Source organism: Brassica napus, chromosome A2 (genome assembly GCF_020379485.1).
Source record: "Brassica napus cultivar Da-Ae chromosome A2, Da-Ae, whole genome shotgun sequence".
Taxonomy (NCBI): Eukaryota; Viridiplantae; Streptophyta; class Magnoliopsida; order Brassicales; family Brassicaceae; genus Brassica; species Brassica napus.
The window spans coordinates 12,485,279-12,589,700 of NC_063435.1; the positions used below are offsets into that span (position 1 = coordinate 12,485,279).

General features: G+C 35.1%; 12 protein-coding genes and 3 long non-coding RNA genes across 17 annotated transcripts in view; 10 read left to right on the top strand and 5 right to left on the bottom strand.

The window, feature by feature from the left end:
* LOC106397234 (BEL1-like homeodomain protein 3) overlaps positions 1-2,670 on the bottom strand; it is a 2,717-nt gene extending 47 nt beyond the window's left edge. Inside the window, exons 1-4 of one of the 2 annotated variants that reach the window (XM_013837831.3) lie at positions 2,388-2,670; positions 881-1,959; positions 698-758; positions 1-617 (exon numbers count right to left, since the gene is read on the bottom strand). The exon at positions 1-617 is cut by the window's left edge and continues 47 nt beyond it. In XM_013837831.3, coding sequence (XP_013693285.2) covers positions 231-617; positions 698-758; positions 881-1,869 — 1,437 coding nt within the window. In that variant the 5' untranslated portion in view covers positions 1,870-1,959; positions 2,388-2,670 and the 3' untranslated portion in view covers positions 1-230. The remainder of the gene's footprint in view (positions 618-697; positions 759-880; positions 1,960-2,387) is intronic. The other variant, XM_013837824.3, reaches the window with a different exon arrangement.
* A 4,040-nt stretch (positions 2,671-6,710) lies between these two features.
* Positions 6,711-9,368, top strand: LOC106351642. Of its 2 annotated transcripts, none has more exons than XR_001271343.3 (5): positions 6,711-8,082; positions 8,217-8,392; positions 8,485-8,573; positions 8,767-8,831; positions 8,897-9,362. It is a non-coding gene; the product is annotated as an uncharacterized LOC106351642 (long non-coding RNA). The 2 variants fall into 2 exon arrangements; XR_001271344.3 differs by having other exon boundaries at positions 6,713-8,082; positions 8,943-9,368.
* Positions 9,369-15,020: 5,652 nt separating this feature from the next.
* Positions 15,021-16,322, top strand: LOC125584232. The gene is made up of 2 exons (XM_048752375.1): positions 15,021-15,752; positions 15,849-16,322. The coding sequence occupies exons 1-2, from the start codon at positions 15,021-15,023 to the stop codon at positions 16,320-16,322; spliced, it is 1,206 nt and encodes a 401-aa protein (XP_048608332.1).
* A 96-nt stretch (positions 16,323-16,418) lies between these two features.
* Positions 16,419-20,351, top strand: LOC125584234. The gene is made up of 4 exons (XM_048752378.1): positions 16,419-17,738; positions 17,883-18,858; positions 18,906-20,155; positions 20,271-20,351. The coding sequence occupies exons 1-4, from the start codon at positions 16,419-16,421 to the stop codon at positions 20,349-20,351; spliced, it is 3,627 nt and encodes a 1,208-aa protein (XP_048608335.1).
* A 5,617-nt stretch (positions 20,352-25,968) lies between these two features.
* On the top strand, positions 25,969-28,993 carry LOC106412168 (26S proteasome regulatory subunit S10B homolog B-like; the record flags this gene model as incomplete). The annotated part of the gene is made up of 7 exons (XM_013853067.3): positions 25,969-26,310; positions 26,396-26,482; positions 26,561-26,647; positions 26,724-26,861; positions 26,935-27,126; positions 27,210-27,308; positions 27,388-28,993. Coding segments are annotated over 7 exons (1,011 nt in total), but the record flags the coding sequence as incomplete, so codon positions are not given.
* LOC125575334 (26S proteasome regulatory subunit 10B homolog A-like) lies at positions 28,291-29,349 on the top strand. The gene is made up of 5 exons (XM_048752382.1): positions 28,291-28,417; positions 28,491-28,613; positions 28,674-28,987; positions 29,059-29,145; positions 29,230-29,349. Exons 1-5 carry the CDS (start codon positions 28,291-28,293, stop codon positions 29,347-29,349), a joined length of 771 nt encoding a protein of 256 aa, XP_048608339.1.
* LOC106422308 (26S proteasome regulatory subunit S10B homolog B-like) lies at positions 29,287-29,816 on the top strand (the record flags this gene model as incomplete). The annotated part of the gene is made up of 2 exons (XM_048752383.1): positions 29,287-29,537; positions 29,607-29,816. Coding segments are annotated over exons 1-2 (333 nt in total), but the record flags the coding sequence as incomplete, so codon positions are not given.
* A 909-nt stretch (positions 29,817-30,725) lies between these two features.
* On the bottom strand, positions 30,726-32,157 carry LOC125587432. Its single transcript, XR_007323714.1, has 5 exons — positions 32,061-32,157; positions 31,882-31,988; positions 31,650-31,800; positions 31,436-31,543; positions 30,726-31,341 (listed from the first exon to the last, which is right to left on the bottom strand). It is a non-coding gene; the product is annotated as an uncharacterized LOC125587432 (long non-coding RNA).
* A 6,778-nt stretch (positions 32,158-38,935) lies between these two features.
* Positions 38,936-40,287, top strand: LOC106412176 (lon protease 2-like). The gene has a single exon (XM_048757907.1). It carries the CDS (start codon positions 39,116-39,118, stop codon positions 39,935-39,937), a length of 822 nt encoding a protein of 273 aa, XP_048613864.1. The 5' UTR covers positions 38,936-39,115; the 3' UTR covers positions 39,938-40,287.
* An 878-nt stretch (positions 40,288-41,165) lies between these two features.
* LOC125587433 lies at positions 41,166-41,983 on the top strand. Its single transcript, XR_007323715.1, has 2 exons — positions 41,166-41,538; positions 41,656-41,983. It is a non-coding gene; the product is annotated as an uncharacterized LOC125587433 (long non-coding RNA).
* A 7,927-nt stretch (positions 41,984-49,910) lies between these two features.
* On the top strand, positions 49,911-51,945 carry LOC106397257 (alkane hydroxylase MAH1-like). The gene has a single exon (XM_048757914.1). It carries the CDS (start codon positions 50,098-50,100, stop codon positions 51,676-51,678), a length of 1,581 nt encoding a protein of 526 aa, XP_048613871.1. The 5' UTR covers positions 49,911-50,097; the 3' UTR covers positions 51,679-51,945.
* A 2,534-nt stretch (positions 51,946-54,479) lies between these two features.
* Positions 54,480-56,470, top strand: LOC106422315 (dehydration-responsive element-binding protein 2D). Its single transcript, XM_013863126.3, has one exon. It carries the CDS (start codon positions 54,736-54,738, stop codon positions 55,330-55,332), a length of 597 nt encoding a protein of 198 aa, XP_013718580.1. The 5' UTR covers positions 54,480-54,735; the 3' UTR covers positions 55,333-56,470.
* On the bottom strand, positions 56,235-58,454 carry LOC106397263 (protein WALLS ARE THIN 1). The gene is made up of 6 exons (XM_013837849.3): positions 58,179-58,454; positions 58,024-58,086; positions 57,828-57,944; positions 57,138-57,558; positions 56,890-57,041; positions 56,235-56,776 (listed from the first exon to the last, which is right to left on the bottom strand). Exons 1-6 carry the CDS (start codon positions 58,391-58,393, stop codon positions 56,575-56,577), a joined length of 1,170 nt encoding a protein of 389 aa, XP_013693303.2. The 5' UTR covers positions 58,394-58,454; the 3' UTR covers positions 56,235-56,574.
* Positions 58,455-82,002: 23,548 nt separating this feature from the next.
* On the bottom strand, positions 82,003-83,342 carry LOC106397274 (transcription initiation factor IIF subunit beta). Its single transcript, XM_013837860.3, has 4 exons — positions 83,014-83,342; positions 82,669-82,908; positions 82,517-82,591; positions 82,003-82,431 (listed from the first exon to the last, which is right to left on the bottom strand). Exons 1-4 carry the CDS (start codon positions 83,209-83,211, stop codon positions 82,159-82,161), a joined length of 786 nt encoding a protein of 261 aa, XP_013693314.2. The 5' UTR covers positions 83,212-83,342; the 3' UTR covers positions 82,003-82,158.
* A 2,708-nt stretch (positions 83,343-86,050) lies between these two features.
* LOC106422334 (protein SHI RELATED SEQUENCE 5) lies at positions 86,051-88,094 on the bottom strand. The gene is made up of 2 exons (XM_013863142.3): positions 86,972-88,094; positions 86,051-86,639 (listed from the first exon to the last, which is right to left on the bottom strand). The coding sequence occupies exons 1-2, from the start codon at positions 87,627-87,629 to the stop codon at positions 86,269-86,271; spliced, it is 1,029 nt and encodes a 342-aa protein (XP_013718596.1). The 5' UTR covers positions 87,630-88,094; the 3' UTR covers positions 86,051-86,268.
* Positions 88,095-104,422: the final 16,328 nt, after the last annotated feature.

Here is a 104,422-nt window from a genome sequence, read left to right on the forward strand (position 1 = left end):
TACACAAAATAAAACAAAAACATTACAATACTGGCTTACCAAAGTGTATATAAGAGGCTCAGTTTCCATATACAAATATAAAAGTCTATCTACAGTTTTCACAAAATCTAATCACAAATATTACAGATATACCACCCCTATCTATAGAAGCGTCTTTTACTTGCACTTCAAGAATCCAATCACTGGCATTGCCGGTTTACGTGAGCTTATGAAAGCTCAGTAAACTTTTTTCAGACAACAAAGTCATGTAACTGATGGGGATTAGAGAATCTGCCATCTTGCTGGTTACCAAGTCCAATGTAGCCATTGTAATCAACCACACCAAACCCGTTATAGTTCATCAAGCTGTCTGGTTTGGGATCTGCAAAGATAAGGTTTTCTTCTGCATCAGATGTATATGGAATGTTGTTGTTTCCATGATTCTGTTGTTGTGAAGATGAAGAAGTGTCTTCGTGTTTGAGCTGAGATGTTTCATTCATTCTGTTCTTCTTGTTGTTGCTGCTGTCTTGATTAGAGTTTGAGAGTAACTCTGGTGAATCTCCAAACTCTTCTTTATACATCTCTTCGATCATCGGTTTCCATAGCCGAACTCTCGCGTTAATAAACCAGTTTGCAACCTAATCAAGAACCATAGAACCAATCAAATCAAAGCAAAGACCAACAGCAAAAGTGAGATCTCTCTGTCTTCTTGTCTTACCTGGTTTTTAGATAGTCCTGTCTGCTTAGCAAGCATGATCTTCTCTGACTCCTTGGGATATCTAAGCAAAGAATATGGACAAAAATGGTCCCTCAATCCACATTTACTATAGAGTCGTTTATAATATCTATCATAGTTTGTAATATCATAATTATCCGGCTTTAAAAAAAAATCAACACGTACGGATGAAGGAAGTGCTCAAAGAGCCAAGCGCGGAGAATAGAGACAGAGTTTTCAGGCAAGCCTCTTTGTGGTCTCCAAGTAGGTCTAACCATACCAAGCTGTTGATGCAAAGCTCTCTGTTGTCTCAGCCTCTGATCTAAATACCTCAATCTCGGTATCCTCTCCCCTTGCTCTTCACAAGTCTCTTTCTCCCCAAGCTTCCCTCTAATCACCTGAACCTGCTCCTTTATCGCATCCCTCAAACACCGAAAATGGCGAGAGATTCTGTTCAGAGCCACCGATGTGTAAGGCTTAGCTGCTCCAACACCAGCTACCATCTCGAAAGACGAAGCCAAAGCTTCCATTTGATGGTAGTATTGGTTGTACCTTTTGTCTACCTCGTCGACCATTGTTAAGAGCTTGTGCTTCTTGCTCTGAAGCTCATGACGTTCTGAAGGAGATAACTCCTCGTTGTTCACTGTGTTGTTGGTATCGTTAGGTTTAGACCCGTTAGTAAAGTCTTGACCTTTCTCGTTGTTCTTGGTCTTCTTGACGCTAACGACTTCGTCTAGCAGTTGTTGTGTTGGTTTAAGGTAACGAGACCTTAGAACGCTGCTTACAAACCCATTGTTGTAGAATCCAAAGGAAGGAACTTGATGATGATGTTGATGATGATGACTCTTCCCATTCTCTTCGTTGTAACTCAGCTGGTTCGAGAGGTTCTGGTAATGGTACTGGATCTGGTTACCGAGGCTTAAGGAGAGTCCACCGCCGTGGAAGCTTAGATCGTTGCTTGAGACCGTTACGTTTCCGTTGAGAGATGTGTCGCTCGTTGGTGGGATGAAAACCATCTCGTTTGGTACGGAGTTTGGGATTTCGAGACAGTTTGCTCCGGCGCCGGCGCCGGAGAAAGAAGCGGCGGAGGAAGAGGAAGCTTGTTCGTTGAGGTAGATGGGTTCTTGGTAGAGAGATTGCATGCCGACAGTACTAGTTGGGTAATAAACTGCCATGTGATTTTGTTATTTTTTTTTGTAATCAAAATGTTGTTATTACAGTAAGTATCATACGGTTTTTGATGTTTTGTCTGAAAACGAGTTTCCCTGTAAGAGAATGAGAGAGAGACGTGTGAGTTTGATTCTTGATTATAAAAAAGGAACAATCTTTGAGAGGAGGTTAACACATCGTATTCTCACGCCGCAATTACAGATGAAAAATAAAGAAATTAAAACCCTAATAATCTTTTATACGGAAATAAAGTTTTCCACTTCAATTTCAGTGACGCAAGAAAAAAAAGTAAAATGATTAAGCAGCAGAAGATGATGAAATCAGAAAATATCGATGTGTAAAGTGTTTATCTTTATATGTTTCTGATGATTTCATACTTTCATAAACGGTGGTAACACGGAGAAGATGATAGTTTTCTTTTCAAAAAGGAAATTTTTAAAAAAAGAAAGTACAGATCAATCATAGCTTTCAATCAAGAAACCAAGAACAATCAAATATTATAATAAAATAAAATAAACAAAACCTGAGAGAGAACCCTACAAAAGAAAGAGATTGTGGATGCGGCTGAATCAGGGAACACACAGGAAAAGAGAAGAACTTCGAACAGTGGAAGACAAAAAGAGAGAAGAAGAAGAAGAAGACACCCAATCCCAAGAGATAGATTAATAATTGCAATTATTATAAACAAATATTCTTCTATTTTAAAATAAAAATACTTTTTTTTTTGCTCACTCACAAAGAGCAGAACCAACCCATCTTATCATTGGAACATAGACAACAAACTCCAGATTTTTAAATTAATAAAAACTATTTTAACAAATATTAACCAATACCATAATAATATATGGAGAAAATTTGACAATCTCTACCAGTAATTCTTTATTGAATTTTATTCCAACCGAACCTTCTAATTTATTTTGGGTTTTTTCTTTGCGAACCATTTAGAGAATACTACGCGTGAGCAGAAAATTCATTATTTTATTTTCTGTTTGGATTATTATAGATAATAGAGAATATTTTTACAAATGCTACTTATATACTCATTTATATTAAAAACTAATATTATTGAATAGAAATAAATAATGTGTGGTCATTGACTTGACTTGGTGGTTATATGTATTCATCAAACAAATAGAATAAACAAATAATGAAAACCTTTTTTTTTAAAATGAAGAAGAAAAGAGTTGAATTTGTATCCTGTTTTTTTTTTTTTAGAAGTTTAATAGCTTGGACATAAATTCAAGCAACCGTTGAATAGTTTTACTATTAAATTTGTTCCACCAAAGCTTAATTGATTACTTAACTAGAGCATCTCAGATTAGTTGTGGTTGTGCTGGTAACATCATAGGTTAGTAGTGTGAACCAACAACATATGTTTTTATTTAGTACATAATTGCAAATCCCTGTTTATAAGCGAGCATGAAACATGTGTTACGTGGCATGATACTTCATAACTAATCTACGGTACTTAAATTTAAGGTTTTCATAATGACAAACTCTATAGAACTTTGTATTCAATAAACATTTTAGGCGTATATCAGACTGTTTAGTTATACGTGTTTTGTCCGCGTAATACATTGGGCACACATTTCTTATAAAGTGACGTGCAAAGGAGGGAATTACTTAACTCCATTTTCAGGATTTTCTGTTTCTTCTTTTACATAATAATTGATAAATACAAAACGGAGAATATGTCAACAAATCAATAATAGATAGTATTAAATATTAAAATGTTAAATTACACAACCATCCCTATAGGTAGAATTTTTATAATTTTTTTTGTGTTAAGGTAAACCTGGAATTTGATTTGCCAGAAGTGTTCTTTGAGGAAGAAGTGTGTTTGCTCAATTGCTTAACTGAGGGATTAAAGGGCCTTAACAACCAGTTGGTGACTACGCAATAACTTCGCTAGCAAAAAAATCACATTTTCTTAACTTCATCAAGTGATATATGACATGAGGAAAAAGGCACTATTCATAAACAACTAGATATATATGACATGAGGGAAGAATACTTATTCATAAAACGATTAAAATGGAAGAGATTTGAGCTTTCTGATAGGTCGACTCCTTGTCCCAATTGATCTATGGATGTTGAGTAATAAATAATAATAAATAAAATTTGAAATAGAAGAAATTATTTAAAGTGAAATAAATAAGGTAGATGTCTCGGACGCAAGGGTTGGTGAAAGTGACCAAAACAAAAGACTTGGCCGCGAACTTGCCTTGTGGACGCTAACGGAAGAAAAGCTAACGAACAGCTTTGTGTCCATATTAATAAATGTCTATTTTAATTTTCCTTCTGTATATTTTTGTTTAAAATTTCTTTATTTTATCCATATGTTGGGCCTCGCTTTGTTATCCTACTATATAAAAGGAAGTAATTTTATGGTTTCTAAGAGTGTCCACTTCACCTAAAATATTCAGGACCAATCAATGTGACATGTCATCTAGCATATTCTCCAGCACAAAAGTAAACTATTGTAACATATATCTGAGTCCAATTAATTTTGTGGGTTAGTCTTCCAGAAACTCATGTGGCCAGAAAGTAAATATTAACACCTCTACTCCACTTTCGTCGGATTGACACGTCAAACTCTTCTCTTTTAGAATCACTTTCGGTGTTAAAGAAAATACAAATGTGGGCCTCTAAAACTGATTGCGTAAATCGACAGTGTAGACATCAAATTGGGCTTTTTTTTGCATTTTGTTATATCAGCCTAATTTAATGCTGACTCGCACCATCGACTGTGATAAAAGCTTATCACCTTCTCTTTACTTTCTCTTCGTCGTCACGTAGATCTGCGTTAAGGCTGCACGGCAATTGAAATTGATACCATTAACCCTTGCATTGAAGCTCATTTAAGTCGACCCCCACTACATCTCATTATTTCACCAACTCCCTCCTCTTCAGCTTCTTCACGCTTTCGAACCTATAAATAGGCATCGCCGGCTTGATGGTTTTCACAGATTCATCGCTTTCTACTCAAAATACAGAAACATTCCATCAAAAAAGATGGCCGCTTCGCAGATCTCTGTCCGAGTTGAAGCCAGGCGTTGAACTTGAACCGTTGTCACCCGTCTTCCTTAAGTATTCCTGCATCGAGCACCTATGAGGGACTAAGCCAACGTCTACACCTACGCTTTGTCTTTTTTTCACTTACTTTATGTTTTCAAATCACGGTTAGGACAGATAGTTATCTAATTTAATATTCTGTCGCTTTTTGGTTCTTTCCATTTGGTAAACATTTGAAGTTTTTAATATGACTTTTTTACTTTTTACAATGCACCCACTCTCATGGAAGACATACTCATTACGTGAATGAAACATATAATTCATTTGCGCTTAGTTTTTAGTCATGATGGCATTACGCCAGCCCCGGTGATGACATGGATCATGTTTCATTTCTAATAGGCTGAACAAATGTGATGTGACTCAAAATTCCTCTTTTATTTTAATCCAAAACTCTAAAAAAGGTTATTTATTTTCATAATCCTAATCAAAAATTTTAATACTTAGCTTAAACCGCTATGCCAATCAAATTAACGGAGAATCCATTTTATTTTACAAACATATGAGCTTCACATAACGACGCCAGCAATAGGTCGCATGCCTTAATTACTCAACCCTTTAACCCGGCGATCATAGAAAGAACTGACTATACGTCGTTTATTTACTCATCCGTTAACAAAGTTCCCATTCGTAATAAATATAGGCAAATAAAGACTTCAACGTTTTAACATTAAAATGTAACAACGTGTAGCAACTGCCCTGGAAAACAAAATAAAATGCTTGAACATTATTCAAAACAGAACAGAAGACGTTCTGACTTATGTTTACTTGAAATATATGGGTTATATAATCTCGCAGCCAAAAAGGTCAAAAAGATTAACCAAAAAAACACACTGCAGGTGCGTATGAAAAAGGAAGTAACAGATAGGAATGGCTACTCCATCCCCACCACACACTCCCCTCACCCAGTTTCTTCATTTTGATCACAACATTTACCTTTCTGCAATTGAGTTCATCAACAATACAAAACTCATAGATACGGATTTTTTTTCAATCTTGGTTTCATTTAAGACTCCTCTCATTTACTTTAAATTATTGGAACTATCCTTACCGGTTACATTTCTTGGTAGAGGTATTGATTCTTAAGAGAAAAACTTGGTCCAATCTTACTCTACATAAATTATTTCGCAAATTTAAAAAACTTGGCAAAAAAAGTTATGGAAAAATCAAATACAAAATTTAGTATCATCATTCAAATTTACAATGGTCTGTAAACACAGATATACTGGCTAATGATTCTGCATTTATGATTTGTGTTCACGTATACATACATTAAATCATATTGATGACTTCTCAATAATACCCCTTTAATTTTTAAATTTTTTAGAATTTATACACGTTCAAATAAAAAATTTAAAGGCAAACAACATGGCCGACTAAAAATACAACTAAATCTAATAATGAAACTTATACTAGAGTCTAACAGAATATAGTAAAAAATGTCTTCAACCAAATATTATTACAGCAATAATAAATTATTTTTTTATAACACAAGGCCCATTTCAAATCACAAAAACAAGAAAAGAACAAAACTCAAAACACAAGATTTCAAACTCCCAACTATGCATTATCCATACCACCCCCACAATTAACACAACCTTATATACATCATTATACACGTAGTCGGAACAACCAGATCAAACATACACACAACAACTAACTAATAAATCCGCGCGAAGCGCGGACAACTCCCTAGTAGATTGTAACAGCCGACACAAATCGTTGAGGAGAATCAATGTATTAGCAGAATTATTTTATATATTTGTTGATTTATGAGTGGATTATTTGTTTTCATTGGATAAACAACTTTTTTAATGTAGAGTTGGTTAATGGCAGGTGGAATATGGGATCAATAGATACATTATAAGGATCAAATGATTAAAATAGGTTAAATGAATGTGATTTTCTAAAGCAAATTATGATGAGTTTTGAAATAATAATAACAAAAATATAGTATAGCTTAAGATGGTGAATGTCAGACTATGGAAGTGTGGTGATGATTATAAACCGAGGTTTACTACAAGGGAAACTTGGAAGATCTTGCGAGGAGTACAGACGCAGATTGATTGGTTGAAAGGAGTGTAATTTCAGTACAACACACCGAAGTTTTCTTTTTACACCTGGGTAGCCATCCAGGACAGACTGCCCACATGAGATAAATTATCGCTATGAAATGGAGGCACTACGGTTGTGTGCACGCTATGCAAGACTTGTCTGGAGTCTAGAAATCATCTATTTTTTCAATGTCAATATTCAGGAGAGGTGTGGTCGAATCCCACCAAAAAGCTTTTGACAACGGACTACACTAATGTTTGGGATGGCATTGTTACACTCCTTAATAGGAAAAGAAGCAAACTGGAGCTGTTTCTTCTTCGGTATGTTTTCCAACCCGTCTATATAACTGGTTCATGGTCGAACCCGGTTCAACCACCAGGTCGATCCGGTTTTAAAAACACGGAAGCCATGGCTAATACCAATGTCTCCACCGGGTCGATCCGGTTTTAAAAACACGGAACCCGGTTCATAGTTGAATTATGTTTAGTTTGTAAATTTGAGTATTTTTCATAGAAAAAACTGTAAACCAAAACTTAAACTTAAAATTATGAATATGTATATATATTTATAAATATATCAGGGATTAAAATGTGTTAAGCTGATCAGTTAATTAATATAGTTGATATGCTTCTTGACAGATTATCAGAGAGATTACACATAATTACAAGAGTTGATGAAATTCTAGATAGATATATGAGATGTGAAAATATGATATATAACTCCTGCATGACTCGAATAAATATATCTATATTAATAAAATTGAGCAGAAACTCTCCTCCTTGCGCCAACTCAGCAGAGGCTATTCCTAATTACGACACATGGCAGCTCCTAAATAAGTTGGCCATGATTTCTGATAAAAAAAATTTTGAAACGGTTTCCTTTCTCTTTAACTCCACCATTAATCCAATCATTAAACTATACCCACCTTCTCCTCCCACTCCGTCTCACTTATTCACCCTTCTTTCTTCCATGGTTAAGAAGCTACACCTACCTTCGCTTCAGTAAATTCATCACTTTCTTCCTCTCAAACATTATGATGATGACGGTTGCGGCATCTGTCTCGTGCCTTTCACTTTCCGGAACCCGCCACTGTAAGATTCTATATTCGATCATGGGTTTTATCATCTCCTTCTCCCTTTGCCTTCAAATCTTGAAATTTGGGATCATGGATTTTGCACTCTTCTCCTAGATTATTTGATTATCTCTGTGCTATTTCTTTTGGCAGATTCTGAACTTGCTCATTTGTTCTTGAACCATCATTGAAAGCATCAAAAGGGATGATTATGACAATGCCAATGTTGTTATTTTACCCATATTCCAATATGTCAAATTCTGATTGGTTTTTCTTTTTCAGGTTACAAGTTGCAAGCATGAATATCACCTTCAGTGCATCATTGAATGGTCCTCACATTCTATCCTTTTTGTCATCTTATTTATCTCAGTTTAGAGTTGAATATTTATCAGTGAATGATTTGTAATTTGGGTTTACATAGGTCACAGAGAAGCAGAGAGTGTTCTATTTGCTGGCAACTGTTTATCCTTAAAGATCCTGCTAGGACCATTTACTTACTTGCTTCATCAGGTTCCCTTTGTCAAACTCTAATCCCTGTAACAAAAATCTGTGGTTTATATGCTAAAAGACTCCTACTTTAACGGTGCAAAAGATTGTATCACTCAAGTGAACCAATGAATGTAATATATATATTTTAGAAACCAGAGTATTACCATGTTTACTATAATAATATATTTTTTTCTTTTGTATACTGTTCATCAAGTCCTGAGACATGAACTAGACATAGTGGAGAATGAAAAGAAAGAATGCATCTCCAACTTCTCCAAGGTTAGTATCTTTCGTTCAGTTTTTAAAAACATATAAATGTTTAACAAGTTGACGGTGTTGGGAAGTTGTGCTCTATGTACGGATAGCACATAATCCCATCTTCTTCCACAGCCCTTTCACGGTTGGATTGTGGAAAATATTCATGGGGAACCAGCTAGACATCAACCCATCATCGGCCAGTGAAAAAATCTTCATACTACAACTCATCACGTATAATATGTGGAGAGAACATAACTGCAGGACTTTCAGACAAAATTCCTCTTCAGAGCGATCAATGAAGGACAAGCTTCTCTCCATTCCGGCTACGTCGTATACAGCGCACTCTATGCTCGAGATCTAAGTCTGCTTCATTGCACCTTTCAACTAAGGATGCTCACCTCACTCTCAGTCTGTTTTCCATCTTCTTTGTTGTCAATGTTGCTATGTTTCATCAGACTTGTCTGTTTTTCATCTTCTTCTAATAAATTACTTGCAACAAACTCTGTAAATTTTTGAAAATTTGGTATGAATCTTTAACATGTTTTCAACAAAAAAAAAGAGCAATGTATTACAAAATGAGAGGCGATTCTGACTCAGTTTAGCTCAGAACGAATCCTCAGTACCACTCTACTCACCATGGTAGCGGAAGCCACTTTGAGTAATCATGTCATTGACTTAGGCTCCTATTTATTTATGTTTTTCCTCGAGTGAGTCGGCGAGTTTATTGAGCTGAGTATACACGGTAGTGAATATAGACGAATTGGCCGTGAAAGATGGTGCGTCGAGTCCGTCCCGAGTCCGAATTCGTGGAAGTCAAGGAAAAATGTGATATATATTGCTGTGATATATAATCGGGAAAATGTGATGCATATTGCTGTTGACTCTTAAAAATTTATTTTAACTATTGAAATTTTAATATTAATTCTAACCATCATGTGTTCTAGCGCATTAAAGTAGTGAACATTATTCTAATTTTGTTATAGAGATAGGGATAAAACTATAAAATAAACCATAATATATTAACCTATCATCAATTTATTTTTAGGTAAGATTACATAAAAATACCCTAACTTAATTTTGTTAAGCTTTTTAATACCCAGACTTTTTTTGCTAGCCATTTTAATACCTCAACTAATTATTTTGCATATTTTAATAAACAAACTTTACAACTGGGTTCATTTTAATACTCATTTTTTATTTTATTCAAAAATATTAATAAGTTTCAAACTAAATTTAAAAAATCTCTTAAATTCACAAGCCAATCTTAAAAATTATAGCTTTATTTGAAGTCTTAGAAATCAAAGTAACGAAATTGTGGATAATCTTAAATTGTATAATAAAATTTTTAAGTTTTGAATATCAAATTTGGTTTGTTTTTGGATATAGAAAACAAATTTATTTATTTTTCCATCAATATTTATTTTTTATAAATTTAATTTTATTCCACAATTTAGTTACTTTTATTTCAAAGACTTAAAATTAAAGTGCAAATTTAAAAGATTGTTTCTTAGATTTTAGAGATTTTTAAATTTAGTTTGAAATTTATTAATATTTTTGATTAAAAAAAGTTTGGGTATAAAATGAGCACATTTTAAAAGTTTGTGTATTAAAATGGGCAAACTAAATAGTCGAGGTATAAAAGTGGATAGCGGAAAAATTTGAGTATTAAAAGGCTTAACAAATCTGCGGTACTTTTATGAAATTTTCTCATTTATTTATAAAAAGTATTAGGCAATAAAATTAGTTTTAAATTATTGTAATTGTCTAATCTGTACTATAAAATAAATAATATTAGGTAATTTTATGTTGATTAATAATTTAAGTATTTTTCATTTTAGAATTATTATAAATTATTGCATTGACTCATGTTTCAGTTAAAATTCTATCTACAATTAAAAGAAAATTAAAACATGATACAATCTTCATAAGAGTTACATGTTAATATTTTTTTGAAATTTATTTTTTATCTATTACTCTCAAAGTATAAATGAAATTATTTTGATTTTTTAAAAATATTAAAATTAAATATTCTATTATATTCACATCAATATATTTTTTACTTAAATAAATAATATTTTACTTGAACAAATAATAAAAATTTAAAGTTAAAATATTATTTCTAAACTTTTTTTGGCATAAGGGTTCATGGGTATGTAATACCAACTCAATATCACTACACTTCTCCTACATAACCATCATAAAACTTCAAAAAATGAATTCAAACTAGGGGTGTTCAGTCCGGTAAAACCAAACCAATTAAAACCGAACAAAACCGAAATAGAAAAGTGGGTTGGATTTGATAATACCAAATATACCGATTGGATAATAGTTTTAGAAACCGTGTTATATAGATATGGGTTGGTATATAAACCGATCAAACCAAATAAATTGAATAAACCGATTAATACAAAATAAAGTAGTATAATTATATGTAAATTATAATATAAATAATAATTATATACACAAATTTATTTTATTGATGTGATCTTCATACTTGAGCTATTGATTTTAGTAATTTAATATTTTGTTTTTAGTTAAAAGTTATTTTTCATTTTTATCAAATTAAAAAACATAATTTTTATTTTTATCATTGACAAATATGTGTGCTAAATTTTGTTATTTAATAATATTATGGATTACTATTTCTTATTTTTTTCTATAAAAATATTATTATCTTAATTTAATATGTTTACTAATTATTTTAAATAATAAAAATATTCATTTTAAAATACCGCAATCTTCATGTTTTATTAAAACAGATATCTAATCATATAAAATTTACAAAATATTATAAAATATAAATACACTAATGGTTATTGGTATAAAATCGAATAAACCAAAAACAGACGGTATATAAACCAAACCAAAGTAAATATGGATTTAATATAGTATCTATTTTATATAACGAAATACTAAAAACCCAAAAAAATCGTACTGAAACCGAGCCGAAATCCATATTAGTTTCCCCTAATTCGAATTATTCATTATCAAGCAATAAAAAAACTCCCTAAAATCCAAGAAAATATAATTACATATGCTGGTCAATCAAGAAACATACGACGTTTGTAATGTCATGGAATCATCAACGATTATAACCAAAACCGCTTAATATAACCGGATATACGAGAATATCAACATTTTTTGACAGGCCATTCACTACCATTACAAAACAGATACAAAAACCTAATGATAAGATGTCTTTCCGCCGGTAATGCTAAAGCTTACTATGTCAAAAACATATAAAAATATTTGCATTAAAACAACTGTAACCTAAAAGCCCATCATCTTCAATAGCAGCAGGAGGTTTGTATATCTTTCATTTACAAGTATGGTATAATCATGTTATATAGAGGAGTGATCGATATAGAACAAACTTGATTGAAAATAAATCAAAACCATGAGAGATTAATATTACAAACAAATCGAAACATCTTTGCACGACGTACATGTGAAGCAGCTTTCATGTTACATAACAACCCTCATGACAGCAATGACGACAATAACATATTGCACAGTAACATAAAAAAAGATGCAACTTATGTTATTATTACAAACAAATGATAAGATTTCTGAATTTAATATAAATCCCCTTTTTCCCATGTTTTTATATTTACTGGAGAGCTTTCAGCCAAATCAATTTTACAAATACAATTTCTACTAATTCTGCTTCAAAAAAATACAATGCTTGCAGTAGTAATAAAGAAAAAAACTTTTCCCTATGTAATTCAAATGACTGAAAATAGGTATTCATCAATATTTTTACTACCTTCCCTGAAACAATTATCTCTTCTAGAAAAATCAGACCAGTATTACTAACCAAAAACAAAAATCATATCACCATTAGAAAACCAGAAATATCATTCCCCACACCTCACGTCCAAATGTTAATTTGCAATATAAACACTAAAATACTCAAACAAATATCAACCATTATGTTATAAAAATTATAGACATCCCCGCGCGTAGCGCGGAAAAACCACTAGTCTTAATATAAAGAACACGTATATAATTATATGTGACAAATGATCTCGTTATAATTGTTGGTGCGTGAAAACGATCATATTCTGACATATTATTCAAAAGGATCGAATGTGATGTATGTCTACATCGCAGTAGATTCTTGGATTATGTGGATCGGATAGGGTAAGCATATATGGCTTTTTCTTTAGATTGTTCTTCTCGACGTACATGTAATGCTGCTACCAGCTTTGTTAAAAATAAAATTTTCTAAACTTCAGTGGCAAACGAAGGGAAAGATTCTCGCCGCTAACCTTCTCTCTGGCCTAGAGGAACACAAAAGAGAGTACACACTCTCATAAAAACGGCATGACTTTCTTCATATAATAAAAACGGCGTGAATTGCAAAGCTTTAAAAAGACCAAGCAATCTTCCTTGTCCAGATTCTCAGTCTCACTGACTTGAAGCGGTGAAGCCTTTCCGATCAACCACAGAACCTTCTACGCAGGAATAGTTTTCTATCGTTCCTCAGAGATCAGTACCTTGTTCGACAAGGAATCTACGAAGATTTTGGATGTTGAAACCTTAGAATACATGCAATGGGGAAGCCGTCGAAGACTACGAGATGGTTTCTGATGATTATATTGGTGTTTTTTTTTTGTTTTTTTTGGTACAAATGTTAAATATATTGGTGTTATCAGTATCAACGGTGTGTGTGATCCTCGTCAGATCCAACTTCGACTCATGTAGCGTAATCGGTGGTAAGATCAGTAGCCACCAATTCGTGGAGGAGAAGCTTCGTTCAGATCCTAGTCCTCTCGGCTTCATGTTCACTTTGTCAACAAAACACTAGCCGTAGCTCCGTATATAGCAGCCATAGACGTCCTTGTCATTTAAGCTCCCTCTACTTGGTACTGCAGCTGGAGGGACAATGGAAATTTTAGTCAACGGAACGACTGGCTTGTTGCACAGTGCTGGTAAGAAGACGTGACATCTCTCGCAGAAGTGTCACATCAAAAAGCTTATGTGCTTAGAGAAGTGTTGCATCACGCAGATGCTCATGCTTTAGGATGAGATTATAGAAACGTACAAAGAAAAGATAATTTTCTTTTGTTTTGAATTTTTTTTAATTGCAAAATACGAGTTGAGATGACTTTTACTTCTGAAATCTGAAAGTAAAGTGCCCTGGAGTATGTGCATCTCTGGGGGTTGAACTGATAAAACCAAAATGTTGGGGTCATAAGTCGTATACCTGTAAGATAGAGCAATTTAATTAAGAATATGTGCATTTTGGGGGGGGGGGGGGGGGGGGGGGGGGGGGTTAAGTCGATAAACAAAATTTTATGGTCAGAGTTTGAATATTGTAGGGGATGGATCTAACCATCCCACAAGGCCCAAGGAATAGAAGGCTTGGCCCGGACCAAAGAAAGCGATGGCTCGGACAGTCGGCTTAAAAGGTCAGTCTCTCGGCTCGCTTCTAGAACACCTTGAGTCGATCGTCGTCGACTAGGAGGCATCCAGCTCGGCGACCACTCGAATAAATATGGGCCCTTCGACCCAATAAGGAAAGCCCACGAAGACAACATAAGCTAGGTCAAGAACGACACATCAGAGGACTATATAAGGAGAAGGAAGAGGAATGAGAAAGGGATCCGAAATCATCTGACTAACACTTGGCGGCTAGATTAGGGTTTTCACCTTTACTTCATCTTGCCGTTATTTGTACTTTTCCGGTAGCTCGTCGAGTTACCGGCCTCTTCTCTGTCGCATTCTCTTTACTTCTCTTGTAACCGACTGAACGTTTCTTCCGACCATAATAAAACGTCTTTGTTAAACCCACATCTCCTTTATCACCGTTTTCCGATCAAACAGTTGGCGCCCACCGTGGGGCCTCTCTAGCAAAGTAACGTTAGTACTATGGTTGTCAGCAACGACAGTTCTTCGTCAGGCGAGGAGCGCAAAGCTATCGAGGTGATGCCGGCTCCGAGGTGACACCTACGCCTACACCAGTGACTCCGCTACCCCCTCCTGCGTCTATGGAAATCATCCTGGCACGCCTCGCCCTGCAAGAAGCGGCGCAGAAGGCGGCGCAAGAGGCGGCGGTCGACCAAATCACAGCGATAGCAAAAATACTCGCTCCTATCGCCGCAAACGCCGAAGCTTCAACGGCGCAGTACCGTTGACACCTGTTTGCCACAGAACGAACCACCAACGAACCACCCTTCTACTCATGTCACGTCCTTCAACATAGCGATGCGACGCGCAAATCTGACCGACGAAGACAAAGACGCCGGCTTTTGCCAACTCTTCGTCGAAACCCTAGAAGGACCGGCCCTTACTTGGTTCACAGGCCTCATAGAAAACTCCGTCGATTGTTTCCACGACCTCTCGACGGCCTTCCTGAAGAACTATATCATGTTCACCAACCAAGAAACGACCGTGTCAGATTTGTGGAACCTCACTCACACCAGCGGCCAAAGCCTCCGCGACTTCATGGGGAAGTTCAAGGCTATCGTCTCGAAAGTTGATATTCCTGACCCTATCGCTGTCGAGTCTCTGATGAATACTTTGCACGTTGACTCCACGTTCCGTCAGGATCTTTACCGATACCCGACGAAATCTGTTTCCGACGCCATCGCTCGCTCGAATAACTTCATCCGCATGGAAGAAGACACAAGAGCAAAGTTCGCAAAAGAAGCAGCAGCGAAACAGCGACCCGCCCGAACAAACGACACCCGCCCTGAGCCCCGCCAGCACTCTTCCGGTGGGAATACCACTCAGAAGCGAGGCTACGTTAGTTCGGTCGGCGATGAGGAATCGCCAAAAACAGCAGCCGTCACGCGAGAGAAAGCCTGGAACCACTGGGATCGAGACTCCGCTCCAAAGCAATCAAAGTCGTCCGAACCAGCGAGTTCAAATTCCGAGGAACCAAAGAAATGGTGCCTCTACCACAAAAGGGATTCCCATGATACGAAGGAATGCAAGGTCCTCATCGGGCAGTTTTTCGACGGGATCACTAACGGGACGATTCAAATGCCCACCTCTCCAACGACACCGAAAAACACCAAAAGTTGGAGTAAGAACAAGGAGAAGAAGGCACAAAAGTCTCAACAGAACACGGCCCCGAGCGAGGAAAGAGCAAGCCCTGAGCGCACTCCTGTCAACAACGTTGGCCCTGCCAACGATTCGTCAGAAGACGAACATCCGCGTCGCCGGCGACGAGTGGAAGTCATACTCTCTCGCCCTTGTGACTCCTCTGACGACGACTCCTCGACAATGCAACCAGATTTACGCGACAAACTGAACAGCAAAGTTGAGCAGTCTCTCACTTCCCCGATAACAGATAGACCTGCGCACCCTATTGAAGCGAAAGAGCGCTACGAACGAACACGTAGGAAGCGCCGACCTCCGTGTGACCATCTCAAAATCCAGCGCCCGAAGAATAGGTCAAACCGGCGACCTTCGCGACCAGCTCAATTCAAAGGCCGACGACCTGCGAATCCAACTCAACCATTCGAAAGGGTCCGATCTGCGACGACGTCTCGAATCAGATAAGAAAAAGCCGGCAGAGACTCCTAAATTCGAGAACACAACTGATGATTTGAGGAAGCAACTCGAATCAATGCGAGCTCCCCGCACATTAGCGTCATAATGGGAGGATCACCTCCTTGCAATGACTCAGTTCGAGCCGTCAAAGACTACAAACGACGAGCCGCCACCTCCAAGAAGTGGCCTCCTCCAGTCGAAAATGATCACCAGATCACTTTTTCAGCACTAGATACCAAGGGCGTCCACATGCCACACAACGATCCTCTTCTCGTCGACCTCGACATCGGAGAATGTCTAGTCGCGAAAGTCCTTATCGATACCGGCAGCTCAGTCGATCTCATCTTTCGCGACACACTCGACAAAATGGGAGTTGATTTAAGAGATATGAAGCCTTCCTCTCGCACGCTCACTGGCTTCAACGGTGCCTCGGAGCAAATGATCGGAACAATTCGTCTTCCAGTATACGCAGGTGGTATAACCCGTACTGTCAAGTTTTCCGTCATCCGAGCCAAAGCACCCTACAATGCCATCCTCGGGACACCATGGTTGCATTCCATGAAAGCTGTTCCTTCGACGTACCATCAATGCGTCAAGTTTCCCGGCAAAGACGGAAAAACACAGACGATTCGGGGAGATCAACAAGCCGCGAGAGAACTGCTGATTGCAACTGTAAAGATGCAGCAACAGGCTTCCCTCGTCAACTCCGTCAGTAAACCACTCCACAAGATATACCCCCAGAAGGAGGAAGTTCGCGAAGTCGCACTTGATGAGTCCGACCCAACGAAAATCATCCGAGTTGGCGTCTACCTGTCCGACAACATATGTTCAAGGATCGTCTCTTTCATCAAAGACAACGCTTCAACGTTCGCCTGGAAGATTTCCGATATGAAGGGGATCGACCCCGCAGTTACCTCCCATGAACTGCACGTCGACCCGACGTTCAAACCCATCCGACAGAAGCGACGGAAACTCGGTCCAGAAAGATCTAAAGCAGTGAACGAAGAAGTCGACAGGCTCCTCGACGCGGGTTTTATTACCGAAGTCCGATACCCCGAATGGTTAGCCAACCCGGTTGTCGTCAAGAAGAAAAACGGCAAATGGCGCATATGCGTCGACTTCACGGACCTCAACAAGGCATGCCCAAAGGATAGTTACCCACTCCCTCACATCAATCGTCTCGTCGAATCAACCGCTGGTAACGAACTCCTAACCTTCATGGACGCTTTCTCGGGATACAACCAGATCTTGATGCATCCCGATGATCGCGAGAAGACAGCATTCATCACCGACAGAGGGACTTATTGCTACAAGGTGTTGCCCTTCGGGCTAAAAAACACCGGCGCGACTTATCAGCGACTCGTTAACCGAATGTTCGCTGATCAGCTTGGCAACACCATGGAAGAGTACATCGACGATATGTTAGTCAAATCGCTCAAGGCCGACGACCACTTAAAAAACTTACGCGACTGCTTCAAGATCTTGAACGACTACGGGATGAAGCTCAACCCGGCCAAATGTACCTTCGGTGTCACCTCCGGGGAATTCCTCGGCTACATCGTCACTCAGCGAGGAATCGAAGCTAACCCCAAGCAGATCTCGGCGATTCTTGACCTTCCAAGCCCGAAAAACAGCCGCGAAGTGCAGCGACTAACGGGACGCATAGCAGCTCTCAACAGGTTCATCTCACGATCGACCGACAAGTGTCTTCCCTTCTACGAGCTACTAAGGGGAAACAAGAGGTTCGTCTGGGATGGAAAATGCGAAGAGGCGTTCAATCAACTCAAGCATTATCTCACGACCCCACCCGTACTATCGAAGACAGAGGCCGGCGACACACTGTCTCTCTACATCGCCGTCACATCCTCCGCCGTCAGCAGCGTACTGATTCGAGAAGATAGGGGAGAACAGAAACCAATCTTTTACACAAGTAAAAGAATGACAGAGCCGGAGACGAGATATCCAACACTCGAAAAGATGGCCCTAGCCGTCGTCACCTCGGCCAGAAAACTGCGACCCTACTTCCAGTCGCACACGATCGAAGTACTGTCCAACCAACCACTCAGAGCGGTTATGCAGAATACTAACCAGTCGGGACGGTTGACCAAATGGGCGATGGAGCTGAGCGAACATCACATCGTGTACAAGAATCGCACAGCAGCAAAGTCACAGGTCCTTGCCGACTTCTTGATCGAGTTGACGCCAGAGCTGGAGCAAGACCTCATCCTACCAAGTGTAAACTGGATCCTCCACGTTGACGGTTCATCCACGAGTAAAGGATCAGGAGCAGGAGTGCAGTTGCAATCGCCAACAGGAGAACTCATTCGGCAGTCATTCAGTTATGGTTTTGCGGCGTCAAACAACGAAGCTGAGTACGAATCCCTCATCGCGGGGCTCCGTCTCGCCAAAGCGGTGAAAGCCAAAAGAATCAGCGCTTACTGCGACTCTCAACTCGTCGTAACCAATACCTCGGTGATTACGACGTCCGCAACGAAAGGATGGACGCCTACCTCAAACTCGTCCAGGACCTTACGCGAGACTTCGAGTTCTTCGAACTCACGAAGGTTCCTCGCGGAGAAAATGTTTGTGCAGACGCCCTCGCCGCTCTGGGAAGCAAGCTACACGACCAAGTCAAGAGGACAATCCCAATCCACAAAATCGAGAAACCGAGCATCGACACGAAGGCAGAACAGGTCGCGATTATAGCAGCGATCGACGACGCGATGGACATCGACGAAGCGGAATCTCCTTCGCAAGATGATCACCCAACAGATTGGCGCAAGGAACTCATCGATTATCTCGCTGAAGGTTTACTGCCCGCCGAGAAATGGGACGCACGGCGACTGAAGCGACGTAGCGCACACTACGTTGTCATGGATGGGGAACTACACCGATGGACTGCAACAAAGGTACTACTCAAATGTATCGCCGGCGAGGAAACGAGACTCGTCATGGCCGAAACACACGAAGGAGCAGCAGGCAATCACTCGGGCGGGCGAGCTCTCACACTAAAAGTTAAAAACCTCGGATTCTACTGGCCAACCATGAACGCCGACTGCGAGACATACGCGCGCAAATGCGATAAATGCCAACGTCACGCCAAAACCATACACAGCCCAACGGAGTTTCTCCACACCCTGACTGCTCCATACCCATTTATGCGATGGAGAATGGACATCATCGGTCCGATGCCGGCATCTCGACAAAAGAAGTTCATCCTAGTCCTCACCGATTACTTCACCAAATGGGTTGAAGCCGAAGCCTATGCCAGCATAACCGGCAAGGAGGTGCAAAACTTCGTCTGGAAGAACATAATCTGCCGACACGGGCTCCCATACGAGATAATCACGGACAACGGTTCACAATTCATCTCGCATCATTTTAAGGGCTTCTGCGACAGATGGCGCATTCGACTCAACATGTCGACCCCGAGAAACCCGCAGAGTAACGGCCAAGCCGAATCGACGAACAAGACCATCATAGACGATCTGAAGAAACGACTCGACTTAAAGAAAGGTTGCTGGACAGACAAACTAGACGGTGTCCTGTGGTCCCACAGAACCACTCCCCGCGGAGCGACGAAGACTACACCCTTCTCAATGGCCTACGGCGTCGAGGCAATGGCTCCCGCAGAAGTGAACGTGACGAGTCTGCGCCGATCGCGAATGCCACAAAACGCCGAACTCAACCGCGACATGCTCCTCGACGCACTTGACGATATCGAGGAAAAGCGCTACCAAGCGTTACTCCGTATCCAGAATTACCAGCATCAAATCGAGAGCTACTACAACAAAAAGGTCAAGTCGCGTCGTCTCGTAATGGGCAACCTTGTCTTAAGAAAGGTCTTCGAAAACACTAAGGAGTGGAAAGCCGGCAAGCTCGGAGCCAACTGGGAAGGACCATACAAGATAGTCGAAGTCATCAAGCCAGGAGTATACCGCCTCGAGACTTCAACAGGTGAAGCAGTACCGAGAGCCTGGAACTCCAAACATCTCCGCCTCTTCCATCCTTAGTCGAGGCGAAAACCAACCCGAGTAAATGCGCCCCAAAGGCCACTTTTACTCGCCAAAAAAAAAAAAAAAAAAAGGGTAAATGCGCCTCAAAGGCCACTTTTACTCGCCAAAAAAAAAACGAGTAAATGCGCCTCGAAGTCCACTTTTACTCGCAGTCTAAGAACTACGAATGGCTTGATTCCCGCAAAGGGATACGTAGGCAGCCCAAAGAAAAAGGGTCCAGCCGAAATATAAAAAAAAAACACAAAACCTCCCCGAGGAATCGATCTCCGAAGCAGACGATCACTTAAGCGATGCCTACACGAGCACGCCCCGGCTTCTCGAACAAATGTATCGGCACTCGCATCCCACGTTGAATACGTCCTGATCAGACACGTATTCACGGGAGTCGACCGTGTTGCGACCTAAACCAACACGGCCGAGACAATGACTCCAATTCACCCTATAATTGACTAAGTAAGGTCTGGCCAACCAAACACATGAAAATTACGTTAGGATCGATTTGGAACCGTCAAAGTCGAGAACTCATAATTAACGATTAAACTCAAAATGGCAAACGGTCGCGACTCAAAGAGATCGACCGAGACAAAGTCATGATGAGCTTAAAACTATAATGATTCGACGTCTCGAACATCGTTTATACCGAACAAATAGAGTCACTCCGAATCTTGAGAAATCGTGCATTTGATAAACAAGTCTAAGTTAAATAAAACAGCTTAAGCAATTCAAAGAGTTCGAAACGACGAAAACAAGAACAAAAGCCCCAGAAGGCAGAATTCTAGAAAAGAAAACAACAACAGAAGTCCTCCGGGACTCAAAAGAAAACAACATACAAAAGACGCTAATCCTCTCGGTCGCTCTCACGATCGTTGAGGGCAGAAAGCTCCGAAGCCCTAACACTCGACTCACGAGCAACCGGAGAGACGTGCATCTCATCTGATCTCGGAACCTCTTCAAACGTCCCCACATTCCCTTCTTCATTGCCTCGACGGGACCCCTCAGCCGAAGTGTCCGAAAGTACGAGCAGGGGAGCGTTATCTTCAGCAGCAAGGTTCCCTCGGTCACCCGTCTCTCCCTCAAGCGCAGTCGAAGGACCCTCAACGTGGGGGGTCGGGTCTGCATGCCGTTCTTCGGTCAGATGAGTAAGCGGAGTGTGAAGAGTCAGCGCAGTCTCAGGATCGATCCAGCCGGCGTTAGACCCATACGGATCAAGACTCGCCAAGATTCGAGCATCCACGAACTGAGAGTCCAACACAAGAGGATAGAGTGCGAGATCTCCCGCGGGTATCTCGCCCACTTTGAGCTTCTCGGCCTCTTGCTCGTATTTCCTCTCTTGCTCCGCGAATATCTCGATAGTAGCTTGCGAGATGTCGCTCCCAGCCCTCCTTATGGCTTCAAGGCATTTCCTGGTCCCAAAGGCTTGGCTATGGAGTAACCGAGCTTCATCATAGGGGCCTCGCCGCTCTTCTCGGGAACGAATTCTCTCGAAGCGACGGTTAGCTTTCGCAGCCATCTCGGCCTCGACTCTTCCCCTTTCCTTTGTGACCTCTAGGATTCTGGAATCCCTAAGGCGCTTCATCTCTCTTTCATGAGATGCAGCGAGCGAAGCCTTCTCACTCTCGAGCTCGGAATTCTTCTGCTCTAGCTCATGGATGACTCCGCGAGATGCCACTAAATCGGCTTTGAGCTCATCCCTCCGAGCAAATGCGCGAGTGACCATCCCGTTAAGTCTCTCGACGTTAGCCTTCGATGCGCTTAGCTGACGAGCAGAAGCTTCCTCTTTCTCCGCATACTCCTTCTTGGCCTGCTCGAGCTCGCCCAAAGCTCCCTTCAGCGCGGTATCGTACTTGTCAATCACGACGTTCATCGCGCTATCCCCCTAAAAGACGCGAAGCAACGAAAACCGTAAGGCATTAGCACTAGGGAAATGGGGCAAGAAAAAGACAAGAGGAAGTCAAACTATTTACCAACAGCTTGGCCCTTGCAGCCTCCTCGTACTCGCCCCCGAAGATAAGATCCTTCACAGTGGGCAAAGGTTTCGCCCTTCCCCTAAATTGACTAAGGAGCTCCCCGCATTTCTCCGGGACGTACGCCAAAGGAGCCGGTCCCTCATAGTGAAAGTCAACCTTGTCGGGAAAGCTAACTCCGGGTACCCTCCTCAAGATGGCGTCACCGCGAGAAGAGGTACCAGTCTGAACAGCTCCGATGTTCGGACGAACTGGAGCCTCGGCATAAGGAGACATCGGAGCAGGAGATTTCGCCTCGTTACCTACCTCGTCGCTGCGCCCCCGTATCAGAAGTGGCGACCCCTCAGACTCCTCTTCAAGATTATCCGAGCGGGCGTCTCCGAGGGAAGCCTCAGACTCTTCCCCGTCGACGGCCTCCTCCTCGTCGTCTTTTTCTCCTAAGGCCCCGTCCTCGAGAACCTCTTCTTCGGGTCGAAGTTCCTCTTCTTGAACGCCTCCCCCCTCAATTTCAGTCGGTCCCTCGAGATCCTCCGATCCTTCGTTAACAGGCTTCTTCTTTGCCCTTTTCCTCTTCTTCTTCTTCTGGAGTTCACCAGAAGGAGGAACGTCGCTCGTTTCCTCGACACTCCTCTCGGTTTCCGAGCCACCCTCTTCCTCTTTTTACCCTTCCCTACGTTTCTGGTACTGGAAGTAGGGATCGCATCAACGCGAGGAACCGCCGCCGAGGACCCTTGCCCACCGATCAACCCCAGCTGGGCAGATAGTATCGCACTCAAATCAGGAAGAGTTCCCATCCTCTTTGCCTCGGAAATTTGCTTTTGGATGTCCTTCGGGAAGATGTCTAGTCGTTTAGTGCGGATAGGAAGAACGATCGGAAGATCAGATCTCCACTCTCCTGAAAACACAAGGCAGAGAGGTCAGGACGCGACGAGTAAACATTGCGACTAAAAGAACATAGTCTAGAGCTGCGAGAGAACGTACTTCGAGCGATTCGATCTTTAAGCTCACGGATCTTCTTAACGGTGATCTCTGACCAACGATAGGTTCGAAGCAGAGATACGGCACGAACACTCCTCAGGAAATCTTCGGGATAGACTGGAGAGGTAGGATGGCCAACTGCATACAAAGCAAAAAATACATGATTAGAATCAACAAGTTGCTTACGGTTCGCGACAGAATATTCTACCGCAAGAACGGTTCCAAAGAACTCGATAATCATTTTGGGGAGGTTCCTCGAAGGCCGAGCTGTCAGACTTGAGGAAGAAGTAGGAACGCTGCCAGTTCTGCGTCTTGTTCGGATGACCGGCACACACATTGCAGTTCAGTCGCATCTTCACCGAGTAAGTGCCGTCCTTCATGTCGGTTATCGAGGTCATCTCTTCAAACGACCTAACGCTCATTGGCATATCGATCTGCTCCGCCAAAACCGACAAAGTAACTGCTAGTCGCAGCGAGCCATTCAGCAGCTGACTGATCGCGATATCTCGGCGTCTAGCGTATGCTGTGATCAGTCGTGGAATGGGAAACCAACAACGAGTGTCTCCCTGAAAATAGGATTCGTACACCGTCTGATACCCAATCGGAGGAGACCAGGGCCTCTACACTTCCGTAGGAACAAGGAAGGTCACGCCTACGGCGCCCGCGGCCCGAAGAACCCTCTTCACGCTTCTCAGAGTTGATTTCGTCTTCTCTACGCCCTCCCAGTCTTGACCGGCCAAGAAGGCAGGACGCAACAAGTCGGGATGGAGATGAGGAAGCTCTTCGAAAATTCCTTCAGGGTAAAAGGTAGTCGGAAGTAACTCGGCCTCAGAATCATCGTCCTCCGAGGGGCCGCCTCCCGCAGGGCGAGCTCTTAGGGTGACCGAGTCAGCAGGCATCGCTCCGCTTTGCCCGTCTCTCGAACATTCCATCGCATCCCTCGCAACGACGTTTTCGCCTCCTTCTCTCGCAAGCCTCGCAGCATCCGCGACCAGAAGTCTCTGGGAATGAGATAGATTTGCCGTATCCATCATCGCCGCGCGATGAATCACCTCCGGATCTTCGACACGATCCCCATCGAGATTCCTTGTCGGACTCGACGCTGCGGCGACTCCCTTCCCTTTCTGCTGCCTCGATAGCCTCTGACCCGACGACATCGCGGAACGGAACAGTGAAGAACGCTTTGAACGAATCTAACAAACGCTTAGAGAGATAAGGAAAGGAGAGAGAAAGTACCTTTGATCGCGGAGGAAACTTGAAGAAATGAGAGGGGATCTGCGTATTTATAAGGAAAATAGAGGGGGGAACTCGAGGCGTCATCATTAGGCCTATCCGGGCCTAAATGAGCCTCGAAATTCTCCCTAAAAACCCAGCGGACCCTCGCGACGTTTCGACTTCTCGATGCATTTATGAAGGAAAAAGGGGGGAAAATTCGAGGTGCCATCATTAGCCTAAACGGGCCTAAATGGGCCTCGAAACTCTCCCTAAGATCCCAACGACTCCCGCGACTTTCCGGCTTCTCGTCTTAATTAACCAGCGGTTATCCTAAAATCGGTTAAACCGACAATTAACCAAGACACGCCGATCAAAATCTGGGAACCTGCGATTCAACAACTCAGAGAGAAGGCATTACCGCAGCCTTTTCCGCGACTCATCGACCCATCGCTTTAACTTCCCGACAGGAATTCTATTCCTTTGAACCTTCAAGTTCCAGAATCCATCATGAGCTAGGCGACTCTTCGCTCACTGATGGACCGGGGGGACTTACTGTAGGGGATGGATCTAACCATCCCACAAGGCCCAAGGAATAGAAGGCCTGGCCCGGACCAAAGAAAGCGATGGCTCGGACAGTCGGCTTAAAAGGTCAGTCTCTCGGCTCGCTTCTAGAACACCTTGAGTCGATCGTCGTCGACTAGGAGGCATCCAGCTCGGCGACCACTCGAATAAATATGGGCCCTTCGGCCCAATAAGGAAAGTCCACGAAGACGACATAAGCTAGGTCAAGAACGACACATCAGATGACTATATAAGGAGAAGGAAGAGGAATGAGAAAGGGATCCGAAATCATCTGACTAACACTTGGCGGCTAGATTAGGGTTTTCACCTTTACTTCATCTTGCCGTTATTTGTACTTTTCCGGTAGCTCGTCGAGTTACCGGCCTCTTCTCTGTCGCATTCTCTTTACTTCTCTTGTAACCGACTGAACGTTTCTTCCGACCATAATAAAACGTCTTTGTTAAACCCACATCTCCTTTATCACCGTTTTCCGATCAACAAATATGTATAAAACAGCGGGGTTTAAAAAAAAAAGTTCCAGGTGTTTATAAAAAGCTTTTCGTCTTCTTGATTTGTAAACTTCAAAGGCATTTGTATATGGCTTCCATGGAAGAGATATCGAGTAGACTCGAAGCCATTATTAAGTACACGTGTGTTTTCAACACTCGCAACAGCTTGCAAGAAGAAACCAGAACTGGTCTAGACTCCTTTTTCTAAACTCTAAGATTTCCATTCGATTGCTTGTGCTTCAAGTTTGCGTGTTTCTGATCAGTAAAAGAGAATCTGGAAGCTTTAAAGATAAGACTCGAAGAAACTGAAGACGAACTCAACTACTTTACCACTACTCATGCGGAATTGGTTGGAGAAGTTGTGCAACCTCTAGGCAAAGAAAGATGTAACGTTCTTGATTTTTGATTCTTGTTTCAAGATCATTCGCTTATATATACAGTTTTGATCTCAGTTCTTGTGAAAGTAAACGAAGGAGTTCGTCTCATAGTGCACTGCTCAAGCTTAGTGGATCAGTCGAAGCTAGTTTCTGGAACAAGAGTTACTCTTGAGAGAAGAACGTTTACTATAATGAGAATCCTCCCTCCTAAGGTTAATCCATTGGTTCATAAGATGGTGTATCAACATGATGGTGGTGATGTTAGTTACTCAGATCTTGGTGGGTTAACTCATCAACTCAGAGATGTAAGAGACTGGATTGAGCGTCCTCTCATAGATCCTGACATTTTTGAACGAGTTGGTGTAAAGCCTCCCAAGGTTGGTTTTGGATTCCTTCTTGTTTTATTTCGACTCTTAATATTCAAGATGATTCATTATGTTGTATGTTGACCTATTGTAACAGGGAGTTCTTCTCTATGGACCTCCTGGTACTGGAAAGACATTGTTAGCCAAAGCAATCGCTAGCAATATCAATTCAACTTTTTTGATGGTTAGTGAGCTTAAGAGTTTGTATAACTAGTCGTTTCTAGGTTATGCTAAGTTTTAGAAGTATATGTCTGTTTCTTAGGTTGTTTCTAGCTCGCTTGTTAGCAAATACGTGGGAGAGAGTCCATTGATGGTGAGAGAGATGTTTAAATATGCCCGTGAACATCAAGTAAGTTCTCTTTCTTTCTCACTTTTTGTTGTTGTGACTTGTACTGAAATGTTGAAACGTTCTTCTGGTTATGTAGCCATGCATCATCTTTTTGGATGAGATTGATGCTATTGGTAGACGTAGATCCAGCTACGGAGAAGGAGAAACTAGAGAGTGTGACAGAGTCCTCATCGAGCTTCTCTCTCAACTTGATGGATTCAACGAACTTGATAAGGTATCTTCTTCTTTCATCTTGTAAGTTTTTGATGAACATGTGTCTAAACGAGTTTCATGACCTTTTTCTTTAGGTGAAGGTTATAATGGCAACGAACAGACCTGATGTTCTTGACCCTGCGCTGCTTAGACCTGGTAGAATCGATAAGAAGATAGAGTTCTCATTGCCTAACGAAGATTCCAGAATGAGAATCCTTAAGATTCATGCTTCTGGTATTACTAAACAAGGAGCTATCGACTACGAAAAGGTCGTGAAACTATCTGAGGTTCGTCATCACACTCTCATGACTTGTCTTTGTTATACGCAAAACACAACAAAAGCTTTGCATTTTAAAACTTGTCTTCACAGGGATTCAATGGAGCAGATATGCGTAACATATGTACTGAAGCAGGGATGTTAGCTTTACGTGCAGGGCACGATTACGTTGTCCCCAGCGACTTCATCAAGGTAAGTAAAGTTTCTGCTTATTATATAACGTTGTTGCACTGTTTTCTTCTTATAAACATAACTTTAAACTTGCTTTCAGGCTGTAACGAAACTAGGCGAAGCGAAGAAGCTTGAGTCCAGTGCACATTACAATGCTGATTTCTGAGAGAGTAGAGATCAGAAACGTGTAAATTAGTAGAAGGGACACAACTCACTTATGTATCGAGTTAGATGGGGTAGACCTCTGTTGTACTTTTCCTTTGCATGGATGGAATCTCCAAAGTCCAAACTCTTCTCTGTACATCTATTTTATCATTTATAAACCAGCTTGATACCTACCAATAGCATTAAAGCATATATGAAAGAGAAGCTGAAACAGTATTTGAGGTTTGTTAATTGTCTGAAATTATGATAAAAAGACTAAATTAACTCTCCTAAATCATTTATAAATGTTTTAAAACTATAATAGAAGTTTATAAATCTAATTACACCCCTAAATACTAAACTTTAAACAATAATCATTAAATACTAAAACCAAATGTTATGATATTTTTGATAAAAGTATTCTTGAAAAGTGATATCCAATTTGTGATATTTCAAACAATTTCTTTTTTAGAGATTTTCTTATAACAGTGAGAGATCCACAACACATGTGTTATTTTTAAATGGTCTTATTTATTTTATATTAAAATTTATTTACCAGATAAATTATACTAATATTAAATAGATACTCATATGAGAAATTTTACCACCAATGACGTTTTTCAGGGGGCCCTGTTTTCAGAATATGTGCATCTGTGGGGGTTGAACTGTAAACCCAAAAACTTTATGAATATGTATAAAATAGCGGGATTCAATAAAAGAAAAGTTTCAGGTATTTTCAGTTATAAAAAAAAAAAATCATACTTGATACGTTGGAAACTTGGAATGATAGCAAGTGTGCTTGCGGAGCAATAGTAAAGTTTTCTTCTTCTTCTTGATTTGTGTGACTTCAAAGGCTTCCATGGAAGACGTAGATGAAGAGATAGAGAGAAGAATCAATGACGAGAAAGTGAAGAGAGGCATAGCCATTATGAGATGCAAGTCTAAACTCCTCATTCGCAACATTAACCAAGAAAGAACCAAAACTGGTAAATACTCCTTTCTAAACCCTAAGGTTTCCATTCGATTGCTTGTGCTTCAAGTTTGCGTGTTTCTGATCAGTAAAAGAGAATCTGGAAGCTTTAAAGATAAGACTCGAAGAAACTGAAGACGAACTCAAGTACTTTACCACTACTCATGCGGAATTGGTTGGAGAAGTTGTGCAACCTCTAGGCAAAGAAAGATGTAACGTTCTTGATTTTCTTGATTTTTGGTTTGTTTCAGATCATTGGCTTTAATATACAGTTTTGATCTCAGTTCTTGTGAAAGTAAACGAAGGCTTTCGTTACATAGTGAATCGCTCAAGCTTAGTGGCTCAGTCAAAGCTAGTTTCTGGAACCAGAGTTAGTCTTCAGAGAAGAACGTTTACTATAATGAGAATCCTCCCTCCTGAGGTTAATCCATTGGTTCAGAAGATGGTGTATCAACATGATGGTGGTGATGTTAGTTACTCAGATCTTGGTGGGTTAACTCATCAACTCAAAGATGTAAGAGACTGGATTGAACGTCCTCTCATAGATCCTGACATTTTTGAACGAGTTGGTGTAAAGCCTCCCAAGGTTGGTTTTGGATCCCTTCCTGTTTTTTTCTATCCTGCAAGATGATTCATTATGTTGACCTAATGTAACAGGGAGTTCTTCTCTATGGACCTCCTGGTACCGGAAAGACATTGTTAGCCAAAGCAATCGCTAGCAATATCGATTCAACTTTCTTGATGGTTAGAGACCTTAAGAGTTTATATAACTGGTCGTTATTTTTGTGGGCTATATACTAAGTTTTAGGAGAATATGTTGTTTTGTAGGTTGTTTCTAGTTCGCTTGTTAGCAAATACGTGGGAGAGAGTTCATTGATGGTGAGAGAGATGTTTAAGTATGCTCGTGAACATCAAGTAAGTTCTCTTGATGTCTACTTGTTGGTGTGACTTGTATTGTTTCCTTATGGATAAGCTAGTTTTTTCTTCTGGTTATGTAGCCATGCATCGTCTTTATGGATGAGATTGATGCTATTGGTAGACGTAGATCCAGCTACGGAGAAGGAGATACTAGTGAGTGTAATAGAGTCCTCGTCGAGCTTCTCTCTCAACTTGATGGATTCAACGAACTTGATAAGGTATCTTTTTCTTTCATCTAGAAATTTTGATGAACTTTTGTCTAAACGAGTTCATCTCTGTTTCTTCAGGTGAAAGTTATAATGGCAACGAACAGACCTGATGTTCTTGACCCTGCCCTTCTACGACCTGGTAGAATCGATAAGAAGATAGAGTTCTCATTGCCAAACGAAGATTCCAGAATGAGAATCCTTAAGATTCATGCTTCTGGTATTACTAAACAAGGAGCTATCGACTACGAAAAAGTCGTGAAGCTATCTGAGGTTCGTTACACACTCTCATGTCTTTTGTTTGTTTATGCAGCAGAACAAAAGCTTTGCATTTTAAAACTTGTCTTTACAGGGATTCAGTGGAGCAGATATGCGTAACATATGTACCGAAGCAGGGATGTTAGCTTTACGTGCAGGGCACGATTACGTTGTCCCCAACGACTTCATTAAGGTATGCAAGTTTCTTCTGCTTATTATATAACGTTGTTGCAATGTGTTATTCTTATGATGATATTTTAAACTTGTTTTCAGGCTGTAACGAAACTAGGCGAAGCGAAGAAACTTGAGTCCAGTGCACATTACAGTGCTGGTTTCTGAGAGTAGAGATCAGAAACGTAAAGTAGAAGGGATACAACTCACTTTTGGATTGAGTTATAGATGGCTTGGAACCTCTGTTGTGTTTTTTAATTGCATGGTTCATCTTAGGAATCACCAAACTCGAGCATTTATGAACCAGTTTTGATACCTTCAGATTTAGTTACCAAATAGCATTAAAGCACATATAAAAGAGAAGCTGAAACAGTCTTTGAGGTTTCTTTATTGTCTACTAGTGGTTGGCCCGCCCTACGGGCGGGTGAGTTTACAATAAAATTATTTTATATTAAAATATATTTTATTTATTGATCAAAAAATATTTTAATTCTTTTTGGAAATGAAAATTTACTTTAAATTGTATTAATAAATATAATATGTTTTAACTTTAAATTGTGAGAAACAGTTCTTCACATTTTACGCACGGAGTGTCGGTTAATTATAACACAAAGTTTAATATTTGTTAGAAGATCACAATTTTTATTGTCAATTAACATTTGAATGTATGATCGGACAATTTCATTTCATGTATTTCATTTCTTTTGATATCGTTGCCATTTGTCCACAAGAGAGAGTTGTTATTGGATAAAGTGTGAAAGCTTTGAAACTTAGCTTTATATTATTGACCATTGGGATTAGTACAGTATATATCACATATTGTTATTTTTGATAAATGTAAGCCTGAATAATACTTTGAAAGCAGACAGAGAATATATACGTATTATTTGAAACAAACATATAAGTTGACTCGTCTGAAAAAAATTCCCCCAATCTAAATGCTTTTTAAGTGAAAGTGTAAAAAAGAATTATGTAAATATTCTTTTGAGCTTATTTAGTTAAAACTTGCAGTAGCAGCCAGTATACAAAATCATCTGCGAGACAAAACATCAGTACAAAAACCAGTAATGCCAAAACATGCACTTACTTACTGAATCAGTCTCTTTGCTGTGGAAGCCGGCGTTAGGGAAATTGAAGATGATTCGGTGGAGTCTTCTGCAGTTAAGATGAGGATGTAATGTAACTCAATTTGGTTGCATCAACTTGTAAGAGGGAATCTTGACGTCTCTTCAAATTTCCAAGGTTTGAAAGGAAGAGATAATAATGTCTGATGTCTGATGTGTGGAAGTAAAGTTGAAGTGGGACAACATAAGCTGGAACATGTAACTCTTGCCCACAAGGTCAGCAATGTACAGAGAGAGCTGACTGTCTTCAAGGTTTTCAACACCTGCAGCCAATTAGAGCAAAGTTAAACTATCAACATATATAGAATAAATAACCAATGTCATGGGTTTGAAAAAGAGGCGTAGAGTAAGACTTACCAAAAGATGCCCAACTTCAGTGGCTCTGATATTAGTTAGTTTTGTCATCTTCCCATCGAAGCCACCAAACACAGCTTCATCACTTTCATACGCCGCAATAAGCTCCACCTGAGAGACAAGACATACATGGATCCATATAAGTTGTTGTTCTACTGGGTTGGGGTGGATCCGCGCAGATGCTTAATCACATGAGCACATTTGAAAAGTTGTGAACCTGAGGACGTCGACATTGGTATCATTCAACTGATGCATGTGAATGATGAGATCCCTCGCTGGAGCTTCTTTGAACACTTAGAGCAAGAGATGTAGCACCAGCCATTAGTCATAATATTGGTGACCTTGCCTGTGCAGAGAAACTCGACTGCCTGTGCTTATAAATGGTGGAAATTGGTAAGAGAAGCATGAAATGTGTAAGGAATGTATACAGAGTAGTTGTTAACTATGACCTGAGGCTGAGCAGTTACTACAAACTCGTTAAGCTCGCCTATGGTCAGAGATTCTACTTTTTCAAAACCGCAAACAAAGAGGTGGTTGAAGTATTCCCCGTCACAACCTGTGCGAAAGTGTGGATGATATATGTATCTAGACTCAACGTTTGTGGAATAAAACAGGAATGAACGCTTACTTGTCAAAATAAAACCTCTCTGCATCAGTTTTCTTCTCAAAGTAAAAATGTTTTCCAGAAGTTGCGTTAAAAAAAAAAACAAACGCCCTGCAATTGAAATGAGAGTTTAACATTTAAGAAGAGAATGGTGCCCACGCATGAAAATAATGCAGAATTGAAAGTGTTCAAACGGTGGACACTGATGGTAGCTTGCACAAGGTTCGACTTAAAAAGATATGTGTATCAAATGTTTTTTATACTATCGTCAATTGTAACGCTCAAAGATCTTAAAGGAAAATTAAAAGGGTTTGAATTTAATATCGTCGGGACTACCTTAGCATCTAGGAAGAGTATATCAACACCCATAATCTCAGACAATATTCTACGGTGGTGCTACGGCGACCGGTTTCAAGTCAGCAAGGAGGAGAGAGGAGTTCATCATTCTGCTAAAGAAAAGTTGTGAGATTACGGGATCAAGACTCACCTATTTATATCTGAAGATTCACAGACTGGAAGCAGAGGAGATGCATTTAATGAGAAAACGTGGAAGGAGTTGGGTAAAAATGAATTAAGAAGGAAGTTAACGACGACGATTGAATGCTTTCCATAACGGCTTCTGTTTCCCGTTAACTTCATCAGAAGCGAAACAACCATTGATTGGCCGTGATTAATCATCTCTCCTAAGTCAATTGAAAACAGATGTGGGCATTGCAAAACCAAACGTGAATTGAAAAGAGATGCTGCCACGTGTCTTAAAATGCCCCTCTTTCCTTGCTGAGCTGGATAGCCTAAGAAGAGAGACAACTCTCCTTTATATATATAGATTTTTAATTTTTAATTTTAACCGGGTTTAATTAAGCCACTATGTAAAAGAACCAAAACTGTAAAATTTGACTAAATGGAATCTTCTAATTCTATTTTTTTGTAATCAATCCTACTTACAAAATACCCTAACATGATCTCTATGATGCATCTCTATTAGGTCATATACATACATGAGGAAGAATACAATATCAACAATTATTTTTCCCCTCTGATTATGTCACCATCAACAACACTTTTCTCTTCTTAATTCCTTTCATGCTCGTTTACAGCTTAACTCTCCTTTTGCTATTGTTTTTATGTAACCAGTTAGATACTATATTCAAAAAATCGGTATAGCGTGTAAACCGGTGGTAATCGAAATGATTTTTTTTTCAAAATTTGATTTATATTGTTCAATTTGGTTTTGGTTTAAATCGATTTAAACTATTTTAAATCAGTCTAAATTAATCTAAATTAGTATAAATCGATTAAATAAAAAACATCAAAGTGGATTAATGAATAATTTAATTATATAACCTTCATCATTAATTTGTCTATAATTAAATGATGATTTGTTGACAAAAAATGATGATTTTCACCAACTTAGTTTATTTTTAGTATATCCTATTAATTTTTTTTATCAGAGTAATCTTTTAATTTTTGATCTGCTAAAATTCTTTTGTCTAAGGGCCATGAAAGCCATGCCCATCTGTAGTTTATTTATGTTTTTGGTGTGATGATATTGCGAACTGTTGTTACATCTGGGTGGAGCAAGTTAGCTTCATACTTGAGTTAATGGGTTTCAGATCTAGCACTTAAGCCCATGCCATGTACTGCTTGCCTGCCTTTGCTCTGTTTTCCAGAGGCTGTCTTCTTCAGTCTTACAAACATCTCTTTGACTCCGTGCTGCTGATTCTATGTGAGGTATCTAATAGAGCACGTGTAGAATTGTGTCATCAATCTTCTAAGCTTCTAAGTCAAACAGAAGGTTTGAATATGCTGAGAGAAGGAAAGACTCTTGGTCCAGCAGAAGGTTTTACTAAAGCTAATGATATGCACATGAGGAGCACGTGAGTTGTCATTATCTTCAGCTGGATATTTTTTCTGGGTTTCAAGTCATCGTTATCTTCTCCAACAGAGAGTTAGTTACAGAGAGCGACAGCTCGAGATGGAAGGTGACAGAGCTCGAGAGATGAGATGAGAGAGAGATTGGGCTGGTGAGAGTGAGCTAGAGAGAGATGTGATTCTTGGTGTATCTAGTCTCATAGTCTTGTTCTTCTTCCTCAATCTTGTAACTCGGATTAGGTGTAATCGAGAGAGGAAGAAGACGACTGAACCTCCGGTGACGTACTCTGTAATCACATTGATTATAGTGGATTGGCTGAGAGACCGTTTCTCTCCCCGGTGATGTATAGCGGCTTCTCCACATCGGAGAAGTGCGGTGAACACCGGGTAAACAAAGTCTCGTGTGTTATTTCTTTATGCTTGATTCATGATTGATTAGATTCGTTTAGGCTTGTGATGAGTATTGATTAAAGCCAAGATTATAGGATGAATCCTCAACAAGTGGTATCAGAGCCTTGGTTTAGGCGATTCAAGGATTCATCAGAAACGGATCAAGATCGGTTCTGAAGGAGAATCGAAGAAGGATCGGAGGAGTTGAAGTTTCGATCGCATCGTTGTTGCGAGAGTGAAGAATCAGTAGATGTTGCAAGATATGCAATGTCCAGTGTAAAGAAAGAAGAAGATGACGTCTGTTTGTGGAAGACGACGACGTCCGAGACGGAGGAAAGAAAACTCGCGAGGAAGATGCAATCAGAGCGAATGGTTTCTGATTTTGTGAAATCATATGGTTCAGTAAGTTAAGCTCTCTCATCTCTAGAGTTATAAGCTGGTGTGAGTTTTGGAATTAGAGACTCACAAGAGACGTTGCTGTGTTCACAACCGTAAGAAGAACCATAGACTGAAGTGTAAAGAATCAGATATGTGATGTTGTTCTGCAGTTCTGGAATTGGTTTGATGCTGGCTGTTTGAGGTGGAGGATCTCAGGTTAAAATGTTAAGTCAAGATCAGACTTAAGGCTACAGAATCAAAGTCAGTTCATAGTTTCCTCAAGTTTAAGTCTTGGAGACAAATGGTCTCAGTCTGCAACAGTCACAAAGTTTTGTTGTGCTGGCTGGATACTCATCTACTGCAGTGTATAAAGAATGGAAGCTCTCTAAATCACAAGGGCGGTATGTTATCTTTGCAAAGAGTGATCAAGGCTCAGGTTTGGTGTCAAACTGTTTGTTGGTCAGCTTGTTTGTGGAAGGAAGATGCAGCTGTGGTTTCAGGATGTTTGGAAGAATGGCAGTTGGTGGCATCTATGAATCTCAGGTTTAAAGGACGCTTTAGAAGTGAGTTTGTATGTGTGTCAAAGGCTGTTCAGATACTGTTAAAGCTTTCAAGATTCAAGTTTGAAGTTAAGTTGCAGAGAAGAATGGTTTCTACAGGTTTTGGAACAAGACAGATTTGGTATTTTGAGGAGCTGGTTCAGGTTTTCAGAAAGTTTGAGTTGCAGGTTCAGTCACAGAGATTAAGGGTCAGGTTCTGGTGAATGTAAGAAGCTCAGGTGGTAATGATCAAGGTCAGCAAAAGGATCATAATGGAGCTTGTAGCAGCAAGGATTATTTCTACAAAAATGAATCAAGGTTGTTATGTTTGATGTTATTCTTCAGTGGTAGTAAAGTGATAAAACAGATGGGATTCTGTGGTATGTCACATGACGTTTTTCACATAAACAAACGTCACGGCTTATTAGAAGAATGCGTGAAGTCATCAAGAAAGAAGCAGAAGCAGGAACATGTTATGCTTCCAGAAGTATGCGTCAAGAGAAAAGACAAGAGTTCTAGGAGCAATGTGAGTATATGCTGGAATAGAGTTTCTTGTGGGATCAAAGTTGATAACTTTGGAGGAGTATGAGTGGAAGAGGCAGCTCGTGGTAGAGGTTTAACTGTCTCACTCAAGGCGTTTCTGCAGAGGGTTAAAAGTGGTGATTTCTTAAGAGAAAGAAGGCTGATAGAATATCAGTGGCAAGGAGCCAAAGAGATGAAACAAGTTTCTGGTTTTATGGCTCAAGGAAAGGAAAGCAAGGAGTTTGTTTTGCTGGTTGTAGTTCTTTTGAACATGGAGTCTACAAGTTCAAGTCTGTGCAGGATGTCTCAGGTCAATTGGTGCTTGTGTTCTGTATTTTAAAGACACACGAGAAGTTTCAGGAGATGGAGAAATCTGAGAGAAACTTCAAAGAATGATTGTGAGGACATGTTAGTGTGTATGGGACAGCAGGACGAAAGCACAGCAGGTGGCAGTCACTCAAGGATGTAGCATTCAGAGGCTATGAGAAGAAGCTGTATGCCAAGATATAAAGGTTGATGGGTTAAATTCAGAAGGGTCTCACAGGGTTTAAAGTGTTATGTGAAGATGTGTTGTTGGTAGAGACTATAACAGGTTGGAGCACAGTCAGTTTGGTGGTAGTGAAATCAGATTAGAGAGCTCGGAAGAAGCTGCGACACTTGGTGGTTATAGTATTAGTGACTATGGTTGAATGGCTGCAAAATTAATATAATTTTGATAAGTCTGAAATAAAATTCAGAAGCAAGAAGCCATGTTTACAGTCAGCTACACAAAGGGGTTAAGTGAATCAAAGAAGAAAGTGCAGGATGGTTATAAGTCTGAGAAGTGAACCTTCATGTGAAGAGGAACACATTGGGGGGTTTTGAAAGGTTATTGTTTCAGGTGGAGTCTTGCCTCTACAAGTGTTGTAGTGCACATCTCTAGATGTTTTTTTGACTTCAGGTGGAGCAGTGTTATGTTTCAGACAGTGTTCTCAGGTCTACTTCAGTGTGAAAAGGTTTCAGAGGTTCTGCGGATGAGCTTACAAGAGCTACAGAGATTCATGTTGGTTTTGTGAAGCAAGAAGAGTAAAAGAGAGCCAAGCCAGTGTCAGCAGGTTCAAGCTCAACATGTTATAATCAGATGGAGTAAAAAGGGTTCAGCTTGTGGTCAGAGATGTGAAGAGGATATCAGCAGTGTTAGTATGGGTTCTCAACAGGAAGCACAGAGTAAAACGACATCGAGGCAGAGTCACTGCAGGTATTCACAGGGACCAGGGAGAACAATTCAAGGTGGAGCTGTTTGAGTCAATAACCAAGCTGAACAAGTTCAGAGAGTTCTCTAAGAGTAGCTACAAGGAGACAAAGAGCAAGTGTTGTTGGTACTGTCACAAGAGAGCACAAGAAGGATTGAGCTACAGAGAACTGAAGTTCTCGGTAAAGTCTGGAACAGACGTGGGCGTTTGTATACCAGTCTGTGGTGGAGTTATGCAGGTCAGAGAATTGCAGGTTTCTACTACATAAAGTGTCTCAGGGATTGTCACAGGTTCTGTGAGTTTGAGGCAGGGATAAAGAAGTCAGCAGGTGGTCAGATTTGTTGTCTGAAGTTCTGTTGAGGCAGATTTGTTTGAGCAGGGTTTGAGCAGAGATCTCTACATCGAAAGTCTTCTTAACCGGGTTGAGTTAGGCGGCGTGTTCTGCTGGTCACAACAGCGGTGAAGAGTGATGTTCAGGTTGAAAGTTCATACAGATTGGTGTAGAGGAAAACTTCAGGATTAGCAGTGAGTTTTCTACTAGCTATTGAGGTTGTCTACAAGGTTTCTTGAGTCAAAGGGCTTCTGGTGTGAGGCAGTGGTGATTCAGTTTCTACAAGAGTTTCAAGAAAGCATCATTTCAGGTTTTGGCAGATTATTTGAAGACCTTAGTTGCAGTAACAAGTCAAGCATCATAGGCTGATCTATACTAGTCAAAGGAGAAGCTTTTGGAGTGTATGTTGAGTTACTGGTGAGTGGTTTTCTCAAGTTTCCAGGTTATGGAAAGTCCAAAGGAAGATCAATGGAGAAGTTTGGCGTGACACAAGTTTTTGGAGTGCTGGGAAAAAAAACTTAAGAAGGCATGTGTGTGTTATTGGCACAGGAATGGGATTGTGATTCACATCACAACAAGTTACATGTCTGTTCATTGATGATGATTAAGTGGTTGAAGACTGGGAGTTGTCAAGGCTGTAACTGGGTTTACAAAGTTCAAGGGAGCAGTGGCGAAGGTGTCTTCAGGTGTATCAAGATAGGTACTGAATAAGATGCGTGGAGGAAACAAGTTTCAGGAAACGTTGAAGCTGAGCGGTGAAGCTCATAATAAGATGAAGCTGAATGGGTTTTATTCAGAGAAGTATGAAGCTGAGGAGTATATTTTTCTCAGGAGACTGCAAGGAGATGCAGGGAGATACAGAAGATGAGCAAGTCTGCTCAATCACTGGAGGAAAGCTCAAGAAAAGATAAGACATCAAGAAGATCGATGCCAAGGTGGAGATTGTAGAATTGTGTCATCAATCTTCTAAGCTTCTAAGTCAAACAGAAGGTTTGAATATGCTGAGAGAAGGAAAGACTCTTGGTCCAGCAGAAGGTTTTACTAAAGCTAATGATATGCACATGAGGAGCACGTGAGTTGTCATTATCTTCAGCTGGATATTTTTTCTGGGTTTCAAGTCATCGTTATCTTCTCCAACAGAGAGTTAGTTACAGAGAGCGACAGCTCGAGATGGAAGGTGACAGAGCTCGAGAGATGAGATGAGAGAGAGATTGGGCTGGTGAGAGTGAGCTAGAGAGAGATGTGATTCTTGGTGTATCTAGTCTCATAGTCTTGTTCTTCTTCCTCAATCTTGTAACTCGGATTAGGTGTAATCGAGAGAGGAAGAAGACGACTGAACCTCCGGTGACGTACTCTGTAATCACATTGATTATAGTGGATTGGCTGAGAGACCGTTTCTCTCCCCGGTGATGTATAGCGGCTTCTCCACATCGGAGAAGTGCGGTGAACACCGGGTAAACAAAGTCTCGTGTGTTATTTTTTTATGCTTGATTTATGATTGATTAGATTCGTTTAGGCTTGTGATGAGTATTGATTAAAGCGAAGATTATAGGATGAATCCTCAACAGCACGTGGCATTTTAAATAATTATCTAAATGGATAACATAACTCCTGGGATATTCAACACCACATCCAGATTCATACTTGTTCCTCTCCTCTCGTTTATTATCCACCAAAAACGCAATCACTCGAACATCTGTAGTAATCGTGACATGCCAATTATTACATCTTTTATCTTTTTATTTAAACACACAAAAATTACATAAATTCAAATAAAAGAATTTAAAACTTTTTTTCTTTCTTCCTTCCCCTGTAATGGCGCTTCCACACATACTCTCTTCACCACCGTCTTCAACTTCGTTATCTCCGTCTTTCAAACCAAAGCCGCCTCTCTCACCGGCCTTTGCTAGTAACCTCCGGCGGTGTAAGCTCACCTCCTTCCGATGTTCGTCGTCCTCTTTCTCCGAGAAGCATCACAACGCGAACCCTCCAAAACCCGATGACGTCGTCGAGCTTCCTCTCTTCCCTCTCCCTCTCGTTCTCTTCCCCGGCGCGATCCTCCCTCTCCAGATCTTCGAGTTCCGTTACCGCATCATGATGCACACTCTCCTCGAGTCCGACCTCCGCTTCGGCGTCGTTTACTCCGACGCCGTCTCCGGCTCCGCCGCAGAGGTCGGATGCGTCGGGGAGGTAGTCAAGCACGAGAGGCTAGTCGACGACAGGTTCTTCTTGATATGCAAAGGACAAGAGAGGTTTCGTGTCACGAATCTTGTCCGAACGAAACCTTACCTTGTCGGGGAGGTGACGTGGCTGGAGGATCGTCCTTCCGGGGAAGAGAATCTAGACGCGTTGGCGAGTGAGGTGGAGGTTCTGATGAAGGAAGTGATTAGATTGTCGAACAGGTTGAATGGGAAGGCGGAGAAGGAAGTTCAGGATCTGAGGAGGAATCAGTTTCCGACACCGTTCTCGTTCTTTGTCGGAAGCACGTTCGAAGGTGCGCCTAGAGAGCAGCAAGCGTTGCTGGAGCTGGAGGATACGGCGGCGAGGTTGAAGAGGGAAAGAGAGACGTTGAGGAATACACTCAATTACTTGACTGCTGCTTCTGCTGTCAAAGATGTCTTCCCTTCGTCCTCTTAGTGAGTAATGATGATGATGGTGATATCCACTGGTAGTACATATTATGCGTTTGATATATATCTTTCCGCCTTGTTAGTAATTGAATATACAAAACTTTATGAAAAAATCCGAGTTAACTGCTTGAGCTATGGATTGACTTAGTGGTTTTGTGGAGCCACTGGGTCAATGTTTAGGGGATACATTGGCGTCATTGCTCGTTATGGTTCCGGTTTGGTTAACCGGTATTATGTCTATGCCATAAGAGTGTTTTCTGATTTAAGAATGGTTCACTGGATGGAGGGTTTAAGTTGAGCAGGATGAGCCTAGTGGTGTGTTTATATCCATGAGACAAATTACTCTTTATTATGCTTCTTTCTGTCTAGCTAAATTGCTGATGAGGCTTTTGATATGTCATGGTACATTTGCCTGCATGACATCCATTTTTTTAAGAACAATAGAGCTTTTTAAAAAAGTTTCATCTACTTAAACTCAATTAATAATAGTATAAAAGAATTGTTTAAAATACTTTATGATGCTTAGAATAAAAAAAACAAGAGTACATTTCTCGTGCTTAAGCAACCAAAATGGTATATACTCATATTTAATTGTTAAAAAATACAATAAATAAAAATTGGTTGTGTGTCATATATATAAAAGATCTTTTGATTTAACTATTTTATACCTCTTAAACATATCATATAAAATATTAAATGTTTTAGTTGTTTTATTTATTTTAATAGAACTGGTTAAAAGTTATAAATTTTAAAGTTTACTTAATAAATGTATGAAACAAACTACTTCCTTTTTATAACTCACTGGCGGCAGGCATATTATTTTATTATGGCAGTTTCAAATGCTCGCGCTCGCACTGATTGCCTGTATCAGTTGCTAGTCAACGATGCTCATGATATATGGGTCAAGAAAATCTCAAATTTTGGTTTCCGCTTTTTGTACAGTCCATGTCCTTGCAAAAAACATGTTGGAGTTTGGTCTTCCTTGGATGGAAATGTAGAGAAGTGTTTTACGCTGAGTATAACTCGTAATCTCGGATCAACCAATACTTTATCAGAAACGATATTACATGATTTGAAATCAAAATATACTCTGCGAGGACCCTTGATCAAAGAATAAAAAAAGGTTAAAAGTACTCATGATCCAATGATTGATTGAGCTCAGTGACTCAGTTTCTTGGGTCACAATGACACGAGTTATTGACCAAACACGATTAAATGTGATTTCATCTCAATTACATTGCAGGTCACTTTCTTACTTTAAAATAACAGTCTAAGACACTTATAGCTACCAACACACTTTTTCTATGGCAAAAGACGAGAATAACCTTAAAACCTAATCAAAGTAATTGCTACCTCCTCTTTCCTTTCCTCAAGCCGTACCATCTCTGTTTCCATCTCTTTTTCTTTCCTCTTTCTCTATCTCCTTAACTCTTCAATTTCTTGCCGTAATCGCTCTTAAATTTCTTGCCGTAATTGCTTGTTCTCCTCCTCTGCTAATCTTGACGTCTCTTTACTCGAATCCTCTATTTGAGATTTGAGCAACATGACAACATAAACAGATTCCCTGAGTAGGTTGACCTATGCATGTGGGAAGTAAACGTCGAAAGAGTGAGTGACATGATTTACTGGTGATTTCGATGGTTCTGCTTTTTTCTTAAAAATGATATGAGCTGTGGTTCCTTACAATGAATATTTTCAATGTTATGTTTTTTGAATCACCAACAGTGGCCGGTGTTGGAAACGAGTTGACGCGGCAGAAACTGATTCAGTCACTCCTCAATCTCCGTAACTCGATTCGCGATGGTGTAGCGCAGATTCTTTGGTGGAACATGTTCTATTTTTTTTTAATTTCATTTAGCTCTTGTACACTTGATCCTTCTTTTTTTCCTTATTTTCTAGTCATGTATGCCTTCTAAAATGTTAGTGTTCATGAAGGTGGGATATGTCTTTGTGCGATAATGTTACTTATATTTTTTGCAAATCTATCTTTCACCATATAAATTGATAGATTGTAATCTTTAACATTTAAACATGAAGCTTATTGAGGATATACTATAATTTGCATGTTCTTCACTAGCTTGTTTGTGAGAAAGAAGAACACATTCTGAAAAGAATGAACATGTGTACATATTAATGGATGTACATGTGGATATTGTGAAACTATCTGTACAGAGAGAAAAACTGATGTACACGTGGATAATAATTTTATTGTACATCATATTAGTTTTCATATTGATATTTTGCAGCATATGTAGGTGTGGGCATTGTAATGATGATATTGGTTTTCGTTTATGGACAAGTGCGAAATTGTATGTAAATATAGATATGTAAATAAGTGCGTAAACTGAGAAATTGTTAGTGTACATGTGGACACAATGCGTTGATGTACAAGCGGATACCATGTTCCTGTGTTCACGTGGACGATGTACATATGGACATTGTTGCAAATGTACACGTATGAATTACAGTTTGGCCTTACCGTGAAAAGAAAAAAAAACTTATTTACACTTTGGTTTTACTTAAAAAGTTAGTGTAAATGTTGTCCATGTGGACAAGGAAAGTGGTATCCATGCTGATTTTTTTCGGATGTACATGTTTTGATATATCCAAATTGCGAGCAAGTCATGTAACACAAAAACATATAATGGTCGCTACATTATATCCCTTGGTGCATGCATTACATGGCTATAGAAAAATACAGTAGAAACCATAAATCTTCAAGGACTTAAGGTAGAACCGTAAACTCCATTGCTAACACCATGTTTCATTTTACTTGTCTGGTTCTTCTTTTATTTTGAAACACACTTGTCTGCTTCTTCATAATTAAACATTGGAGTTAATCTTCCCAGATTCCTCTCCTCTTCCCCTCCTTTACACTCCTCAAAGAAAGCCATGATTTCTTAACTGTTAAAAGACAAAGCTTTCTTGTAAGATGAAACAATAACTAGACAATAGAGATTCTTCAAACAAATGCTTCCAAAGAGGTTGCTTTGGTTTATAAGAGAACGGGGCCCAACCTTCTTCTTCTTGTTAGACTCTTACGAGTTCGTAATCTTCTTCCAATTTCAATGCAGACCCACTTAGACGATCCACAATCCGATTCAGGTCAGGTTTTGCCCAAACATTTGAATTTAGGCTGGAGATAATAAGCTTACGAAGTTTAGGGCTTTCGAGATTGTCATCCAAGCTATTCATAAGCTCCCATGTGTGATGACTGAGTCGCGAGAACGAGTCGTCGCGAGAACGAGTCGCTTCTCGCTTGGCCCCAGATCTGGCGTGTTCTTCCTCGAGGATGAGATAAGAGGAAGCGTCTATTTATCAGATGGGGTTTTGGATGCTTCGAGATCAATTAGGAGAGAGCCGTAGAAACGAGGTGGTGAGTGTCGCCTGTTCTAGCCTAGCGGAGGATGGTGAACCAATGGAAAGATAAAGCTTGTGGACCGCCGGAGAAAGTGAATTCAACATCGGTGAAGAAGCGGAAGATGCGATTAAAGAGACTGTGGTGCTCTTGTCTTGCAAAATTAATGGGGCTTAAACTAGGCATGAGAGACTTTGGCTGAGATTATACCCAAAGATGATATGGATGTCCACATCGGTGAACCTCGTCGGCGGCCAAAAAAATTTACAGTCACTACTTTTAGTTTTATCGTCGAGCCAGAGACTCAAAAGAATAAGTCGTTTTTTGTTCGACTAAACTGAGGGTATAATGGGATTATCAAAATTTGTACAGTAGCAAAAGTAGAGTAAAACTACCTTAGTAGCAAGAAGTGTTCTATCTTGTAATAAAAAGTTAGAAACTGACCCACCGTGTTAATAACTCTATGATACGATCCGCGTATAAACGTGAGTTATATTAGCTTACTAAGTGGAAAGCTAATTAGGGGTTGGCATTCCTGTGCATGTTTGGGTTCGGTTTGAGTCTATTTACGTTTTGAATTTTTGAAGTTAAAGATTTCAGCTACATTCGGATATTTACAAATTTTGCTTCAAGTTCGGTTCAGATATTTGCGGATTCGGTTCGGGTTCAAATAACCCGTTTAAATTACTTTTAAACAATTTAAATTCATATACTTTAAATTTCTAAAATTCTAAAAAATAAATAATATATAACATATAAATTTGAATAATTTATGCGAAAATAGCTAAAATTGACATAAAATATGTTTGGCTCATGCGAGAAAATAAATATTTATAAAATAATCAAATCATGATAATTGTGAAATATTCGCTTCCGTTTCTTATAAATTTTAAGTAGTTTTATAATTTATATTTATGATGAATACAAAAATTGAATTAAATACTATTATGTTATCATGCATGGATATAAATATTTACATTTTGGTTTATAATTTTCAGTCATTTTAATTCATATTATGAAATTAATATTATATTAAGTATCATTATGTTCTTTTTAATTAGACATGAAATTTCATGTATAATAATTTGGATTGGTTAATGTATGGTATGTTGAGTTCCATATGTTTTTTTTTCAAATTAAACAACAATTTTTAATTTGTTTTCCTAGCTTCATTTGTTTCGGTTCATCCTCTTAGAGCTAAATAAATTTTACAAATCAAATGAAATTTGATATGTGTTGTTTTGAAAATATATGAAACAAAATATAATATTGGAGTTGTATTAATAAACATAATCTATAATCTTTTGAAAATTCATGTAATTATATGAATATTTATAAAATAACTAAATCCTACTAATTACTAACTGGTTAATAATGTGTGTAGAATTGTGAAAACATTTTATAATTTATATCTACGAAATTGAAGTAAATATTATTTAATAATTTTGTAACTTTTCTTAATTTAGAATGTGATTTGAGAAATAGGATATGATATTAGATGATCAGTTATGTTGTTTAAATATATTTTTTATTAATGGCAACAGAATAAAATTTGGACAACCTTCTTGGCCAGCATTCTTGTTAGTCAAAATGATTGATAAAAACATGCTAAACAAATTTACCATTATAAGGAAGAAGGGATATATCAAGTTTGATGGAGGGTTGCAGTCTTGGTTTGGTACAAGATAGAGTTGCGAGAGGAAGGAAATGAGGCGATATAGAAAAACAGATAGAAAAAGATAGACACTCAATTTATATAAGTAGCACTTGATGTAAAAAAATTCTTTGAATTAAATTTAACATTTAATTAAAAAAAATAGAAATTTTTTTTTAATTCATTAAGAATATTTGTGTAATTGATTTGTTTTTTAGAATTAACATGACCACAACACATATGAAACTGATCTCTAAACTTTTTATCTATGAAAAACAAATATCTAAATTATTTTCATTTTTAAAATATTTTGCAAATTATGTTTTATATGTAATTTTGAAAGTTTATAAAATATTATCAAACAAACATAAAATATTCTTTCCAGTTTTGTTTTTGCAAATTATGTTATATATATATAAACTTATCTATTTTGAAAATTTATACATATTTTTTTTATTTATGTTGTTTAGGGAAAATATAAAGTAAAAATCGTTATATATAAAAAATGTATCTAATATTTATTTTTAACTATTTATATGGTTTTCTAAAGAGGGTAATTTAAATTAAAATATAATTCAAGTTTTATTAATAAAAAGAAAACAAAACAATTTTTAATAATGTCAATTGGCTATAATTTAGTTTTATTAATGGTATTCATATAATTGACTTTTGTGAAAATCAAGTGAGTACGTAAGAAGGTAACTTATAAAATAGTACTATTGAGATTTCAAATATTTTTTGTGTTTTGAGCATTAATTAGCTATTTTAGATATTTAGTTTGACTATTTATATATATTTCAAGTATATTTTGGATATTAATTCTAAAATTAACTAATAATGACAAAAAAATAGTTAATATATTTAAGTATATAAATTTGAATCAAATATATTCGGATACCCGAAATATTTTGGTCCCGTTCCGGTTTTCAAGATACCAAAAATTTGAATATGTTCGGATATTTAACTAGATTCGGTTCGGATTCGGTACTACTTATTCAGACTGGATTTGGTTTGGTTATTCGGATTTGAATTTTTTTGTCTGCCCTGAAGCTAATCTATTAGTGTAAGGGCAAGAATAAAATGTTTAATGTGCCTTTGATAAAAAAAAAAGTTTTAATGTACCTGGAGTTTGGTGCATTGTTTTATTTGAACTTCTGATACACTGGTCATGGTTATAGTCTTATAGATTAGCTATTTCTTGCCTGATCTTTTTAATTGTTGGATCTTTAAATTTAAGTTTTGAGTTGCTTGTCGTCTGTGTTGTGTTTTGAAGCCCGTTGATTTTTCTTTTACGATGAAGAATGTAATATTTAATTTATGTTCTTCAAAATTGCTATATTATCAAAATATCTTTGTATTTAGTCTATTAATTGTATTGCTAAAACTATATAAGATTGTATTTTTATCATTTATCATATAAATAATCAGGTTTGGAATTTAGATGAAGATCAATATTATACGACACTATTATTATTTTCTAATAATATTTCCAACACTTGATTGATTATTACATATATTGTTTACATTTGATTTTTAAATAAGTTGTTATTTTGTAAACATATTTCTAGATTCGATTTTATAATCTTTTTATTGAATTTCGGTGTGTTCTCACCATTTGTTGGCTCTGAGGGTTGCAGGTTTTGGCTCAGAAAAGAGAATATTCTTTGCCGGCTATGTATTTCAGCTTATATATATATATATTTTGAATCAATCCACCAAATGACAAAAAAACACATAAATTATTTTTGAACTTAAAAAAAGAAAAATACAAATTGAAGAGAATTCAACATCAAGTATGTATTCCTTTAAATATTTATATCATCAAATAATTTGTTTATCAAATAAAAACACATCTGATAAACAGTTCAACGACCTCACCTGTTATTGGTAAAGTGAATCTTTGCACAACACATATCATATACACGGGAATATACCGTATCCATTAGTTTTCTAATTAAATTTTAACGGAAACTAGACTTTGATCCGCGACCCGCACATATATATTTTTCAAAAATATGTTTCTATTTATTTTTCATGTCAATAATATAAGAGTTAGGCAAAATACCCGAATCTGAAGAACCAAACCGATCTCGATCCAAAAAGTAGTACCAAACCCAAACCGAAATTGATTAAATATCTGAATTATTCAAAATTTTGGTTTTTGGATAACTGAAACCGAATCTGATCTGAACCGAAGTACTCCGGGTATCCGAAATAGATTTATATACATATATATTAATTGTATATTAATTATTTTTAGATTTAATATATATGAAACATCTATAATATATATGATACTCTTAAGCTGGTTTAAATACTTGAAAATATATATAAATAATCAAAAGTAAATATATAAAATAGTAAAAGTATACTTAAAATAATTATCGATTCTCTATCCAAATATTTGAACTAAAGTAATTTATATGTTAAGTTTAGGTATTCTGACATATGTTATTCAAATTTATATTTAATATATTATTTTGTTTATAGTTTTTGAGAAATATAAAGTATATAAATATATAATGAATTTTAAAATTTTAAATTTCTTAAAAGTAATTTAAATGGGTTATCCGAACTCGAACCGAACCCGCAATAATCCGAAGCGAACCCAAATTGAAATTTAAAAATATTAGAATGAGGCTGAAATCTTTAACCCCGGAAATCCTAAGCTCAAATAGACCTGAACCAAACTCGATTAGGTACCAGATAGATAGTTTCTCATAATATAATGGACTTTCAAATTTTCTTAAAAATATAACCTCATTACTTTTTTTTTCTCTTAATATTCTGCTATCCATTTTTTCAAACAACCCTATTTTTTAAAACTACAATCTATGTTTCCAAACAAAATCTCTTTTTTGCAACTGTAATCCATGTTTCCAAATAAACCTAATTTGTATTTGAGTTTTAATAAGATAGATAGATTGCGTCAAATAATAGTAAACATGATTTAGAAAAACAGAAACATACAATATAACGTTAAGCTTACTTATATAAAATTCTTTAGCGTTTTTTTTTTCTAAACACTTGTAATCATGATAGACTCTAGCATTGGATATATCCATACTATCAAAAAAATATGTGTCAAAAATTGGTTTTTCCAAATGTATTAACCTTAGGGCATGACTGGTTCAAACGCAGCGGTTACGGTTGCGGTTGCGGGAGTTTGCGGATGCTGGTGGTTGCGGTTTCGAGTGGTTTTAAGAGATTTGTACGACTGGTTCTGCGGTTAGAAATTAATGCGTTTGCGGGACACTTATGACTGGTTAACTACCAAATACAGCAGCGGTTAAATAATAAATTAACAATATTTACATTTTATATAATTATAAAATATCAAAAAATCATAATACTATAATAAATATGAAAATTACATTTAGAAAGTTATAGATTTAAAATTTTAAAATGATAGAAAATATTTTTATTTTAAAATTCTATAATATTAATTAAAATATAATAGATATATTTTAGTATTTTTACAATTCCAATTTAAAAATTTTATTGAATATTTTTATTTTTGTATTTATATGGTTTTTGAAAAAAAAAAAAAATTATCCTCCCACAACCGTCCGCAACCGCAAACGCTAGCTGAAATCATTTTTTGATTTTAAGAGGTTCAGAGCGGTTTAAAGCTATTTGTAGCGGTTTGTATGATTGTTTCGAAACGATGTCAGCCGCTAGCAACCGCAAAAGCTGCGTTTGCGGGTGGTAGCTGGGAAACCATTCAGGCCTTTAGTCAAGCGGCTTAATCCCAGTCGAGATTTCCCATAATCTTCCTGGATGATGCTAACAGTCTCGTCTAATTTCGATTCTAGAAAGTCATTGATTTCTTTAAGCACATTGATAGCTGGTTGACATTAAAATGTTTACTAAAACCCAACTTTAATCATTTTTATTATCAAGAAATCCATTTTAGCACATTGGATTTAGTTGAAACTTACAAAAGCTGTAAATTAAAAGCAAGTCCTTGTTCTTGGAACTCAAAGTAGAAGGACTTGCTTTTGATTATAGGTAATATGTAATTGACAGGCTGTAATAGGGGGGAGAGATCAATAACTTGAGTTGTGATCTGATTTTTGATTCGTTGTCACAGGTGGAATATTATAAAAGTTGATCTTTCATAAAAAAAAGCCTCATTCAAAGCCACCACCTAACTTAAGCTGACATTGTATTTTATTGAAACCTAAACAAAACCTTGCAAATTAAGTAAGAACATTAAATTAGCAAGAAAAGTTCAAAACACCAAGGTGTTAAGAAAATTGAGAATGAAGAGAGACCTTGAGCTGATCAGTGATGGAGTCTTCTTGATTCTTTGGAGGGATGATCAGGGAACCGATTGTCAAACGATGATGAAGGAGATAATTTTAGTCTTTTTTTTATATAAATTCTCAAGTTACTAAAAATCTGGTTAGTACGTATAGATACTTCCGTGTTTTAAAAAAAAAAGCTCTCCAATACATCTTAGAATAAATGTGTGTTTGACATAAGTTTTTTTTTTTTTTGAAACACTGACATCGGTATTTTACATAACGATTTTAGAATAGAATAGAAAAAATATTAGGTCTAAAAGTATGTGGATTAGTTTAGGTGGGTGCACGATTTTGTAGATTAGCCAGTTAATTTGGGGCCATAAATCTTTCGAAATATTCCTAAATGCTAAACATATGTATTAACGAATATGCTAAAAGTTAATGGCCCGGATTTTTATTTAAATCGAACATACTAAAAGTTCATGTATTTTTTCATAATTATCTCATAAATTTCGTAAAATTGTTTACAAACTATTCGAATTGAACAAGGAAAATCCCTAAAAATAATTGATAGGTAATATCATACGACCTATTAATATTGTACATATATATTTATTTAATTTAAGTTGTTATGCTATTAATAAAATGGTAAAATTATAACATCTGTAATTGGATATTTAGAGTAACTATTTTAATAGTATAGGTACCAGAGGCACGGGCCTCATGCAGTCAGCTAATTTCTCCTCAATAAATGAAGATGAAGATGGATCGACCCTATTACAAATTCCATCTCTTTCAATTAGATGAGAAGCTGCATTGAAGATGGAAGCCTTATCTGTCTGTGAAATCATTTAACGAGACTTTGCAATTTGTCTGGTTGATGTGCAATATTCATGCTTCTATAAATGAAGTTACTTCTTCTCCTCCTTATGTACACCCAACCACAACTTTCTCTAATGGCTCCAATCGGTTTATTTGAAGTATTATTTTTCTTCTGCTTTCTCATTTTATATTACTTCCTCATCAAGAAACCCTTAGGTTTCAAAAAAGATTTTCATAGCAACCCTAGAAACTGGCCCGTTCTCGGTATGCTTCCTGGAGCGCTTGTGATTCTCCATCTACTATATGACTGGAGCGTTGATGTTCTCGAGAACGCCAACTTGACGTTTCAGTTCATAGGTCCATGGTTGTCTGGAATGGACATATTGATCACGGTTGATCCAGAAAATATCAATTACATACTGAGCTCAAACTTCTCAAATTACATTAAAGGTCCTGAGTACCAAGAAGTTTTTGAAGCTTATGGAGATGGGATCGTCAACTCGGACTTGGAGCTATGGAGGAATTTGAGGAAGGCTTCTCAGGTCATATTCGGCGATCAAGGGTTCCAAAACTTCACAACAAGTACCACCAGGAGTAAACTCAAAGACGGTCTTGTGCCTCTTTTCAATCATTTTGCAAAGGAAGAAATGGTTGTGGACTTGCAAGATGTGTTCCAGAGGTTCATGTTCGATACAACGTTTATTTCTTTAACCGGGTTCGATATGAAAAGTCTCTCCCTCGAAATGCCGGAGGTTGGGTTTGCTAATGCTCTTGATGATGTTGGAGATGCGATAATGTATAGGCATATTACGCCGAGATTCTTATGGAAGCTACAAAAATGGATTGGAGTCGGAAGAGAGAAGAAGATGACGGAAGCTAATGCCACTTTTGATCGTGTTTGTGCAACATACGTATCAGCGAAGAGAGATGAGATAAAAAAAGGAAAAAGTGGTGAAGATCTTTTGACATTATTCATGAAGCTTGATACAACCAAATTCGAGCTCCTGAACCCGAGTGATGATAAGTTCCTCAAAGATTTCACGGTGGGTTTCATGGCGGCAGGGAGAGATTCCACTGCTTCTGGACTCACTTGGTTCTTTTGGAATATGTCTGAAAACCCTAGAGTCTTAACCAAGATTCTTCAAGAGATAAAAACAAATCTACCAACAACAACCGGAAGTGACCAAGACACATCGTACTTGAACAAGCTGGTTTATTTACATTGTGCATTGAGTGAATCATTGAGGCTCTTCCCACCAATTCCGTTCGAACGCAAGTCTCCAATCAAACCGGATGTGCTTCCAAGTGGGCATAAAGTCAAATCAGCTACCAATATTATGTTCTTTATCTATGCGATGGGGAGAATGAAAACCGTATGGGGAGAAGACGCGATGGAGTTCAAGCCAGAGAGGTGGATTTCAGAGACAGGAGGGTTCAAACATCAGCCTTCGTACAAGTTCCTATCGTTCAATGCCGGTCCAAGAACATGTTTGGGTAAGAATTTAGCTATAAATCTGATGAAGGCAGTGATCGTGGAAATATTACAGAACTATGAGATTAAGTTCATCAATGGACAAAAGATTGAGCCAAAACCTGGTCTTGTTCTTTACATGAAGCATGGGCTTAAAGTCACAATTACTAAGAAATGTTCGAGTCCGGAGTGAAACCCTCAAGTTGCTTTTAAACTACATTTACCAAAATTAAGCATGCGATTAATAAAAATGATCATAAAGATCCTAAATAATTAATTGGTAATTTTATTATTAGTTATTTCTGAAATGTATTTTCTTCTTTTTTTTCAGCTTGAAGCTGATTTTTATTAATAAAATGCCTCTTTTGTATAATCGTATCATTTAGTATTTTATAAATGTATTGTAATCAACTTGAAACGGGCTTTACTATGCTTAATTAACTAGTTACGTTATAAATTAGAACTCTTTGTGTAATCTTTTTTTCTCTTTTCTGTCATCTCTCTTTTGTGTATATCATATAGTATAAACCTTCAACATATGTACCATAAAAAAATCAGAGAGATGTTTTTTATCCCTTAAATCACTGGATCCAAACTCAAGATTTTGAAATTGCAGTATAAAGTTAGGATTTATGCTTTCATTTATTTTCAGTTTTCTGTTGTTTCCTCTTTAAGAAACCACAACTTACTTCCTCTTCAAGAAACTCCTTCAGATAAGTCTTTTAATGCATTTAACTCCTTCGTAAAAGTTACACATGAGAAAGAAAGTTACACATCTTACCGGGTCTCTCTGCTCCACAATATTTTGAAGACCTTCGTTTGGATCCAACATTGCTCCTCTATGTCTTGACAACCACCTTACAAAAGTTTATTATTGACCAAAAATATATTCAAACAAAAGTTTATTATAGCATCTCCAACCCTATGCTATTTTTGCCTTTATATGCTATAATAGAGTAAAATCTAGTCTAACTCACCTCTAGTTCTTCCCCTAAAATAGAGATTGTTATTTTCCCCTCTATATTTAGAGGTGAAAATAGCATTTATCTATAATAAATACATTTTTTTAACAAAATAGTCCTTTAATTTTTTGAAATTATGTCTATGGAAAAATACAATTTATTTTTACATATAACAACACATTTGTTTTGTTTACATAATAATTCTTAAATTTTCACAATTATAAATAACATAAAGAAAAATATCATTATTTAAAAGGAAAATTTTTATTTAGCACATGATATTTAAAGTTTTATATATATGTAACTAAAATAAAAATAGAAATTTAATTATTAAAAGTTCCACATAGATTTTTCATATTGATAACATATTTAAATTCAACCTAAATATTAATTTATACAACATACTCCAACAAATTTGATAAAAAGCTAATTTTTCACTTTAAAATGTAGTAATTAATCATTTATAGGAGAATGTAGTAATATTGATGGTTAGATAATGTCTACTTTATTTAATTTAATTTAATTTTCTATTATGTTTATTTGAGTAAATTTTTAGTTTAAATAATATTGTACTTTTATGGAAAAAATAAAATTACAATGAATGGATCAATTTTCAATATTTATAATTTTAATTATAAAATAGAAAAAGAATCATGTAAGAATATTCATTTTAAAGGAAAAATAGAAAAATATATTAAAGATGATCTTATGTACTTATCAACGTTGTCTTGTAATTTTTAAACAAGATAAATCGCGCTAAATAATCTTGTTGTTTTCGTGTTACTTTCATTGAAATATTAATTTGCAATTACATTGATTTTGAGATTTATGTTTTTCAGTTCCACAATAGTCTTATAAAATTATGTAGTTGGCTTACTTAGATTCTTAAATATCTGCAGGGATACAACAAAGTATTGGACCTCTGAAAAAAGGAAAAAAATGTTTAGATATATCTGAACCGGACGTTTGTAGTTATTTTTTATATTCACATATTTGGAAGAAAAAAAGAAGAACGTTTGTAGTTATCGGGTAAAAGAAAAATAAGAGAATAGACTGCCTTTTCACGTACGTGTGCCTCGACCACAAATGTATTCTGAATTATAGAGAAAAGATTCAGTGAACTTTGTTTCGAGTCTTTTGACTGTCGAGGAGCCAACTTCGGTCCCCGAGTTCTGTATGCGTGTAAACTTAGCCGCCACATGACTGACTGTTACATGCATACGTTACTTGTGTATTGTTTTGTTACTCCACGTGACAGTTAAAGCTTCAGAGACAACAGATAACATAGAAAAAAATTGTGACTCCATGTACGTACAAAAAGAGTATACGATTTTACAGAATTTACAAGTAGGATGACTGGATGAGCATGTAATATATCTTTCATAACATTCACCGTAGCCTAACTAGATGTTTTAGTGACGGTTACAAGCTCGGTGGAGTTCATTAGGAACTAACTACTCTGGAAGCAACTTGAGAATTTCCGGCATCCGTGGCAACAAGGAGAATCTCACCTTCTCGGGATTTTCATCAATGGATGAAAACAGTAACCAATTCTAAGGAATTTCGAAGACGGACTAGCGAAATGTGCCGGGTTTAGTAGGCGGGCGAAATTAGTTTTGTAATAGTTTGACTTTGAAAATTTTGTTCAAAACTTGTTTGTAACCGGATCTAAATTCCCGATTTTCGGGTTGAATTAATATATATATATATATTAAAAAAAATAGATGTTTTATTTGCAGAACACATATTATGTTTTGTTTCAAAAATAAATAAGGGTGTAATATTTCTTAGAAAAAGCAATCTAATTTTTTTTATCAGTAAAAAGTAATTACCTTTAAGCAAAAAAAGGAAGAAGAAGTAATTATGTTTTCCATATTTAACTGTTTTAAATTACTTGAAATTTTTAATTTTTAATTTTTAATTATTGGAGTGGAGAGCGTTCACACCGGTCCTGTAATTCAGTGATATATTTTTATATTTCCCCAATCACAGGAGACCTTATCCATATCTCTCTTTTCTTACTAGAAAATCTAAAACTCATCTCTCGATCTTTGTCTACTGGTTTCACGATCTTTGTTGCCAAAAAGAGAAGGGCCTCTCGAGACAAGTGTAGAGTCAGGATTACAAAGAGACTACACCAACTTCCTCTTCTCGACACGACCCTCCGTCATGTCTAGGCCAGCTATGTGTCCTTCTTGCCACGTTTCATCACTCTCTTCCACTATATATACACACTTAGACATCCCTCATGTTTTTGCCTTATCCACTCCAGAGAGCCAAAGGTAACAATGGTTGGTGCAAATAAGAAACAACGAACGGTCCACGCTAGTTCGAGGAAAGGCTGCATGAGAGGAAAAGGTGGACCCGATAACGCATCTTGCACTTACAAAGGCGTTAGACAACGCACTTGGGGAAAATGGGTCGCTGAGATCCGTGAGCCTAACCGAGGAGCTCGTCTTTGGCTTGGTACTTTCGACACCGCCCGCGAGGCTGCCTTGGCTTATGATTCCGCGGCTCGTAAGCTCTATGGGTCCGAGGCTCACCTCAACCTCCCTGAGTCCTTAAGAAGTTACCCGGAAACAGTGTTGCCTGGGACACAAGCATCCCATACGCCAAGCAGCAACACCGGTGGAAAAAGCAGCGACTCTATCAACGAGGAGTCGCCTAGTTCATCCAACGAGATGTCATCGTGGGGAACAACAGAGGAGATATCATGGGAACATATGAACGCTGATTTACCTGTGACCGATGATTCTTCTATATGGGAAGAAGCTACAATGTCGTTGGGGTTTCCATGGGTTCATGAAGGAGATGACATTTCTCCGTTTAGTACTTGTATTAATGGTGGCTATTCTAATTGGGATTCCTTTCATTCGCCACTTTAAGGTTTCACTAAACTCTCTTAATCAAAACCTTATCATATACAATATACATACACTAAATAATCAATGTGATATAGGCATATGTGTGAATAATATATATAAACTTCGTGTAATTATATATGTACATATACATGTGGTTTGTCTGTAGTGTAAAAGCAGATTCTTACTACATCAAAAACATAAAAACGACATTTGTTTGTCTCGAATACAGACATGGGTCATGGGAAATTTAGAAGTGCAATGTATCTGTGTAATGAAAACGTGATACTACATTGTGTAACGGTTAAGTGTTAAAGACTGCATGTCCGTTTCATGTGGGCTTGACTATTGTCTTGTTTGTTGTGTTGTATCTTTTTTGTATTCTTGTTGGTTGTTGCTGTCTCTTTCCATCTTCCCTCGGCCTTTGTATTAAGGTAATTAACCTTGCGTGTCCTTACTCCATGCGGAACAACTATGGTGTTATCCTAGAGAGAAACTTTAAAGCTATGGTGTTATCCTAGAGAGAAACTTTAAAGCTATTGTGTTATCATAGTTTCTCCAGTCTATTCTACTATTGGTGCGTCTCTCGTAATATAAGTATAGAGTCCGTGCGGAACAACTATGGTGTTATCCTTAGTATAAAAAAGTATACATAGAAATTTTTGTTTACTGCGGTTTGTAACATTCAGACCCAACTTCAGATCCATAGTATATTGTTTTTTTTTAATGAAGATGTATATAAAGAGAACGAGATATAATATTCCAAAATATAAGTTTTTGACCTTTTGTTCATTTGGTTTAAATCAGTTTCAAGATTTTAAATACTTGAATATTATTATGTCATTTTTAGCAAATCCCTTTCTTTACTTGAATTCATATGAACCGGCCCTAATTGAATATCGTCACAATGATCAATAGTTGTTACCTTAAATGCAAATTATAACATTCTATTGATGATATAAAAGCCAAAAACCACAAAAAAAAATGTAACAAAAGAGCACTAATTATCAGCCAGATATATAAATATTTGAAAGTCCCTATCCAAGCCCCCACATAGTCTTTATCATCATCTTCATCTACACCACCATCCTCATGAACAATGATGTCTCATCCACTCTTTTCCCCCTCTAAAAAACCTTTCTTAGGTGATTAATATTATGAAGAAGAAAACAGACACAAAAGTCATAAAACACAGCGGCACACCATTGTTCCCTTTTAATTGGGTAATGGCGTTTGTAATTATTAGCTGGAGAGAGCCTCCACAAGTCAAACATTGTCCGTTGACTGATGAAGCAGTGGAACTGTGATGGACGACTTGATGGAGCCGCGAGAAACGGGTACACGCTCAATACCATGCTCCACGATGGTCTGGATCTCTGCCTTCTCAAGAGCTGCAAATTTCCTCTCTTCGCTCTTACCGTAGAGCACAAAGTAAAGTCCCGCTATGATCAGCACAGCACCAATAATCCTGCCATTAGAGATTCGCCACGTGGCATAAAACAGTTTAAATTGTTGTTCGGTCCTTAGAATTAATAAATTGTTGTAAAGCACCCAAATATATGGTTTTGTTAGTTTACATACCCGCCCAAGTAAAATTCTTCTCCTAACGCTATTGAAGCCATAATTGCAACGACCAAAGTCTGAACGGGTTGGTAAACAGCAACGAAGACTGGACCTCCTCTGTCAATACACCAAATCTGAACCGCAAAGGCGATTCCAGACGCTACTATTCCCTGAGGACCAACATTATAAAATGTAAACCATACGAGCCAATAATGTAATATTTTAGAAATTGAGGGATAAAAATGAAAAGGTAAAAAAAAACTAACGGCGTATAGGATGGTGAAAAGCTCCCAACCAGAGTGAAAAACCCAGGCCTGAGAATCTCTTTCACAGAAAGCAGCGATGATCAGGAACTGAATGATTCCAAAGAAACAAGTGTAAGACGTAACCGAGAGCCTGGCCGGGTATTTTTTAAGAACCGGAGCTTGAAACACGAGCCAAGCGGACCAGGAGAGACAGTGACCAATGAGGTAGAGGCAACCAAGAGTCCAGTTTTTCGGCGCGGCGTCTCCAAGCGGTGCTAATACGGCGGGGTTAGTGGTGAGGAGGTGAGCGTGGAGGTGGCTAGTTGGTGTGTAGATGGTGGGACCCTTGTAGAGAGTGATGACAGAAGCTCCGGCGACGCAAAGAGCTGTTCCTAGGACTTTGGAGATACCATCTCTTCTGTTTAGTCTAACTCTCTCAATCCTGTGTTTTGTTTTTTACATATACATATAACCATAAACAGTGTTGTTACTATAATTGATCACATTATTTTGTAATTTAACCGGAAATGGCATTTAATGTTATCTAGGTATAAACATTATCCACTTATGGTAGGTTTCTTGTACGTTGACAAAGTCAAGCGAAATTATTAAAGTGGTATGTTACGTATCATTTGCTGTCTATCCGAGTTTTAAATTATATGTTTGTTTTCATTATTGAGCACACGAAAAAAAAGAGAGATGGATCAATGCCTGAGAAGAGCAGCCATGAGAAAGGTAATGGCGGGAACAGAGTTCTGCATGGAAGAAGCAAACGTTGGTGAAGTGTAGTCCAGTCCCAACAAGTAAAACCCTTGGTTCGCTGTTATTCTGTGTCGTGTAACAATTCAATAACATATTCATTAATAATCCAATTTTGTTATCAAAGTGAGGAATATAAAATATATACCCGATGAGTGCCAAGAAGAAGAACTGGATGAGAAAGTTGAGAGTAATCGCTGGTCTCTCCTTCCTAAATAACACAAATTTATGGTAATTAGATTTGTGAGTTTATTGTTAGTTAATCACAAAAAATAAAAAGGGTTTTATATATGAAAAGGTTACTTTTCGAGGAAGTAAGCGAAGGGAAGGAGAAGAAGCAAGGCGATGATGTTACGATAAACAGGGAAGACAAGTTTGCTGATTCCCATGTTAAGAGCAGCTCTCGAGACCACGTGAAATCCAGCGTAGCCGAATTGTAACGTGAGCATGGCTATGTGAAGCTGAAGCTTCTCCGGAACTCCCCATATCGCTCTCCGGTTATCGGTGTTATCCGCCATTGGGACTGACCGTTGTATCGGACGACGGTGGAGAATGAATGAGTGAGTTTGATTGAGGAAAATGGGTGAAGTTATTGGAGATATAAATATAGGTAGATGGCTATCTCATTCCCCTTTGGCTGTGGGAACCACCACTTTTTTTTTTAATATGGTATCTCTATTAAATATGTATTGTTATAAGTTTATAACAATGTGAAATACTAGTGAATAGAAATTGTTAGGTTGGTATATACTGGAATTTTCAAGGACATTCACTCCTTGATTATGATACTGAATATTAGGAAAATGAATTTATAATTTATTTTATTGTTTCGCTATATGTTATATACTAATATGAAATATGATCAAACAGGGAAACTGTGGTGCACTCAACTTTTACCTTCGATGGCGCGAACGCAATTACCATTAAAGAACAAGGTCTTCCTATTTCATCAACAACTTTTCAGAAAGTTGGATATGACGATTCATAATATTATTACCGCCAATTCGACCACAACGATTTTTATATTATAATTCCTATACACATATGTATATATTTTTTGAAAACTGGCCTTAAAAACATATGTATACATCATAAACTTTTCAGCATCATCTTCAAATATTGGTTTTTAGACTCTAATCACTGAAACCGAAATTCTAGTCAAGCTTATTATTGTATATACTATCAAGATCACTATAATCATCGCTTTCCCTTTCTGAAGCCAGCTTTTATTTGAAGTTGATTCGCAACAAATTCAAAATATAAAAGTGAGCTTTACACTATACATACTGTTTTTACAAATTTGATTAGTTAACATTTCCATCACTTTTGATTTCATAAAGTTATAGACTGTTTAACAACAAGCAATAAAAAAATATAAATGGCTAGTTTCATTGTTGTCTAAAACATCCAAATTTTCATTATACGTCATACGGAATCACCCATTGGTCATTTGTATTCCCATTCCTGGTTAGAGATTATGACAAACTGAGTCAAAATGTCATTGTAATGTTTTTTTTTATGTCATTGTAATGTTAATAAAAATAAACAAAAACATTCTGAATCTTTGATAGGTTTTAACTCGATGATTGACACTGTTAAATCAAAACCATATAGCTTTCTTGTGTTTAAATAAAACCATATAGCTTTATGTTAAAAAACATATAAACAAAGGGGCCGCGATTTTAAACTGTGTACTATTCTATTTTCTTAGAAAATAAAAACAGAACTTAAAAATGTGTAAAGGAGGTAAAGGCTGTCTCCCACATTCTTTTATTTCTTGCCTGTTCTAGCTGACATGACAACCCTCACGCCAAACGCAACAATCATTATTCTTCTTAATTTTTATTGTATCTAAAATAACTTTTTTTTTATCAATATCTAAAATAACTTTTAATCTGAAAATCTTGACCACAAAAACAAAAAATATCTGAAAATTAAAAAGGTAAAATTAAACAGAAAAAAAAACACAATGGTTTATAACTGTATGTCCCTCAATATGCACTCAATACTTGGACATTATAATGGTTTTAAACTTTTAGTTTGTCCTTTCCTTTCGTATATTTTGGGCAGCATGGCTTTGCTACTAATTATTACTTATACAGTAATGAGTAATTCGCCAGGAGAATAACACAGTCTCATAGTACTAAATTTCGTTTTAACATACTTTTAAATTTATATAAATATTTGTAAATATTATTATTGTTTATCCGAAATAATTAATTTTGTGGGGACGAACCCCACGCGCACTCGCTAACCGTGAGACCCACAGTACCTCATGTTTCGTAGGCAAAGCCACACGCTCAATATTTATGTACACGCTTACACCAATATTATTATCTGTATTTGTCCACAATTATTATAAAGTTGTATTTTCTACATACATGTGTATTACTTTTGTTCTAGCTCCAATACTCAAATATATAAAACATAATATTTGGATCCTTATATAATAATAGAATCATCGAAAGGTTTGTGGTTGCTTGTATGCTTTCATATTTCTCTTTCTTTTTGTTTTGCTTTTTTGGAAAGATCGACAGTATATTCACATGATAGACTTATTTGGTAAAACGGTCGAAACATGTGCATACTTAAAATATTTAGATGTTTAAGAATATAATTAGCTATTAATTCATATAGTTTTATTAAAAGTTCTTCATTCGGAAAATACTGAGATGATCATGAACATGTAATACTTCTTTTTTTTATAACCGTGGGGATCCGACGACCGAAGTCAACCGATTAATCCCACGAGACTTGCAGCAACCGCATATTATTACCACTTAAAGCAGTCCGGGTGGCTAACGGAAATCGAACTGGAGTTTCGCTGTATTGAGTTTTTATTTTCCTCAAGCGCCACTGGACTAGCCACTGGTTATGAACATGTAATACTAATTTAATAAAATTTGCTAATACTAATCAATTATAAAAATGCTTCACTAATATTTTATACCATGGATTCACAACAAGATCATATAAATGATAACTGGCACAATTTTGGCAGTCTTTACGTCAACAAAAACACGAGATATTGAACAAGAAAACAAATGAATATGATTTGCGGTACTTATAAAATGAACCTAATTTATGATAGTAATGCAATTATAATTTTTAAAAATAAAATAAAATATTGACCATAAAATCTAAATAGTAGCATATAAAATATTTTTACAAAATTATATCAGTATCATTGGTAACTAGTACAATTATAATTTAAAAAAAATAATTAGATATTGCCTACAAAATCTCATTAATAGCATATTAAATTCCATATTTCAGCTATAGAATATTTTTAAAATAATATATATATATATATATATTTTAAATTATATTAGTATCAATGATTTTTTAGTTTGTAAAATATAAACAAATTATGTGTCCCGCAGTTACAGTATTCATTATATATATCACTATTTATATTTTGTTTTGAAACGCTTAATTTAGACGAATTGAAGTTGTTCCACAATGTGTGTTTCTCTTATATAAACTATAGTAGTCAAACCGCACCGCAATATTCAATCCGCTTGTCCTACACCGTTTTATCTGATGTTACCATTCGGAACCATATGGTGTGAATGAGAAGGGCGGAACAGAAGTAACGCTTAGAGGGAGTAAAAAAGTATCACCACTAGAATGATTTAGTTACGTTGTTTTTATAAATAAAATAATTAAAAACTAAAAGAAAAGGAAGCAGCGAGACTGACTTTTGATCAAACCACTAGTTTGATTTGAAAAGAAGAAAAGAAGGCGCGGTTCAAGATACTGTTGCAAACATAAATTGAACTTTAAATGTGTATTATCTAATTAACAAATTTAATTATGCTAACATTTAAATATGATTATTATTAATGATAAATATAGCCTTAAGTAATTGTAAATAGAATCTGGTATTTATAGTTTAGTGTTACTTATTTATTTAATTTGTAAAATGTAACTATTATTTTTCTTTTTGGAAACGTAATAAATATATGTTTTTACTATTTTAATTAATATGTATACTATATTTTCTAGTATATTAATAATATTTGTGTCAAGTGATGACATACCTTAAAATAATATTTCTGAAACCCAAAAAAATAAAGAAATATATTGTGTTAACTTCAATGTTGATACACATCCTTCAATAAATATACTCAAGATCCAATTCGGCTTTCTTTTTGAAAATGTGAAGAATGTACAAGATGTAAGAAGATGTAAAATATATTTATAGTGTCAAGTAAAACATTATTTTTATATTTTCCCGCATCTTTTAGTTTGTAATCACCATTCAAACATTTGTTTCACACTATCTATTATTTTGGTCACCACTCACATATTGTTTTGAACTGTTTTTTTTAGATGAACTGTAATTGTCTTGCAGTATACATTTTGTGAACATAAACCCCATTTAAACTTCTCCGCACTAACCAAAGTATTTGTCCTGCACCATCCAATCAGAAGTTACATTCGGAGCCGTAGAAAGGAGTGTTTTTTTTTTATGAAACTGGTCGTACAAGTGGCACACGTATGCTAAACCGTATCCATAATGCCATTTGTCAAGAAAATCCCTTCATTGACTATACTGCAACTTCCAAATATAAACCAATTCGTGTATTTAAAAGTTATAAAAAATACATACGTTTGAATAACTAAACAGGAGGAAATATTTTCCAAACATATTGCAATTTATTAGCAAATCAAAATAGATAATGGTATTCAATATGAACGGTATAGAAGTATTAGAGATAAAATATCCCGCACCAGAAATTTAAGAAAATCTTAAATAATAGATAAATAGTTAAGACGGATTGTTTTTAAGTTATAGACCCGTAAAGCATATTATATTTCTCTTACGAAACTAGCTCGATCAAATATAAATATCTTACAGTTCCATGATTTATAGTTGATAAGAACCAACAATTCTAAAAAAGATATTAGAGATCTTACATAGAGAATTTAAAGGAATCTTTAGTAATATATAAGTGGTAAGGGCGATTCTTTTACTACTTTTAATATATAAAGAGTTAAGCTAACAAAAAAAAAAATCCTTTTGCTATTAATAGTTTTAAACTCAGTCTATAATAAATCTGAATACGGCGATAAGCATTTACTTTTATCATAAAACATATCAAATCCATCAAAATAGTTTGTTAATTAGTTATATCTAGCTTATGATAAGATCTAGAACCTAATTAGCTTGATGGAGTATATTTTATGATGTTTTATATCATTTTCAAATGATGTTTTGTAGTTATCAAAGCGACAGTAGCATTTGACTGTTCTAAATCTTTAATTAATCAAATTATTCAAATTTGCGCAAAGAATATGTGGAGGGCAGGATCATGTATTTAATTAGTTTCTTCTTAAATATGACAGATCACTTTCGCCAAATTAAAAATTGTAGGAAAGTTCATTCGTATTAAAATAAGTACTTTGTTATGGAAATTCACTAAACACCTTTTTTTTTTTACAAAAAGGGAGTATTATTGAAGGAAAAGACGAGGTTCACTATTAATTTGCCCAATTTCCGGAACTAGTGCTTACAAAGTATATTTAGGATACAATTGATGGTATTTTAATTAGCATCTTCCGTCTTTGTGACAGAAGATAATCCCTTGTTTAGTAGTATATAAAAGAAGAAAACAAATCCCTTTTTTAATTTGAAAAAAACAATAAACCCTTTTTTATAAAGTTTATACGTTTGTCAAGTCTCTCTCTCAACCGGTAAATTGTTATGAAACGGGTCGGGTAAGGACCCAGCAAGACAGTAGCGATGACGAACAGACGAAGAAGAAGAGGGAGACCAATCTTAGTTGGGATATTTAATTGCTTTGTCTCCTTTTTTCCTCACTTTACTTCATTTATTTATCATCTTTGCTCGCCCACGAGCGAATCTTCTTGTCTCTCTCTCTCTCTCTCTCTCTCTCTCTCTCTCTCTCTCTCTCTCTCTCTCTCTCTCTCTCTCTCTCTCTCTCTCTCTCTCTCTCTCTCTCTCTCTCTCTCCTCTCCCTCTCCCTCTCCCTCTCCCTCTCCCTCTCCCTCTCCCTCTCCCTCTCCTTTTCTCACTTCTCTCTCTCCCTCTCCTTTTCTCACTTCTCTTTTGAATTTTTAATCCACAAACTTTTAACCTAAATTTCAAGATAAACGTAATGTGATGTGTCGTTCAAAAAAAGGGTAATGCGATAAAAGTTTAAGATATTTGAGATGATCATTCATTCTTTTGAAGTCTTAAATGACCAAGTTATCATCTTGTATTCTCTCGCTAATTTATCCAATACACTAAGCACTGCCATTTTATTCAGGATAATATACTTGTTATAAGTCACAAAATAGAACACGTCTGACTATTATGAAAGAAAGGTTCCGAACCGGAAGCATATTATCTGAAGAACGTAGACACAGGCATGCGAAAATGAATCACACATTTAATGACTGTGCATACCACAACTCTACTGGTGTACACCGTACACGCAATTCAATGATGTTTGGTTATTGTAATTTAAGGGATCAAATCTCTTCAATCATGAATTTGAGTTCTTACCTGATTACTGTACGTTCGAAGTTGATTAAAACGGCTTGCTATAAATCAAAAGATTAGTTTTTTTCCGGCATGAGATCACATGTTTAATAACAGGATTACATGAGACACCTAGTAGATATATATACTGAATCGAGCATTTTATGATAGATAGATTTATGTGTTTAGATATTCATCCCATGTTTTAACCAAACGAAAAAAATATTCATTCGATGTTTTGATTGATATTTGATAGAGGGTCGTTAGATTCGTTTGTAGAAGAGAAACAAAGAGCAAATCAAATTCAATATTTGATTTAACCCTCTCTACCCCTCTTGAAGAAACCCTAGCCTCCATCATCGTCCGCTCCGGCTCGGCGGCGTTTTTGCCGGTGCCGGAGGCCCTCTCTCCCTTCCTTCCTCTTTTTTTTTCCTTTGCTCTCCTATACACCTCTTTCTCCCCTTCCGATATGCTCTCTACTCTGTCTTCGCTGGAATCCTAACGCCGGAATCTGCTCGCGAGGATTCAAGGCCTCCAGTGACCGACGGATATGGAGTAGAGGCGAGGTAGTTGGAGCACTGGGTGTTGAGAGAGTCGGCGTTTAGGATCGACGGCTCGCCAGATCTATTTTCCCTTCAGATCCACGGCGGTGCTTTCACGACGGCGGCGCGTGACTCGCTCAGGAGCCTCCTCCACCTAGGACCTTTCGTTTTCTAAAGCGATGAGGGATTTTCGTAGGAGTGGACTTCGGTTAGAGAGCTTTGTGCTCTGATGGGGAATTTATGTTTCCCTCGACCCTTGTTCGGGATGGTCTCCGTTGGTCATGCCTATGGAGACGCGTGCAGGAGCGTTTGGTCGGCGTGTGTTGACAGCGTACCCCTGAGGACGGCGCGTGCAGTTCAAGCGACTGAAGTTGGGGTCTGAGTCGTCTATGGCTCGATCCTGTTCTGAAGATTGATTCACCATCTCTGGTTTCCTCCGGTCACGGTATCATCATTTTACTCCTTGCTATAAAACCACGGTGTTGGCAAACCAGCAGGAGAGAGCTTCCTTTTCCCAGTGCGTTTTTCAAGCCTATATTCACCTTAGGGTGTTTTGGAAGACATGAGCTTTAGTTGCCGGTTCTCGGCGATAACATATGGCAAGCTCTTACATCTCAGGAGTTGTCAACCGGAGGTGTAGAGTATGACAACCCATATGGTGAAGTCCCAACATCCCAGCGCCGGTTTTGGCCTTTGCGCTAACTGGTGGTTGAGCTTTACACTTTTTGTCTTGTGGACTCTGCTGAAATGATGATACGGCTGTCGCCAAGGTCCGAATTTTGATCCGCAGTTCTCTTTTGTGCCTCAAGTTCAGAGACAGGGATCTCCTTTGGATGAGTGTTCAGTCGGGACAATGCACTCCGGTGTTGTTGCTTATGGGCCATGGTTTTCACTCTAATTTTGCGGAGCCCAAAAGCTTGTAGCTAAGAGAATGTCTTGAATGACAACCAGATGCCACAGGTTGATGTCCTATCTCTCGAAACTATTGGCAACGAACTCCGGATCCTTTGCAAGATGCAAAGTCTAAGCTCTTAGGACTCTGATTGCCTTGTCTAAGAAGTTGCGCCAGTTTGGTGTTGATGCAGTTGGTCTTGCGCTCCACTCAAATCCCACGGTACCAACAGCTCCGGGCTTCAATATGAGTTTCTCTGATAGGATACTTGGAGATCTAAGATAGCTTAGGGCCAGCTTTGCATTCTTGTTTATAGTGGTAGAATTAGTGTGGTGTAAGGGACGGTTCATTTCGAGTCGTGGAATGAACTCGTTCTCGTTTGTGGTCAAAGAGTACAACAATGTATGATTGGGTAGCGTAGGATCCATCGATGTGTTCCTAGGTGGTACTAGATCGCTTTGTTGTCTTTGTGGTTGAAATCTATTTAGGTCAATATCATTGTAAACTCTATATTGGTTAATGAAAGTTGAAGTTGAGCCAAAAAAAAAAAAAGATTCGTTTGTGAATCGTGATGATGATAAGTGGATGTCAGTAAGCAGACACATTGACGTGCGACAACACTGACAAGTATATGACCCTTCATCATTTTATAAGACTAATGTCACTTTAACCACTAACGTATAATTTCAATACGTTTATTAACAGAAACAAGTATTTTTTTTTTCTTGTTACAAGAATAAAGCAATTGCAATCGACAAACTATGGACTATGGCGATCCAAACGTATCAATCTTCGAAAATAAGCAAACTAACTGGCGAAAAAAATATTAAAGCAGAACTAGATTTTGACCCGCGCTTGAAAGCGCGGATTTGATTTTGTTTTGCATTTCATAATTATGAAATTTAGGGTTTGAATCATATAATTTTGAAGATTATATCACTAATATATAGGTCATTTGCGTAAGCACAATTAATTTGTATGAAATTAGATCACGCGTTTGCGTTTTTGAAGTTTGTTCGAAATTTGTTTGAAGATTCATTTGTGTGTAAAAATAGTATAGCAATTTGAAACTGTAATAGATATAGTGTTATTAGTAACGATTTATGTTACATTTAATTGTATGTCTATTAACAATCAAACTACCAATTATAAAACCAAGTATTAGAATATTTTCAATTTTTTTTATATAAAAGTATCTATAATGTAAATCTAAACTACAATTTACTATTTTATAAGAGTATCAGAAAAATATGTTCCATTATTAAAAGTTAGATTTTTAAAAAATGTTTTATTCACATATATTTTTGTAAGTTATGTTCTTAAGTATTTGGGTTTTATTCTATTTTAAATTTAATGTGGGTCTCAATTTAATTATGTTTAAATTTTTGGTCTTATTAATTTGGGGTTTATCTGTGTTAGAAATTAATTGTGTAGTCGATGGTACTATGCTCCTTGTGGGTGAAATGAATATTTCGATGTTTTTATAAGTGGGGGAATGAATATTTTGATAAAGTTATGTTATAATAGGTTGTGCTTTGGTTTTGGTTCATGTAATTTATTTTGTTTGGGTAGGGTGGTTTAGCAATCGATGATTTAAATGGTTAAGAATAAATAATAATGTATCCAGTTTGATAGTTAGAGTAAAAATCCCTTATATATAGGTAAAATATCTTGTCACATATTGTTATAATATATATAAAAAGTCCAAGAAAATAAAAAAGGAAAGAGTCCAAACAACTTTTTTAAGTAGATTTATTAAAACTTCTTCCCTTTTAATAGTATTATTGTTTTCAAGTTCTTGCAAAAATAATAATTCAAGCCTAAGCGTTTATACGTTGCCGTTGGATTGGAATCGAAGTGATTTTAAGTTCTTGCAAAAGAAATAACTAAAGCAGAATTGTTTTCAACCTTAGTACAAAAAGAGAGGTTGCTTAGAAAAAACAGAGCCAACCTAATGAGTTTGTCAACTAATCAACATGCCGTATGTTTTTATATTAGATAAACCGAGTGAAATGATCTCCTTTGAAACCCTCTCTAAAATTACATTTTATTTTCTTTAATATTGTTGAACATTTTTTTCTCAAAACAAATATCTTTATTCTCTTCTATGATTTTTACGCTTTTTCAAGTGCATATATCAGTTTATTTATATGCGAACAGCTCTAGATTTGGTCCATTTGGACCAAGTCCAATAAAATATTGGTCTCTTAACCCCTAAATTTTCGTGACATTTTATGGATTAGATCCTTTAAATTATGAATTTCTTTTTAGAAAGATTCTTAAGATATATATATATATATATATATATATATATATAACTTCCAAAATTTCAGTGCAAAAAGGCTCTTTCATGGAACTCATTGAAAAATAAACTCCGAAGTTTTTTTTTGAACATTATAAACTCCGAAGTTTAAATACAATTTATGATTTTATAATTAAAATTTAGATTTAGATTTTACGATATAAAAATTTGATTTCAGATAATGAAAGACATAAATTTCTCAAAACATGTCAAAGTTTTGAAAAACATGTGGAAGCTTCAATCAGGGGCGAAGCCACCTTATGTACTATGTGTGCATGTGCACCGTGATAATATTTATCATTTAAAATTTGTGAGGCAAAACATTAAGAATTCGGTAGATCATATGGTAAAACTTAAGTTGTGCCCCCCCCCCCCCCCCAATTAATTCATATTCAAACCCTCCTTATGCCTTATTTTCTTTTTTTAATTAATAGCGCACCCACTATATAAAATTCCTAGCTTCGCCCCTGGCTTCAATACACTTGTTAATCATTCTTAGAGTTGCTATAAATGTCATTATAATATTGGAAATATATTTATAATACTACAAACGGTATATATACCTATCAAATTTTGAGAAATAAATGTGAAAATTCCAAAATTATGGATCCAAAATTACTGAAATTTTCAACTTTGAAAATGACCAATAATATATTTATTTAGCAATCGGTTAACAGTGTTAACACTTAACACAAAATAAGTGTGGAAGTACCATAGCCTATTGGTTAAAGTTTAAATACTTTTACATTTATGTCTAGAGTTTGAATTCCATACTATGCAATATCTTGGAGATCGTAGGATGCGACGCTTATCGGAAGTTCTAAAGTACTGTACACATAGCCGTTCATTGTGGTCCTATGTCGTGGAGAAAGCTTCTCCATCGAGGATGTCGTACATGCAGAACAACTGTCAGCCGATCCAAGTGTTTTGGAGAGAACTTAATCGTGGAATCTTTACCCGTGGAACTGTTCATCAATATCGCATATGTTTTTTTTTCTACATTAATATCGCATATGTTACAGATAGTTGATCATCATATCTAATAGAACTAAAAACTATATGATGATATAATGTGTTATCCAATGTTTAAAAAAACACTTAACACAAATAAGTTTATATAAGACCAATAAATTCACATGCTTTTACAATAATAAAGCCGATACATTGTCTCACAATTACATACATAGGCTTCAAATAGTGACAGATCTGCAAGGAACCACAGTAAATAATACTCCCTCCGTTTTTTTATATAAGTCGTTTTAGAGAAATTTTTATGTTCCAAATTATATGACGTTTTCAGTTTTCTATGTAAAATTTATTAGCACTTAATGTTATATGACCAATGATAATATACCTTCTATTTTGTTATTGGTTGATTTGTGGTTAGGTAAATAATTAATGATGTTTTTGTTTAGGAAATAGAAAAAAATTAATGATTTCTTAATCTATGTGCACAATTCTAAAACGACTTATATTAAAAAACGGAGGGAGTAACAAAGGTTATGATTGGAGATACATTGTCTCACAATTACATACATATGCATTTATATAGTAGAACTGTATTGCAATGATTTCTTATGTTACATTTCAAACCCATACTACGAGGCCATACTATTTCAACTCAACTTTTCTTTATGTTTGTTACTAATGATTACTCCAAAAACTTGTTCTGTTAGTTAAATCAATAAAATAACTCATTCAATTATCTTGAAAAATTGGAGAAGTTGTGTTTTTTTTTCCTTCCCATTAGGGATTGGGGTGTTCTGCAACTATTTTGTGGGTTGGCCTTTTTTTGGATGCGAGATCGTTCTCAATGTCCAAAACATATACTGACTTTTCTATTTTCTTGTTTTTTTTTTATTCATCGCAATTGCTTTTGTTTTGAGTAAATAAAAAATTGCTTTTGTTTGGCATGCATGCATAGATTAGTTGGAAAAATCCAGTTTACTTGACATGAAATTTTGTGGGTTTGCATAATACAGATATTCCGAAATGACTAAACTACTGATATTATTGTCATGATTTAAATTATATAGTCTTCTCAACAACACCAAATTTTCCATCAGTGGATTATAGTTTCCACCTTTATCATGATCATTTTATCTCTTTATTTTATCTAGTCACGCTTTTGTGCTACATATCTTCATGTTCTATATATGTATTTCATTTCTACCGCTTGTTTTCTTCATTTCTATCTTCCTAACACTTAAAAGTATACCAATGATAATTCCTTAAATTTGCATGCGTTTTCCACTGTATTCGTCCCATAAATGTGATGTTATGATACAATATTAGCCTATAATCTATCGATACATCTGATGTATTAGAAGTTTTAAAGAATAGATTAGCGATTTGTTGATGCTGAAAATATCCAAAAAATTGGAATAATCACATGTTTATCATTTAGTATTATAATCCCTTAATAAACCAAATTCTTTTAAATTTGTTGAGATGTGTACAAATTTATCGAAAACAAAAAACTATTATTAATCAAATTATTCATCAACTTATTCAACAAAAAAATCATTTTATTCATTTCTCATAAAAATTATAGTAAAATATTTTTAGAAATTTTTATTTATTTTATTATGTAGAAGTAGAATTGATGAAGTAGTCATTCTATTTTATTGAAATTAAATAGTAAATATTTTATGAAATTGATTGAATACATCGATATCATTCTATTCCATATCGAATAAAATGAACGGAAAAATTATTTACTCCATATCGAATAAAATGAGATGTAGTTCTTTGTACCTATTCTAAACGGCTTATTTTCCAAATAGCAATATTTTAAACACAAATTAGGTAAATATCATTGATTTTGACATAATGTAGTATCTAACATTTATATCATAAAGTATCCGGTTTATCCTTTATTTCTGCAGGTACCAGGTAAAAATGTGGAAAAAATAACGTAGCCAGTAAAAAAAAGAGTCATTCACGTATATTTTTATTGACCACAAACATATCCACTGAGTGTTCTATTCTATATCACCAAAATAGTATAAAATTATAACTTTATCAACAACCTTTAAATATAAACATATTTCAAACTCAATCCTTAGATACTAAACCTTATTCCAATCCCGACCAACCTCTATACTAAATCCTAAACTCTGGTCAGTAAACCCTAAACCAAATCTAAACCATAAACCTAAATATAAACCATAACTCCAAATATAAGCACAAAATCCAAATAGAATTGAACAAAATAAATAACATAATACATATTTGTGAAATTATAAAATATCTATAATTGCATGGAAGATCCCACCCAACTTCTATACTAAACCCTAAACTCTAATCAGTAAACCCTAAACCAAAATCTAAACCATAAACCCAAATATAAACCATAACTGCAAATATAAGCACAAAATCCAAATAGAATTGAACAAAATAAATAACATAGTACATATTTGTGAAATTATAAAATATCTATAATTGTATAGAAGAAGTTATTGTTGTGACCCCAACCATACTCCTTCACTTTCTTAATACTAAATCCTAAACTTTAATCACTAAACCTTTATCCAAATATAAATCCTAAACCCAAATATAAACCCTAAACTCAAATAAAATGGAACAAGATAAATAACATAATACATATTGGTGAAATTATGAAATATCTATGATTGCATGGAAGAAGTTAATGCTAACCCTAACCATACTCCCACCTTCTAAATACTAAACCTTAACTCTAATTACTAAACCCAAACCCAAATACAAATCCTAAATCCAAATGTTAAAATATAAAAAGTACATAATATTATTTAATGATCATAATACAATTTTTACAAGTTCAAAAACAAGTAATAATAGTGATAACTTAAGAAAATTACAAACTATATTTCTAAAACTATATTTCTAAACAAATAAGAAACTCAACCGCATCAGTTTACAATATAATGCAACATATCAAAAATACTTTGAACCTAATTGAAAGTCAGACATAAGTGTTTGGATATTCCTTATATATTTTTGGATTCATTTTATTAGGTCTCATTTTAACATTTTATATATTAAAAATAATTGTATGATACATATTTTATTTAATTTAAGTTTCTAATAGCTCTCACAAATAATTTTACGAATTTGTCTTTTTAGAAGAAAAAACTTACAATCATTTTTATAAACTACAATAATTACTTTTAGTCAAAAACATATTATAAAATAGAAATTATACTATTTGGAATTATAATTTTTTTTTAAAAAGTATTTCAAATAAATTTTAATATTTGGGATTTGAAATATATTAAAAATATTATAACATAATCACTAAACAAAAAAATAGTTTTTAATTATATTAGTATATTTATTTCATATTATTTTTTTTATCAAAACTGCACTACTTTTTCTATCAAAACCGCATGAACCGCTGTTGCACTGTACCGCACTTAAATTCCATCCCGCTTATATTATCAATTCCGCTGTTACCATTCGAACTCAAAATACTTATCTTTTTAGTAACCATCAAATGGAATGAAACTTGCTTAAATAGTATAGTAACATAATGTATCGCACAATAAAAAATAAAATACGGATTGTTTTACATTCTATTTTATATGCATATAGAATAGAACACAACAACAAAAATTATTCATCTTCCCCGATCAACTTTAGATAATTCACAAAGACAAAAGAAAAGTACTGTAACGACGAAGCAGAAGTTTGAGACGAAGCACCGATGGAGACAATGGTGTTCCTTCTCACCGCTTGGATCTGTAACGACGTCTTTTCACAATCAATTTCGGAATTGGGGACGATGGTGCCGGTGGAGGATTTCAGAAGGAGTAAACTCAGAGAAGGCTGACAAACCGACGCTGGCGACGATCTGGAACAAAACGGTGGGCTCGAGGAGATGGAGCAAACCATCGACGGTAACCCCGATTTACTTTTGGGTAATAATTATTTTTTTTTAATTTTTTTAGCGGGTTGCACCAGTTGATGCAAGAGGTATTACAATATTAATATGTACATTTGACGGCGTGTATATGTCTGGTAGGGTAAATGGCTAGTACGTGAATTATGCTTTTCGTGTGGTTATATGGCCAAATTGACCTATTCTAAATTATCAGAAGTTTGAAATAAATCAATGTAACGATAGAATGAGAATAACAATATAAACAAGATTAGTTCAGTTCAAAAAAAAAATACAAACAAGATTAGTGTGTCTGCCACAAACAAAAAGGGCGGAAGTACATGACCATCTATATTGTTGTCTCTATCATTAATGTTCATCATCCCATTCTACGGCTCAAATGTCACAACTTGGAATCTTCAGAGACACAGAGAGAATCAACCACACGCAGTTTATATACACAAGAAAATCAAGAAACATCGTTTTCAAAACGATCACGCTTATGTTCAAGCAGTGGAAGACACATTGACGTCTCGTCTCTTTAGACAAGACTTCGTGTTCGTTACATGTTTATATCCAACCAAACCGCCACATGAATTTGTTATTTGTCGTTATAAACAAACATGACTTACTTTGTTGAAGGTAATTTAGTCCAGTAATTTAAAGTTTATTAAATTTTTTATACTAGAAAATCTAAGTTTCGAATCCTTCAAAATATGAATTATTTAGATTAATAAAAAAATTCAACATGAGATGTTTCAACACCAGAAAATCTAAGTTTTGTCATAATATACATTTTTGGGAATTCGAAACTTAGATTTTCTGGTGTTGAAACATCTCATGTTGAATTTTACATTTAGTATTACATTTAGTAATACTGTGATTTACTGGTGTCACACATGCTTAACTGTGATATACTAAATGTAATGTTTCGAATTCCCAAAAATGTTTCAACACATTTAGTATATCAAAGTTAAGCATGTGTCACACAATAGAATTTGCAAAGGATGACTCTTATTTTGTCATAAGAATTAATGTAAATACACTGATATCTGTATAAATTGACATATAATCCTTTATATATTATTTAAAATATTACAACATTTGAGATATGTCACTTATCATCACCATAATGATTCTTAGATTATTTAGAAAAATAGGTTGGTCAATCTAAATATATACTATAGTTCTCATTAAAATAACCATAAAATTAATATTAATGTAAAAAATATTTCTTCTTACTTTAAATATAAACTACTGAATTACCTAATGTGATTAAGATATATATGACAATTAATTGTTTTAAATAATAGATTTAATAACAATTTGGGTATCCTATACCATTTTTTAAATTTTATATTGGAAAATAAATTGAAGAATAACATTAATCATAGAATAAAAATTAGCTTTTTCGTATATGTTATATTTTGAATTTTTAAAAACGACTATAAATTAATAAAACTATTAAAAAATTTGACAAAATTTTTTGTGATGAATCGTTTACTTTTTTCTTATAACAAAATACAAATGAACATAAAACTATACAAGTAGAAAGTGTCATTTAATAGATTATCAGATTAATATATATATATATATATATATATATATATATATATATCTTTGTTTAAATTAAACTATATAACATATAAAAATACATAATATTGTAGTTTTGAAATTTTCATTGAAAGTATTGAGAACTAAATATTTTAATTTCAAAATTTTCATTGAATTTTAAAAAGGATTATAAATTATTAAAGCTAGTAAAAGTCTCGCTTTGAAAATTCTAATATCAATGGTTTAAAAAAAAATTGTCATCAAAATTACAGACTCAACTAAGACTTTGCTAACCAAACTGAGGCTCTGTATTCATGTGGACGATGAACGACAGTCGGATCTGAACACTCCGTGCCAGGCTGACCGCTTTTTTTGTTTTATGGTCTTGGTACATGGAGGAGATCCGAGTAATTGAAACTCTCTTTTAGACGCTTGATATCTTCCAAATATGATGCCAATCACATGTCATTTTTCAGGTTTTGAAACCATCTTCACCAATTGAGAATAATTTGTTGCAAACGTTACATGAAACTGCTGTAAACTCCTCATACATTCAGTTACCAAAATAAGGGCTTCAATTTCCGAATGAAGGGTAGAAAGGCTAGCTCGCTTATTCTTCGCCCCATTAGTCCATCAAACCTTCCAAAATGTTATACCATCCAAGACCTGGATTTTTTTTCTTTTGTTTCCATGATCCATCCGTGAAGCACTAACGACCTGATATATGTGGTGTTGTTTCTGTCCCCACCGCTCGATGCCGAACTGGATCTTGGGACATTTTGTCGTGTGCCTCATACCATAAGGTTGATTATGTTTCTGGTCAATCAATAGTAACTCATGGGTCAATGTGAATACTTTATTGTTCCGCTCTTTCCAAATATATCATAGAATTTATGAAAACTGATGATAATTCCCTGGTTGCGGAACTTTCCAAAACATATAATCCACATTAGTATAAACCGATTGTGTAGGGAAAATATTTGGATTTGATGGAATCAGAACCCACGTTTAAATATATTATGTATATTAATATCATTTAAATATAATTATATACAATATAAAATAGAAAAAGTGATTGTTTGGATTTAATTAATAAATGTAATTAAACAAGAGTTATTGTTTTGTTTATGTGTTCACACCTTCTTAATTATATACATAATAGATTAATGTTAAATTATTTAATATATATTTATTATTTTGTTATTTTATAATATGTAAAACATAAAATAAATAATAATAGGTTAAAAATATTATCTACATAAGGCGAATATCTTAACTTAATTATTGTTTTATTTAGTCTCATGCACATGAGGTAACAACTATCCATAAACTACAATATCATATATATAGTTTTTCAGAGTCAAAATAACCAAATTAGATTTTATTAAAGAGGTAAGCAAAAATTATACCTTTTTACATGTATTCGGATATAATCATTTTACATTATTAATTCAAACCCAATCTAATAAGTTATTTTTATTCTTTTAAAAATTTTAAATCATATATCCAATTATTCATATATCACAAAGTTGTTTTATATTTCATTTTCTCATCAATTATCAAAATTTTCAATTTCGTCATTCTTTAGCAAAGAAAATCTAACTTTCTTTTTTGCAGTGTGACATTGAATTTTCTATAGCAATTACAACGTGAAATTGATTGATCCAACAGGAGAAAAATCAAAGTGAAAAAGGAAAAAATAGTTGGTCCAACGGTACAAAAAATAAACTGGACCGCCAAATAAAGTTGTTACAATAAAAAATGTGACAGTTGTTTAAAAGTTTTAACTTGAAAATATTACACATAGACATACTTTTAACCTACATCAAATTCAGACGTCTGATTCCCGCTTCGAAACCGGAATCAGAATCAGAACCTTGTGGAATCTTACAGAATCTCGCTTCCAAAACGCTTATAAAATATTTTCTTTAAAAACACGTTGGAAGCTTACTATTCCATTTTGGAATCAGGCTTCTGTTCTTAAGAAGAACACAATGTCTTATATCAGTAAAAATATAAATTATAATTTTTAATTTATATAAAATCCAAATTTAATGGTATTGAATAGATATAATATAAATATACAAATACTAAAATTAATATTGTAACTTATCTTTATGCATTAAGTTTTTTTATTAAAGATAAATAATATTACAAATATATTATGTCAATTAATTATATATATGTTATATATATGTATTTTCACAATTTTAATATGAAATCATTTCAAAATTATTATAAATGAATAAATGCTTTATTATAAATTTAAATCATAATTTTTTTATATCTAGATATTTAAAAATTCTTATATATGTATATATATATAACACGTACCCGCTTCCTAATTTTTTAAAAATTTCGCTTATGAACTTTCATAAGCTTCCGATTCTACGTACCCGCTTCCGTTTCCATGTAATATAGCTTTTAACTTCTTTTACACTTATACATACTTTTAACTTGCCGTGTATTTTATTCTTTGTAATTTACATCAAAACCATTGTACGTAAACACACCTAAAATTCAGTATCGGAGAAAATTACCGCCGCACTCTTTTTACAATCTCCCTCACTTGTTCTCTTAAAATCAGCCACTAAACCCACCTTCTTCTCTCCTCACCTTCTCCAACTCTCTTTGCTGAAAACGATGGTGATACCAACGGCTCCAGGTTTGACTCGGTGAGAAACGAAGCAAGGTACATGAATTTAGAAGAGGCTTGCGAGACAGGGAGTGATATCGATGGCCATGTACAACAAGGAGATGAAGATACAGCACCGTTTCAACAACCTGCTGTCCACAAATTCCCTAACCACATGAACAGCAACCATAGTCCTTCTTTAACGGCCCGGTTCCTGGTTCAAAAATTTTCATAAGAGAATGGGCTTCTCTACGGCCCATTTGGCAAAGACCTAGGGTTTCCCTTCCTCCTTTTCTATAAAAAGAGATGCAGCCCTCCTTTTTATCTCATTCAGAAATGAAAGCGAAGCTCTGCAAAGAATTCCTGGAAACCGAAAACCCTAGCCGTCGAGCTCTCTCTCTCTCTCTCTCTCTCTCTTGCGCCGTCTCTCTCTCTCTTCTCTCTCTCTCCTCGCCGGCGCCTTGTGGTGGTGGTGGTGACCGGATCTCAACTTTCTCTTATCCTTGTTCCAGATCCATATCTAGGCTAAGGTGGAGTGTCTTGAACCCATCTTGTTCCCATGTACTGTATACTCATTTATGTTGGAGTTAGGTTTGATTAGACCCTGTTTGAGAGCTAGGATGATAGAACATAGATATTACTAGGTTGATAGATGAATGGATCATGATGCATAAGAACCCTCATACTATTAAATGGGACTTGATGAACTGTCTTGTGTTTGTTGTGGTGATGATTGATTGGTAATTGATACTTGTATGTTTGGATGTGTAGTCCCATGAGTGGTTTGTGATTAAATCTAGGATGCTAGAAAGAAGTGAATGCTATGTTGATAGATGAGAATTGATGGTTAAGATTGTTGAGTAGAACCTGAGTGTGATGAGTATTGTGTGTGACACCGATAACGGGTGGCGTCTAATGAATGAGTTCAAGTACGAGTCTAAGGGTAAAGAAAGGTAAAGTGGAATGAGAATGGATAAGTGAAAGTGAATAAGGATGTGAAAGGATAAGTGAATGTATAAGTGAATAACGTTAAGATTAAGCATGGGTTTGGGGAATCATATAGAGTCTAGAGGGAGTACGTGGGTTAGTAGTTCTACGCTAGGTATCCATAGGAGCTGTGGTGGAATCCACAAGAATATGGAAGCACCCATAGGAGCTGTGGTGGAATCCACAAGAATATGGAGTAGAAGCCTAGTGGGAGCTACCCACCGAGAAAAGAGAAAGACGAGCCAACCGCGAGTGGCGGGATATAAAAATGTGCATGGTAGAGTTCTTAGTTCATGGTCGGGCATCGGGGTGTTAAAGGTGTCATAAGATTGAGTCGGTCTTGTACGTCGAGTCGGTTAAGTCTATGGTTTGACGTGTGTGGCAATGAGTGAGATCATTTAACACCAATGCCATTCATTGCCACACACATCAAACCATACTTAATCGACTCGACGTACAAAACTGACTCAATCTTATGACACCTTTAACACCCCGATGCCCGACCATGAACTAAGAACTCTACAATGCACGTTTTTATATCCCGCCACTCGCGGTTGGCTCGTCTTTCTCTTTTCTCCGTGGGTAGCTCCCACTAGGCTTCTACCCCGTATTCTTGTGGATTCCACCACAGCTCCTATGGGTGTTTCAATATTCTTGTGGATTCCACGACAGCTCCTATGGATACCTAGCGTAGAACTACTACCCCACGTACTCCCTCTAGACTCTATATGATTCCCCAAACTCATGCTTAACCTTAACGTTATTGACTTATACATTCACTTATCCTTTCACATCCTTATTCACTTTCACTTATCCATTCTCATTCTCATTTACCTTTCTTTACCCTTAGACTTGTACTTGAACTCATTCACTAGATGGCACCCCGTTATCGGTGTCACATACAATACTCATCACACTCAGGTTCTACTCAACAACCTTAACCATCAATTCTCATCTATCAACATAGCATTCACTTCTTTCTAGCATCCTAGCTTTAATCACAAACCACTCATGGGACTACACATCCAAACATACAAGTATCAATTACCAATCAATCATCACCACAACAAACACAAGACAGTTCATCAAGTCCCATTTAACAGTATGAGGGTTCTTATGCATCATGATCCATTCATCTATCAACCTAGTAATATCCATGTTCTATCATCCTAGCTCTCAAACAGGGTTTAATCAAACCTAACTCCAACATAAGGGAGTATACAGTACATGGGAACAAGATGGGTTCAAGACACTCCACCTTAGCCTAGATCTGGATATGAAACAAGGATAAGAGAAAGTTGAGATCCGGTCACCACCACCACCACAAGGCACCGGCGAGGAGAGAGAGAGGGTGCGACGGCAAGGAGAGAGAGCGACGGCGCGGAGGAGAGGGAGAAGAGAGAGAGAGAGAGAGAACTCGACGGCTAGGGTTTTTGGTCTCCGGGAATTCTCTGCAGAGCTTTGCTTCCGTTTCTGAATGAGACAAAAAGGAGGGCTGCATCTTTTTTTATAAGAAAGAGGGAAGGAAACTCTAGATCTTTGCCAAATGGGTCGTAGAGAAGCCCATTCTCTTATAGAAATTTTTGGGCTAAGAATCGGGCCGTTACAGACATGATTTACAAATTGATTGTTTAGTTGCTTCTATCCATTATGCTTTTGCCACATTATTATCGGAGTATTGTACAAAATCATTAAACGTTGTTAAATTGCTTTCAGATTGCTAGTTTGAAACTTGTGCTCTGGCTAGAAAGGAGAACGAGTCGGATCAACCTTCTAAGAAGAAAGTCACTTGGCGTCTCTTCTTCATTCTCTAAATCAGCATAAGTCATCACAGATTGATGAAGTCAACAACATTGAGGTAAAACGGAACCACAAAACTAAACTCGCGAATTCCTTTTTTTTTGGCAGTGATTACTTCATAATGTTCCAGTGGCATTGCTTGCAGGGTCAAAGCGACTCTGCATGGAGCGTTGACTGACTTACACGGCCTAGTTGGTTCACCGTCATGGAAAAAAACTTTCCCCGCTCTATGTTCTCAGCCAATAACTATCAGACTGGGCCTATTAGCCCCCCCGTCTACAGATGGGAAAGAGGAGGAAATGGAGATTAATTAGTGATAAACACGAAGACGAGATCACAAAAACAGCTCGATAAGCGAGAGTGTCTAGGTCTAGCTTGAAACGTGAACCATCATCACGAAGCGTAGAGAGCAAGGAAAAGACAGGGTGTGCGTTTAGTTTCAGCCTTCTCTTTATTATATATAATGACGTTAGCTGTTTTCACTTAATACTATTTATTACTGTTTTCACAAATTTATACATAAGTTTTCATGCTCAATCTAGTTATGTTTTTGTTTTTGGTTTCAAGATTTGCATTGGTGACATTTGTTTTTGTTCTGTTCAATGTTCTCGTAGTGCAGAATTTACCAGCCGTATCTGAAATATGCTGTATAAACATTAACTAGATTTTGACCCGCGCAGGCGCGCGGGTGTATATTTTGAAAAATATGTTGATATTTGTTTTTCATGTAATTATTAGGATTTGGAAAAATGAATCCGAGGAACATAACCGATACCGATCCAAAGATATAGTACCAAACCCAAACATAAATTGATTAAATATTCTAATTATTCAAAATTTTGTTATTTAGAGAACCGAATCTGATCCGAACCGAAGTATTTGGGTATCCGAATTTATCTAAAAATAAATTTATATACTTATATATATTAATTATTTTTAGATTTAACGTATATAAAACATCAAAAATGATACTTTTAAATTGGTTTAAATACTTGAAAATATATATAGATAGTCAAAAGTAAATATCTGAAATAGTTAAAGTATACTCAAATCACCAAAAATACTTAAAATAATTATTGATTTCGTATCCAAAATTTTAAATCAAGCCAATTGATATGTTAAGCTTAAGTATTATGACATATGTTATTCAAATTTATACGTAATATATTATTTTATTTATACATTTTGAGAAATTTAAAATATATAATGATTTAAGACTTTAAAAATAATTTAAATTAGTTATCCAAACCCAAACCAAACCCGCAAAGATCCAAATCGAACTCAAACCAAAATTTAGAAACATTCTAATAAGGCTGAAATCTTTGACCCCGAAAACCCAAAATACAAACCAATTAGAACTAAACCCGTATGGGTATCCAAAAGCCCATCCCTAGTCATTATTATATATCGTATTTTATCATCATATAATTAATCGTATTTTATATGTACCATCATATAAGTAATCATATAATTAATAGTATTTTATACATACCATCATATAAATAATTACATATATTATATTTTTAAAACTTAATATGAAATATGAAAACCATAATTTGAGTTGGTATTTCAAATTGGGCTTTGTATTATATTTTTCTTATATATATTGACAATATTTTTTTATAATGGTTATTGAAAAATAGTTTAGTAAAAATCCATTTTTGAATATATGTATATTTTTGAATCAATTTTTGATATAAATCAAATTTGAATTATTATTTTGATTTGAAATATGTATATAAAGTTTAAATTTTGTTTTATGGTTAGTTTAGAAAAAAAAATTTTAGGGAATTAGATTGACCCATTTTGGTATATTTTAAAAATGGCCTAGATAACTTTCAATTTTTTAAAAAAACATAAGTCCATTACTTTTTTTCTTAATACTACTATCTTTGTTTTTAAACAAAAATACTTTTTTTTAAAAGACTGCAATCCATGTTTCCAAACACTCTAAATTTTTAAAGGTCCTATTCAAGTCTCCAAACACTCCAATTTTGTACTTGAGTTTTAATAAGATAGATGTGATATTTTCATAATTTGTAATAGCAAAATAAGCCAACATTTAAAAGAAAACAATCACTTTCATAATTTGTACTTTTTTGCCTTCAATAATACAAATTAAAATGTAACAACCCCTCTTCTCGGGCTAAAGTTCCTTTAATCAAAATAACTCCGTGGTTATAAGACATTGTGACTATGGCACATGTAGTCTATAGTTTACTCCCCACCTGTATCATCTTCACCAGCTTTCTTGTACTCTGGTTTAAGCTCATACGTCCCTTGGTTCGATCCTCTCTTATTGTAAACGCACAGCTCGTTTAGTATCTCTTTCAAGAACTGAGCTGGTTGGTCCGTCTCCTGTACAAGCTGCTTCAAAGTCCAGTTTGGTTGGCCTTCGAATAGCTTAAACATTATAGCTTCAAGCTCCCCACGATCTCTCCTCGTCCTCTTCACCTCTGTTTGCTTCACTGGAGGAGGTTTCTTCTTCTCCTGCTCATTCATACACAACACACAAACACTTGGTGACACTAGTCTCACGCAAGGACACTAAGATGTAGAATGGTAATAATATTACCTTTGAATTGGAGGAAACTAAACCAAGCATTCCAGGCATGGGCCTCATATGTACTCCACGGTCGTTATCAATAACCTTTCAAGCTTATCTGATTAGCTTACAGTTAAAGAGAGGCCCAGAGAATGAGAAGAACAAACACTTGAGAATAATACCTGTATCTGTCTACTTTTAACCATGGATTTGCTTGTTCTCTCTCGACAAAGCTTAGCATACTCTTCAATGTCTTCGCCGTGTGGCTTCATATCGAACTTGTGCTCTACCTTTCCTTCGCTAGCTGGATCACCTAGATTGGCTTCGGAGAAGATACCCATTGGAACAAAGTCTTTAAACATGTTCAAAGCGTAGCTCTTTGGCATGTTCCCATACTCAGCACCAACCATCTCCATGAAAAACTAATAATAACAAGGAAACATCAACAACAAGTGTGTTCTTGAAATCACATCAGGATTAAAAGATTCCAACTTTAAGAATCAAGAACCGAAGATGTGGTCGAATACCTCGGTCTCGGCTTGTAGAGGATCAACGGATTCAACAACCTTGGCCAAGCTATTGAATCCAGAGGAAGAGGAAGAAGAAGAAGAAGGAGCTTGCTTTCCCCAGGCCTTGGCGACAACTACAGGACTCTTCATCAACCAAACAGGTCGATCTGATTTTTCCAAATCGAGTTCATGAATGTTACTTCGATCATCTTCCATGGTCCACTCGAAAAGACTTTCTCTTTCTTGTCTGAATCGAATCTTTTGTTCCTCTTTCTCGTACTTACTTCTCTTCAGTTCTCAATCGAAACTCTGTTTGTTATGTCTCTTTCTTTACTCTTCGTGTTTTGACTATAAGCTTTGAAGCTTGAGGTGAAAAAAGAAATGAAAAATCTTGTGTGTGACCCGACCCGTTACTGAATACTCGGATTATTTGAGCCCAGGCCCATTAGATGTTTCGAGAAACAAAGGCTCGTTTACTATTTTCAAAAGCCCTTTTTTCTGGAGCTGTCTTTTTATAATTTTGCTGCCACTGTCACTCAGTTGTCTTGTTGAATTTACACACTATTACAAACAAATTGTATGTCTGGACCACGATCACGTGCTGATAAATATACACCGAGGTTAGAAATGGATGCCGTTAAATAAGTACATTAATGGAAATAACTTAACTAAATCCATGAGAAACCCTAACCACTACTTTCACTCAGTTGCTTGATGTACAAAGGGGGACCAATCTCTTTCTTTTAAACAATTTGCTCCGTTTTCTAGTTCTCTCATCTACTTACATATACTGTTGCATCTACACTAAAAATTAACTTTCTTTTGTTTTTGTCTTCAACCAATAAAAGATTGATTCATGTAAGTTTTAGTACTAGTTCAACATTTATGTATTGACAATATGCATTGATATTCTTTCTATAAGAGGAGAGTATCTTCTTATGTGGCGTGTAGAAGCCATGTTACTTGTATTTCTATTAGTGATTAGCCTTATACTCAATTGGGAAGTTAGATATTTACATAGAACTATATTGAAATATAAAGATATAAGGTAAATACAAGTGAGATATCTTATCCTAACAACTCAAACATGATATTTGCTTTTACTCATGATTGGTTTTAAGGGGTTGAGAGAAGTGAAAATGCAAAAAAGGTCCTTTCTTATGATCTATAGAGGCGCAAATGTGATTCAATTTTGTTTTTGTTTTTATCAACATGCAATTTTTGCTCACATTGTCTCACTGTTTGATATTGACGTGTTGGGAGATTTACAGTATATGATTTGTGAAAAGAGGATTGAGATAAAGAAAGTAAGTGTCCTATCAATCATAATCGAGTTAGGTATAAGCAGAACGATGCATTTCAAAATCTTTTGTTCGATACTAGTCTCTCACTTTGACCATAAACTTTACAATTACAATGATATGATGTGTCGAGTCTTTGGACTCTTGGTGTTTCTTGACCCATTATTTCCCCCTTTTCAAAATAATTAATTAACAATTAATTAACTCGCAAACTATCCTTCCAAACTTAACCTAACCTATTTCTAATGGTAATCAATGAAAATGCCTAACATTTGACCTACGAGATAACTCTCGTACCATCGGAACCACATTGCGTCATAAGTAGGTAATAATAAAGGGAATATATATATATAAATAAAGTTATGGCTAGAGAAAGGAAAAACGATAAGCTAATCCAACGAGGACGTAGAGCTTTTGTGAAACAAGAAGTGCGACGTATTAAGCAAAGTATCATAGGGGGTGATCGTGATTTTTGGATCAGCTACTGACCTACAGGTACTACTGAAATTGATATATATAAAAATTAAACAAAATTAGTTTGAATGAGAGAGACTGAAAGAAGAGATCACATGTGATGAGTCAGATACTGTTCAGTTTTAGAGTAACTTCCATATTCTCCTCTGTCATTTTAACTTGACCTAAATCAAGCAATCTATAACAGTACTAGCTAATCATTATTGTCATTAGTAGTATCAGCTCACAGATACATGTCATATTTAATACCAGTGTACAAAAAAAACTAAACCTATTTAGACGTTCATCAATATGTATTTACTATATAGAATATATCAGTTGTTTGTAGATGTGTACACTGTACATAATTCTACAAATTGTAAGGAAAATTTTATATTATGAAATGAGGGAAATATTCGCTACTGACGAATGATAGATACATCCCATGCAAGTAGTGATCAAATACCTAAAATTAGGATAGTTCTGCAGGAAGGTAGTTTGGTGTGAATGCCCTATATTACTATCCGTTTACATTCATATACGCCAATTAACAAATCACATGTTACGTGTGGACTAGTAATTTAATTGACCTTATCGAAAATCTAGCTAGCTTTAGCGTCCTAATATTGTAGAGAGGGGTTGAATCTAGTGGAACTGGAACAATATCATCTCAGTGAAAACCATAGATATCATGTAAAACAAATGCATGTCCAGTTTGGTATATTCATAAATTTAATACATGAATATGATTTAAAGCCGCCAATGTTTTTTTAACTAATTTGTTCCATCTTTTCCGAGATGTTGGTTATATATATATATATATTTGAGTTGAAAATAAAGTTCACATATGGAGAAATTCAACTGGGTAGTATAAAAATTATTTAAAGTTTTATTGAAATATGTTCTTAACTCTTTGATCAGTGGAACACAAAACCTAGTTAAGTCATCTTTAGATCCGGCAAGCAAACGTATAAACGGGGAAAAAGCAGCTTCGAGCTCAACACCAACCAGAAAGCTAATTCAATATCAAACCCAAAAATATTGTATTTAATCAAAAATGGATTTTTGATCAAAGTACTATATTTCGTAACCCACTGAAAAAGAGAGATAATTAATAACACATAAAATCCAACTAAGCAACTTCAAACAGAGATCGATCCTACGCAATGAACCAAGAAAGAGGTGTAGAAATGGTTTCACGATAAAAAAAAATTCTAACGAATAACCACAAGAGGAAACTGAGAAAAGTGAAATAATCGAAACATAAATTAAAAGATCAAACTTTAGAGGTGGAACAATAATACAAATCTCATTGATGTTATTATAAAATACGGATCACGCGTACGATGTGCATCTTAATCATCACCTTTATAAGTAGCAACCTATAACTAAGGGAGTTTGATCAAATTGCACGAAATTTCAAAAAGATAAAGTTGAGTACAACAACAAAGAAAGACATCTTATTACTATAACGTTGTAAAGATGAAGTAATATTCATAACTGAGTCTGAATCTAATCCTCAAGACCTCGGAGGTGTGAAGAATGGCGTACCAGCGATGAAGGAGTTCAGCTGAGAAGGATAAAGCGACGAAGGATCGATCATTAATCCATTGTTAGTGTTTGCCGCGACAGTAACCGCCGTTTTAGCAGCTATCTCTTCGGCATTGGTGGTTGTGGCAGTGGAGGCAAGGAGGTCAAGTTGGTGATGGTGATCTTGATCTAGTCCTTGGTCATAAAGAATGCCTTTGAAGACATGTCCTCCTATGTTCACAGCCGTTTGATAAGCATATTCTTGTTCATCTTCATCATTCTCCATGGAGCTCACTCGAACGCATCGAAAAATCGCCGGTGAACTGACTTCCGGTGGTAAGTTTTGACTCTCCCCAAACCCTAAATTTCATTAATGATTATAAGAAAAAAAATTAAACAAACTAAGTTTTTTCGGCCTCTTATGGTAACATGTTCTTGATTTTATATCCAATGTAGAAAAACAAAATCTTTAATTATTTTTTGAATCGAGTTTTACATGGATAAGCCCTTTTATGTCGTCAGGTTTACTAAGAAACAGTAACTTAGACAAAATAAAGCAGCAATATTCACACGCAAATGATTTTGTACTTCTCCACAAACTTTCATAATTAAAGCTTTGACACTTTTTCAATCAATTTCGTTAGCTTAATTCATTATCATCAATAAACACACACACCATGATCAAATTTTACCTGAATTGGAATTAGCATTCACCAAACGGGTAGCAAGAGCCGATCCACTACCACCACTACGGTCTTTATCATCATTATCACCACCATTTGCTTCTCGTAGGCGTTTTGCTTTTGCGTTTTGCGTTTCACGGCTGGTGGCTGAATGGTGCTGCAAGGAAGCGTGTTGAGCTAAACGCTCACGGCGTTTAGCAGCAGGAACCCAAGTGCTCTTAACGTGAGTCTGACAGTGAAAGCCTCGGCTTTTACAACACGTTCTACATCTCAAATGAGGACAATCTTTCTTAGCTTGATTCCCACAATCTTGACAATTCATACCTCCTAGCCTTGTCACCGAGAATCCTCCGGGCTCATGATCGGAGACGACGTTGAAGTATAAGCTTCGGCTCCGGTTATTGTTGTTGTTGTTGCTGCTGCTTGGGACCATTCCAAAGGAGTATAAGTTTGTAGAAGCTGTGACATGATGCTGTTGTTGTTCTTGTTGTTGTTGGAAGTATTGTGGAGGCCAAATCTCGAAACCCTTGTTGGTGTTATAGATCTCGTCTTTGTAAAGATAAAGATAATTGCTCTTGTCTTGTTGATGATGGTCTTTGTCTACATGATGATGATCTTGCTTGTTGTTGATGTTGTCTCTCCCTCCTAGATAGAAGAATCCTGCCATTTCCTTCCCAAGTGATAATCCACATCACACACACAACATACCCAAAAGAGATCCAAGAAAGAGTCGGAATGTTTTCTTTGCTTGGAGAGATTGAGAGTAAATGATGTGGAAGATTGGATTAATTAAGAGAATGCAAACGCTGCCATATAATTAGTCTCTCTTCTTCATTTTAAGACAGTAAATTGTGATCTCTGAAAGTGGTAGTTGCTGAGTTTTTTCTGGAGAGAGAGAGAGAGAGAGAGAGATGAGGTATTTAAGACATAGAGAGTCTCATGAAGATCTTTTGCTTTGGAGACTTCACTACAGTTGTTTTCCAGCTTGAGTGGATCCCCATCACATAAATATCACTCACTATATATATGTTTAAATGAGAAAAGAAAAAGAAAAATATACTGACACATTATTTTATATAATTTTCTTAGAATAATCATGCAATATGTTTATTTTCATGGCTTCAACTGCAGCATTCGAAAAAACTTGTGCTTTGAAACATCGATCCAAACCAATACAAAATAGTATAGAAATTGAGATTTCACTATTTATTCACTATAGCGATCATATTTATTCTCTACATCTTTTATCAGTATTTTCATAATCTCTGTTACCACCGAAATACATGAAAAGGATAAAATTAAATTATTCTGCACTATATATATATTAAATAAAGTCATCGAAATTAAATTATATACAGTTATAAAATATTTAATTGTTGTAAATATCTACATGCGTTCAAAAGCTTTCAAGAATTTATTAGTTATGTACTTATGTTCATCTATGCAAGTTTCTACTAATCATCACTTTATTTCTCTAATATTTTTTTTAAAAAGCAACATATTTCAAATTATTAAAAATATTATGAAATGTACTAACACATCTAAATAAAGAGCTTAACGTGTTAGATAAAACTAATTTGATTTGGTTTAGTTAAAATAAAAAAATATTTATACGTGGTTTAGTTAAAATAAAAAATATTTAAACTTCAATTTAAATTTAAAAGAATATATATAACTCGATATACTCTTAAAAACAGTAATTGAACTAATCTAATTTTCTATATCCAAAAGATCTAACTAAAATAAAGACATCTATATTATTAAAATAGAAATACAAATATAAATTCATCCTAAAATTTACAACTTATTTATAAGTCAATGCTACTGAAGTATTAAATAACCTTAATTTTAAGTAATCATTGTATTTTTCTATTTTATCAAATAATTTTCTAAAAAAGTTTAGCTAATTTTTTTGTTTTCAACATATTTCCTAAACTTATTTAGCTAAATTTTAGGAAAATTCAAGTTTAAAAAATGATTTTTAAAAATATTATATAATTTATTTTGGTAAAATAATATTATGTAATATTTCTGAAGTATCATATAATCCATTCACATTTAGCTTGTAAAGCCTAAACTATATGTATTTCGAATATTCCTAAATATATGCTTAACCATTCAACAATAAAATCTATATATGCTATGATTTATTTTTGAATTACTTGTACACTAATCTGGATTTTTATAACCGAATATTCATTTTTAATATTTCTAAATCTCACCTAAAATATCTATTTCAAATATTTCTAATATATATTTTTAATCATTTCTGTTACTATTAATTATTCACAACAATAAAATCTATCTATACTAAGTTTTAAATATCATTGAATTACTTGTAGAATAATATTTAATGTTTATAACTGAATACTTACTTTTATGTATCTAAATCTCGTCATATAGTCTATATCTATTAAAAATATTTAAGATATTATTACATCTGGGAAACGATTTCGTATTAAAAGAAATATAACTCAAACATATCAATGGATCAATATTTGTCGAAGATTTATTTTGGCGCACAGTCAATATTTTTTTACTATTTAGTTATTATGTTTATGAACATTTTAAAATATGATAAATATTTAAAATATTAACTAATAAACATTTGAATAATTTTGCGTATATAAAATAAAAATAAGTATCCGCATAAGCATGCAGATCAAGCTCTAGTATTATTTTATAAGAAACCTTTCAACCTAGATGCAAATTATAAAATTAACCAAAATTTTAGTCTATTTAAAACAAAAAATATTATAGTTGAATTCAAAAGATTACATATTAAATAATATATCTAAATGATAAAAAATCCAACTACATATTACATATTTAAAATAATATTAAATAGTTTAATACTCCGTATGTTATAAAAAATCACCTAGTACTCTATATATGTGAATGGTAATAAAATGCCACGTGTTTGAACAGGGAGTTTTTCTACATTCATCTCTCCCCCGCAAAACCCTCCGAACCGTTAGTTTATCTTTTCTTTTTTCCCTTTAGTGTAAACAATGAAAGAAAGGAAAAATAATAATTGTTTTTTTAACATTAATGCCAAAAAAAAAATTGTTCTCAAAGGATTACGGAAGTCTAACGTCACGTTGCTTTGACATTTTATCGTCACGGACGGTCTTATCGTGCGGTTTACAGCTTAAATACGGCGATTAGACCTTTCAGGCAGTCGAAAATATAACTTTCAACGAAGCCTACGTGTGCTAATTTCTCTGTAATTTATGTTTTTCGTCTAACCGAGGTTACGTGGCTTTAATAAAGGATACAGCTTATGAGGTGATACATTCAAGGGTATGAAAACTTGCTTTTTAACGGTAATAAAGCAAAATTTGAGTTTACTCATTTTTGTATATGTTACTCAATTATATAGAATCTGTTTTTTTTTTGTAAATTCACGTTTTCTTAAAAATTTCGAAAACTAAAAAAACTCTGGGGTTTGGTGAACAATGGTATAGATTGTAGATTTTACAGTGCAAACCAATGGCGTTTTCCATAATTAAACTTATAACCGGTGCAATAAATATGTATAAAAGAGATAAGTGGTTTTAAGCAACTGAACTATATATTGAAAATGAACTACAATAAAATTATATTTTAAAAAAAAAACCTACAATAAAATTATGTGCGCTGAAGGATTTTTGGCTGGACAGCTAGCGATCCCTAGTCTAAGGTTTAGCTCACGAGTCATTATTATTCGCGGATGGATGAATGTGATCGTATTCCATTCTTACCCAAACCATTACATGAATACTATGTATTTTTGGTATAAATGAATACTATGTATTTTCTGTACATTTAGATCTTTTAGCTTTTACGTTCATCTTTCAAAAATTTGAACACTACTAAACAAGATTTCAGAACTATTTTCTCCTTATTTACAAATGGGGAGCAACGTAGTTACACCAAAACAACCTATATTTTAACATAATCATATGTAATATACATATAAATATATAAAAATATACATATAATTTTTTTTAAAAATATACATATAAATATATATTTATGTGTAATCATGACAATATATATACTCTTGAAAGAAACCGTCCGTGGTTTCATCTGAAACTGGCTACTATTAATTATCGTTTCTCAAATATTTTATACAAATACGTAGCAATTGGTAAATGTTCTGTAAATTCACTACAGATAACGTATTCATTCATAAACTGAATTGACATTAGAACCCAAGTAAGCAGACCCACTCTAGTGTCTTTCATCACGTGGAACCGCGTGTATTAGCGGCGCAATTTGCATTTGATAATGATCATTAGGCGCATTTGATAATAAATATATTATTTTCAAGTTTATATTTGGGTGGATGTCCTTTTTAGTCTCATGGCTGACAAAGAATTTATTAGTTATTTTCTTTTGCATGTATCTAGTTTACATGGGTTCGAATTTTCAGAAAATATCGATTATTATATATTAATGAAAGCAGCTTTATTGAAAGTTTTTAATTTATTAAAAATAATTAACATTAGTACCAATAAACAATATTTGCTAAACATTTTCAACGAACTCGGTATAGTCTTTCGTTGTGCTCACTGCTCATATAAGTTAAAATGAAAATATCTGTTGTGAGTAGTTAACACACCAATACGGACCCGGGTTCGAATACCCCCTGTGGCCACGGAATGCTTTACGCCCTCCCCAAGTTTAAAGTTATCGCGGCGTTAGTGCCGGGTCCTTGGGTAATGGGTATTAGTGCCGGCTGGTTCCGGACCAAGGGGATTAGATGGTTGGCAATCGGAAACCATGTGCGGATTACGGGCCTTTGGGCAAACGGAAACCACGTGCGGATTACGGGTCACCTTTGAACCTCCTGTTAAAAAAAAAAAAAAAAAAAAAAAAAAAAAAAAAAAAAATCTGTTGTGAGTATGTGTGACACACACAAATCGCCTACATAAAAAAAAAGTGTCCCTTAAACATTTTTATATTGGATTGGTTATCCCTGTTAGAATCTTATATATTAAAACAGAAGTTATGACTTCTTTTCATGTGCGATTTTTTTAGTTTGGATCATTCCTAGAAAATATCATATTTTACATAAGTTCATTATTATATCTTTTAATATCTTTATTTTTTTAGTTGAAATACAAATGAATATATTTAAAATGTTCTAACAAAATCTTTTTAAAATCTTCTTAAAATCTTTTTAAATTTACTTTCAAAAATTAGTTAGTTTTAATTTAAATTATCATAAAATATAATTAGAAATTAAAATTGAATATAGTTTTGGTTTATAAACGAAAATTTAAATAAAATGAAATTAATTATAAAAATACATTTACTAATAACTTTTAAAGATTTTGTTAGAAATAAATATTTATTTTTATTTTAATTTTTTCAAATTAGTTTTCTAATAAAAATCATGAATTTTTGATGAGTGATATTTTTATTTGGACCATCATTTAAATTTTATATTAAATGTATATCACTAATGCTAATATACATAATATTTTTAACTACTTTAATCATAATATCTTTTATATCTTTTAATTTTTTTAAAAAAAAAAATTAAAATTCTAACAAATCTCTTGAAAAAGATTATAATAAGATCTTAATTGTCATATATTGAATATAAATATTTTCAACTAATTTTGTAATTAGTAATGAAATGTTACTAAAAGAATAAAATTATATCCTATTTTATCAATTTTATAATAATATCTATCATTTTAAAATAAAAATGTTATATTGAAAAAAATATGATAAAATTATTTTAAATTGATAAGTTAACATATTTTATTTTCATAAATAAAAAATATTTATGCTAAAAATATAATATGTTGGTAGAACGGGTTAATATTAGTAAACTATATAATACATGTATAAAAATTTAACTTATCTTAAACTTTTTAATATACAGTAATTTATTATATAAAATTAATAAACATTATAAAATTACTAAAAAAATCTAGCGATTTGAATTACGGATCATGATTATAATAAATTAAATACAAAATTGTTTTCATATATGTTGTTTCAGGCATTAAAAAATTTAGTTTAGTAATCAAACGCAAATTCAATAAGACAAATATATAATAAGCAACATATATGTGATGATTTTAATTTACAGCATGAAAACTATAAAATTATTTTATTTGGCATAATTATACAAATATTTAAATATGTGAGTAGCATTAAAAATATATAATAATTATGAAAAAAATATTTATATATATAAATGTGAAAATATATACCCGCACGGTTGTGCGGGTGGAAATCTAGTATATAGTTAAGATATTATATATTTTGTATATACACTAGATATTCTCTAGAACATTCTACTGTGTTCTCTATATACTCTTTGACATATAATGATACATGGAGTTTTCTATCTTACATATTATCGGACGCTAAACTCTAGCCACCAAATTAATAGCGATCGATCCAGTCTCCACTTTTTTCATCTCTCTTTTCTTCACATTTTTTTTTATTTTTCTTCTCCTCTTCGTCCTTCTCCTTCTTCTCGCGGCTCATCATGACTGCCCTTACATCATCAAGTGATAAACTTTATGGGATTTCACAGATCAAAGTCTATATTCCCATCACTTTTGACATGACGAAACTTAATTACGATAAATGGTGTGAGCTCTTTGAAACCTATTGTGTCAGGTTTGGTGTTCTACACCATATTGATGGCTCCTCTTCTTCAACTCATGCTACTGAAAAAGAATGGAAGGAGCTTGATGGACTTGTGAAGATGTGGATTTATGGTACCATATCTGACTCCATCATTGATACCGTTCTCAAAAAGAACGCTACTGCACGTGATCTATGGCTGTCTATTGAAAACCTCTTCCGTGAAAATAAAGAAGCTCGTGCTCTTCAACTAGAGAACGAACTCTGATGGTTATTGGAGAACTTACCGTCCATGAGTACTACCAAAATATGAAGACTACTGCTGATCTACTCACCAATATTGATGCCCCGGTCTCCGAACGCGCACTTGTCTCACATCTCTTCAACGGTTTATCAGACAAGTTTGACTCGATCATTAATGTTGCGCAACACAAAGTGCCATTTCTGACTCTACGTTCAACGTTGTAGATAGAGGAAAATCGCCTTTCCAAACAGGTAAAACCAACTCCTCACCACCACGAAAATTCCTCGTCCGCCACGGTCCTCTATGCTGTCTCTGATGAAAACCCTCAGAACTCACACAACAACAATTATCACAACTCAGGTCGTGGGAATAGGGGACGAAATCGAGGTTATGGTCGCTCGAGAGAAAAAAAGTCGCTAAAACAACAACTGGCCGCAGCAACAATTTGGCGCACCTTGGTACTACAACCAGCAACCTCCCGTTTATGCGATAATACCTCCTCCCTTTACGTACCTGTCGCAGGGTTAAGTTCCCTACTCACTTGGCTCATTCCAGCAATATCAGCATCAGCATGGGAGTCTACTGCAGCAAGATATTCTCAGGTCTCATCCAACACGACCCAACCATGAAGCGCACATGGCACAGATGTCTACAACTCCGCAGATGACACAACTTCCAGCGGGTCTCACTCATGCGTTCAACATAATGACTCTACAGCAGCCTGATCCAGCATGGCACGTGGACTTTGGTGCATCCACGCACATCACTTCAAACGCATGTACTCTAAAATCCCTTTTTAATCTGAGCACCATACCTCTTGTAACCGTAGGTAACTGGCCCATAGTTGCTGTTCAGACCTCTGGACATGGTACTCTTGTTTCACTATCTCGCTTTTTTTCTCTTTGTAATGTTCTGGTTTGCCCTGATATTATCGAAAATCTAATCTATGTATGCAAGTTTGTTACAGATAATTCATGTGCTATTAAGTTTGATACTTTTGGTTTTTGTATTAAGGACCTTCAGACTCAGATCAAACTGCTCCGGTGTAATAGCTCGGGTCCATTGTATTCTGTGACACCATCTCCACGACTACCATCTCATTCCAGCTTTCACTACAACATCACTGAATAGTTTCATATGGCATAGACGACTTGGGCATCCCAAAAAATCTACTCCTTCTCACATTTTATCTATTTTTTCTCCTTCTCTCTCTAAAACATAGTTGACGGCTTTGTGTCAAGAATACCAACTTGGCAAGCACACTCATTTACCTTTCTATAATTCAACAACTATTGTTTCTCATCCTTTTGAAATCATGCATTCTGATATTTGGACATCTCATGTTTCAAGTATCAGTGGCCTTAAATACTATTTCATTTTTCTTGAACGTGTTTTACACTTTGTTTGGGTATATCCTCTTCACCGTAAGAGTGACACATTTGGCAAATACTTGCATTTCTCTAACTATGTGCAGACACAATTCAATCATTCCATCAAATCTTTACAATGCAATAATGATGGAGAGTATGAAAACCGAGCATTCAAAGATCATTTGGCGTCCACTGGCACTCTCCTTTGGTTCTCTTGCCCTCACACATCGCAGCAAAATGGTTAAGCTGAGTGTATGCTTTGCACCATCAACAACATTATTCAAACGCTCTTGTTTCAAGCCTCCATTCTGCCTGAGTTCTGGGTAGCAGCACTACACACAACAGCTCACCTTTTCAACATATTACCTTCGGTGGCCATCAACAACGACATACCATGCACACAATTGTTCGAGACAGTGCCTAACTACCATCACCTACGCACTTCTGGCTGCATGTGCTACCCCAACTTGTTGCCTACATCGGTTCATAAATTTTCTCAGCGCTCCACACCTTGTGTCTTCATCGAATACTCAACGGACCACCGCGGCTATAGGTGCCTTGATCTTCACACTAGGCGCATCATACTCTCCTGCCATGTCGTATTTGAGGAAACAATATTCCCTCTGTCTCACACTTCTTCTCTCTCTTCTTCCTCTTCTGCTCCAGTGGAGTTCCCTCCACCACCTATTCCTCGCCAAACAAAAATCATAAATGTGTCTCCTCCAGTCATCACTCCTACGGCTCATCCTTCTATTCTTCCTCCAAACACTCATTCTATGGTCACTAGAGGTAAAAACGGTATAGTAAAACCGCGAACTCCTTTGTGCCTTCATACTGATATTTATTTCTCCTTTACCATTGTCTTTTGTCCAAGCAGCTAATGACCCACTTTGGAATATTTCTATGTTTGTAGAATATGATGTTCATATTAAAAAGAGAACGTGGGTACTTATCACCGGCCAAAGAATACTAACATTGTGTGTTCCATGTGGCTGTATAGGCATAAGTTAAATGCAGATGGAATTATTAGATGCCACAAATCTTGCCTCATCGCTAACGGAAAATCCCAACAACAAGGCATTAACTGTGATGAAACGTTCAGTCCTCTCGTCAAACCAGCGACGATTGGTACGGTTTTCATGTTGCTCTGGTTCGTGATTGGCCACTACATCAGCTTGACGTGAAGAATGCATTCCTCAACAGTGACTTCGACGAGACTGTATATATGTACCAGCCACTGGGATTCATAGATAAAATCAAATTGGACCATGTCTGCTTTCTGAAACACTCACTTTACGGTCTCAAACAAGCACCTCGCACATGGAACATACGATTTGCAACTTTTTTCGTAGCCTTGGTTTCAAACAAAGTATTTCCGATCCATCGCTGTTTGTGCTATGCTCCGGAGCTGATCTTGCATATCTTCTTCTTTATGTTGATGATATCTTCCTTACGGCCTCTTCTTCCAGCTTGTTGCAGCGCATTATCACACGTCTGAATTCGGAGTTTGAAATGTCCGATCAAGGCCTTCTCCACCACTTTCTCGGCATTACAGTCAAGCGCGATGTCTCTGGTCTTCTCCTTCATCAACATAAATACGCGGCTGAGATTCTCCATCGAGCAAACATGTCATATTGCAACCCATGTCTCACTCCCATCGACACAAAACAAAAACTCTCAGTCAATACCAGTCCGCCGGTCTCTGATCCTACTCTGTATAGGAGCCTTGCTGGTGCTCTCCAGTACTTGACTTTCACTCGACCCGACATTGCCTTTGCCGTTCAGCAGGTGTGTCTCTTCATGCACGATCCACGAGAAGCTCACTTCAACACACTCAAACGGATTCTTCGCTACTTGAAAGGCACCCTTTCGCATGGCATTCATATGGTTTGAGCAAAGTCTTTGCACCTTACTGCATACTCTGACGCTGACTGGACGGGTTTTCCTTCTACATGTCGATCTACCTCTGGCTACTGTGTCTTCCTCGGTGATAACTTGGTCTCATGGTCATCAAAATGGCAACAAACTATTTTTCGGTACCGAAGCTGAGTATAGAGGGTTTGCAAATGTTGTTTCTGACGCGACTTGGCTATGCAACCTCTTGTTCGAAATGAAGATTTCACTAGCTCGTGCCACTTTGGTCTACTGTGATAATGTAAACGCCATGTGTTTGTCCTCCAATCCGGTTCAGCACTAATGAATGTAACATTCGAGTCCTCCATATTCACAAAGGGGCTTCCATCTCCTCTATTCACTGAGTTTCGGAACAGTCTCACTGTCCGACCAATACACGCTTCGACTGAGGGAGAGTGTTAGAGTATATACGTTTAGATATTATATATCTTGTAGATACATTAGATATTCTCTAGAACATTCCATTATATCCTATATATACACTTCACATATAATGATTATATATACTTTTGCCATATAATGGTTTTCTATCTTACAATCCCTTCTTTTTTTTTAACACCAGATTGGTTATCTTTAAAAACTTAATAACAAGTTTTTTAAAATAACTGAATAAATAGTACCTCCCAATACACATTATATGTGAATAGCTATATCAAAATTCCAAACAATATTTTTTTTAGTAAGAAATGTTTACTCTATGTACATTTTAGTTATTTTATACAACTATAAATATGAACTATATAAAACTATTTTCTATCAAATAAAATAAATTTGAAAATCAATGTTCCACCTCCGCTTGAGATTTTTCTTATAGTTCTGATGCAGATCCCCTATATATTAAAAGAGAAGCATTACAACATATTTTTGTAGCCACATGTCATCACCACAATCATTCTTAGAATCTTTAGAAAAGATGTTGGTCCATATAAATATATAATAAGTTTTTTTATTAAACTAACCATAAACTAATCATAAATGTTTTTCATTGTTTCCTTAAATAAAAATCACGGAATTACCTAATGTGGTTAAAGTATATATGACAATTAATGATTTTGAATAATAAAGATTTGATAAAAATTACTCTATTCTCTATCATTTTAAAAAAAATTAACTAATTAAAATAAATTAAACAACCATGTTAACTATATAATAAAAATTTAGATTTTTTTGTATATGCTATATTTTGAATTTTTAAAAACGAATATAAATGACTAAAGTTGTTAAAAATCTCACATTGAAATTTTTGTGATCCATGGTTTAAAATTTATATTATAACAAGATACAAATGATTATGAAATTACAAAAGTAGGAAGTCTCATTTAATTAATATTATATATATATGTATATTAATATTTTTTTAAATGAATTATATACCATATAAAATACATAAGTATTTTAATTTCGAATTTGCTTTGAATTTTTTGAACAATTATTGACAACTTAATATTTAGATTTTAAACTTTGCATTGAATGTTTTTAAAATTATAAATTACTAAAACTATTAAACATCCCACAATTTTTTTATTGTTATCATTTATTTAAAAATTTTGTTATAAAGAAATACAAACGATCAAAAATAATATGAGTATAAAATACTTTTTAGCAGATGTCAATATTAAAAATGTACTTTATATCTATGTTAATATCATGTAAACTTAATTTTATAACATATAAAATATAAAAAGTGTTTGTCTCGATTAATAAAATTTATTTAAGTATTTGTATCAATTTAGTTACATACGTAATAGTTACTAATTTTTTTATTATTCAATATATATTTGTTATTTTTTAATATGTAAAAAATATATAATACTTAAAAATAATTTATATATCATATTCATCCCGCCCAAGGGGCGGGTCTTAACCTAATATTAGATTATTCATACATAATATCAGCACTATCAGGTCACGAGTGACTTTTGACTTCTCAATTCTTTGTAGCTAGATTTGATCAAATCTTGGTTATCAACAGGCCAATTAATACCCAACCAATTTCACAGTATAAATTCTTACCAGTACCATCACTAATATACATATAAACTTACAGTAATATACTTGAAGAGGATCATTGAGTACTTGAGTATATATTTTTTCTTTTTATGATAACAAAGTTACGTGTAGCCCGACCAATTAGACATTGTGATTCCAAAATACTCAAAATATAAGAACTAAAGTTAAAAAGAATTTCGAGATGCGATTAGTTGTAAGAGCACCTCCAATGGGAAGTTCTACCCATTAGAGTTCTAAAGATTCATATGTGTGTAAGTATATGTTGTATATGTGTATGTATGTGTACGATCCATTATTTTGTGGAGAACTCCACTTTTAAGGTTCTAAAAGCTTTGTTTAAAGAATTTTAAGGATGTAATTCTCCACAAATAATAGACCCACATATACATACACATATATAATATATATTTATACACATATAAATATTTAGAACTCCAATGGATAGAACTTCCATTGGAGGTGCTCTAAGAACCTACAACATGAAACGAACAACATTTGTTCGCATGTCACAGTCAAAAGTAAGTCACAGAAACTTAAGACAACAAAACGAAACAACATTTGACCGTAGATCTCAGCATAGGTGACATCAACATGCAAATGAATATGGCAAAATCATTTTATTTTATTTTATTTTGTTGAGAAAATATATGACATGATTTTATTTAAATACTTAAACTTGCTGATGACCAATAATATATAATTATATACCTGGTTGATATTTCATAATATAATTTCTTTTAGCAAATTTTTTTTGTTTAAAAATATAAGTAATTTTCATATTTCAATACAACTTTTGTGCTATTAGATATTATATAACCAATTAAATTATGCATTTTTATTTAATAAATTATATCTAATTAAATATTAAGCTATATATTTTGAAATATAACAACTTTTTTAATTGTTGTGATTTTAGCCAAAACAACTAACTTTATGAAACAACGAGATCATTTGTTACCAGCAAAAATAAAATAACTGATCGTATTTAGGGGCCCGAGACATGAGTCTTCTGTATTTTAAAATTTCTTGTTGACTAAATCACTATTTTGTCTTTATTTGTCAATGTTATATATACTGTAACTTAATTTAATAGAAAACCAAAGAGCTTCCTAACTTTGATGGCTCGGGATCTCCATGATTAAACTAGTTGCCTAATGTCCCTTTTGTCTTTTTCTTTACTTTATTCTTCCTTTGTTCTTTTTTTCTTTCTCATTTATATTTTTGATCTTATCGTTTTGATAAAACTGACGGGATTAGTAGCTCGCACTAGTTTTTTGGCTGATGATATTTTTTGTAAAGAGACGTACATACTTCGTGGGATTGAAGACGTTATCATTTTCAATTAACTGTATAAGCTAGATTGTTAAATACCTAATGTCCAAAAAACAAATTAAACAAGCGATAAATGTGCATCGACTAAAGTAATTGAAAATATATGTAAATAAGCTGCTAACTCATTCACGTCCTTTGGTATAAATGTTTTCAAGTTATATTTTAGGATCCACCAGCAATGAAATTGCTATATGTAGTTATGCGTAGGAAATGAGGTTGTACAACATGTCCAAATGATTAACAATGTCATCCAACACTCTTTTTCTTTCCAAACACCACACAAAATCATCATATTTTAAAAAGGATGTACTGAATGTGCTATTTATAGTTTTTTTCGAAATGTGTTTTCCGGAGACTCAAGCTTTCCACCGTAGCACCATACATGTTTTGAAGTTTAAGTAATGCTGATGAATAAACACCACAGCTTACTTGGCCGTATATCTTGAGACGAAAACTGATGTTTATCATAGAATTGTGTGCACTGGCATTGTGAAAGCCAGTTCAAAAAAAAAATTGTGTGCATTGCCATGCTTATGAGGGATGGTATATATGAGATTGTTATTTTGTAGCCGAATTGTAATACAAGATGTTACTATTATATTTTCAATAAAAGAACGATTTTATCACCTCCAACAAGCCAGGCAGAGAGTGGAGAAGGAGCAAAGGTCATCTTAGGAAAAATTCAACAATAAAGATTAGCTCCAATTATTATTGTGTTGTTGTCTTTCACTCTCGAGCCTTGTGCTCACCTTTCTTCTCGCTGCATCTTTCTCCTCTCTGTTACATATATAGTATATACTAGTCAATCATTGTTCTCAGTTCTCACTAACAGTATTTTCCCCACAAATAATTTATTGATATGCAAATAAAGAGAAAATGTGTTTGGCAACATGATGGAGACCAATCATGTGTTTTGATTTTTTTTCTGCATTGGTTGTTTATTAATAATCTATTTAATAATTTATTTAGACAAATTTGTTCATAAAAAATGATTTAAAACATATATTATTTATTTATATATTAACATATATTATTTATTTATATATTATATTCTATAAAAACTTTCCGTGAATATTATAATATATTATTTAGTTTACATATTAAAATTATTATAAACAAATTTATATGTCTAAAATATTTTTTCAAACCAAGTACTATTTTTGAATTGTTATATTTCAATAAATTGATTAAAAAGGTTTAAAAGTCGAAGTAACTGTTCAATGATACTCAATTGAAGTTTTTATTTTTTTCCAACAAATATAGTAAAACGCATTCATCTGTTTCTATTTTCTATATAACTAAAACTTGTACTTTTAAGTATTATCTTAAAATATTTTGAACCTTTTTAACACTTAGTCTACCCTGGAGAATATGATTTGAAACCTAAAAATTAAACCAGAACATAAATAAAAAAGAACGAAACTGAAACTAGAACAAAATTTACAAAAACCCGAACATGTACTATTTCTTTAAATCTGAAAATAAAAAACCGAACCAAAATTGAATGGATAAATATTCAAATATAATAAAATACTAATTATTTTTAATTTAAAAATAGCTATACTTTATAATTTATAAATAAAAAAATTATTCAAAAAACTGACCTACTTGAATATTTTCAGTTTTAAGGGTTTTATCTAGGATTTTCACAAGTTTTTTTAATTTCATTTTTTTTCTTTTAACTCGAGGTAAATCGGAATCATTTTTAATTCAGTTATATTTTAGGTTTTATAAAAAAAAACGGACATGAACCCGACATTAATTATTCGAACCGATCCGTTCTAAGATCATAAGGTTCTTAAACAGGTCCTAAACATTCTAGCCAAAATAATTGGACCCGAGCCGAACCTTAATCTCTAAATACCCAGCTCTGATTTAATCAACAATGATAATTTGATAAATTAGTTGATCTGCATTTTCTGCATATTTACTTGTTATGTATTATCTATTGATTTGCATATTTTGAACATCGTCACCCATTCGAAGTCTTTATGATATTGTCTATTTCTATATTATATACGCATCATATTAAAAGTAATAGTTAAGATCATAGATAATTAATTCAACTAGAAAGGACACTAACAATTTTGTCAAATGTCATTGGTTCGAGTGATTATTGAGAAGAAACTAGTATTACACAATATGGTTTTGGTCTTATAATATTACATATTTGGGCCTCGAATTTTCTGGGATTCACAAAAAGAAAAATAAATTTAAGTGAAAGCTTTTTTAATCAGTTAATAATAAGATTTGGATTCTGATTTTAAGAAATATTATAAAGTGAAAAGATTGACGGAATTAACCAAAAAACTTCATTAAACCTAGAACAAATGAGGAAGTTGATAAATATACAACATATGATGCAAGATCTAGACTAGTAAATAGCTAGAATGTAGAATTTCGTATATTTTGTTATGTACGATACTTACCAACCACTGAAACTATCTGAAAAAAAAAGACTCGAGCTTAAAGAGGACTCCACTTTACCAACCATAAAGTATAAACCCTTCGATCAATAAACGAAATTACTATGAAATAAATCAGTATTACATTAGTTCTGGATCGACAAATTCATAATGAAATACATGTAGAAAGTTTTTAGTTAGTTATTTTTCTCTCTTCCTCATTAGGGCCGTGCGACTTTTATAGATGCCCAAAGAGAAAAATAAAAAAAATAAAATTATTTAAAAGTAATACATCAAAATTAATAAATAATATTTTGTTGACAAAAATCAGGATTGTTATATAACAAACAATTAAATAACTAAATTTGCAAAGATAGTTCTAAAATATAACATTTTATATTCATCCTATAAAATCTATAATTAAGAAAAAATCATTTTAAATGGCCTCCATAATTATTTTGTATAGATAAAATAATCAAGTGACTCAATGTTTTTAATTGATATATTCAAGCAAACATCTATATTATTAAAAGAGAAGTACAAAATAGAAATACCCTTTAGTTTTACCACTTATTTACATTAAAATGCCATTGAGATATTTATTGAACCTATATTTAAGCATGCTTGTCTTTTCCTAATTTAAATAATAGATTTAAGCATTTAATGTCTTTCCAAAATTTAAATAATAGATTTCTTTTATCAAATCATAACCAAAATAAATTTTCTAATGTATTTCGTATTAACATATTCAATATTTTTAATATTTATAAGTAATAAATAAAAAATAAAAAAATAAAAAAATCACACATCATAATCAATTTATATAACATATAAATAAAATATAAAATAGTTTATTCATATATTAGTATAATGCTTTCACAATATAAGTCCAATTAGTTATAAATATTAGATTTGTTTATATTATACATTGTGATATAATAGATGATTAAAATCACAAAATATAATTATTCAAAGTAATAAATGAAATTGTTATGTTTAAAAATGTTATATTAACAAATGTGTAGTAAATATTCATACGGTCACGGGTCAAGCTCTAGAAATAAATAACAACATCAAGATTATTTTTCTTTATCAAATTTATTTTAATAGAAATTATAGTTCCAAATATGTTTATATATTTTATGTACTTATAAATTTATTTTCTTTGTCTTTAAGGAAACTTAGATTTTGAAACTGGAAAAAATATGACCACCTCTATATTATTTTAATTAGGAAATTTAAAATTTATATCAAAATATTTTATTAAAATTTTAATTTTAATTTTTATTATAGCTGCAAAGATTAATTTTCAATATAAATTTATGTTTCAATATTACAAATGCATCATTTAATATAAACAAAAAAAACTAAAAACATAAAAGAAATACCCGACCGGTCGGGCGGGTCAAGATCTAGTAAATAGATTACTATACAAACTTAAAATAATTATACAATAAATAGAATTACAAATTTGCGATAAATATTGAGAAATAATCTTTATATATAAAGAACGGTTTGCTCACTCCTGGTTGTGACACGTCATCGTCCATGTCAGAAAGTTGAAAGTTGAGAGCGCGACACGTGTCAC

Coding starts and splice junctions, on each gene's coding strand:
- LOC125584232 (XM_048752375.1), top strand. CDS start 15,021: ATGCGACGCGCAAATCTGACCGACGAAGACAAAGACGCCGGCTTTTGC. Junction 15,753..15,848: donor ATGATACGAAGGAATGCAAG/GTCCTCATCGGG, acceptor AGTTGGAGTAAG/AACAAGGAGAAGAAGGCACA.
- LOC125584234 (XM_048752378.1), top strand. CDS start 16,419: ATGGGAGGATCACCTCCTTGCAATGACTCAGTTCGAGCCGTCAAAGAC. Junction 17,739..17,882: donor AGTACATCGACGATATGTTA/GTCAAATCGCTC, acceptor ATCGTCACTCAG/CGAGGAATCGAAGCTAACCC. Junction 18,859..18,905: donor GACCTTACGCGAGACTTCGA/GTTCTTCGAACT, acceptor ATGTTTGTGCAG/ACGCCCTCGCCGCTCTGGGA.
- LOC125575334 (XM_048752382.1), top strand. CDS start 28,291: ATGGAAGACGTAGATGAAGAGATAGAGAGAAGAATCAATGACGAGAAA. Junction 28,614..28,673: donor ACCTCTAGGCAAAGAAAGAT/GTAACGTTCTTG, acceptor TTTAATATACAG/TTTTGATCTCAGTTCTTGTG. Junction 29,146..29,229: donor TCGATTCAACTTTCTTGATG/GTTAGAGACCTT, acceptor GTTGTTTTGTAG/GTTGTTTCTAGTTCGCTTGT.
- LOC106412176 (XM_048757907.1), top strand. CDS start 39,116: ATGGCGCTTCCACACATACTCTCTTCACCACCGTCTTCAACTTCGTTA.
- LOC106397257 (XM_048757914.1), top strand. CDS start 50,098: ATGAAGTTACTTCTTCTCCTCCTTATGTACACCCAACCACAACTTTCT.
- LOC106422315 (XM_013863126.3), top strand. CDS start 54,736: ATGGTTGGTGCAAATAAGAAACAACGAACGGTCCACGCTAGTTCGAGG.
- LOC106397263 (XM_013837849.3), bottom strand. CDS start 58,393: ATGGCGGATAACACCGATAACCGGAGAGCGATATGGGGAGTTCCGGAG. Junction 58,087..58,178: donor TTCGCTTACTTCCTCGAAAA/GTAACCTTTTCA, acceptor TGTGTTATTTAG/GAAGGAGAGACCAGCGATTA. Junction 57,945..58,023: donor TTCTTCTTGGCACTCATCGG/GTATATATTTTA, acceptor TACACGACACAG/AATAACAGCGAACCAAGGGT.
- LOC106397274 (XM_013837860.3), bottom strand. CDS start 83,211: ATGGAAGATGATCGAAGTAACATTCATGAACTCGATTTGGAAAAATCA. Junction 82,909..83,013: donor CTCTACAAGCCGAGACCGAG/GTATTCGACCAC, acceptor TGTTATTATTAG/TTTTTCATGGAGATGGTTGG. Junction 82,592..82,668: donor TTAAAAGTAGACAGATACAG/GTATTATTCTCA, acceptor TAAGCTTGAAAG/GTTATTGATAACGACCGTGG.
- LOC106422334 (XM_013863142.3), bottom strand. CDS start 87,629: ATGGCAGGATTCTTCTATCTAGGAGGGAGAGACAACATCAACAACAAG. Junction 86,640..86,971: donor GAATGCTAATTCCAATTCAG/GTAAAATTTGAT, acceptor AATGAAATTTAG/GGTTTGGGGAGAGTCAAAAC.